A 144,179-nucleotide genomic window follows, 5' to 3' on the forward strand; every position below is an offset into this window, starting at 1 on the left:
TAGACTGAATCTGACTGAAACTCTATATCAAATCCTAGAAAAAAATTACATGATCTGGCCCCCATCAGCCACTTCAACCTAATCACTCATACTCTCCTGTCTGCTCATTAAGTCCCATCTACATTTGTCTTCTTGATGTTTCTGAAACATATCAAGATGTGACTGCCTCAGGACTTTTGCACTTGCTATTACTTTTGCTGGGAACGCACTTCCCTTAGTTCTTTTATGACTGACTTTTCATTATTCAGTTCTCAGTCCAAATAACATCTCCTAAGATAAGTTTACTTTGACAACCCCTGATAAAAGAACACCTCCAGCCTTATGTTTGTATCGTCTTGTACCCTTTTGCCTCACAACACAATTATCTGAAATCATTAATTTACTAGTTTGCTTGTATATTTTTGGAATTCCCTACTGTAAGAAAAGCTCCATGTGACAGAGATTTTTGTCTTGCTTTTTCACTGTTTCTACAAATCCTCAAACATTGCCTGGTACATAGTGAATCCTCAAGAAGTATTTGTTGAAAAAAACAGAGTGGATGAATCTACAATATACAGATAAGGAAATGAGGCTGGCAGAGTTTGAGTAACGTTCCCAATGTCTTACAGGATTTCTAGGGATATGCCTGATTCTAACCTCCACTGCCTTTTGGTACAGCAAGCCACTGCCCAAAGGCACTGAAGTGACAGAGAGTAGGCAGGGCTTTATAATGTGCAAGTGTTCTTTCAGGTTTTGGATTCTATTGTGGATGCAATCAAACCAAGAAAGGCACATTGATCATGCTCTCCCCAGAGAGCCTTGCATTTCCAATGGAACAAGATAACTTGAAAAATCTACTCATCTCTCATTTTTGTCATGCTGCGCAGGCGACAAGGATCAATGGAAATTTGTACCCTCCTACCCAAGACCCTGCAACTTTAATTTGTATTTCCACCCAGATTCCTACAATTCTGTAAAATGCACCGCTCAAAGTGCCCACAGCTTATTTAAGTTAGAGTATCATCATTTATGTGAGCTGCTTTCCCAGATTGTTTCAATTCAGAGAAATGTCCCCCCCCTCCTCTCCAGCTCCAGGCTTTCAAAGCCAGCTCTCCCAACCACGCACTCATTGGCCCACAGCCTGTGGAGGGGCGGGGCCTCTAGCTCTTCAAAAAAGGATCCGATCTGAGCAGCCCAGGCTTGCTGGAGTACTTACTCACTCTCTCCCACCCTCTTTCCCCTGAGTCTGTGCTTTCTTGCCTGCTTTCTTTTTCTTTTCTGGCTCAGCCTGGGACACACGATCATATCAGAGGAGGTTCAGGTCTTGCATTTTAATGTCAGTGATGGAAAAACACAAGAATGATTCCTGGATCCACCAGCAGGAACTGGAAGATCCATCTGAGAAATACATGAACAGCACCGAGGACTACCTGGCCTTCCTCTATGGGCCTCCCCGCAGCCAATTCTTCTTCCCAGTGACTGCAGTGTATGCACTAATTTTTGTGGTGGGGGTTATTGGCAATTTCCTGGTGTGCCTGGTGATTCTTTGGCACCAAACTATGAAGACACCCACCAACTACTACCTCTTCAGCTTGGCTGTCTCTGACCTCTTGGTCCTGCTCCTTGGGATGCCCCTGGAAGTCTATGAGATGTGGCGCAACTACCCCTTCCTATTTGGGCTCGTGGGCTGCTACTTCAAGACGGCCCTCTTCGAGACAGTGTGCTTTGCCTCCATCCTCAGTGTCACCACGGTCAGCGTGGAGCGCTACGTGGCTATCCTCCACCCATTCCGCGCCAAGCTGAAGAGCACCCGGAGGCGGGCTCTCAGGATCCTTGGCGTCGTCTGGGGCTTCTCTGTTCTCTTCTCTCTGCCCAACACCAGCATTCACGGCATCAAGGTCCACTACTTCCCCAATGGGTCCTTGGTCCCAGGCTCTGCCACCTGTGCGGTCATCAAACCCATATGGATCTACAATTTCATCATTCAGGTCACTTCTTTCCTCTTCTACATCCTCCCCATGACTGTCATCAGTGTCCTCTACTACCTCATGGGCCTCAAAGTGAGTATCCAAGCTCCCCGGCTTAGCACAGCATCCCTTCTTCTCTCACTGACTCAAACCTTAGAATTGGAGAAATTAAGAATTGAAAGGAAGAATAGAGAAAAATAGAATGAGCTTAGAGGGGAAACAAGTTAATGGGCTAGCCTCAAAATTAGGCAAATATTGACCACAACTATAAACCATTTCCTGTAAGTCACCTTCCATTATTCTTCCTCTATGCCTGTGGCCTTCACAACTTAAGGAGTTCCTACAAATGACCTAGAAATCTTACTATGATATCAATGTGCAGGCCCCTCCCCGCCCCCAGGGGGAAATTCTGATTCAGTAGGTCTGAGGTGGAACCTCATTTTAAATAGCACAAAGTGGCCACCCCTGGAGGCATTGTTCTGCATCCTATTTTCTCTTGCCTCCATCTACTGCCTGCATTGAAATTTTTCTCTAGATCAACTTGGTCAGAGCATAACATAAGCTATCTCTGCCTATCTTATACTCCAAGACAGACATACAGTTTTAAAGTCGGACTGCCCCTTATGGTTGCTTTGATCCTTTGGTTGAAATATCAGGCTGAAATGCCAAAATATGCTTGAGTGTGACCAACTTGGATTTCTCTTGATCAAGTGGAAATTGAGAGACAAGGAAGTGAACAGAGCATATAAGATAAAGTAGAAGAAAGGGGTAATAAATGATAGTTGAGATTTAGTTAAAAAACTATCACTTAGTTTGTAACATATCTAATAATTAGAAGTTCCTTTCCTGTACTAATGGTGGTAAACGGATTTTTTGTTTTTTGTTTTTTTAAGATCTAAATTAGCTGAGAGAAACTACTTTTGGTGAGGGTAGTAGTGAGCCTATATAATTCCTCTCCTGGTATATTCTACATCCCAATTCATAGGGATGAAATCTAACTGTGACATCTTTATGCCCATTTAAGGAGGCAGCTTGTGTAAGAAACAGTCTTGGGACCATTTAGACTCCCAGGTCTGAAGCTCACATAAAATACACTTTTAAGCAAGCCACATAATTCTCTCTTGGAGTTAGTTTTCACATTTATAAAATGAAAAGGTCACATTTAGATCATATCTAGGGCTCCTAATAGCTCTAACAGTCTGTGATAACTTAAAGGAGAAAAAAATCTGTGAGCAGGAGCAAAGTGAATTATAAATGAAAAGAAAACAAAGCAAACATGACATTCACATCATATACTTCAAGATGGCTCTGCCACCAGATATTCTGTGACAATTAACGTACTCCCATCTCAGGACATCTCTGAGAAAGGTGAGTGTCAGAAATGAGTGTCCCACAATGGTCCTTTTCCATATCTGCTTTGCCTAAGGTAAGTAGCACAGTCCAAGTAGTAAGAACAAATTCCAAAAACCACAGATATCTGGACATAGGAGTAAATTTAATCAGACAGAGAGGTGTGCCAGTCTCCTCTTAGAGGGGGATCCTCTAAGATGTCTCTCTACATCCAGAGACACAGGTCACCCCAGACTAGCTTGCAAAGTCTAGGATGTCCTGTGTGTATCACTGGAGGGAAAGGACTTCTACATAATTCCAAATATCATGAGGGCTATGAGAAATCTCCCCAAACTGACTAATACCTTTTGTCCAACACCAAACAATCTTTCATCTTGGGTTAATTTGAAAGAAGTATTTAACTTTGAATAGGAAACACACATCCTCTATCCCCAACCAATGACTTTGTTTCATTGTCATGAACCTATAGCTACCTTGTATCAGGAGCTAAGTGACAGCTCAGACAATGGTTTAGAAACTACCTAATTTGCTCTGTGTATAGTGCAACTTATTCCTATTCTCAGGAAGGATGAACTGTTACCCAGAGGACACCAAAGAAGGAACTATCTGCTTAGTAAATCATTGCTAGAGGAGTTTAAAGATCTGTAGACTAAGAGTCAGGAGAAATAGGCCCCAGTCTATGAGATTGGCCTCAGGGCCTTTGCACATGCTATTATAACTTTTGCTCAATCATTGCCTGAAATGTTGCTACTGTTGACCATCACATTCCCTTTTGCTTTTCTAACTCTAACTTATCCTTTAAATCCTACTTCACCCACACTTTCTCAGGGAAGCTCTCCCTGACTCTCTAGCTGCACCTGGTACTTGTGTATCTAGTCATGATTCCTGGTGATTTTCATTCATTGCATTTATGACAATTTACAATTCTATATTTGTGGGTTCCTCAATTTATTTCTCTCCAACTAGACTGTAAGCTGAATGAATGAATGAATGAATGAAGTTAAATTATTTTATTCATTGCTGGACTTCAGCTTTCCTACCTTAGAAAGCAAGAGAATTGGAAACATTATTTCAAAGAGCTTTTTGATCTAAGAGACTGAAAAGAGATTAAGCAACTCTGATGACTATTAAGTTATTGACTCCCTTGGCAAATCTAAAGTTATGATTGCCTTTGGTACTCACTGCCTTCGGAAGGCAAAAAACCTAAGACTGATGAAATCCCAGGACTAAGGAAGAAAGAAGGGAGCCCATATGCATGCTTAAAGCTGAGCATTCAGGGCTGCTTCATCATTCCAGGACGTAAGTATCCACTGAGCTGCTCTCCAAGGTTAGAATATGTTAGAGATGGAAAACAGACAACACCAGGGCAAGTTTCTTTCTATCTGAGAGGAAGTTCTTTTGGAGCTCTCAACTAGTACTTGTTGAGATTGCGTGCAGCATTAACACTTGAATTGAAGCAGATGGATTATGAATTGTAGCAGAATCCAGCCGTGCCAAACGGAGTTGCACTAATTTTTTTTTTATAATTAAACAGATTTTGTTCAGATTGTAGAAATATTTACACAAAAGCTAGGATTATATTTTGGTATTCTGAAGCTTAGTCTCCACAAATCATATAAATGAACATCTGCTGGAATGATTGTAATCATATAAACAACTGATCAGCATAATAAATCAACTTGAGTCACCTCCATTGACCTCCCCCTTACCTCTTATCTTATACAGCTAATGAGAGCAGGGTAGGAAGGCCCTGAGCTTCCTATGCAGTAATCACAATTTTTCACTCCTCTTTTTCTATCTTGACCTTTAAAATAAAAGTTCAGAGGTGGATAGAATACTTAATGGTTGAGTATCTACTTTGCTAAACATCTGAAGGGAAACAAAAGTATTCAAACATAAAGCAGTATTTGGACAAATTGTTTGGATTTTACTCTACTATATCACTTCCTTCAACTTATGTTGAAACAATGTATATGACACATAAATATTCAATTTTTCACTCTTGTCCTAGTTGTCTAGTTGTATCACTAAAACCTACAGAAGCTAAAAATTAAGCAATAATTAATACCCTTATAATTTTCTTTTCATTGCAAACTACACTGTACAGGAAGCCTATTTATAAAAGAATTATATGGACTGTTTGCTTTATGTTTGATTTAAGGAAATTGTTCCTTGAAGTAGAGAAATTACCAATGAAAATTGTTAGACCCACCCACAGAATGGACTAAGAGATCTCAATAGTTCTTTATTATTCTTAATTATGGATTTAAATCAAATATTGCAATAACTATCTTGTAATAATGAGACATTTTTTAATGATATGAAATAATTAGAATCTTTAGTAGATTTAACTGATCATGAGTTAGTAAGATTGGCAGTTTGATTTATTACTCTTACCTTAAATATCAAGGTTTTTTGTCAGTGCATCTGCCTGCTTCTTTGCTTTAATCAAGTATTGCTTATGTATGAGCAGTACCATGAGAAGGAGAATTTTTTTGGAAGGGACTCAATAATCCACATGAGTGGGCCCACAGATATAAATAAATAACCCTGTTTAATCAAAATTCAGTTTTTATTATGTCTTTTGAGTAAAAGGACAATAATCAGAATGACAGTAGTAATATATAACTTGAGTATCATATGCCAGGAACTGAGATGAATGCTCTACCTGAATTATTTTGTTTTACTATTATGTTTATAACCTCTTAGTCTTCAGTTTTCTCCCATTTATTCTTAATAACTGCACAGTATTTTTTCTTCCTTCTTTCCAAGTTCTAGATCATCTCTGAAGGGTCAAATCTCACAGGTACTTTAACCCCCCACTTTGTGAAGACACAGGTATATGTAGAGAGCACCACTATATTCAGAGACAGATGGTCAGGTTTGTTAATCATCCAAGTGGATGATTCAGGACTGGTGTGGTCCTGAGAACTACCTGATTTCCAAGAGCTTACATGTTAGAGAGACAAGATAATCTTTTGTTAAACTTTGGAGGCAACTTCCAATGAGTCCCCTTCCAAGTCTTATTTAATTTTAAATACCTTCTCTACAGTATTCCATAAAAATGCCATCCAGCCGAGGAAGCTCACTGATTCTTAGAGTAGTTTGCTGCACTGTTTCACATAATCACACCAATGTCTTTTTCATCTTGAATTAGAATATATCTCCTTATAGTTCAATAAATTGATCCTAATCTACCCAAGAGTACATAGAGTACATTGAATTTTCCTTCCACCTGATGGCCTTGATCAATAGTGTCAGAACTTTTTACATTGTTAATGAAGGAATCTCAAGTCAATCTGACAAAATATGAAGGAAAGTATAGAACTGAAAAGTCAAGAGTTAGAGCTGGCTTTTGATGAAGATTAATCCCATGAAACACACAATGTTCTCAAAGACCTAGTGTTATTTCTGTTTCTTTGTTTTTCTGTCTGTACTGTTGATTTTGACCTCAAGATCCACACTGCAGGCCATTGGTGGCTCCACGCACTTTTTTTCATGGTGGGAAGAAAAAATAGCTGTTGTATTCCAGAGTTCACATGCAGAAAACAAGAAGGGCTCCCAATGAAAGGGAAATAAAACTTCCATTTCTAGAAGTACAAGCAAGTATCAGAAATTGTGTTGGATCTAATTATCCAGTTACTGTGACTGATGGATAGTAGCTACATTATTCAAAGGCTGAACCTGGAGCTGGAGTTGTGATCATTCCCATCCGAATTAATGACTAAGAATGGAGAAGGACTAAAATCCCTAAAGGAAAATCAGGATACCATTGGTAGGAGAAAAGAATAAATGCTAATCAACTACAAATATATACTGTACTATCTTCTAGATATTTGATGGTAGTTTATCATGAGTCCTTGAAGCTTTCTTTATTTGGTTGTGTATCCTCACAAATAAAAATATGTGAATTAAAGAGAAGAAAATTCTACGACTAGGAGAATGATGCAGATCTTCAGTGCTATGCGAGTTCAGAGGAAGAAGAGGACAATGAGCTACAATAACTACCAGAGTCCTCTAGAGTACATAGGTAGGAAAAATTGCATGTACAGGTATTAATTTTTTTAATTTTTTATATACCTCTTCAAGGATAACCACATCTTACAACAGAATGAGTGTATTTTAACATATAAACTCAAAAACATATGTACTCTTCTCAGTAATATTAGTAACACAGATTTCCCTAAATTGTGCTTCTCAAGATATACTAGGTATTCCACTGAAAGGGGTTGGGTCAGGAGGGATATTGTTCAGTCAAAGCAGCACTATCTCCCTTGAGGCTGAGGTGGGAGATGTGGGGTATGGAAGGTGGGGATGGGGGTTAGGGTGATATACAAACCCCCATGAAGATGTTCATAATGTCTACAAAGCACATTAAAGCCTCTGAGAAGACCCACAATAAAGACTATAAGCTTTATGAAGCAAGAAACAATATCTGTTCTTGTTTTCTACTGCCTACTCACCCTACAGAAGAGGGATTTCATTCTAATACACATCTAATAATTATTAAATTAATGGATGGATGAAAAAGCCTAACACTTTTTTTTTACTTTAGATTTCACACTTTTCATGGAACATCTATTAATATACTACATAGCTAGCATTCTACAGAATAGCATATGATACATGGTAGCACTGCAACGTAGCCATAACCGTAATCCAGTTGAGTTAGATGACTTGGATCCAACTCCACCTCCAACTTATTGTTAAATATTTAATGGATTCTTACATATCTTTAAATCTCAGATTTTTGACTGCAAAATCAATGTTAGAGTTACAGTTCTTGGATCTTGACAGAAGGAAACAATGTTTCCCTCCCTTAGCATCTTTTTCCACTTCTCTTGTAGCTGAAGAAAGATCAGCTCCTTGGGGCAGATGAAGTGACTGCAAATATTCAAAGACCTGCCAGAAAGTCAATCACCAAAATGCTGTGTAAGTCTTCCACTTTGTTTGGGGTTTCTTTGTTTGTGAAAGCAAAAGAGTTGCATTTAGTACTGAGAAAGTGCTGCTGGGATCAGAATCAAAATTCTCCTGAAACATAACATTGAAACCTTGGTTTTCTCAATCTCCTGGGACTTGTCTGTTTTGTTTCTATTTTAGTTTTTTTTTTTTTAAACCCTCAAACAATACCCTAAATTGCATCATTGTAATATACTCTGTAAACCTCACCCTGATTTTTTGAGCATTGCTTTTCTTATCTAAAAGGAGCAGGTGAGGGGCACTTGGGTAGCTCAGTCCGTTTAGCATCTGACTCTTGGTCTCTGCTCAGGTCATGAGCCCCAAGTCAGGCTCCATGCTCAGCTTGGAATCTGCTTAAGATTCCATCTCTCCCTCTCCCTGTATCCATCTCCTGCCTCTCTTTAAAGTAAATAAGTAAATATTAAAAAATAAAATATAAAATAAGCAGGTGATTTTAACCTATTTTGTGTTATGATTTTTTTAAATATGAAAGCTGTGAACTCTCCACTCAGAATACATACAAATACACTTATACAAAACATTTTATAATCCATTATAGGGGATCATACACCTCCTAAAACCCATCCTTGGACTTTCTGGGATCTTTTAATTCTAGATTAAGAATATCTGGCCTCAAATAACTCTAAACAGTCATCCTGCCTATTTCATTTTATATAAAACAGTATACTTTTAGCATAGATAAGTTGTTTTTAAAAATCCAGGCACTGTTCTACACTCTCCCAAAAGAATGTTATAAAAATGTATGATCCTACACTAGGGTATGAGAGATATTGATGAGAAAGGCGATTTATAATAAGCTTCCCAAGTAAAAACCTAAGGTTTGGAAAAAAATAAATCCTTCAGACTAATATGCATATAAATCATTCACATAACTATGTGATGTTTTATGAACAAAAGATTTTTGAAGTCACTAAAGTGATAGCCATCTTCTTGGAAATATTTTGGCCCCAATTTGGCCCCTGATTGTTGGTATCTGACTTTCTCTGTTAAGAAGTCTCATATCTTCATTCTGTCTCTCTCCCCTTTCTCCTAGATCATAATCTGCTCTCACAAAAAGACTGTACTCACATTAAAGCCAGACTGATAGAATACTTAGTAAAGTATTTGTCTTTGGGGGTAGAGTGTTCAATTTTAATGCTAACTACATTTTAAAAATATTTATTTATGAGTGGGGCAGAAGGAGAGAGAGAATCCAGAGCAGACTCCCTGCTGAGCGATGAGGGCCTCAACCTCACAACCCTGAGATCATGACCTGAGCTGACACCAAGAGTTGGACACAACCTACTGAGCCACACAGGTTCCCCAACAGTAATTAAATTTTTAGCTAAAGTGAACTGTAGGCAGTAGTGAGCAGACTAGGAACTTTTCCTTTGAGGAGTAAACTCAGAAGAAGCTTTTAGATATTCTTGAAACTACACTACACAGGCAGACCACCTACTCTGAATATGTTTACAGCCAACAGGAAATATATGTACCATTTACTATGGAAACTTCAAATGTGCTCACAAGTTCAGAGAATTGTAAAATAAACACCCATGTACCCATCACTCAGCTTCAAACATTATCAACTCATAGCTAATCTTGTTTCATCTATATTCCTATCTGTCCCCCAGCCCCTACAAGATTGTTCTGAGGCAAATCTCAAGCATCATGTCTTGGGAAATAAAAGTACTTTACAACTTCAGAAGAGAAAGAAAAACATACATATTTATATTGGTGAAGATTAAATGCCCCAAAGAAAAACTATGGTAGCACTAATCTCTATCTTGGGAGCTAAAAATTAAAAAAAGTGGGCAATAGTGTGTTTCTATGAATCTATAATTATTTCAAAATAAAAAAGAAAAAGATATTGGAAGGAAGTCTGTACTCTAGAAAGTTATAACACATTGCCTTCCCAGTCAAAAGATGCTTATAAAGCAATATTACACTCATGATTCTTCTCTTTCTGTCTCTCCCACCCCTTACAGAATGATTGAATGCACAGAAGTTTTTAATCATTTCGAGTAATAAGATAAATTAATACATTTATACTATATACTACATAGTTTATTATCAGTCTATGACTTTAAAGAACACCAATTGCTTGAACCCACTTTATTTCTATAACCAGTTTATATGGTTCCAGCAACCTTCTTGTGATATATTTTCCATGACAGAATGTTTTCAGAACTTTGAATAGTCAATACTGTTTTAAGTGTTCCAAAGTAAATTTATACAAGAAATCATGAATAATCATAGGTAAAACTGACCCTAAATCCTATACAATTCATTCTCACATGTAAATACTCTATGTAGAGGCTCCTTAAGACATATATGGTCCATTATAATGATAGCTTAAGAAAGATGGCGGGGGTGGGGAGGGGAATACCAGAAGGAATGTATGGACTTAGAGTGGACATTGTGTACCTATCCTTACTTTGATTGTCTTTTGCTCTCTCATTCATCATCGTTTTCCAGTTGTCTTGGTCTTAGTGTTTGCTCTCTGTTGGGCCCCATTCCACATTGATCGGCTCTTCTTTAGCTTTGTGGAGGAGTGGACTGAATCTCTGGCTGCTGCATTCAATCTCATCCATGTGGTATCAGGTAAAATCTTGGCTGGTTTGGTTGCATTGCAAATGTTCAGGTAATTGCAGCTGCTTCATCTTGCTTAGAGTAGTAGGTTCTATTGGATATACTGATGATTATGGGGACCCACCATACAATAAAGAACACATTTGATTGTTACTTTATTCACATATTGATTAGATACGTTATGCGTCCAAAAGAAATATACCAAATCACTATTCTAGGTGGATGTTTTTCTGAAGACCTCAACTCTAAGCATGATGATTACAGCAGGAAAATGGTCTAAGAGGCGATTCCTTTGTTTCACTTCCAATGATCACATGATTGAATTGGTTCTTATTAATTAAACATCCGGGCTTAATCCCTGAAATCTCATATTATCTCCAGCAAGCGTTAGATCTTCATGAAAGCCAACTAAAAGTTATTCATAAGGCATCAAGATCTGCTTTTAGGCTACTTTAATGATGCTTGTGAAGAATACCATGAAATTTGGTGGAAAGGTCATTAAGTCAGAGGACCTGGATTTGCATCTCCCTCATATCATTACTATTCTGAGTGATCTGAAGAATGTGGCTTCCTTCATGTCAAGTTTTCCCAATTATAAAATGGCAATAATGCCTGTTCTATACTAACCATTGGCTAAGGTAAGAAGTAAATAAAATAATAGCTTTTTAAGCTACACAATGCTACATATCTTTCTATAATTGTCACAAGGATATTGCCATCATCATTTTACAGCTGAAAGAACAGTTCCACAAAAAAAAAAAAACTCAATTGCCCAAAGTCACTTGGCTGGCAAATGGTAAAAAACAGCATTCCAACCCAAGTCACCCAACTTCAAGTTCAGGGTTCTTTACTCTGAAATGGAATAGAGAATGGTTGCCCACATCCCTCTTTCTCAGCTGGTGTGACTGTTAGACTTCGATGCAGACCACCTTGTCCAGCTACCTTAGCTCTTGAGATTATCAAAGACATCACCAGAGAAGAGAAAGAAGGACGACCTGCATGTGTTAAGCTTCAGGAGTGCATAAAGCAAAAACTACTGTTCATAGGCATATTGAATGCCATGTATATTATCTGTTTCCAATCACCCTCTCTTTTGTACTCAGCAGGCCATGTAAACAGTTTACACCCGGACATTAGTATTTTCTTCCCTGTAAAATTAATTATTAATTAATTATTAACCTCAAAAATATTTACAGCTCTTAGCTTAACTTTGTGATTAAGCTGAGAAAAGTGGAAGTGATAAAACAAATTGTAAAATATCACAAGATCACATGAGACTTGACCAGTTGACTCTACATCTTGAGATGTATCAAGACAACCATTTTAAGATTTTTAAACTACAGCATTTATATTAACATTTTCCTGTTAAAATTTCTCTCTCTTCCCCACATTGCCAACCAGATGAAGTCTAAATGTCTTAAATGCTACAAAATTTTTTAAAAACCCCAAAATTGCCTTTTCATCCTCAAGTTATATTTTTCCATTCATAAACCATACACTTGTCAAATGGGTTAATTAGAGTGCTGCACTTTTTGCATTAATCCTGCATGATAATAACCATTCCTACTTTTGCGCATTTGCTCAGGCTATACCTTCTACCTGTAGTATTCTCTCCTTTCCTCTCCAACTATCTCCTGCCCGCTTCAGGATCTGGCTAGTGTTCAATCACCTAATTAAATCCTTCATGATTATTATAGTCCTTGTGTTTATGCTATTATGTGAATTTCCATAGGGTGACAGTTAGTATCATATGTTTCGCTCTTAATAGATACAGTTTGGTATTGTTCTTTTGTTAACTACTAAATTTAGGCATAGATTTTTCCTCTATAATACTATTCCATGTTCTTGAGAACGAAGTCTAAATCTACTATCTACCAATGTGCCTCAAAGCTTCTGGCACAAAATAAGAATTTATTGAATGAATTAACAGTCTATAGCAATATTCTTCTCTTGTATTCCTCCCTGCCCAATTCTGTGCATAGGGCATATGGCACTCTGTATGTCCTGAACTATGTAAATGAGGACAACAATGAATGTTGTTAACAGTACCTATCACTTGTTTTATATTCTTAGCCATTCTCAGTCCCTCTGTGATAGCATCTCAACTTTATCCTCACAGTAATTCAGAGAGGTAGGTTGGGATGGTATGTTGCAGAGAAAAGAATTGAAGTGCCAGTTCCCTCTGTCACAGAACAAGCAAGGGACAAGATCAGAAACTAAGTCTTCTGATTCTCAACCTTAGGCCCATCTTGGGCCTTGGGGAAATAAAACAGGATATAGTAATAAAAGAAGTGTGTATAAAACAAGGAAATGGCAGTGTGCAAGGCATTTGGTGGAGAAAACGAATGGCAAAATACAATTATTTAATGAAGTTGGAAGGTGGGAAGAGCCATCAAGGGGAAAGGCCAGGTAGGAAAAGGGCCCTGGGGAATATTTTATTGAAGAGATAGTTAGCATTATAAGAAATCTCAGCAGAGACTATGCCTTAACTGATTTGCTATTCCTCCATCACTTGCAGTTTCAAATTATAGATTTAAGCAAAGCTCCAATGAGATAAAAACAATCTCTCTTTCCTCTGATACTTAAGCATCTCTCATTAATGCTATGAGAGCATGTTCTTTAATTAAACAAGTGGGGATCAAAGGAAATTGCCAAGCATCTCAGAGAGATCCCATGCCAGCCTAAATTTTTCTGAGACTCTTTAATCTTTCTGTGTTTGATTCCTAAATACACAGGTGGTAGATCTGTTCAGAGCATTTTGTATTCTCAATTAGAGTCTTGTATATATTATTACTTCCAAAAGAGGCAGTCTCAGGGATTCGAGGCCCTTGTTAAATATTTATACTTCTCTCTATCATACCTCTCACTCAGTTTCTCCTCAGTGTGTCTCTTTTTTTAATCTCCTGTGTTCCAGGTGTCTTCTTCTACCTGAGCTCAGCCGTCAACCCCATTATCTATAACCTACTCTCTCGCCGCTTCCGGGCAGCATTCAGGAATGTGATCTCTCCTTCTTGCAAACAGGGGCACTCCCAGCACCACCCACAGGGGCCACCTGCCCAGCGGAACATCTTCCTGACAGAATGTCACCTTGTGGAGCTGACTGAAGATGCAGGTCCCCAGTTCCCTTGTCAGTTGTCCATCAGCAGCTCTCCCCTCCCCACAACACTCTGTAGTGGAGAGGCACCATAAAAGGAATGCTCAAAGAGTTAACATTCCTCTATGCCACCATCCCATAGGGAGGGACACCCTTAATTTATGCCTCCTTATAGGATAGAAGGGAGGTGAAATGAGTCTTAGAATTTATATACCCATTTCTATTTTGTGTGGGTTTTTTTTAAAACAAATCGCTACTAAATCTGGATCTGAAACCCAGAACTGGGTTAACTGCCTCATGCCCCTTTACTTGTTCATGGAAAGAAAAAATAATCATGACCTATAAAATATGACACCTGTACTTTGAGTAATTTTCACTTTTGGAAATCATTTATCCTGAGTCATTCACACTCTGAGTTAGGCTGTAACTCTCACAACCAGTGGCCCCTGTGTGACATAAAAAGGAGCCATGTAGATGCTTATACTACTTTACATAATTTGAGGTATCCATGTCAATGTTCTTCCACAGAAAACTATTTACCCTATTGCCTCATATTTTGTCATTATAATGTGATTCATTAAAGTTTTGAAGCCTTACTTGAAGAGTCCTCCTGATAATATGGGGATGCTTTATAGAACTATTATTCCCACCTTTCTGATCCCCAAGTCATTCTCAGTCATCCCTTACCAAAAATGGGATCAGATACAAGTTCTACTTAGACAAGAATGGGAAGAGGGAGAAGGTTATGTGTGGAAGGTCAATAGAGACAAACTATTCCAAGCATGTGAACTTAATTGCTCTCATAGTTTGGTCTAGACATGCATTCCTAAAGTCTTAATAAACAGAGGTATCTGGAGGAAAAAACTATGTTGGGAAAAAACCTAAGCTAAATAGCAACTACTGGTCTCAAACCCATGACTTTCACTTACTTAATCCTTCATTATCTATATACCAGTCTTCACACGTATAAGAAAAATCAACTTTCCAGACTCATCTTCTACTACAGCATCACATGGAATATATATTCTATTCAAAATGGGTTACTTGCTCTTCTAATGAAAATGTGCCCCAGTTATCTCAGCTGTACATATTTGATTAGAAAATGCCCTCTTCATCTCCAGGCCCCATCTGTTGCTCTCCTACCCATGCTTCAATCGATCTCAGTGTGGTACCTCCATAAAACCCTGCTTGACTTATTCAAATAGATGTGGTATCTGACCTGTCAGTCTCTCTCTTAAGCTTTTTCTCACTCCGCTTTGTATTTCAGAGATTTATATACTTGTTTTGTCAGAATGTAAATTTGTCAAAGGCATGAAGTATCTTGTATTCATTTTTCCTGTTGCTGGAATCCTGGCAATATATCTGTCACAATGGTAGATGTTCAATAAATATGTGGTAAGTGAGTTGACTTCACATTCCAATGTGCTGAGCCAAAGAACAGCTCCAAATGGAACTGCAGTAAGAGCCAAAAGACTAAGGTTGTGTTTCTGATAGGGATATTTGACTTTCAGTTGGCTGTTTAGCCAGTTGTGATTATAATAGCATGTCTGCAGTGCCTGTGGTACAAGAAAGCTCTTCCCAATCCCAGATACTTACTGATGCTAAAACTACAAGTTCCAGTTTTTAGTCTCTGAATTTTCCCTAAATTGAATGAGCCATCCTATTGATAAATGGGGATATTGGTCCCTGACATCATTATTTCCTAACCGAACAATCATATTCAAGGTGATTCAATGTATGTATTTTTAAATCTCTTTGCTAATTATAAGCCAACTTGAATGAATTAGAGTCCTCCAGTGATGGTTTATGTTGGTGAGCAGAATCCTTGAGTCATTTGAAGATCATGTTGAAAGGACTCAACAAAATAAAACCTCAGAAATGGAGGAGAAATTAATTTCCTTCTCACCTTTTAGAAGCATGCTCAAATTAAGATCTAATAAGGTCACCTGCCTTAACATCAACTCCCAGTGACCACAACTAAATATGCTGCTATTGTAGGTGAATGCATAGAAAAAGAACACTAAAATTGAAGCTAGTAATTTTGCTGTTTGATTATAATTTTGATCTGTTTTCTCTTTATTTACCTTTTTTCTCTCAAAAATGTATATAAGAATTATTTGCTCATTAATTATTTCTTTGATAAATCACTTAGTACCCATAGGTTATGTGCATTATGCCAGGTTATGAATTTTCTGGCCTTGAGAGTTTACATTTTGTAGAAGAAATTATTTGTGTATGTATGTGTGTGTGTGTATGTGTGTGAAGTGTGCTACAAAATACAAATACAAGTGCTATAGTACTATATAAAAAAAGGTGTTGTTCAAGTCAAGGGCAATAGATTTAATTAAGCCTAGCATTTAAGAAGGGGAAAAGGAGTTAAGTGTTGATATTTTGTCTATATACATATTCATATACACATGCATATATACACATATAGGAAACATATTTCAAAATGAAAATTGAAATGTCACAAGTCTAAGAGCTGATGTAATGGTTCACATACAATTAGTAGAACAAAGAGAAAAATAAAAACTAAATTGCTCAATGCTGCTCAATAGCTGACTTCATCATCTCCTTGTGAATTCCTTGTGATCTCTGCATTTTGGAATAATGACAGAAGAGGCCAGTAAACATGATTAATAACATATTGGTAATTTAACTCTTGCAATTAAACAGTGACTTTTAAGGTCTCTGGTATTTCATGAATTTAGTGAACTGAAGACATTCAGAATGTTGTTTGCCAAATTAATTGTCTAGTCCATAAAGACAGCCAAGATTCTTTTTTTTTTTAAGATTTTGTTTATTTATTCATAGAGACACAGAGAGAGAGAGAGAGAGAGAGAGAGGCAGAGACACAGGCAGAGACACAGGCAGAGACACAGGCAGAAGTGAGAAGCAGGCCCCCCACAGGAACCTGACGTGGGACTCCATCCCAGGTCTCCAGGATCACACCCCAGGTTGCAGGCGGCGCTAAACGGCCGCGCCACTGGGGCTGCCCGACAGCCAAGATCCTTAATCTGAGACTCATGAACATGTGTCAGGAAGTCCAAGAATCTCCTGAAATTGTGTTCGTAACTCTTAGTGTGTACTTTTTTGTCAAGAAAGCTTATAGTTTTGATTAGCTTCTCAAAGTAGTCTATGACTTAAATTATTATAATTACTATTGTAAAGTATCCTTAACAGTCTAACATAAAGATGCTGTCTTAATGGATGAGTTATAGTTGGATGAAGGCATTGCAGGAGAATTTAAAAGTATCATTATTCCAACATAAGAGTCTGGTGTTTTTTTGTTAAAGATTTTATTTATTTACTCATGAGAGACACAGGGAGAAACAGAGACAAAGGCAGAGGGAGAAGCAGGCTCCATGCAGGGAGTCCGATATGGGACTTGATACCAGGACTCCAGGATCATGCCCTGGGCTGAAGGCAGATGCTCAACCGCTGAGCCACCCAGGGATCCCAAGAATCTAGCATTTATAAGTATTAGTGGCTCAGTGTTGTGCTGATGCTGGCTCAGACTGGCCTCCAAAAGTTTATTTTTACATATTTAGGAATTTTGAGAGCCTGGTGTTATATGATTGGTAACCTGAAATCGGCCACAGTGGGAATATTTATACCACCAGAAGTTGGCAAATATTTTACATCAGGGTTCTTCTCACCACCCCCCCTCCAGAGCCATCTTATCAGCACACCACTAACCATCAATACACTGGCAATCTGCCATCTTTCTATAATATACATGATTGATTTGTAGAATAGATGCCCAATAACACCATTATAATTACAGAGCACTTAAAGTTGTGGTTAACTCGTTGGAAAAAATAGTAGTCAATGAACCAGATTTTGTTTTTTGTTTTTTGTTTTACAGAAAATAAAAAAAGAATTTTATTTTTTAAATTATTTTTTACATATTTTTTAATTGGAGTTCAATTTGCCAACATATAGCATAACACCCAGTGTTCATCCCATCAAGTGCCCCCCTCAGTGCCCATCACCCAGTCATCCCCACCCCCTGCCCACCTCCCTTTCCACCACCTCTTTGAACCAGATTTTAACCCTGAGGTATGAGATAATGCTAATTATGACATGAAAGCCTCATCAGCATTTTATAATTAACCTAGAATGGAATAATTATTCTTGGATGCTCTCCATTAATATCAATGTAGAAAATAGTAACAGCTCTACATGTTATCTTCCCTATACATCTGTTTTTAAATATCCCACAGGATTCATTGTAAAAAGATGCAAAATTTAAATTTCCACATTCTCTCTACTTGGCTGGAGACCTCTTTTTTTTTTTTTTAAGAGAGAAAGCACACGCTCATGAGTGAGCGAGCCTGTGTGAGCTGGTGGGGAGGGGGGAAGGGAGAGGGTGAGAGAAAGAATCTTAAGCAGGCTCCACCCCAGTGCAGAGCCCTATGTGGGGGTTGATCTCATGACCCTGAGATTATGATCTGAACTGAAATCAAGAGTTGGATACGATTAAGTATCCAACAGGCACCCAGCCTCATTTTTTTTAAATTCGTAGAAGTGTACCATTATAAACATTATAAGGAGTATTGAGGTTGTACTAACTTACACAAGTCAAACAGGTCTGAACAATCTATTCCTTCCCTTTTTTCATCCCCTTTAAATCATTAAATCACATTTGAACTCTACATTAGACATATGTATATGTTATACTTTGGAAACATTTTCTAGGTAATGTCAATGTTTGGAAATTTTAATCTATACATGGTCTAGAAATTGTTGCATGCACCTAAATAATACCATTGCCAATGACATATATATATTGTGAAAAATATACTGTGAATGTAGTAGGCTAGAATGGTTAGACTGAACTGATAAACAAAATACTATTTAGAAAAGGAAGCAGGGACACCTGGGCGGCTCAATTGGTTAAGCATCTGCCTTCAGCTTGGGTCATGATCCCAGGGTCCTGGGATTGAGCCCTGCATCAGGCTCCCTGCTCAGTGGAGAGCCTGCTTCTCCCTTTCCCTCTACTGATTCCCCTACTTGTACTCTCTTTCTCTGTGTGTGTGTCAATAAAATAAAATAAAATAAAATAAAATAAAATAAAATAAAATAAAATATTTTTTAAAAGGCAATTCATTATTTTCAAAGAAAAAAATAATGTTTGTTAAGAAGCCTATGTTAATGCATAGGTAAGAATGATTTGTAAGTATTTTGAAATTATGTCTTAAACAGGCTTGAGTAAAGCTTGTTTATTTGAATATTATACCAACAGAAGGAATATCTTATAAAATTCCATGCTTCCTTTTGTAAATGTTAAATATTTTAATATTGATCCTAACTTTATTACCAATTTTTTCTACCAAAACAGTAGAAACTGTTTTACCTCATAATATTCATGTGCATGATTATCTCACCAAGTTCTCTCAGCTTCACTAAGAGGGAGTTACATCCCCCAGCTCCACTACTGACAAATTAAAACTTGTCCTCTCTTACACTTGGGAAAATAGATAAGCATGCACAAAGTCTAAGTGAGACACACAACAGTATTTACATCTTAATCGTATACCTGCAGGTGAGCTGGGGCACCTCCACTCCATGCAGCCTGGGGCACTCACAAGAAACACAATTGCCCTCTGCAGTATGTGCTTTCCATGCTAAAAGCAAGTCACATGGACAATCCCAATGCCAGGGGGCATGGAAGAATACTCCACTCACCATCCATGGCCTGACTAAGGGTGAGATGTAGGACACTACCAAAGGTAATGAAGTATTGAGGCTAAAGACACACATCTAGTGAATGGTACAGTGAGTTTAAACCCAGAACTATTTGACTCCAAAGTCTGAGTTCCGCCATTTTACTACATAGATTCTACATGGGACCCTATCTCATTGGCATCACTAAAAAAGCCTTTCAGTTTAATGTTATGCCCAAATATTACCTCTTTACTTATTTTCCACTAAATCATTAATATAGATTGGAAACCCAACACTGTACTCAAGAAAAAGACTCTTGGGCAGCCCGGGTGGCTCAGTGGTTTGGCGCCTGCCTTCAGCCCAGGGAGTGATCCTGGAGACGCAGGATTGAGTCCCACATCAGGCTCCCTGCATGGAGCCTGCTTCTCCCTCTGCCTGTGTCTGTGCCTCTCTCTCTCTCTCTCTCTCTCTCTCTCTCTCTCTCTGTCTCTCTCATGAATAAATAAAGAAAATCTTAAAAAAAAAAAAAAAAAAAGAACACTTGAGCCAGATACTTGGGTTCAAGTACGGGCTATAACAAGATTAACTGTGTAACCTTGGACAGGTTACCTAATCTCTCTGTAATTTAATTTTGCCATCCATGTAAGAGACATAATGGCTGTATCTATCTATATCACAGTAGTTATATGAGGATTAAATAAGTGAATATACTATTTGTAACATGCTAGGACAGTGCCAGACACCTAAGGAGCACTGTGATAAGTGTTTGTGGGAAAATAATAAATGGGAATGGAGGCATTTATTGCTTCCTGGAGATATATTTTTTGATACCATTTCACTTTGCTTACAGTTTTTAGAGAATGTTACTCTCTCTGGCAGCATTCAAATGTAAAATGATTTAACTGAGTTCTGTATCAGGAACTGTGTCAGGTATTTTTTGCAGTCATTTCCACCAGATAAAAAAGCTGCCCAAGATGCCATCATGAACTGGTAGGATTTCATTAATAATGAAAGCATGAATGTGTATTAAAGATTGTTTCTCTGTTACATCAAAGATTAATCAATATTATGTTAGGGAAGTCAGCAAAACCACAAGGCTCCCAGGCTGCTAGGGACAAGCATATATATTAATTGTTTTAAAAGGCCTTTGGCATGTCTTCATCTGGGGAATTAAAGGTCTGATTTTTGGCTCTCAGAATTAGAAGACAGAAGGCTAAGGATCCAAGTAATGTGATCGTTCCAGCATAGACACCAAGCTCAGAGAGGAATAACAGGGAGACAAGGAGATAAGCCTCAGGGGTGCTAATGGTTACATTATCTCCAGTATATGGAGAAACGAATGTTTAGCTGTATCTTGTACCTGAACCTCAATATCAAATTTAGATCATATATGGCTATCTATTAAACACTTATATGTGGCAGATCATGGGCCATGTGCTTGACATTTGTATCAAGTAAAGCTTGTAACAATCACCATATGACAAATGAGATAATGGAATCTTGAAGAGATAACTGGATTGCTATTTATACAAGTAAATAAGTAAAAGAACTAGGGACCAAGACAGGAAGTTTGACCTGTAACCTGTTCTTAATTGCTCCATATGCTATATATTCTCCATTCTCCCTTCCCAGTAGATACTATATATATATATATATATCTATATCAAGTGGCAGACATTGATCTAAATCTAAAAACACAGACAATGAATAGCAAATATGTCCTTATTCTCAATCTGTTGAATCCTGGGGTATTCAAATTTGCCAACTAAAAAGAAATTTATATTCATTCTTTCATTATCTATTATCTATTCTTAACTCTGGCCCTGATGTGCAGCCTATTTTGAATGCCTATGTAACTTACAAAATTTATAGAAATTTAGAAAATGAAGAAGACTTCAAGATCACCTAGCCCAATGTACCTTTCAGCTATCAATATTTATTAAGATTTTTCTAGCTATTATACTACAAATTTTACATTTATCATCTGATTTAACCTTCCAAAGAACTTCCCAAGAGATGGGCACTATTATAATCCTCATTCCAAGAAGAAAAATACAGAAACAGGGAAGTTAAGTAACTTGCCCAAGGTCACAGAGCTAATATATGTTGAAGATGAGGTTTAACGTGCTTTTAAGTTTAGACCTCCAACTCTTAGCTACAAATCTATACCACTAGCCTAAAGCACAAAGTTGTTTTTTCCAATATAAAACAATAAGTGGCAGGGTCAGTATTTGGACTGATTTCTCTTGACTCTCATATTGCTTCCTGTATCTAACTACATTTGAATGAATGGAGAGAACTGACAATCTGGATAACTCAGAAAATGAAATATAATCTAAAAACAGCATAATTCTTAAACATACAATATGGTCTTTGGGCTTTACCAAAGAGGATTTCATCACTAGGTTTATATTGACATAATTAAGTATAAAATTAATTTATATTCCCTTCATATGGACCAATTCTTGACAGGAAGGTGTAGCTTTAAAACATACCTAGGTTGGGGCACCTGAGTGGCTCAGTCAGTTAAGCATCCGACTCTTGATTTTTAGTTCAGGTCACGATCTCAGGGTGATGAGATCAAGCCCCACATGGTGCTCCACATTCAGGGCAGAGTCTGCTTGAGATTCTCTCCCTCTGCCCTTCCCTCCACTTGCGAACGATCTCTAAAATAAACAAATAAAATATTTTTAAAAATACCTAGGTAACTTGTACATGGTCATCCTGAGTAGAAAAAAAAAATAAAATCGCAGTTTGACTCCAATTGAAGAAATGTCTAAGAATCTAGTCTTAATCTGTCCCCTGTGATTTTTATTTACTGGAGATGTCATTGCATTGCAGTATAAAATAAAACAAAAATTGCCCCAGACACTAGTCAAAAATGGCAAGGAAGACTTTACTCAAGACTCTTGTAATAAGGGATAGACTACTGCAATAGTAGAGATAGATTGAACTCAACTCGAATATAACAGGACCCAGTAGGGATTTATGGCCAGTGACCAGGGTGAGGGAGGGATGCAAAATTACTGAGAGGAAACTGGTTAGGTATCAAGAGTGGGGTAGGGGAAGCAGAGCTTGATTAGATAAGGGGCAGAGGAAAATAACTTGATTGGATGTCATTGGGAAGAAGGATGCTCTTAAACTGACTTGGCAGGATGCTCTGCTAAAACTGAACTCAAACAGGTCAAAGATGGGGGCCAAGAAAGGCACTCTCACAAAGAAGGCTTGAAGAGCTTTAATAAAGTTTGGTCAAGGAGAGACTCCTTGTCAATGGTGCTTGGGAGTTGAGGATGGCAGTAGGAGGAAGCTGTGACAAATAGAAATTTCTTAAGTGTTACAATGGAACATATAATGCAATATATTTCTTATATGGAAATATATTTCCGTAATTTCCAGTCCAGGGGTTGAAAATGCTTAGAAAAGTTGTGACTTGTCTGACTTGTCTGACTTGTCTGAAATTCTCCCTTCCATCCTCTTTTCAAGTCTTCCCCAGAAGTCTTCCCCTGACCATCTTTTCTCTTATTCTAAATTCCCCAGGACTTGTATTAGTCAGGATTCTCCAAAGAAATAGAACCAGTAAAATTCACACACACACACACACACACACACACACACACCCATGTACATGCACACATACATAGGTTGAAAAAGACAGAGATTTAACATAAAGAATTGCTCATTTTATTATGAAAACTGAGACTAAGGATCTATGGTAAGCGGGCTGGTAGTACAGTTCCAGTCTGAGTCTGAAGGCCTGAGAACAAAGAGAGGCAAGGCAATGGCATAATTTCCAGCCCAAGGGCTGCCCAGTGGCCCAGCTCAATCACTCAAGTAGGCAAAATTCCCTCTTAACTCACCCTTTTTTGGTCTATTCAGATCTTCAATTGATTAGATGAGGCCAACTCACATCAGAGAGGGCAATCTGATTAATCAGTCTGCTCACCCAAATAGATCCAAATGTTAATCTCACCCAGAAATATGCTCATAGACATACCCAAAATAATGTCTGACCAAACGTTTGGGCACTGCATGGGCCGGTCAAGTTGACACATAAAATTAGCTATCACAGGACTCATGAATACTTCCACACAATCACTTCTGTGGCTTCTGGAAATTTTTCTCTAGCAGTTTCATTTTCTCTGTAGAATAAGTATGATTCGTGCTTCACATGAATAGTGTCCTACCCTCCCCCCACCCTCCCTTTTACACAGTCACCAGAAATATTATTCTCTAGGTCTTAAATTTCTACCTCAAAAGAGCACTTTTCTTTTAAATTACAAATGCTTGTAAGTTATTAACACCTGTAGATTTATTAATTTATATATTTTTTCCTTAAGAAGAGAAACCAAGGTGTTTCAGAAGAGGAAATAATTTTTGTATGTTAGATAAACTATAGCTCTGCTTAGATCTGTGGTCCTCAAAGTCAGAGACATTTTTTATTGCCACAAATACGGAGCTATTCCTGCCATCTAGTGAGTAGAGGCCAGGGGTGATGTTGAACATCCTAAAATGTCTAAGAGAGTTTCCCTGCCAACAACAAAGAATTCTCAGATCCAAAATGTCAATAGTGCTGAGGTTGAGAAACTCTTGTCTAAAGAAAAGAGAGCTGGACCCCCTTAGAACAGAATTTGATTATCTGCTACGAAAGAATATCCAAACTAGAAGATATCTTAAAAAGTATAATCAAATGGACTCTCTTTTTTGACAAGGAAACTATGAATCAGGATTTAAAAGCCTGAGGTGCCACAACTGGGCAGCACATGGGAAGGACGAGAACCATGTCTACTGACACCAGGTGCAAGACAGATTCTGGTTACTCCAATCATAAAATAGAAATCTTATTAACTACTGAATGCTGTTGAGTCAATTTTCAAAAGAGAAATAATTTTAAATGTGATAGCTACATCTGTGTTAGGCAACCTATAAAATGGACCCCTACAATGATACCTACTTTTGATACTCGTTCTATGTATCCCCCTTCCCTTGGGTGTGAGCTTGTCTTTACTGACTTGCTTCTAACAAATAGAATATGACAGAAATGACTGGATGTCACTTCCAAGAATAGGTTACAAAAAGACTGGTTTCTCTGCTGGTTTCTCTCCTATGCTCTTCTTCTTCCTCCCTCTTTAGATAGCTTTCTCTGGAGAAGCCAGCTGCCAGTGAGTTTTGAAGCAGATCTTATCCCAGTCAAGCCTTGAAGGGACTGCAAGCCTGTGGACACCCTGATTGCAGCCTCATGAGAAATCCTGAGCCAGGGGTATCCAGCTGAGCTGTGCCCAGATTCTTGACCCGCAGAAACTAGGAGGTAATAAAGATGCATTATTTTAATCCACTACGTTTTACAGTAAATTGTTACATTACTGTTATTACAGTAAAAATATGGAAATCTTGAAATTGTTTAAGAGCAGGAGAATAATTCAAGTGTTAGCATATCCTTATAATTCAGGAATTTTCAAACCATCTTGGGACTATCTTACTGAAATGAATTGAACTGAATTGAACATAATGAAACCACCATTATAGAATTAACTCAAATGACATTCAGCCCTGGGCATATTTGTTGCTGATAAAACCATTTTAATCTGTATGTTTTTAACTCTCGGGTATTACAGGAAAAAAAGGAAATAAAATCTGTGTTTGCTCATAATTCCTATTGTGTATGTTTATACAGTAGAAGACACAGTCACAAAATAAAAGATACAGAACAACATCTAGTTGGTACTGTTTTCACGGTCGAATGGATTTGCAGAGGAAATACTGAAGACTCCCTAGAGATACTGAAAAAATACTTTACTACCCCCAAGTGGACACATACATTATTTTTACAGAAATAAAATATAAAATGTCCATGCTTTCCAACAACAACAAAAATGGCATGCGATGATTATACATAAGACTCAGGATCCCAAAGCTAACGAGGACTTTAAAAGTTACAACTTTACAGTTTAAAACCCTAGAATGATGAGATATTTGAAATCCCTCGACAACATATCTTACACTTGTACATTTTAGTTATATAAGTTTGCTGCCTGCCTAGACAGCACATTATCTTTGCAGACAGCTCCATTTTTGTTGTTCTAGTAAATCTTCATTTCTCTTGTAAATAGTGTGCAAACCAAGCAAGCTCTCATGTTGTCTGCACTATTCATAATGTTCTTAATAATTTCCAGAAAAGGAGATGCTATAACTTTCCAGAAAGTAGGGCAGCCCTGGTGGCTCAATGGTTTAGTGCTGCCTGCAGCCCAGGGTGTGATCCTGGAGTCTCGGGATCGGGTCTTGCGTGGGGCTCCCTGCATAGAGCCTGCTTCTCCTCTGCCTGTGTCTCTGCCTTTCAATCTCTCTGTCTCTAATGAATAAATAAATATAACTTTCCAGAAAGTATATTCAAAGACCCAGAGAACTGAATTTTGGGCTTTCTAAGGTCTGACCCTAAAAACTCCTGTTTTTACGAAAATGACACAACTGTTCCTAACATATAGAGAACCCCTATAGTCTTTAAGACTTTCAAATTTTCCTAGGTCCAACTTATTAATCATATATCTGTTCAGTTTGCCCAAATTTGAAATCTAAATCTAGACTGACTGCCTACCTGTCTCAGAGGTTTCCCAAGAAGAGATTTGATTTTGGAGTAAAATTCAAACTTAGTCCACCAGTCTGGAGTTTTACTCCAACCCTCTTCTGCTGAGTTGGGCAGGACTACATGTCAGCTTGAGGACTGTTCTTTTGCACCCACTAAAAAAAAAAGTAAAAAAGAAATATAATTGATATTATTTTTAAAAAGACAAAATGGATCAAATAAAATGCTCAACTAAAGTCACAAAAGGAAAAAAAAAGAATGGAAGACAAAAACAGGAAGAACAAGGACAAGAAATAGAAAATAATAGGAATATGGTAGATATTAACCCAACTGTATCAATAATCACATTAAACGTCGATAGTCTAAATGCAATTAAAGGACAGAGATTGTCAGAGTAGATCAAAAAACATGATGCAACTGTATGTGTCTATAAGAAACCCATGCTAAATGTAAAGATACATGTAAATTAAAAGTAAATGGAGAAAAATATACCATGCTAATACCAATCAAAAGAAAGCAAGAATTACTGTATTAATTTCAGGCAGAACAAACTTTAAAGTAAGAAAGGTTATTAAGGATAAAGAAGGGTGAAAGTATACTTGAGTTAGTTGTAAATTATATTGCAAACTCTAGGAAAATCACTTAAAAATAGTAAAGTTAAAAAAAAGATTTCTTTTGCTTCTCCAGCCAGTGTCAAGACAGTTGTTCCTCAAAATATGGGAGGAAAAATAAAATAAAACAGAGAGGGAGGCAAACCATAAGAGACTCTTTAACCATAGCAAATTGAGGGTTGCTCCAAGGGAGGTGGGTGGGGAGATGGGCTAAATGGGTGATAGGTATCAAGGAGGGATTTGTTGGGATGACAACTTGGGGTTATATAAGTGATGAATCACTAAATTCTATTCTGAAATTAATACTACATTGTATGTTAACTAACTTGAATTTAAATAAAATCTTGGGAAAAAAATATATACGACCAGCAGACTACCTTCTTTGTCTTAACAAACTCCTACCCGGGGAGTTTGTTAAGACAAAGGTTCCTGAACCTGCTTAACTAGAACTTTGGAGGTGGAATACAGGAATATGATTTATTATTAAAAATCTCCAAGAATTCTTAAACCTACTGAAATCTGAGGACCACTGGCTGAGGCCAACTTTCTTTCTTTCTTTTTTTTTTTTAATTAAGATTATTTATTTATTTATTTATTTATTTATTTATTTATTTATTTATTTATTTAAGAGAGTGAGAAAGAGTGCAAGCAGAGGGAGGGACAGAGGCAGAGAGACAAGCAGGCTACCCACTGAGCAGGGAGCCCAATGTGAGACTTGATGCCAGTACCCTGGAATCATGACCTGAGCTGAAGGCAGATGCTTAACCAACTAACCCAACCAGGTGCCCCCAGAAGATTGGTCTCACTATGAATTCTATAAAATTAAAAAAAAATGAAAGTCAGAAAAGTCGGGGAAAATCAGCAAATTATAGAGAAAGGACACACTACAGCATCGTTTCACCATGCCAGGGCATTTTCAATTGTCCCCACCATCAGCAAAGAAGGAGTTGCATGTAGCAAAAGGTTACATATCAGATGGTTCAGATGGAATATTGACTGGACCATTGTCATTATCAGACACAAACACTGTGCCTTGAAAGCATAAACGTACAAACAAGATTCTACTCCTTTTCCTATGTTTCCATTTAAAAACTGCTGCTTCTGCGTAGGCATGGCTGTGATCATACTCTACTTTCCACTTCCTCCAAGCACATAAGCTAGGTTAGGTCATGATCTGCAGACCTGCCATAATGCTCCTGATCAATTCCCTTCAATGCCCTTTATCTATGAGCCTGACATGAGATAATAATATCCCAAGATTTAAAACAGGTGGAGGATAGGAAGCACTTTATGTAACTTAAGATATACATTGTATGTTTCAACATGACCTTTACAGGAGGGCCCTGCATTGAGATATTGGGCACTTGAGAAGCTATTTTTCTTTGTAGATATTACAAATAAGTCACCAATATTTCCTTGTAGAAATACAAGAACTTATCCAGAGATGTAAAAAAGAGGTGTCTTTCGGGCCAGAATTTGGGCATTTTTAGAAATCAAAGCCATTATACCATCTTAATTCTCTAAGATTTTATTCTCAAACCTGCAAAGCACATTTTATCCTCCTTTTAGATATTCACATTCATAGTGAAATATTAAAGGCTCTATAAAGTCCTGCAGTGAAGAAATTACCTTAATCTTCTTTAATTTGGAGTTCCCTGCCTGTGTGTTCACTGTATCCCACTGAGGTAATGTCACTGAAGGCACATTTTGGAAAATGTTAGTACAGACCAAGGGGTGAGCAATCTTTTTCTGGGAAAAAAAAGGCCACATAGTAAATATTTTAGGGGTTTTATTAAAGATTTTATTTATTTATTCATGAGAGATACAGAGAGAGAGAGAGAGAGGCAGAGACACAGGCAGAGGGAGAAGCAGACTCCATCCAGGGACCCCAATGTGGGACTCAGGACTCAGACTCCTGGGTCTTCAGCATCAGGCCCTGGGCTGAAGGCGGCGCTAAACTGCTAAACCACTGGGGCTGCCCAATATTTTAGGTTCTTGAACTAAAAAAATAGTTTAACTCTTTTTCACAACTCTCTAACAGTGTCATTGTAGCATTACAGCAACCACTGACAATGTGTAAACAGATTAGTACAGCTGTGGTCCAATAAAACTTTATTTACAAAAACAGTAAGCCAGATGTGGCCTCTGAGTTATTTTTTGCTGACCCCTGGTAAAGACTAAAAACAGTCAAAGGAATTTTGGGTGGGGGGTGAGGGGCATCTTCTCCTAGGTCCATAACCTGATACTGTTTTTTAAAGGTCATATTTCTTTACTAAGGAAAAATATTGGAGGAAAAAACAAAAAGAATTGACTCATTTTAAACTAAATCAATTAGAGCTGGGTTTTAAAATTTGTTTTTTATTGTTTTGTCTCTCTTACTCTCTCTCTTCCATCCTTCTCCCTGCCTTCCCCCCCTCCTTTCTTTTTTGTTTTTTATCTTCAATTAAGAGTTCTGGCCAGGATAACTGGCTTTCTGGAAAGTGAAATTCAAAAACACTGGGCAGAAATCCAAAAAGAAAAGAGTATCATGGCCAAGACAAGATAGGCATAAGAAGGAACAATTCTAAAAGGGACACAAGAGCTTTGCCTAGAACATAGCTACAGATTTTCCCTTTATGCTTTCCTCTAGAACCTTTATTGCTAGCAACATGGACTGCCTGGTCCTTAGGGTCTCTTTCCTTCCTCCCTGATTTATAGGGGAGGTCTTTCTGTTCCCTGGGAACAGAGAGAAATTAAAGAAGCAGAGAGAGAAGACAGTAGAGAGTGAAGGTCTTCTTAAATGGAAGACCTCAAGTTTCTACCTTAGATTAGAGTGAATGACCAATAATTACAAATAAATTCATTCCCTTCTCTTTCCTTCTGAGTGTTCATTTTGAATTTTGATCCATTAAGTAATCATTTTTATGCAAAGTGTATACTTGCCCTCCATGTATCTGCTCCTCTTATAGTAAAATTCCATCACAGTCTATACTTTCTGCCTCCACTTCTCAGCTTCCATCTTTTCTTGCAATTGCTCTGGTCAGGATTTAGTCTGCACTACTCCAGGGAAACTACATTTATGAAGCCCACCAATGACTCTGTGTGTCAATTATTAAGACCTTTTTTGCTTAACTGCCCCAAAGCATTGATTTATTTGGTCCTGCTCCTTACTGAAACACTTTCTTCACTTGGCTCCCTGGATGCTATACTCACCTTCCAGCCACTTACCAAACATTTCACTATCATTCTAATCTTAGCAATCCTCCTTCATTTGACCTATCAAAAACTTCTTAACCAGTTTTCTTGGTTCCACTTTCCTCCCTCACAGACTATTCTCTACAAAGAAGATGGAGTGATGGTTGATTAGATGCTTTAAAAAGTCTTGATCTGCTCAAAATCTAGTAATACATCTCAACACCCTTAGAGCAAAACCCAAAATGACTACCTCAGTCTACAGAAAGTTCTGCAAGAAATGTGGTCCCAATCCCACTTCACCGATGTCATAATAGTCTTCTTCTATCTCACTTCTATCTCATGGCCTTTGTGCTTGCTGTCCCCTCTGCCTATAGTATCCTTCTCGCAGATGTTTTGATGGCTTACATATTCACTTCATGCAGTTCTCCATTCAAAAAAGCTTTCTGTGACCAACATTCCCTCTTTGCTATTTCTCTTATTCTACTTTAATTTTTTTCAAAATACTTATCACATCTTAATAATGTCATGTTTTTATTTGTTGGTTGGGCCATCTGTCCCAGTGGAAAATAAGTCTCATGAGGGCAGGGACTCTCTGTTGCTTACTACTCTATCCTCAGCACCTAGAACACTGCCTAGAACATAGGTATTCAATAAATATTTGTTAAGTGAGCTGGCCCCTGGAATGGAAACTACTTGTAGACCTAATACTTCACTTTAATAAGGTTCTTAAATCTAATTCAAAGTATGGAATAGGAAATAATGGGGAGTCATGCAAAGGCTGAAAGCTGTAAGTAAGGGAATCTGCTATTTAAAAAAAAAACTAATAAGTAAAATTTTTTGAGAGTGTGGTTAAGTTAAACATTACCTCTGATTAGGTGAAGGCTTTACAGAGCAGATGACCTTTAGCTAAACATTAGAGAATGCCTAGTATTTTGCTTGAAAGAAGAAGAAGAAGAAGATAGTACAGCATGAAAATGCTAGGGAGGTTAAAAAAAAAAGCATGCTCATTCATTTAATGAATATTTATTAATTTTCTCTTATGAGCTTGCCAGGCATTGTTCTGAAAGCTGGGAATTCAGTAATGAATAAAACAGTATACAAATTATGCCTCCAAAAGTTTATGTTGTAGTGGGAAGAGTTAGTCAATAGTAAAATAGGTAAAGAAATATACTAAACAATTTCAGACCATAAAACAAGTGGTGTCATAACACATTAGGGGGATGGGATAAAGAGCTCAAAAGGATTGTGCAAGAGGTAGAGAGATACTGCTTGGGATGAACTTCTTACAGCAGTTCTCTCAGAGAAGTCTTGAGAGCTAAAAGGATGAGAAGGAGCCAGCTCTGCACAGAGATGAAGAAAAATCATACCAAGCCAAGATCACAGACAATGGAGTCACTGGTATGCTTGCTGACCATTGCTGGTTCTCCACCTCCCAGGATTGCACTTCCTTGTTCTTATGTTAGGTGAAGACTTGTGATTAATTATGGACCAGAGGTAATGTGTGTCACTTAATTACTGATGTAAGATCTACTAGAGTAATGTTTTCCCTCTGGAACAACAACTAACAATTGTTGGTAGGAATGGTGGCTGCTTTGTAATTCTGTCTCTGAATGAACAGGAAGTAGAGTCTCTCTGCTGATCTCCAATGGTCAGATAATAACATTTGATATATTTTTTTGTGTAGACATATGTTTTCATTTCTCTTGGGTAGATACCTAGGAATAGAACTGCTCAGTCATATGGTGACTCGATGTTTAATGTTTTAAGAAACTTCCAAACTTTTCCAAAGTGACTGTACCATTTTATGTTCCCACCAGCAGTGGGTTACAATCTTTCCATCCTCACTGACACTCATTATTGTATGTTTTTTTCATAGCCACTGGAATGGGTATGCGGTGATATGTCATTGTGGTTTTGACTTGCATGTCTTTAATGACTAATGAACACATGATTTAATTGGCACTGGGCAAGAATGTATGCAAGGAGACCGCTGAAGAGCCTCCTTCAAAAATCCAGATGATAAATGATTGACAAGGTGGTAATAATCAAGAGGGTGTGAACTGTAAGCAGCCATATGGCACAAAAGACTTGAACAGTGTGCTAAGAGTCTTGACCACACTTTAAGCCTGGCTTCTACCTGTACTAGGGCCATGTCTCTAAAGGTGACCCTAGCTCCAGTGCTGAGTCTTTGCTGAATTAAAAAAAAATAAAAATAAAAAATAAAATAAAAGGCAATGCTGCCAAACCACAAAATGTGCATTGTTCCAATTCACACTGCCAAATCATTTTGGGTAATTCTCCACTTATTCCTCTCTGTTGTTTTCCATTTCCCGCAGCCCCTAGTCCCTTCTTGTTCCCTCTCTGTCTTCCCTTTAAAAATGTTACCTTTGTCTTATTTGTTTTTTAAGGATTTTATTTATTTATTCATGAGAGACACACAGAGAGAGGCAGAGACATAGGCAGAGAGAGAAGCAGGCTCCCTGCAGGGAGGCTGACATGGGACTCCATCCCAGGACCCTGGGGATCACGCCCTGAGCCAAAGGCAGACACTCGACCACTGAGCCACCCAGGTGCCCCTGTTACCTTCATCTTAATTGGAGTTGAGTTCAGTTTATACTAGAGTCTCTGTCACCTACTGAATAAAGCTTGAATAAAATGTGTCTTGCCACCTTTACTATGTTTTTGGTGCTATTTCTCTTTGACCAGACAAGATATTTTTTCAGAAATAGAATGAAACACCGTGAAAAAGTACTATAAGTCAGAAATGAAAATAAGGAACATATCCAGGTTGACTCCTGGGGTTGGGGCCAGAGTGCTCTCTGAGTGGGCTCTGAATGGGCTTGGGTGGGTGAAGGTGCCATTTAGTGACCGGAGAAAGTCTTGGGGGGAGCATGGAAAGAGAGGAAGGAAAAATTCAAAAACTGTTTTGAAAATGCTAATTTGACATGCCTTCATACATTCAATTATAAATAGTAATGAGTCAGATGGATATATAAATCTGGACCACAGAAAAGAATACAGGATGCAGATAAAGATTTGGGAGTCATCTTCATCCATTTGATATTTAAAGCCATGGGGTGGATGAGATCACTGTAGGAGAATGTGTAAGCAGACCAATCAGTAGAGAACTCTAACAATTAAAAGTAGAATTGAAACCAAAAATAAAATAAAAATAAAAATAAAGGAGGATATATAAAGAAGAAGAAAAGTATTATGAGAGGGTGATATCCTAGACACCAAGAGAAGAGTTTCATGAAACAGAGACTGGCTACAGTAAATGGTGAGTAAGAAGTTCAGAGAAGTTTCCATTAGTTTTGGCAACATGATGATTATGGACAGGGATGGTTTTTAAAAGTAATATAAAAACCAGCATTGGAGTGCATGAAGTAAAAGCCAGTTAAAACCAGATTGGAGTATATGAAGAAGTAGTGGGAGATAAGAACCCAGATCCAGTGAATATAGATGAAACTTTTAAGAATTACTATTGAAAAAGAGAGAGAGATGGTGGTAGAAGAAATATAATTTGGATCATGAATGGGTAATGTAAAATGTGAGAAACCAATGTATTTATATGCAATGATGCAATAGGAATGATTTGGAAAAAGGAAGAAACTGTGATGCAGGAATGGGGGACTACCAAAGGGATGTGCTTGAGGAAGTTACAGGAGCTGGGACAGAGAGCACAGGAGGAGACTAGCCCTTGACAGAAGCAATGAAAGGATAGAAGATAGAGAATTGAGGTCCAAAGAGAGTTATGTTCCAAATTTGATAACATGTATGTGAGAGTTCCCTCCGCTTCTATCTTTCAGGCAAAGTTGTCAGATAAGAGTGAGAGCACAGGTGTGGTAAGACATCTGAGGAAGTGAAATATAAAAGAGTTGTCTTAGGAGAAAACAGTCATCACGGTGGGAATGTTAGGCGGTGTGATTGCCCCTTTGAGGTTTGTGGTCTTGAATTTAAACTGCAATGGATTAGTCACTATACTGTATGTGTCTTTTCCATTTAGGTGCAGATGTTTATCTGTTTAGATACAGATACAGACGGTAAATAATTAGATTCGATCTACATTGGGTTGAGCCAGGCAAACACATTGTAGGGGTTGGTAAGGCAAGGTTATTGATGGTTTTCACAGGGGAATGATGACCATGATGAATAAGAAAGTCTGAATTGGGTAAAGAAACAAATAGCGTAAGAGGGGCATGGTCAGTAGTGCAAAACAGTGATGTCAAACTGGAAACCTGGTGGTGTCTATATATTGTTGGGAGAACTAGATGATAATGCAGAGGCACAAAGGTTGGTGATTAGAGAGAAAGATACTTGAAATGAGGTGATACAGTTACTGATGACCGCAAGGACTAGGATGAGGTAGGACACAAGACATGAACATTTGTGGAGATCAAGGTGACTAACGGCTCATCTTCTTAAGACATTAAAGTCACCAGATATTCTGATAGGCAGATAACTTTTGCAAATGTGGGAGGCTCTTATTCTATAAAGATTCATTATTAAAGGCCAAAATCTTAGGTTGCAGATTACTATCAAAATCTGAAAAAATTTCCCCGAAATAGTATTGAAATCTATGACAATAGCACTCTGTAGAATTGTTACTGTACAACTCATGAAGCTATATCCCACAGTCCTGTGGACATACTTAGCCTGACCAATGGTCTAGTCCAGTTCTCAAGCAGGGATGATTTGTTTCCTTTTCTCCCCCAGGAGACAATTGGCAATGTTTGGAGACATTTTTCCTTGTACCATAAACTTGGTGTGTGTGTGTGTGTGTGTGTGTGTGTGTGTGTGTGTGTGCAGAGGAGAATGGCTACTGGAACCTACGGGGTAGAGGTCAAGGATGCTACTAAACATCCTACAGACAGGATAGCTCCCGGAAACAAAGAATTATCTTTATCTGGCCCTAAAGTTGAGAAACCCTAGTCTAGTCCTGCAAGCTATTTTGGGGCATTACCTGCATTTTCCTCCTACTAGGCAGACAAGTACATTGCTCAGATAGATATGAGACAACAATGATTTTTTATTACAGCATAGGTCCATGCAGACTCCCATCAAGTAGCCAATACCTTGATTGCTCTTCCTACCCCCACCTATGTTTCTGAGGCAACTTGTTTTCATTCCTGGCTGGAGATAAAGAAAATATCTGTAATCACTAAGTCATTCAATTAATTACCTGATGCATAAAATTAAGGTAATTAAAAAGGAAGAATTAGGTCAATCCTTCTCAATTGGCTACACTCTACTTATTCTATAAGCTGTTAGTCTAATTGCAGAGCCTCCATGGACTCTGAGAAATGCCCCAGAGGTATTTCTTGTCTTCTCTCAGACATTTGCAATTTGCCAAAGGGCTTGCAATGGGAGTTCTATGTTAAGTATCCAATACCTGGGGGGCAAGTTCTGAATAATGTGCTACTTGTCCTAAGAACTTTACTTGAAGTTTTGTGCCACAGTAGGTATTTATTTCAGAGACCAGTTACTCATCCCAGCTTTGCCACTAAATTCACAGTATTATCCTGGAGAGGTCACTTTCCTTCTCTGGATTCAATTCACTGCCTGCAGTTTAAAGAAAAGGGGGAAATTAGATCCTTTCCAAAGCAGAGTATTAAGAATCTCAGATTCATTCTGATAGGTGCCAAGGGATTTAACAGTGAAACTAACAGGTCTGATATGGTCTATAGTCCTCTGGGACATAATCACCAGTAAAGGAAAGACAGCTACTAAACATATAACAATGAAGTATGATGGGTACATATAGCAGAAGGGCGTATTGTCAGGGTCTTGCTCCTCAGACTGGGTTCTTGAACTACCTTTATCACCATCACCTGAAAACTTGTTACAAAGGCAGGAACCCAGGTCCCCACCTCAAACTTATTGAATCAGAATCTGCAGTATAGCGAGAGCCCCCAAGTGACTCACGGGTGCATTAAACTTTGAGAAGCATTGTCTAAGGGTCAGGAAGATCTCTCTAATAAGCAGGTGGGAATAATGCTGAAAAGATTGGCTAGGGCCAGTTTAAGCAGTTTAGGCTTCCCTTTGTAGACATTTGAAAACAGGGTAAAGCATTTAAGGGGTGGCAATACTTTATCAAAGCTGAGATTTACAAAGATTCAGTTGTTTATATGTAGAACAGACTGTTAAAAGTAAACTAGGAAAAGGTAAACAGTTACTCAGCTGTTGCAAAAGTGCAGGAAATAGTATGACAATAAAATGAAGAGAAAGTAATGAGTAAAATCTAATGTTATTTTTGTATTTCAACAGCATAGTTAAAAAAAAAACACACAAGATTTTCTTACAATGTTAGAGTTTGTTTTCAGCCTCTGATTTTGAGAGTCAAAATCAGCAGAGTGCTCTTAAGTCTCTTTCCAAAGTACTAGGAGCAAGAATTTTCAATGGTGAGAATATGTAAAATAATATATATATTTCACATACACAAGTAAAACATGTCTTCAACCACCTATGGACATGAATATTTTATCATCCAAGAGTTGCTCTCTATTGCCAAAATGATCAAGTAAAAATAAACAAATAAACAAACAAACCTAAGAATTGAGCAACATGAATAAGTGGATTAAAAACATAGGTAAGTCATGTCTGTTTTTTGGGAAGGGGTGTTTCCCCACACTAACAAGCAATTTTCAAGGTCTTATAATTCAACTCAGTCCACCTGGAAATAGCACGAGATCTCATAGGTTAAGTTCCATAAGACTGTGCCTCCTACAGACACTTTTGATGCCAACCACAAGTCTAGGTTGTTTCCTGTACTTCTAACTGGCTATAAATCAGAGATTCCCAAGACTTCCTTCTCAGGTTTAATTAACTTGCTAAAGCAATTTGCAGGACTCAGAGAAACATTTCCCTACTATATTGCCGATTTATTACAAAAGGATTTAACTCAGGAACAGCTAGATGGAAGAGACACATAGGCAAAGTGTGAGGAAAGGGTAGGGAGCGTCCATGCTGTCCCCAGGCATTTTTCCCCTGCACTGCCATGTATTCACTAATCCCAAAGCTCTCTGTACCCTGTCCTTTCTGGGCTTTATGCAGGCTTCATTACCATAGGCATGGTTGATTAAATCATTGGCCATTGGCAATTGAAAACAATCTCCAGACCCTCGCCACTCCCCAAAGGTAGGGGTGAAAGGACTGAAGGTTCCAACCCTTCAATCACAAGGATGGCTCTCCCATCAGCCAGACCCCCAACCTTAGGTTAGTTGAAGGCTTTTAGGTGACTTGTGGGCACCTCACCATTCTTATTGCAGGAAATTCCAAGGGTTTTAGGATCTGTGAGCCAGAAACCATAGACAAAGACCAAGCATTTTGATCATCTGCCTGACCGAATACATATTTCTTAGAAATCATAATATTGGGGATGCCTGGGTGGCTCAATGGTTGAGAGTCTGCCTTTGGCTCAGGCAGTGATCCCGGAGTCCCAGGATCAAGTCCCACATCAGGCTCTCTGCATGGAGCCTGCTTCTCCTCCCTCATCTTGTGTCTCTGCCTCTCTGTGTGTGTCTTTCATGAATAAATAGATAAAATCTTTTCTAAAAATCATAATATTGCACCTATGATGATAAGGTGCTGTCACCTATGATGACAAGATGATCAAGAGCTACCCAGGCATGTGGACATGACAAGGAGCAGATGTTGTTGCCCTCACAGAGCTCGACTCTCACCTTGTGATTCTTCTGGGTTGACAAACCTTAAACTACCAGAAAGATGCCTTGAATGTTTCAAAACTTAAGTTGGAAATTTTGGAAGAGAAGGTATATTTCCTGTGAAGGTATATTTCCTGCTGCAAATTGCTACAGATTGTTAAAAAAACAGAAATTTATTATCTCACAGTTCTAGAAGCCAGGGACCAAAATCAAGGTGCTGGCAGAGCCAGGCTCTCTTCTAAGCCTCCAGGAAAGGATCCTTCCTTGTCTCTTCCAGCTTCTTTTGGTGCCGGACATTCGTTGGCGTGTGGCCATATAACTCGAACCTCTGCCTTTATCTTCACATGAACTTCTCCTCTTCCTCCAGTGCCTTCTCCTTTCCTATCTCTTATAAGGACACTTGCCATTGAATTTAGGGCCGACCAGGATAATCCAGGATGATCCCATTTTAAGCTCCTTAACTTAATTACATCTGTAAAGACCCTTTTTCACATTCACAGGTACCAAGTGTTTAGACTTGGACAAACTTTTTTTTGAGGCTACCATTCTACTTATGACAGAACATTTGCTCAGAATATGATTAGGTACTGTTAATCCAGTTATATAAATAAAGCTACAAGTCCACCAACAGATCCAACCATTGGTACCACCCTGAAGTTTCCCGGAAAACATAATGTAACAAGATATAAACCAAGCAAAGAGCTGAGGTATTAAAGAGATAAACACTGTGTCATTTCTGTAAACCACTCAGGCCATGGACCTTGAGGATCCCTTCACTGACTCTTCAGAAGTACTTAAATAAGTTGATGGAGCTTAGAAAGAAAACCAATATTCAACTGAGGAACCAATAATTTAGCCCTCTTAGGGAAAGCCTTTCAGAATCACTCATTAGTAGAGCCCTATTTAAGTAAAGAGAGGAAGAAAGCATAAACCCATGACCCTGAGGAGAGTGAGAAGTATCAACGGAATGAATTTCAAAACCAATAAAAGCGAAATGAGTCAATCGGAGAAGGACAAACATTGTATGTTCTCATTCATTTGGGGAATATAAATAATAGTGAAAGGGAATAGAAGGGAAGGGAGAAGAAATGGGTAGGAAATATCAGAAAGGGAGACAGAACATAAAGACTCCTAACTCTGGGAAACAAACTAGGGGTGGTGAAAGGGGAGGAGGGGGGTGGGGGCGAATGGGTGACGGGCACTGAGGGGGGGCACTTGGTGGGATGAGCACTGGGTGTTATTCTGTATGTTGGCAAATTGAACACCAATAAAAAAATAAATTTATTATTAAAAAGAAAAAATAAAGGAGATTGGTGGGCTTCATAACCACTTTAGTATCTTCAATCCACTATCATTTATGGTTTTCAATGAGTGTGCCCCCAATCCCACCATGTTTATTGGATAGGTATCAATAAACATTAAAAGCATGGGATAATAAGATTTATGTTATTATTATCCCTAGTATTAAATTGTACAATTTTAAATAATCTGAATAAGAAAAAATTATTATATATAATACATAGTCACATTTACTCACTATTATTTGAGAGTAAGTTAAATGAAAATCCATTCATCTGGCATGAAGCATTGAAATCTTTCAAAATAAAAAATATCTATATTATGCTTCTCTGAGCTTTTATAATAACTACAAAATTATCTGAAGGTAGAAATGTATGTCATGTATAGATGTGACCAAAATAAATTATATCCACAAAATTAAAAAGAATAGGTTTCTAGTCCAGGACTTGATCCTATTAAATTATTAATCTAGTCTAGAGCAAGACATTTCCTCCTCTGTGATCTTTACTGTTTCCTTTTGTCAAAAGAAGGGAATTACCATTGATGTCATGCAATGTAAGTCTAGAAAAAAAAGAATACTGAAGTCAAATAAGTTTGGGAAATGCTGCAAAGTATATATCCTTCTTAGATATTCAGAATGCACTTTAGTATACTTAGGGTTCTGCAAAGCCTTGTAATAAAAAATATACTTATGGAAGCTATTTTTTAGATATCAACAAATTCTAAAGTTTACATGGACAAGTAACAGATCTAGATCTAGAGTAGCCAATACATGAAGAATGTCTTCAAGACATACTACCTTATTTCAAGCTTTATTATAAACTATAGTAATGAAGAAGGCATGCTATTTGTGAAAGAATAGAAACACATATTAATGGAACAGAACAGGGTGTTTAGAAATAAACTCAAATATTGTCAACTGATTTTTGACAAAGGCACAAAGGCAATTCAATGGAGAAAGAATATTATTTTCAACAAATGATGCTGGAACAACTGGAAACCTATATGCAAAACAACAACAACAACAACAGCAACAACAAACCTACACACAGACCTTACAATTTTATACCTTACACAAGAATTAACTCAAAATGGATCATAAAAATGTAAAAGAAAAACTATAAAACATCTAGAATAAAATATAGGGAATTTAAGTCTGGTGATGAGTTTTTAGACACAACACCAAGAGTATGACCTAGAAGAGAGAAAAATTGTTAGGTTGAATTTTTTTTTTTTTTAATTAAAACCTTTCAGTCCATGAAAGCCATTGTTAAGATAATGGGAAGAAAAGCCACAAACTAGGAGAGTATGTTATATTTGTAAAGGACTTGTATCCAAAACATGCAAAAATTTTTAAACTCAACAAGTAAAAAAATAAAAAACCTAATTTAAAAACGAGCAGAATGTTCTATACCTACTTCACCAAAGAACGTATAGAATGGCAAAAAAAGATGTCTAACATCACTTTCATTAAGGAAGTGGAAATTAAAACAAGGAGCTACTACCACACACCATTAAAATGGCTAAAATAGGGGGATCCCTGGGTGGCTCAGCGGTTTGGCACCTGCCTTTGGCCCAGGGTGCAATCCTGGAGTTCTGGGATCGAGTCCCGCATCGGGCTCCCGGCATGGAGTCTGCTTCTCCCTCTGCCTGTGTCTCTGCCTCTCTCTCTCTCTCTCTTTCTCTCTCCTCTCTCTCTCTGTGTCTATCATAAATAAATAAATATTTTAAAATAAAATAAAATGGCTAAAATAGAACATTTTAAATACACAATATCAATTGCTAGCAAAGATGAAAAGCAGTGGAAACTCTCACTGATTGCTGGTAAAAAAAAAAAAAAAAAAAAAAAAAAAAAAAAAAAAACAAGCAAAATGCTACAATTACTCCAGAAAACAGTGTGGTAGTTTTTTTGTAACATTAAACATAGTCTTACCACACAATCAAGCAATCATGCTCCTAGGTACACAACTGGTTAGAAAACTCAGATCCATATAAAAACTTGCACACAAATGTTGAGCAGCTTTGTTAATAATCTCTAAAAGCTAGAAGCTGCCAAAATATCCTTCAATAGGTGAATGAGTAAGCAAATTGTGGTATGTCCAAACAATGAACACTCACTATTCAGTGATAAAAAGGTATAAGCTATCAATCCATGTGAAGACATGAAGGAATTTTAAATGCATATTGTTAAGTGAGAGAAGTCAGTCTAAAAAGACTATATATTATATAACCTCATTCACATGATGTACATAAAAGAGTTAATAAAGAAGGCCTGAGACTGCTCTCCTTAGAAAGACGTGGCTTACAAGGTTGCTGCTTGGCTGGTGTTTCAGGACTTGGATTTCAAAGGGGGTTCCCACCATTCCAAGAATTCATAAGAGTGATCACTGTGTCTAAACTTCCTGTGCAAACAATATGGTGTGAGTTGGACATTTTTTCTTCCACGCATCCAGGATTTTGGTACATGCTATACAGAGTGTACCTATACAACAAACCTCTCATAAAAACTCTGGGCACTGAGTCATCAGTTAGTTTCCTTGGTGGGTAACATTTTATACACATCATCATAACTCATTGCTGAGGGAATTAAGCACACCCTGTGTGACTCCTTTGGGAGAGAACTCTTGGAGGTTTGTGCCTTTTATCCTGACTTTGCCCCCATGTGCCTTTTCCTTTTGCTGCTTTTATTTTGTATTTTGTAATAAATCTTAGCTGAGAATACTATTTGCTAAGTCCCATGAGTCTTCCTAGTGAATCATCAAACCTGGGGATGGTCCAAGAGACTCCAATATATATTACATTATGGAAGGCAAAATCAGAGTTGGTAAACACATAAATTGTTTCTTTCCTGAAGTTTGGGGAGAAGGATTTTTTTTTAGGTCAGTGAAATTATTATGTATTACACTGTACTGGTGGATATGTGATATTATGCATTTGTCAAAACCTATAAAACTTTATAGGACACAGAATGAAACTAACATATGCAAATTTAAAACATGGTTTAGGATCAGGAATCTCAGGATGGAATGCATAATGTGGCCACAGAATCTAACTGTGGTACAATGTATGAGGATAGGATAAACCTACCTAGAAATTGATGGACTCTATAAGAGCAAAGGCAAAAGGAACTGTATACATAAGCACTGTCCTCTACTTGATAATCCCTCCCCATGGGGATACAGGTCAACTCTGAAACCATTAAGCATATATACTGGATTTGAACAATTAAATAACTAACTGAGTGACAGATGGTGAGAGCCAGGTTTTTCATGGTTGAAATCAGAAATTATGCATAATCAAGGGGAGGAGAATAAAATAATCCATGTGGTAGTGGTTTAGCATTAAAGACATCAGTATGAGCCTTTAATTCAGTTTAATATAGATAGAGATGGTCAAATATAGAAGTATTCATAGAGATGTTAGCTAGATATATGATAGATAGATGATAGATGATTAGATAGATAGATAGATAGATAGATAGATAGATAGATAGATACCAATTGGTATGCACACATGTATTTCCTTGCTTTGTCAGCTGAGAGTGCCTGGAAGCAATGGCACCCTGGCTGCAAAAAGCACACCAGCGCTCAGATTAGAAACTCAGGTTTCTAATATCATTCAGCAAAAACAAACAAACAAAAACCCAAAAACAAACCAACCAAAACAACAAACAAAACAGAAAAAAAGTTTCCTTGTAAAAATGACTAATTCTAGGGACAGGAAATCTATAAGATGAGCCTGAAACATCTTGTAGTGCCAAAAAAGTAAGAAAGTACTAAAAAAATAAATGAATACCCATGATGATGAAGGTAGGCCAAAAGAACACAGAAAACAACTTGAAAAGTTCCCAATAGCAAAGGTAGAATAATTTTGGCAACAACATAAAGTCATATTGTACTATAACCAATGATAACAACAATTATAATACCTGGATTCATGGCATATCTTTCCAAATGGCCAATATGCAAGCTACTGCTTCCCAGGAGAAAAGAATGAAGGCCACTCAAGCCCTTCAGTGGTTTTGTTTGATTCACAGGGTCCTTGAAGTTTCCTCTGAAACTCGCACTCAGATCTCCCAATTTCAGAGTTTCTTCTTCCAGGATACACAGCTCAAGTATGACTGGATTCTATTGCTAAAATATTTCTTCCTTGAGAGCTATTTCTGTTCAGGTCCTTCTGATAGGTGAGCAGCAACTGATTGGCTTTCCATTTGGATCCAGCTTCATGTTGCCTTGTACTCAGTACCATGTGGGTTCAAGTCATGGTTCTTCTCCTTACAAAGAGGGTAGCTTGGAAGCACTATTTTATCCATGAGTTGGCATCTTACCTCTGAAAAGGAGATCATTTTACTTACCATACCTTTATCATGTGAACATCGTCAGAGTCAAATAAGAAGATGGGTGGCAGGGCGCCTAGGTGGCTCAGTGGTTGAGCATCTGCCTTTGGCTCAGGCCATGGTCCTAGAGGCCTGAAATCAAGCCCTGCATCGCACCAGGCTCTCTGCTCAGTGGGGAGTCTGCTTCTCCCTCTCCCTCTGCCATTCCCCTCACTGTGCTCTCTGGCTCTCTCTCTCTCTCTGTCTCTGTCAAATAAATTAATAAAATCTTTAAAAAAAAAAAGATGGGTGCCAATAACACTGGACTACAAACACTTACCTACCTATGAAATGACTCTCTTAGATACCTTACTCTTTTCCACACATTTTCTAGAACCGTCATCCTCCTGAGAAAGAGCACAGCTGACTCTCCTTTAAAAACTTACCCATCTTTCGAGGCTTATGTCAAATACCACTTCTTCCATGAAGTCCTCCCCAGTTTTTTAGTCAAAATCGTCATATTTCTTAGTACTGTTTTATTCTGCTAATCATTCCTTCCTTTGAGTTTAATTTTCTGGGTATCTTTCCTGGAGTAGTCATCTCATTAAGAGATATCTAAATGGTATTCTTGACCTTCTTTCCTCACTTACTGCATACGTCCAAGCAATAATTAATCCTATAATTTCACTTCCTTGGTATTTCATCCCCTAGTCCCATGGCCCCTACTACTGTATGCTTCACTGTCGCTTATCACTTGGGTAACTGCAACAGTAATTTTAACATACCCCCAAGCTCTGGTCTTACTCTGTTCCACTCAACTCCCCATTGTGCTATCAGAACAATCTTTCTAAAGTTCAAATATAATCATGTCACTGTTAATATCTTTCAGTAGTTCCCCACTGCTCTCGGAGATTAAATTCAAACTCCTCAGTATAGAATGGCTTGCCATTTTTTTGGTTTGTTTTATCAACAAAACAGTGTGATAGTGGTACAGAACAAACAAATAGACCAATTAAACAGAATCAAGAAGCCAGAAATAAATCCAAGCATATATGATCAACTAATATTTGACAAAAGAGCCAACAATATTCAGTGGAGAAAAAAAAAGTCTCTTTAATAAATAGTACTGGGAAAATTGAATATTCACATGTAAAGCAATAAAACTAGATCCATATTTTACACCACTGACAAAAATTAAATTCAAATGGATTAAAGATATAAATGTAAGACCTGAAACTGTGAAAATCCTGGAAGAAAACACAGGAACAAAGCTTCTTGACATGGTCTTGGTAATGAGTTTTCGGATATGACACCTAAAGTATAAGCCGACAAAAGCAAAAATAAACAAGTGGGACTCCATCAAACTAAAAAGCATCTGTTCAATAAAGGAAACCATAAACAAAGGGGGAAAGACAACCTACGAAATAGGAAAAAAAAATTTGCAAACCACATACCTGATTAAGGGATTAATTCTAAAGCATATAAAGAATTCATACAACTCAAAATCAAAATATAAATAAAAACACAATTTAAAAACAAGCAAAGAACTTGAATAGATTCTTCTCCAAAGAATATATACAAAAGGCCAACAGGTACATAAAATGATGCTCAACATCACTAGTCATTGGGGAGATGCAAATTAAAACCGCCATGAGATATTACCTCATCCCTGTTAGACTGATAATTGTAAAAAATGATAAGAGACAACAAAGGCTGGTATGGATTTGGAGAGTAGGGAATCCTGTACACTGTTGGTGGGATTGTAAATTTGTACAGCCACCATGGAAAACAGTATAGGGGATCCTCAAAAAGATGAAAAATAGAACTACCACATGAATCAGAAATTCCACTTCTGGGAATACAAGCAAAAGTAGTGAAAATACTAACTTGAAAAGATATCTGCACACCATGTTCATAGTAACATTATTTGTAATAGCCAATACATGGAAACAAGCTAAAGGTTCATTGATGGATGAAAGAGTGAAGAAGTTGTATGTGTGTCTACGTGTACACACATACACACACACACACACACACGGAGTATTTCTCATCCATAAAAAAAGGAAATCCTAATATTGGTTACAATATGAATGGATCTTGAAGGCATTATGCTAAGTGAAATAAGTCAGAGAAGGATAAACACTTGGATTTCACTTATATATGGAAAATTTTTTAAATTCATAGAAGAAGAGTAAGACTTGTGGTTACCAGAGGCATAGGGTAAGGGGAGGGGGGAATTGGACAAAGGGGGTCAAAGGGTACAAACTTCCAGTTATAAGATAATTAAGTACTAGGAATGTCCTACATACTTCCTATTATTTTCTAATCTCCTCATCAGACTGTACTCCTTCTTTGATAAAGGAACAATACCTACACCGTGTTTCAGGATATTCTATCACCTGTTCGGTTTTTGCTAGAAAAGACTGCTCTGAAATCAGTATTTTCCTTTTGAAATACCTGGACCCAAAGCCTAGTTTCTGGAGAATTAGCCTGGTTTATTATACTATGAACTAGTCTCCCCCTGGTTCTTAATAATTTATGATAGATTAATTTCAGATACTAATCTGTTACTCAAGGGGTTTATGCTTTAAATCCAGTTTGAGGAATGATAAAGTAATTTGCTTTGGTGAAACAATGTATTAGTTACAATCAGTAACTGGGTATTTTCAAACTAAACTATTGTCTCAACTAAATAGAAAACCGTCCAATTTCACAGAATCAAATTCTTAGCCAGTTGGTTGGTCTAGCACCTCCACATTTTTCTCAGGAAGCCAAACAATGTCCTCTCATGCATGGGCTGAGTAGGTGGAAAACTAGCCAGTGTGAAATGAGGGGTAAGGAGAAGGCCTATGAGGAAGACCCCTCCAGAACCCCATCCAGGAAATACTTTTCCCTTAGAGAATTTGTATCCAAATCTGCTGCTCATTTCTTTTGCTACAGGAAATTAAATTCCTGCAATTGTTCTAAAGCAAGGGTCAGCAAACTTTCTTAAAGGGCCCTGGAAAAGAGTGTAAGTTTTGTGGGCCAAATAACAAAATCAAAGCAATTACAGAGGTACTAATATAACTGTTTCAAATGTAATCATTTAAAAATGTAAAAAAAAAAAAAAAAAAAAAAAAGAATCATTTTAATTTTGCAGGCTTTGTGGCTGGTTTTGACCCTGGGCTGTAGTTTGCCAAACCATGCACGAGAATGTTGCTTATCCCCTTTATGATAGCTTTGTGGGTATTTAAAGATAGCAATCGTAGTAGGATATGCCCAAATGTTGCCCCCTACCCAATCCCTAGCTATAGCCTTGACTTCTTTATTCCTCTCTTTTCAGGGTCTCCAGAGACCTTGGCTTAACAACACTTACAAGTTCTCTATTTTAAAACATGGCACTCAGGTTTAACGTAATATTCTGGCTCTTATTTGTGTGGTGTAAATTTTGGCAAGCACCACTTATTCAGAGTCCATACTTTTATTTAGAATTCTTTTTTGTTCTCCCCTCCTACCTCTACTTATATAAGTAAGGTCCTACTTTTCCTTTTTTTTTTCTTTCCTGCTCATCCTTTGTATCTTAACTTCAGACTTCTCACAGCAGCCTCCTCTGACCGCCATACCCCAAATCCTGCCATCCCTCCCCACTTTCTACCTCTGTTTTAGTGCCTTTATTTTTTCTTCATAGAATGTATCACAATTTGTAATTATTTTATTAATTTGTCTACTTGAAGGACTTTTGCTTTCTCACCTAACAAAATAAAGTAAAAGTTTTAAGAAAGCTACAATTACTTCTGGTTTTAGCCTTTGTAGAGTAGCTACTATCAGATTTAATCTCTGCTGTAAAAAGCTAAACAAAATACATAAAACAACTGTTTTCAGACATTGAACAATAACCAATGCAAGGCTATGAGCCTCAAGAGAAGGAAAGCACATGAGGTAAAACCCTCCCAATTCACACATCAGTCTTCTTTGTGAGGGCATTTTCCAAATCGCTATGCAGAAAAATAGTCAAGCAGACAGCAGCAGTTTTGCTGGATTGGGGAAACAGAGATCAGAGTTCACAGCTACTAAAAAGACTGGGATTTGAAGTGCAGAGAAAGGAAAGAATAGCAGGAAAGGAGCCCCAAAGATATATATCAAAATCCCTCTTGGGTCCAGGGAATTGCTGTTATCAATAACGAAGCAGACAAATTATGCCCTTTGTAGACAAAAAATTCCTTGAGGTTTATAAATTGCTCACAGACATCTTCCCTCATTGACCCTTCCAGCAATCAAGGCACAGGAGGTGAAATGAGGAGATGAAGACTCAGAAATTGTTTAACTAATAATGGAAGATGTTCGCAATTGGTGAAGAGCTAGAACCAGAACACATAAGAGGATGATGGGACTAATACTAACTTATAGCTAACATATATTTATAATACCGATAATTATTTTGACTAACATTTATTGACCACATCCTTTATGCAGATAGTGTATTAAGCCCTTTCCATCAAGTACTTCATTTAATCAGCGAATCTACTCTAAGAAGTAGTATTCTGTGCTGAATATCCATGTTCTACTCCTTTCCCCAGGGCCTCTGTTTCTAACTGATGCTTTTTCATGGGAACACTATTTCTGTATGTGTGCTTCCTTGGAACTGAGATTGTCAGTAACTGGACTCATTAACACCATTTTTTTAGTTTATTTGTCTAGATGTAAGAAGTAAATCTGTTTCCTAGCAACTCTGTCCCCTGTTCCCTCAATTTTCCCTACTCATTATCTTCCCCATGATTAACTACAAATTAGCCAAGTTATGGGCAGGTTTTAGATTTCCCAGAAATGGAAGGGGCACTTGCAGACATTTGTTCTTTTGGCATAAAGTGGCTCTAAGGACCCATGCTTACTGAGGACAAAGCAGGGAAATGGAAGTGGCCATTAATCTTAATGTGCCTGCAGATTTGAGAGCCAGGCCTCCCAGAATAGCCACTTACATGCAGTCTTCTGGCTATTTCATGTAAGAACCAATGTTAACCCCAAGAGGACCCATAATTTTGGAGAAAAGGGGATCCTCATGACATCTTCTGCAAAGTTAATTGTCAATATGGAGATTTTACTCTCAGCTCTGTAGTGAGATCCCTGAATGAACCCCAATTCTACATCCCACACTTCAATATCCTGAGAATCAGACAACTATTCAAACTCACCTGCCAAACACCCTTTGAAAAAACGTGACACAGATACCAATATAAAATGTAACTAAGGACTCATGCAGCTCACGGCTTCCCAATCATGAATAATCTATACTGAAGACTATTTTCCCAAATACAGATTTTTTTTTCTGTAGCTATTTCCTAAAAGGTTTTAGCAAAGAAATTTCAGAACTGTGTCCAGGAACCAAGGTAAATCCTGGGTGATATGAGTTGTTATTTTAGTTTCATACATTTATTCTTTCCTTTGTTTATTCGATGCATATTTTTAAATACTTACCATGTACCAAACACTGTTCTAAATGCTGAGGATATAGAAGTAAACAAGTCAAACGTCTCCATGCTAAACTTTATGAATGAATCTATTCTTCTAGGGCTATAGTAGGATTACTCTTCCCTGCCTATGTGAAGTAAGGGCTTGATTTGGCCAATGAAATATGAACTTACTGATGCGTATCACTTTGAGGTAGAAGCTTAAGAGTCAAGATATGCTTTGCCATGTTGTCCTTTCCCTCTGCCTCCCTAACTAGCCTAGTTCCTAGAGTTAGAAAAGCTCATGGGAGAACCCCTAGAAGATCCAGCATAGATATATAGCATTTTTATATGTTATCATATGTCCCTGGAAAAAAAAATTAAAATCTAACCTTTTCTGACTGATAGAGCCCAGTTATGAATACATATATTCAAAACTCAATCTCTCATGAAATTCACCTAAGTCCTACCTACCCTGATCATATAAAATAAAATCTAATAGTCACAGCAAGACAAACCCTGTTTCTAGGATACAGAAGAATGTTGTGATGTCTTTCAACTATAAAGGCAGCAGCAGGATACAAAGGAAAGAGCCTGAGCCTGGAAGTAGGAGGACCTAGGTCCCTGCTGCAGTTGTAAGTTGGCTCAGAATCAGGTACATGCAGGCATCTAAGAGCCCAGTACCTCACAGGTTTCCAAACCTAACCCTCCACTACATTCACCACCTGATACTGTCAAAAGAATTCTCTTAGCAGATCACTAGATCTGGGCAGGTGAACTGAAATTAAGCTCCTCAACTCATTCCAATGCATCACATAGTGCTCAAACACATACGCCTTTTCATTAGACATGTCATGTTTTCTCATCCATTTGACAGTACCTGTCCCTCTGTCCCTGATTTGCATACCTGTTCCTGTTCTGAGATTGGGATTTTGTTCTGAACCTAAGCTTAGTGGGCTGAAGCCTCGACCACACATATGCCAATCCCTTTGTTCTGGTAACTGAACCCCGTCAGCCAAACTCCCAGCCACTGATTTGAGTTCTGCTTAAAAGAGATGACAGGGGACAGACACTTGATAACTCTGTGATTCAGGGCAATATCACTGCTTAAAAAGAAGTCCTGCTGGGACTTACTTTGGGATATAGTGCTGGCATACCAGTAAGCCCACATTCCTTTTTCAGAAAAGTTTCTTCCCCACACCTGATGAGGGGTGAGTATGTTTTAGCATGTGATCCACTGTAAGCCATAGCCAAATACACACCCAACACACACAAAAAGGCAACAAAGATCCACTAACTGGCTAGGAAATAATCAGTACCCTTCCTTGAGAGTTTGAACAAAGGAAAAAAACAGATATAATCAGATACATATAAGTTTAAACTGAGAGGTCATGTGAGTCATAGATGGGATGGTCATTTTTAGCCACACACTTACAGACTGGTTGTCTTAGAAGGTAGTATTACTGAGAGAAACCAATCAACATTTTTTAATGCATCTAGAGAGGGAAAAAAAAACAAAAACAAAAAAACAGATGAGAGAAAACTCAATCCTTAGGACCTTTACATCAAAGCATATGTTTTTCTGAAACAAAGTACAAAATTGTCTTTCATTTTTTTGAAATGTCCCTGTAAACTTTCAAAATTCTCCTTTATAAAGAACCAGCTACAATGAGTTCAGTTCTTTGCAAATAAAAAAATTTCCTATCTTGAATTTCCCCAAGTGGTAAACACTGGTCTTTTGTAACCTGAAGCTTCCTTTTGGGTGTGACAAATTAGACTACTATCTGGATTTAGGACATTCTTCCCTACCAGCCTGGGCCACTAAAGCCCCAACATTACTCCCAGCTGAGCCAGTCTTAATTATGCAGATATTTCTCTTTTCCCCCAGCTTTATTGAGGTATGATTGACAAATAAAATTGTATAGCAAATATAATGTGATAATCTGATACACATAAACATTACGAAAGGATCACACCATTCAGCTAATTAGCACACTCATAACCACACATATTTATCTTTTTTTATGATGAGAACACTTAAACTCTATTCCCTTAGCAAATTTCAATTACACAATACAGTATTATCAACCATAGTTACCATGTAATACACTAGATCCTCAGATGTTATGCATCTTATAACTGCAAGTCTGCACCCTTTTACTAACTTCTCCCCATATTCCCAACCACCCAGCCCCTGGAAACCACCATTCTACTCTATTTTTATGAAGCCAATTTTCTTTTTTAAAAAAATTCCACATAAAGTAATACCGTGCAGTATTGACTTATCTCCATCCAGCTTATTTCACTTAGCATTAATAATGCCCTTTGGTTTCATCCATGTTGTCACAAGTGACAGGATTTTCTTCTTTTTATGACTGAATACTATTCCATTGTATGCTTGTGCGTGTGTGTGTGTATTACATTTTCTTTATCCATTCATCCATTGAGGGACACTAAGTTGTGTTTATTTTTATGTCTTGGCTATTGTGAATAATGTGACAACAAACAGGTGTGAAGTGATATCTCATTGTGGTTTTGATTTACATTTCACTGATGGTTAGTATCTTAAGCACCTTTTCAAGTATTTTTTGGCCATTTATATATATTCTTTGGGGAAAAAATGTCTATTCAGGTCCTCTTCCTTTTTTGATTGGATTATTTGTTTTTTTGCTATTGAGTTGTATGGATTTCTTATGTATTTTGGATATTAGCCTCTTATCAGATATGTGGTTTGCAAATATTTTCTCTCATTCCATAGAGAAAACTTTTCATTTTGTTATGGTTTTCTTTGCTGAGCAGAAGCTTTTTAGTTTGATGTAGCCCCAACTTGCTTATTCTTTCCTTTGTTGCCTTTGTTTTAGGTGTCAAATCCAAAAAAATTATTGTCAAGACCAAAGTCAAGGAACTTATCCATTATGTTTTCTTCTAGGAATTTAAGGGTTTCAGGTCTTAGTTTAAGTCTTTAATACATTTTGAGTTAATTTTGGGGTGTAGTTTAAGACAAGGGCCCAGTTTTATTTTTTTGCATGGATATACCCAGTTTTCCTGGCACCATTTATTGAAGACATTCCTTCCTTTCTTCATTGTTTATTTTTGGTGGCTTTGTTCAAAATTAATTGACCATATTATATGTGAGTTTATTTCTGGGCTCTCTATCCTATTTCAGTGAGTTCATGTCTGTTTTTATGTCAATACCATACCATTTTGATAATTATAGCTTTGTAATAGAGTTTGTGTGTAGTGCCCACTGATATCTTCATAATCCATGAAAATCAATAGGAAAAGCAGGATTTGATTTGCATAGATTTCCAGAACATGCTATTTGTTAGTGACAGTCAACCCACAGAGCCTAGGACTCCTGAGATTCTGGAATGAGTTTAGCTGACTACCCTCATTCAAACATACTCCAGACAATCCCCAGGAAATTATTTCACCACATTATTCTTTCCAAGGGTCAAGTCTTACTGTGAGCTGGTTACATTTGTCTCCTCTTTTTACAACACAGCTAACTTAATGCTGAGAGGTCCTTGCTGTCTCCACATCTTCCTGTACTGACTTCTTTCTTTGCTGAAATACAGCTGGTAGACCTAGGACACTCATAGTGAAAGGGAACCTGAATTATCCATCAGACTCACCAGTGTTTGCTGAGCAATATTCTCCTCACTGTATCTTGTCCTTTTTCTCCAGAACCAGAAAAAAGTTTTAAAATATGTATTTATTGGAAGACAGGTATTAAGAATACATTTATTTACTCATTAGATAGAAATTAATGGATGTTCAATATAATTAACCTATTATCAGTGATTATATGTTTGTTAAATTTCTATGCAACAGTTCTATAAACAATCTTAAAATATTTGCTCGAGCATGGTAGTTAAGGATGTAGCCCGAAGAGTCAGTTGCCTGGGTTTTAATACTAGCCTTTCCACTCACCAGTTGTTATTCGTGAACATGACACAAACTTTCTAAGGTTTAGTTCCTCCTCTATAAAATAGGAATGAAAATAGAAACAACCTTGCAAGATCATTGTGTAAGTTGAATGACATACATGTGTGCTGGTTAATTCTGTGTGTCAGCTTGACTGAGCCATGGTGGTGGAGGGAGGGGAGGGAAGGGGGTACCCAGAGAATTTATTAGACGATATTCTGGGTGTGTTTGTGACTATGTTTTTGGATGAGATTAACCTGTCAATTAGGAGGTTGGGTAAGATGGACTGTTCTCCCTTACGTGGGCAGCCCTCATCTAATCAGTTGAAGGCCTGAATAGGACAGATGAATAACCCTCCCTCATATAAGAGGGAACTCTTGCCTTAAAACAAAACCTACTTGAGCTAGGACATTGGTCTTGTCTGGCCTTTAGACTTGTCCTGAAGCATCTGCTCTTCTTGGTTCTCAAGACTGCCAGTTTGCAGACTGATACGTCCATCATCAGCTTACCTGTTCCTCAGACTTCTGGATAGGAATGGAGCAACACATCAGCTCTCCTGTGTCTCCAAATTGCTGACTGCAGATCTGGGACTTCTCAGCCTCCCTAACTGCATGATCTGATTCCTTATAATAAATCAATGTAGATAGATACATAGATACATAGACTGACCCTACTGGTTCTGTTTCTCTGGAGAACTCTAACTACTACAGCATGTAAAGCATTTAGCACAGTGTCAGACTCATACTGAGCACCTAATTCAAGATAGCAATTATTATAAATAAGGGGCCGTAGTAGGCACGGGAGGAGGCCACCACTGAGATGACTCAAAATCAAATATTTGCCTTCAGGGAACTCACAGATTAATAGAAGTGATAGGGTGTGTATATTACTAAATGTTTGTCCTTTGCTTAAAATCCTTCAATGGCAACCAATGAGCTGTGAGCCAGAATAGCTGACTCCTAAGTATGGAATATAAGCCTCTCTCTTATCTAGTCCTTGAAACACCTTTGCACATCTTGTTGACATGGTTTTTTCCTGTTGCACACTGAGTTCCTTCCCACCTCAATGGCCTTTCAAACACTGCACCTTTGCCTCTGACCATGGGTTCTCTTTGATTCCCCCAAATCTCCTATTCATCTGTCAAACTGCATCTTATATGACTTCAGATGCTCCTCTATACATATTCCCTTTAGCACCTTTCCTTTTCCTATAAAGCACATTCCATAGACCAACATCACTACTGGTTTTCAAATCCTGTAGAGGTCCAGCATGAATCCAAATCATCCCTATCTAGGATGCCAACACATTGAAGAACTCTGGAGGAGCACCCAGAGGCCACATGCTAGTGTAAGGGATCCAGGAACCTCTGGGGAGAACCTAACCTCAAAGAAGATGACCCAAGAACAAAGCCTTAGGCCCGCTCAGGAGGGTATTAAATTTAACTGAATATTTACCTAAAAACCTAAAAAGCCAGTGGTCAAAAACTGTCATCTTATTTCCCTTACTTTCCTTAGAAATACTTACTCCATTTCCACTTTCTCAGTCCAGATTTTCTTCTTTTAACTTCCTGGAACATGGGACAGAACTAAACATGAACAATTAATGAACAATTCACCCCATGCAAGGTTGCAAATTATCTTCTTGAAAACTATATGGCTGGTTATCTCAGTAGTCAAAGCTTACAACATGGATCCAGTCTCCATGTAGACCAAAAAACAACTACACCCTTGGATGCATTCAAAGCTAATATGAAGGGATGTCAATCTAAAATGGAACTAGAGGGATCCCTGGGTGGCTCAGCGGTTTGGTGCCTGCCTTTGGCCCAGGGCGCGATCCTGGAGTCCCGGGATTGGGCCCCGCATCGGGCTCCCAGCATGGAGCCTGCTTCTCCCTCCTCCTGTGTCTCTGCCTCTCTCTCAATCTCTGTGTCTATCATGAATAAATAAATAAATCTTTTAAAAAAATAAATAAAGTAAAATGGAACTAGAGAAAATAAAATGGAAAATGTCATGTATATACCTTCAGAAGAATAGAATTTAAGAACTAAGAAACTCATTTCTCATGACTGCCTGATTTACAGAAGACTGAGACACATCTCCTGACCAATGATCATCTACCAAGAATCTTTCCCCTTCCTCAAGCCAAAGAACTTGCTGCTTGGACTCTGGCTGGACTTTCCTCTCTTTACATTCCCTGCCCATAAATACAGACTGCCCCAAACCCTCAATGGACTTTCCTGTAGCTTGTTACAGCATAGCTTTCTTGAATTGCAACTCCTCTGCTATTCCCAAATAAACTCAATTTAATAAACTAATTTGAGTTTGCCTCAGTTTACCTCTAATAGTAACATATAGGAGAGAATAGAGAACATGACATGAAAGGGATGCAGAACATACTCTCTTCTAGCAAAATAAGAGCAACGTGGCCTACTCCTGGAATGTTGTAGAAGCCTTGCCTAATGCTTTGCTGTCCCCAGCCATTTCTCATAGCTTTCCAATCCCCACAGTTAAAGCCATTCCATATCCTATGCAGGTTAAGACACACATAAGAGATCTAAGATTCAAATTCTTATCAGAAATAATCCTTAGCAATATTTAATATTATTGTATTTGATTACACATTCAATATAAAAACAATAGAAACTACAGAAAAGCTCAAAAAGCTCAAAACTAAAATTACCTCCAATTATATCACTCAGAATAACAGATAGTATTTTAGTACATGTTTTTCCAGTTTATACTTGCACATGCAAACATATATACACATCAATGGTAGTATATCAAAATATGGTTGTGTGATTTGCTTTTTTCCCTAACTATATAATTTGAGCATTCTCTCATATTATAAACAATCTTCTAAATTATTATGGCTTTGAAATCTATTAAATAAAAAAACCATAATATAGTTAACCAATCCTCTGTTGTTGGATAGCAAGTTATTTTCCACTGTTTTTGCTATTCTAAATGGCCTCACAATTAATGTTCTTAAGCCATCATCTTTCTGAGCCTCCAGGGATTTCTTAAGTTAAATACTAAGAAATGGAACAGCTGAACCAAAAGATGTGCATATTTTTAAGAATTTTGGAGTTGATTTCGAAATAGTCTCATAGAAGGGTACCTTGGCCAGGAAATTTTTTTCCAATAGTACATGAGACTTATTCAGAAGAATTTAAGGAGTCCTAAGCTCATAGAGATAACACAGTATCCACCTATCCATCCATCCATTCATCCATCCAACCAGCCAGGCATGTAACAAATATTTATTGAGTGCAAACTCTACACATGTGCTAGAGACAGAGTAGTAAAAAAGACAAACATAACTCTTGCCTTTCCTTACTCTCAGTCTAGTAGAGAAATCAGACCAGCAATGACAACTCTGACCAGTTTAACCCTACTACTGCTTCCATTCCGACACTGTCTCAATTTAAAAACAAGGTCTCTCTTTTACTGTTAAGACTCAGAGTCTCATGCTGGGTCTTCTTATTTTTTCACAACAGGGTCTTTTTCTCATGAGTTTTCTTGGAGATGCTATAGGGTACTAGAACAGCAGCCAAACCAGCTAAGTTAGCTATGCCAGACTCCAGCGGCACATTATTCCTTTTCTGGAAAAGTTATAAAAATCATGACCACTTTGGGCCCCACTTTACTCACTCTGTGCCAGACCTTATACCAGGCACTTAATATAAATTATTTCATCTAATGCAAACAACAATGTAGTGGGAATGATAACTGTTCTTTTTCTAATCTACAAATAAACAACAGGAGGATCAGAAAATTTTTAACTTGCTCAGAGAACAGAATCAGGATATAAATACAAGTCTCTCTTACATGTATTTCACTATACTGTTTCCCTGGGTCTCTGTCTATGCCCTGCTACAATGCTTTGTCCTGTCTGACTAGGCATTTCCCTGATCATCCCCTGCTAGGACCATCTCCAAAGGCAATGGGCAGCCGGGGCCTGGCCTCCAAACTACTTTGACAGGGTATCAAACTGCCTGGGGGCAAACCCAATAATATCTACTGCCAGTTGTTGTGCCCAAGATAGCGAATCCGAGAAACCACCAAGGAGCCGACACCGATGCAAACACACGAGGGTTTATTTACAAGCTTCGGCTTGGGTCCAAGTATACCCAACACAGCAGAGCAGGGACTTGGACCCTAGGTGGGTTCCAGCTTAGTTTTAAGGGCTGGTCTAGGGGACCTCCAGGAGGGGTGGAGGAATTTCTTAAGTTCTGTTTACATTCTGATATGGGGCTTTCAAGGGCATTGAGCTCTGTTCTCATTCTAATATGGGGCTTTCTGCCACTGGCTTGGCTCCGTTCTCATTCTAATATGGGGCTTTCTAGGGCTTTAAGTTGTAAGCTGTTTTTTTTTTTTTTTCCTGTAACTGAAGTGAGGTAAAGTTCAGCTCTTATTCACAGGGGCCTGGGATGGCTGTACTTGTGCTAACGCTGAATTTAAGGTGGAATGGCCTTAATTTTCTCGGCCTCCACACCAGTGATTCCAAAAGTGTGGACCAAAGGTCACCTGCTACAGAACAAAAGGATGTCCTTGTTTAAGTGAATAAGCAAAATAGGGTATGTGCATACAATAAAATATATGCACAAAAAGAAATGTAGGACTGAGTTATGCTACAACATGGATGAACCTCAAAATACTATACCAGGTGAAATGGTCCAGATGCGAAAAGAAAAAAACTAGATGATTCCATCTATATGATCACAAAGACATACAGCAGATTAGTGATCACCAAGAGCTGGGGAGGAGTAGGGGACAAGAAGTGACTGCTTACTGGACACAAGTGTTTCCTTTGAGGGTGATGAGAATGTCTTGGAACTCAACAGACGAGATGGCTGCACAACATTGTGAATGTACTAAATACCTCTGGATTGTTCACTTCAGGATGGTTAATTTTATGTCATGCGAAGTCAACCTCAATTTAAAAAAAAAAAAGGAGAGCAAAAACCTACTAAGTCAAAATATTTGGGCTCAGAAATGTCCTTTTGTGTAAGATCCCAGGTGATCCTGGTGTACACTAAAGTTTGAAATTACCTTTTAAAAACTCCCAGGACAGCTAAATAAGACAATCCAAAAGAACACAGAAGTTAAAGTTTTGTTTTTTGTTTTTTTCCAAAGCTCCATTGTAAAAAAACAAATCCTTAAGCAAAAGCATGATTATAACTAGCACAAAAAGCCCTAATGCAAGACAGCAGCATTGATCTACCTGATGCCATTATTTCCAATTAACAAGGAATCCAGAGGACTTTCCTGGACCATGTGCATACGTCCAACCTAGTCACTGGGAAGGCGGAAATGAGGACAGAATGCAGGAGGCAGGAAAGGAGCAGTGACATACGTGAAGAAGGATGAATGTTAGGCCAGAGGAGGAGGGAGACTGGCTAATCGATAGGAACAGGCAAAGTAATGGCACAGCTCCTGCACAGCCCCAAGTTCAAGTAAACGGGAATCAATGGGCTAAAAACTGTGGATTCAATAAAGCCATTAAGTCACGGCGATTCCTTTTGAGGCAAATTAATTCCTCTGTGGCTATATGTCCCCTGCGGCTCCCAAAACTCAATATTCTCCTGGCAAGGAATTTGGTTAGCATGGCTCTCTATACAGGCTTCGGGACTTCCTCTCCCCCATTTTATCCCTGTGGGAGGGGGACGTCAGCGCTTTGGCTGTCTTCCATCAACACATCGTTCTTGCTTCAAGCCCTAAGTGAATTGCTCATGTTACAAGGGGAAAAACCTGATTGCATCTGCTAAAATTTCACAAGAGGGCAGGTCCTCAATGGTTAGTGCTGTTGGTGAGAAGCCTCCCAGAGAAACATACCAAGTCACTGTGTGTTCCCTTCCTCATGAACACAGTAGCAAGACTAACCCTGAGATGGGTTCTACACTAAGAATATCATATGCGTTTGTCTTATTTAATTCCTGCAACAGCCCTACAAGGTAGGCACTATTGTGTCTATTTCTTGGATGAGGAAACTGAGTCTTAAATGGTTGAGTAACTGTGGCTATGTCCCGGACTCCAAAGCCTGTCTCATGACCACTGCCCTGTACCATCTCCACATATTGAAATCCTCCAAGACCCCAGGAAATGATGGAATCCCACTCCACCCACCACCTGTCAGGAGTCGGAGGGGATAAGTGAGAGCATGAAACACACACACACAAGAGTGGACTTTCTCCCAACTACACAGTCTTTGTTCTGAGGGACACTGACCAATAGACTTCCATAGTTCCCTACACTCTTATTGGCCAAAACTTTCATTAGCACATAGCCAGGTAAGGAGGAAGAAAAGAATATTTCAGGTGAGTGAGTGCTAAAGACCAACAACCTAGACTTGCTATAAGGATACACATTCAATACATTCAGATAAATTAGAGCAATTGCTTTGGATTTGAACAAACTGAATCCTAACTCCTGGTTCCTCCTTTAAGTTTTATGACCTCTGGCAGTTTTGACCTTGCTAAGAGTCTACATTCTCATTTGTAAATTGGAGATATTTATCTCACATGGTAGCTAGAAATGAGTGAATTGGGTATTCCACATAAGAGCACTTAGCACATGCCTGGCACAGAATGAATTTTTAAATGCTAGCTGCCATTACTCTGCCCAAGTCTAGACCACTGCCATGACAATCAACTGCACACATGTTGCCTTCAGCCTGTCTGGCAAAGGTTAGAGCCTATGTTCATATAGACCTGTGCCCACATGAACCTGGGCGTTCCTCACACTAACCAGTGTGTGGCCTAGTTATATGACCTCTCTGAACTTTAGTTTACCTAGCAGCTGAGCAGAGATAATAGTATCATCTACCTCCTAGGGTTTATAGCCTGCAATATTAAAAGGAGAAGAGCTTTAGTAACAGCCTGGCTCCTGGTTTTATGAATTAGATCAGCCATTGTAATACTCTCTTTACCTAGAGTTTTAGACTCTACTTTTTTTTTTCTGTCCCAATACTGCAAACCATGTTGATCAGGAATTAATGCAGTATTTTAAAACTCTATGGGGCACACAGCCAAAGGATCTGGGTAAGAAGCCAAGGCTTGCAGTTCATGGCACTTGGAGTCACTGGCCACTAGAGGCCGTTGGTAAGCCACAAAAAGCTGGAAGGATGCCTACCTGTCAGGTTCTAAACACTGTATTTCTTATTTAAAGGGCTTTCTGAATTATCAGAAATCTAGCTCAGAGACCCTTGCAAGGAGGGATGCCTTTATTTTCTATAAGGGTGTTAGCCCCATTTCCTCCTGAGGTTGAAAGGAAAAGAAGATGGGCCATAGCCTGCTCCTACTTAGTGAACCCCAAGGCTGGTCAGGAAAAAAAACCTGCGTGGTAGCATTTGTGAAATCCAGGGAGAACTTTAACCTGCAAGAATATCCCTCCCTGATGCTCATTGATTGGAATCCCTTTAGGTCATATATACTATGAACTTCTAAAGCCCACTGATAAATGTGGATATCCAGGGAGGGGACTGCATGGCAGGCCACTATTAGATGCTGTTATATAGAAAAGGAAATCGGAGTACAAGAGGAGGCATGCAAACCTGGAGTTCCAAGATGTGGGTCTGAATTTTAGGTTAGCCAACTATTAGCTGTGAAGCCTTGGGCAAGTTAACTTAACCTCTCTGAGCTTCAGATTCCTTTAAATCCCCTATTTTGTGGGCTGTTGGGTGAGTTTAGTGAAATGAGATGACATGTACAAAATTTTGCACATATAGACAGACTAAATGATTTTTATTAGTTATCATTCCTTTCTCAGGTCAAAGTAAGAGCTGAAATCAAGGCCTGGAGAATAAACATGCTCATGGGGAGTTGGGACTTTAGGAAGACAAGTAAAGTTTAAAAAGCAGGAGATACTAAAGTAGATGTCTCTAGCTCATCAATGTCCAGACAAAGCAAGTCAAGAAAACTTGACATGCCTGTGCACATATTCAGAGTTCTTTTCCTGTTGTGGTTTTTTAGGGTGTGTAATGGTGTGTGTGCGTGTATGTGTGTGTGATGTTAATGGTGTTAAAACTGCAGCTCAGATTTATATCCCAGATACCAGATGTAAAGTCCCCTGAAGGCAGGACAACAGAGGCAAAATAAGACTAGAAAAAACAACAGGAAACAGGAGGAAGACTATGAGTCTGCCCAATTCTGGACCTCACGCTGTCAGAGACACAAAACAAATCAGAGCACATCCAAAGGGGAGGGAGTGGCTTGAGAAGAATATACAAACAGTCTCAGAAGGCAAAGTGAAACAACCAGTAATGATTCACTAGAAAGAGAAACCAAAGGGAATTTGATCCCTTTCTCTGGATCTACTTTTCCAAGGAGGTAGACAGGATCACTGAGTATTGGAGAGTCTGTGAAAATTGTATTCAATATCATACCTTCCGTGTGTGCGTGTGTGTGTGTGTGTGTGTGTGTGCGTTATGCATCTTTCAAGGGAAAAGGATCCACAGCTCTCATTGAACATCAAAAAACTTAATCCTTGACATAAATAATAACAGCTAATATTTATCAAGCAATTACTAGGTAGTAAGCACTGAGCCAAGCCCTTCATGTAAATCACTGGATCCTCACAAGAACCCTCCAGGGAGGGGCAGGATCGCTGACTATGAATGCAGGCTCTGGAGCCAGCCTGCCTTACCTGATATCCCAGTTCTGTCACCAACTAGCTACAGGACTTCTGGCAACCCGCTTTCTTGGTTCCCTAGTCTGTGAAAGGGGGATAACAATAAAAGCCTCCAAAGGTTATTGTGAGGATTAAGTTAGTACACATACAGCTCTTCAAACAGCAGATGACAGATAATATACTTTATAACTGTTAGCTATTCAGTGGCATGCTGGTAAGTGTCTTTAAACCAACTCCTGAAGGAGCAAAATAAGCTCTGATTATAGTATTTGACACTTTCTGTGGTATAAATGGTATATTGGCCAATGTCAAGCTATCAAAGTAAAGCCAACCAACTCGTGAAATTCCTAAAAAAAAAAAAAAAAAAAAAAAAAAAAAAAAAAAAAAAAAAACTAAACTAAAAACTTAACAATCAGTTTTCATGAGATGATATCAGCCAGCTCCAGCACAGACTTACATTAAAGCCCTCGTCACTGGGTACTAACTAGAGATAGCCCACAGATGTCTTCCCAATCCCCTGATGGAGTGGAGCTCATGTAGAATTGAGAGCCAAGTTCACATTCTGTTAAAAGAAACAGGTTTGAGAAGAGTTTAAGAAAGGCTGGTAAGAGAATGGAATCTGTTTGGGACAAGAGTTGTCTGCAGGTGGTAAACATGGATCTCCCTTGAAGTAAGTGGAAATCAGCACCAATCACATATGGAGTGCTCATGACATACCAGGTGCTTTACCTCCATGCTTTCATGCAGTCCTCACGACAGCCCTTTGAGGTAGATGGTCTTAGGTGGTACTTGCCCCAGGTCCACAGAAGAGGGAAAAGGGGCTCCAAGACATAAAAATCTGTCTAGGAATGTAGGGCAGAAGGGACAGAACCTGAGAGCAGAGCCTAGGCCTGTGTGACTTCTTACCATTTCTCTGTGCTGGTGCTCACACAACAGAGAAACACCGAGGGAAGGCACTTGGATCACTGTAAGCATGGAAAGAGACATCCTTGGGTAAATTCTAAAGCTGGATCCTTGACTTCCACATTTTTCCACAGCCTGCTCCAGAAAGCCCCTTCATGGGTGAATCCTTCAAGCTGCTCCATAAACACAAGTCTCCCCCAGCCACCCAAATCTCCAGGACCTTTCTGCTGCTGCCACTGTGGGGTTGCTTCCCCATGGTGGTTCTCTGGGACTATCAATATCTTCTGCCCTTATCCACTAGAGTCCTTCCCACAGATAAGTTCAAGCACCCAACCTGAGGCCATTTAGGGAAACTACACACATGAAGTCATATAGTCATGTGATCTAGGAAGCCATGCAAAAAATACTAAGTCTTTCATCATCCCTGATGGACATTCTCCTTTTATTACTCTAGAGAGACCATAAGGATGTAATTAGAATGACAGTTCCAGGAATTAGATTGTTCAGTTCCAATTATGGCTCTCTCATTTGTTAATGATGTGACTTTGGGTGATCTACAAAATCTCCATGTGCTTCAGTTTCCTCATCTGTAAAATGGAGATGATAAGGGTACCTACTATCATGAGGATTCAATAAAGTAATATTGAAAAAGGCCTTAAAGAGAGATTAAAGCAATATTGTAAAAATATAACACACTCAGGACACCTGGCTGGCTCAGTCAGTTAAGCATCTGACTCCTGATTTTGGCTCAGGTCATGATCTCAGGGTCATGAGATCAAGCTCTGTGTCAGGCTCACACACTGGGTATACATCCTGCTTAAGATTCTCAATCTCCCTCTCCCTCAGCCCCTCCCCCCATATATGTATAAAACACACTCAATGCTAACTGTTACAGCCTGACCATCTTCCAAGTGTAACTTCTAAAAACTCACTGGGCCCCATCCTCCCATTCTGGAATTCTGGTCTTAGTACTCCTCGACCCTACTTCCAGTGAAATGTACATTGCAAGCTTTACATATATTTTTTAGGGGACTACCTTGACCTGTGAATCCCATCCTTGGCCATGCCCATCAGCTTACAATTCTTCGCTTTTCATTTCAGTTTGTCTATCCATGATTTAGCTCCCAGAGCCTTGCCTTTTCCTGCTTCATTTTTATCTCCCCCCTATTTTCCCTGATTCTTTCTACATTCAAGGATTTATCAACATCCTCTTCTTGCCTGCCCTTAATCCCTCTTTAACTAACATAGCTCTTTATCCAATAGCAACCCTCATAACCACTAAGAATCAAAACAATTGGGAATATCCACTTAAGGGTACATTGGCAGTGCTAAAGGGAATTGTAATATTGTACAGAGAAGATCCTGAATGATCTTCCCTTCTAACAACCACAATTTCTTTACCTCTAATTTACATGCCACCATTCCACTTTCACCATTTCTAAAGCCATCTCTCAGTTTATAATGATACATCAAGGGCAAGCTTGAAACTATAGCATACCTCTACCATAAAGATAAGTCTATAATGTATATCTTTCAAAGGCAACATTTCATTGGGATCTGGGCTGAAATTTAGCAAGTTCCCAGTAATAAAATACTGTTCATAATAGCATGCAGTAGCATGTTTAATCAGTAGAAAGATCATGGCCTTTTTCATGCCATGAAGACATATATATTATAGATATGTGACCTTAGGCAAGTCCTTTGAGGCTTGCCTTAGTCATGTGTAAAGCAGAGCTAAGAATAAGAGTAAGTGTGGTGGTGAGCACCGAAAGAAGAAAGCCTATGTTTATCACCAGCAGTCATTCATCAATTGAACATATGTTTACTGAGAACTTGCTGAGAGTTAGCCTCATGGTGTGGCTGAGAATGCATCTAAGGGAAAGATATAGTGTCTGCCGTCAAATTGTTCACAGTGCTTTTGTGAAAACATATCTTGGCAACTCTGTGTTAGAAGAATACACAGGATGCTCTAGAAACCCAGAGAAGAGACACTTAGAAAAAGGCTTTGAACACAGCAGGTACTTAGCAAATGGGACTTCTCTTCCTTAGTTGACAGATAGACCCTCTAGTAACCAAATCAAAATATTTTTTACAGATAATGCCCTAGAGGGTAAATTCTAAGTAATACTTGTCTTCTCAGACACTAGCAGGTGTCATGTCCCACCATCCACCCAAAATACAGGGGGAGAAATCCCCCAAAGCTTCATTAGGCAGAGGACAGAGAGCCATACCAACCAAATGAGTTGAGCCCAACTGTTCATTCCATTCATTAGAGCACTCACTGTTCTTATCTTGTGGCCAGGAGAGCAATAATAAAGAAAGCAGCCAAGAAAATTAATCAGGACCCAGAGAATTTTAATAAAATGTTATTAGAAGTCAGCATAAACTGTGAGGAAAAGAGGAGGTGCAGTCTCTGGGGCATCTATTCCTGTTTTAATTGGATGACTCAGGTCTAGTTGGTCTAAAAAAATGCCCCACTGACTCCTAGGTCTTGCTTGTCGGGCTCATTTCCCTACAGCAGAATCACATTTCTTAGCTGTTCTCCTTCAGTCCCCATCTTGCCCAACACCTGCCCCATCCCACTTTTATTAGTGACCCCCTACCCTCTATTGCAGAGGGCCCTACTTATAGCACATCCATGACACTTTCTGTGGCAGACAAGTGTCCATGTCAGAAATCAGAGAACCAGGCATATGGTCTCAGCTTTTGCCTTTAACCCTACTGTGGAACTTTGATAAAAATCTCCATTCCCCACTAGGTCTCATCTGTAAAATGGGGACATTGGACTTTTCATTATCTCTGCTGGTCTTTGATTCTAAAAAGTACACACATACCTCATGATTTGCAACAAAGGAATTTGAATAACAGCTGTATCCTCACCTGGCATTAAAGGAGAACATGATCTTGTTTTATTCTTTTCTGCTCCCAGGGAAACCTCCAACCTGAATAAAGGAGTTGGCTTCTCTGCCAGCTGTCTGATATGAACCAGCTCTCCCATAGGACCTTCCTGCTCATCCCTCCACAGGGCACAGTGTTATCAACACATTGGTCTTCCCTCACCTGTGCTGCTGGGCCAGTTCCTTACATTCCTGTAGTGTTTTGCTTTCTAAAATGCTGCCTCATCTATTGGGGATTAAGGAGTGCACTTGTTGTGATGAGCACAGGGTGATGTAAGGAAGTGTTAATTTACTATATTGTACATCTGAAACTAATATCCCTTATGTTAATTAACTGGGATTAAAATAAAAACTTCAAAAAATACAAAATAAAAGGCTGCCTTGCCTATTAACTTTCTCAAAGTTTCTGGGAGGTAGGTAGAATGGACATGATTATTCCCAGTTTGCCTATAAGGAAAGTGAGGCTGAGAAAATCGAATTGCTGATGTTATATAATCAATTAAATGGTAGGCTAGGTTCATGCTTAAATCTCCCATCCATTGCTCTTTCTACTCTATTACCATACTCGATTCAGATAACTCCAGGGATATCCCAAAACTAATATTCTAATAGTCCAGGATAGGGAGAGTGTGATACTAATTTAAAAATTACTAATGAATACTCACTTAAAAATAAATTGTGTAATGGATAAAAGTATATGAAGGCCAAAGGCTAGAGAAAGAAAGGGAAACAATAACTTTTCTTTGGTTTCACCAAAGAAAATGACACCAACTATAATGGAAGTGGATCAGCTTCTTGGCAATAGGAAAAAATACTGCAAACACAGCTTTGAGATTAAATGCTTTAGAAAGAGCAACGTAAGGATTTTTTCCTCCTCCTTTAGTTTATTTGCTCTTTTATTAATATTCTATATTTCATAGTTACAAAAAAAATCTTCTACAGCATAGTGAAAATAAATTGGTAATGTCAGCACTTTCTCTTCACAGCTGGGTCCCAGGTTGGTAATGTTTTTCTCCCATAAAACCATAATCCCATAAAATTTAAGGTTATTAAGTTGCAGGTGAATAATTCATGAGGGCAATTATGAAACATTTATGATGGAATATTATGAGCTTCCAAATAAAAGAAAACATTTGGGGTTGCCAAATTGACAAACTTTGGTAGCTGTGTTTAGATCTCCCATGAGGGACCTATGTGGACATTCTCTGCTGCCTTGGACATTGAAAATGGGTTAATGTCCCTCCAAGACATGTCTAGAACATATCCTAGCAACTCAGCCAGCTGGTGTCACAATCCACTGTAAGAGGCATTAAGTATAGCCTGAGGCCAACAGTAACAGTGAGGAGAACAAAACCCTTTGAGGTGTTATACTCCGTGCCAGGCTCTGTGGAAATCACTTCCCATGTATTAAGTCTTCCATCTTCACAATCCTCCAAAATCAATATTATTCTTATCAGCCCCATTATTTAGACCAGAAAACTGAGGCACAGAAAGTTTAATAACTTGCCATAAATCTCATATCCAGCAAGAGGGAGGGCCAGGATTCCAACCCAGGATGTCGAGCCCTTGTGTCTCCACTCCCCACAACTATGACGAACTGCCAGGCCAGACAGTGCCTGGAGAATGATGAATTCTGGCATCATTCAGGGGTCATTTACACATAGTATGTCCTGTTCTTCAAAGCACTTTCCTATGCATTATTCCCCTCTCACAAGGCTTCTCTGTAACAGCATCACTGGATGCTGTTGGATTGGTGCTATTGTCTCCATTTTACACAGGAATAACTGAGGTCCAGAAAGTTTAAATGACCTGGTCAAGGTGACATAGCAAGTTAGTACAAGCACCACAATTGGAACTTCAAGGTTTAACCACAGTGAAGAGCACCATAAAATAACAGAATTAGAAACAAATCTCCTTGCTAAACCTCCCATCTAACACAGCACTTCTGAAGACTGACTAATCAGGCTCTCCTTAAACCCCCCAGTGATAAGGAGCTCCTAGCCCAACTCAAAAACCCCTTCCACCATTGTAAAATTCAAATGATTTTCCCTATCCTGGGGCAGTATCTGCCTACTCACAATGGACTACTGTTTTATCTTAAATCTCCCTTCTCTGCTTAGCAGCTGCATGACCCCTCCTCCTCAAGGGTTTTTCCCCTCTGCTCTCAGCTTGTCATCTCCGCCCCCAGGGATCTTCAATTATTCCTTATACAACGTGTGTGTGTGTGTGTGTGTGTGTGTGTGTGTGTGTGTGTGTGTTTAAGACTTTATTTATTCAGACAGAGAGAGAGAGAGGCAGAGACACAGGCAGAGGGAGAAGCAGGCTCCATGCAGGGACCCTGACATGGGACACTGTCCCAGGTCTCCAGGATCAGGCTCAGTGTTGAAGGTAGCGTTAAACCACTGAGCCACTGGGCTGCCCCATAACATGTGTTTTTAACCAACATCCTTTCTTATCTCTTCCTAGATGTGCCCTACTATATTAATACTCCCCCGTCCACACAAAACTGAAGCCCATCTCCAGAGACACCTGTTTGGAGTTAGGCATCTCCTCCCTCCTACAAGGAGCTGTAACCACCCCTCCCTCTCCTGACACAGGTAAATCTAGCCAATTCCCCATTTATAATGCATTTTTATAAGTGTGCAACCCCACCCCAAAACTTTTTCATTTGATTGGCTATCAAACTAGGTTGCCTTTATCACATCTCTCCCTCTGCACACATCCTCTTCATCTCTTGCAAGATATGGTAACTTCAAAACATCTTCTGGTGGGATCCCTGGGTGGTGCAGCGGTTTAGCGCCTGCCTTTGGCCCAGGGCGCGATCCTGGAGACCCGGGATCGAATCCCACGTCAGGCTCCCGGGATGGAGCCTGCTTCTCCCTCTGCCTGTGTCTCTGCTTCTCTCTCTCTCTCTCTGTCTATCATAAATAAATTAAAAAAAAAAAAAAACATCTTCTGGTACAGGCAGAAATAGCACTTTCATCTGTTGAAAGTACCATTTCATTTGTTGCCATTTGCTCGGCTGTTCTCAGCAGTGAACATGGGCTGAACTTCTGAGGATGCCCAAAGTAGTCCAAGGAAATAGAGGAAAAGATGCCTACTAGGGAATAGGATGAACCAGCCTCTCCATCACAAGTTGACTGTTCTATTAGATCTCATCATGGCATAGCTGTGTTTCAAGGACTAGTCATTGCCTTCCTACTAGAGAGATGGGCCCTCTACTCTTTAGGACTGAGAATGATCATAAAGACATCTTTTCTAGACTCCCTGTCTTATAGGAATCTGAGGCACAGAGAAGGGAAAGGACCTATCCAGTCAGTGCTAAATGTGGGACTCTAGCCCAGGCCCCAGGATTCCAAGCCCCTCTCTACTACATTTGAACCTCAGAAATCAACTGGTCCAACACCTCATTTATTTTTTTAAAGATTACATTTATTTATTCATGAGAGAGACACACACACACAGAGAGAGAGAGATGCAGAGACACAGGCAGAGGGAGAGGCAGAGGCAGGATCCATGCAGGGAGCCCAACATGGGACTCAATCCCAGGACTCCAGGATCACAACCTAAGCCAAAGGCAGACGCTCAACTGCTGAGCCACCCAGGCATCCCCAGCACCTCATTTATAGTTGAGGAAACTGAGGCACACAGAGAGAAGGTCATCCAGCCTTGGTCCAAAGATGCTTGGACCAAAGATGCTTGGTCCAAAGATGAAGGTTCATTACCCTTGCTTTTAACTGAAGAAAAAAGGAAATGTTATCTATAGCATTTCTGTGCTGAGGCCATCCGACCCCTATCACAGATGATAATACCCATATCATTTGACTTCTTTCAGCACCAAAGGCATTTTGCAGTGAGAGCTGGGCCTCATCTTGACTATTACTTCACTGCTATGTGTTCCCCAATAAAAACAGACATGCTTGATTCTCTAAGTCACCCTGAGATCCTCATGAAATGAGGACACCAGGGAGGACACTCAACTCAACATGGAAATGACAGGAATTCGAATCCAAAGGCACCCTAAGTCAGCACATTCTGCTGCCCATCAAGGATACTAGTCTAAAAAAATACCCAAGTAAAAGCCCACAATGAAAGCCCAAAGGTGAGCTAAATGAAACTATTCTATCACAAAAGCTGACTTAACATCACCTGACTATCAATATTCTGCAAATAATACTCAGTTGCCAAAGTCCTCCAAGCAAAATTCTATTATGCACTCTCTTCAGACAGCACACTGTTACCAGCCTTCTGTCATGATACTCATTTTTCAGCCTGTTTTCTGCCTGGATGTGCAGGTGATCTGTATCTCCAGATTGAACTGTACCCCCTTTGCTTACAGTTAGCTACAGGATGCTGTTGAATAAAGAAGGATGAACAGGTGTCAGTGTGGAAGAATCAACACAAGAGAGGCTTAGGGTGGTAATCTGCCCAGCACTTGTCTTAAACTATATTTATCTTACCTAGTTTGTGCATGACTAATATCTTTTAAAAAGCAAAGTTTTTAAAAAGATGCTTTCTTTCACATTTTTGAAGTTGAGGAAATATATTAGCAGCTGTTCACATCAAAAAACTATTCTAATTTCAGGTAACTTGAATGGGGGAATATGGAGTTTTAGGGAGGCCTACCTCCAACTCCCTCATGGCCACTGTCAGGTAACAACCACTAAGGCAAGAAAAAAGACCCCAAAAATGAAGCCAGGTGGCCAGCCAGTCCCGGAATTTCCCATCAAGCTTCATACTTTGTACTTCTCAGCCAGCCTCCTGCACCATGTGGAGGCATTGCAATTCTCCACATGCAGACAACAGGAGGTGGCAGTGGGTTTCAAGCAGGTGAGCTTGTCTCAGAGAGCTCTGGCAGTAAAGTTTGGGTTAGGGAAAACCACCTATAGCCTGAAGCATCTCTGAAGAAGGATTTAGAGGACTCTGTTTTGGGAATAGCAGGTCTTAATTAAAATCCAAGTTGCTGTATTTGGAACCCTAGAGATAACCTGGGGCCTTCAGGTTCCCTGAATGGTGAGCCATTATCACCTCAAGAATCCAGCTCATCTGAACAGTTCTGAGCACAGGGTACTGCAAGCACACCTTCTTTAGCACAGAAGTTACAGCACACACACCCTCATTTGCTTCTGATTTTCAATTACATTGGTATAATGTACTTAAAATCTGGCTTTTATTTGGAAAGATAAACACAGCAGTTTGGTAATTTCATTGCTATGTCAATTTGCAAAGAAAATTCTATTTAAACTCAGTGACTGGCCCACTGCCACCATCCCAGCCAGCAGCAAGCTGTCTAAAGGGACAAGAGAAGTGCCAGCTGAGTCTCTTGGGTGGATGATGCAGCTGGCAGGAAACCACTCCTTGTCCCCACAACTGTGCCTTGAGATGCTCCAGAGGTTTTCTCAGGGTCTAAAGCCCAGACTTAGAAACAAAGATCGATTTTTTTTCTTATCCTTTCTAGCTGGCTTGCATATAGCAAATATTCATTAAATGTCTATGATGCACCCATCACTATGCCAAGTGTTTTTTACATGGTAACTCATTTGATCTTCATGGCCATCCCCTGAAAAGTCTATTATTATCCTTGATCTAATGGCTGAGCAACGGAACTCATGACATGAACAAATTCTCACATTTTGTAGTCCTAATGCAATCCCAACACTGTCTCCTCACAGCTGACATGTTTAACCACTATTGGAAGCTGACTTTGCTCCATTCACCTGGCCAACCATTACCCTACCTGGAACATAGTAGATATTCATTAAATATTTGTTAAAGAAATGACCTTGATTCACAGCTCAAACTCAAGCTTGTTCCAACCACAGGGTCTTTGCAAAGGCTGTGCCTTTTGCCTGAGCCATGTCCCTGCGCCTCTTCACCTAAGTATTGATTCAGCCATCACTTGTTAGGAGGTGCCTTCCTGACCCTCCAGTCTGTGTCAGGTTTCTTTACTAAACACTTTTAGAGAGCCACATCTCTATTTCACAGTCTGTGCCTCCATCTGCTACCATTCAGACATTCATACCTGTATCCCCCACCAGACTGTATGTTCCAGGATCAAAGGGGGTGTGTCTCTTGCAGGAAAACAATGAATCCCCGACATCCAGAGCAGTACCTATCTTATGTCAATAAACATTTGTCAGTGAATGTCTAGACCACACTCTATTTACAGTCACAGACCTTTTATCCTGGCCACGAATTGGAAACTCATATGGTTCAAAGCTCACACATAAATATGTTGGTATCGTTGAGTGAAAGTTCAAAAATCATGAAATAATTCAAGGTGTAGGTCCTACTGATAGTGAATGATTTTTCTAAGTGAAAGACAGTACATTATTATTAGGTTAAAAAATCTAGAACTTCAATACATATATGGATGAAACTCAGGAGATGTTTCCACTGGTTTGGCATACATACTCCTCATCCTTTGAATTTTGTTCCCACTCTTCTTACATAATGTCAAAAGGACTTTTGGAAAATAAAGACATGATTGCTTTACAACCTGTCTAAAGGATATTCCATTATATAGAATTTTAAGGGATAGTAAAAATTATTTTGTTCACCAAAGTTCTGTTGTGGAAGACAAATACAGGTTTGCCCTGCTATCTGAATGTAGAATGTTCCTATGAAACCTTCTGAAAGCCAAAATGATGTAAAGCCAAGAATCAATTGCCGTTTTGTAAAAGTGAGAATCCTCTTTGGATTTCTTACAGTTAGTGAAATGGGTACTAATATAGATCTTTTATAAAAGCAAAGTGGCATAAAGCAAATTTTCAGAGAGTAGGGAAAACCTGTATTAGGTATCATTATGCCATTTACTGGGATTGGAAATAGATGCACCATACAGAAATTTTCACTGCAACCTAATCTTCTGAAATAAGATTTAATATGTAAATTATTTGGGGAGAAGATAAGCTAGGGGAAATGATTATATGAGGTTTCTACCTGCATTTCTGAATTAATTACTTAATTCATCAAGTATTTACTGGATGTCTGCTCTGTGTCTACCACAAGGCTACATTATTGAAACACAGTCCCTTTCTCAGCAAAGTTATGTGCAATTTGGTTATGTGCACTCTCTGTATAAGGCAAGGAAGTGAACCCCCAAAGATGTTTGGTTGCTTGCTCAAAAGTCACATGTGTATGGCTAATGCCAGAACTAGAAGCCTGTTTTCCCAGCAAACAGCAAACCTCTTCCAGCTGATAGACGTGACTCAGCACTACTTAGGGTGGATATGAGGATGGGCCTGTTGCTGGGGCTGAGCTTTAGACCACAGCTTGAACCAGCGATTAATCTGGCTGGAGCCATAGATTCCCCTTGTGAGAACAGGAATAGTCTCTGGCTTAATCTCTGGTTTATAAGGAAATCAAACCCTTTGGTGTTATTTTACTTTTTATAGGATAAAATAAAACATGGGGAAACAGGGTTGCCATTGGTTCAACAAAGCAATCTGATATGGTAGAAGCAGCAATCTGAGTTCCTATCCTGTCTGGGCCACTGACTCTCTTGGGTTCCTACTTCCCCTCTGAGATAGTACCTATGTGGAAAGCCACAGAGTCCCCAGCTGTCAAACCAATGGGCTGGACTGTGCATAGGGATTCTCAACCTTGGTTGTATGTTGGAATTCTGGAGGAGCTTTAAGTAAATAAAAAAAAAGAAGAAAAGAAAAGGAAAAAGCACTGATAGTCTGACCCCAATTGCAGAGATTGTGGTAACATTTGTGAGGACTAAGCCCTCTAGCACTGGTAATTTTAAAATTTCCCTGAATAATTCTCATGTATAGCAACCATGTTTGAAAACCACTGGGCTAGGAGATTTCTAGGGCTACTTTCAGCCCCAGTATACCATAATCTTACAATGTAAGATAGCAATTCTCAAACTTTAATGTGCATAAGAATCACCTGGGAAGATAGACTTAAAGAATACATTTCCAGGGTCCATGTGTAGAGATTCCAATTATATAGGTTTAAGATGGGACCCAGGAATCTGCATTTAAAACACCGCAGGCCCCAGGATTACACTGTGAGACACGCTCTAATCTAAAGATTAGCTGACAGGCAGGACTCCATCTCTCATCATCATCCTCATAATCATCAAACAGGCTTTCAGACCCCAAGCCCACAACTAGGTGGTAAGGGAAAGCTATCCAACCACCAGAATCAGGCTCATCACTTGGCCCATCATGGACCTGACAGATGGCAGAGGGAGGGCCCCTTGGTTTTCAGGAGAAAATAACGCTGCTGCAGTATGCCACTGCAGAGCCAGAGACAGGCCTAAGATTGATAGTTCACAGTGCTGTTGCAACCTACCATCAACTGAGCATCTTGTGACATCAGCAGCGATGCCAGTGGCTGTTATCAAATCACCCAGGGTGCCTGAGATTGATTTCAAGCTGTAGACATGACACCTACCATCTCTAGTTGCACAGGCAGGAAACGAGCTCCAAACCTGACTGTAATTTAGCATTCATTTGCATTTTTAAATTAGTTAGGCTGTGGACCGTTGCAAAGCAATGACAGAGAATTTTTATAATAATTAGCCTTGTGGGATGGGGGTTGGGGAGGGAGGCAGGGAATGGCTCTGCCTCATGATTTCACTGGGAGGAAAAACACAATCAGCATCACAGGTCACCAGCTATGATTATAATTTCCTGGTCCCCATTAACCTTAAGGACCGTGGCAGCTTCTCCCAAATCTCATTCTGGTTTGTATCTCCTTTTCTGGGGTTAACTTCACACTCTCCCCCTTCCCTCTCCTAAACAGCCCAACTAGCATTTCCTTATGTTGGCTGAATGCCACTAACATTCCCTTTTGCTCACTTTTTTAATGGCTGAATTCAGCTTCACTCTGTACAAATACTTGGTATGTGTCAACAGCATGATGAGTCTGCTAAAAATAACTGGCATTGATGGAGCTCTTCATAGTTTGCAAACAACATTCCCATCCATTATCTCAAATGAGTCTCTTATCCTTCTCTGGGAGGTAACCAGGGTACCAGCAATGGCCCCATATTTTCTATATAAGGAAATTTAGGCTTGGGGAGATCTAGCGACCTGCCCAACATTACACAGCTGGCAAATAGCTTTGCCAAGATTAGAATGGGATCTTCGGACTCCAAAGTCTGTACCAAGTTGCTTCAACCTTAGGATGTATTAGAAGCAGTATAGGGATCATAATAAAGAAGGGTAAAGTTCTGCTGTGAAATAGTAATCATTCAAACACAGCAATGTATTCCCCCACTGAGCACCACGTCTGCAGAGGAGTTTTGAGAAGAAAATTGCTAACTGGAAAAGCAAAGGAGATTTTTAAAACTTGTCATGCAGGGGATGACAGAAACTAGGAATGTTGAATCTGGAGAACACTCAGAAGGCTGATAAAAGCTATCTTCATGCAACTGAAGGAGATTCACAGGGAAAAAGAAGGCACACTTGTTCTGTGTGACCACAAAGGAATTATAAAAAGGCACATTTCAACTTGGTATGAGCAAATTCGTACTGCACAGTGGTGAAGGGCTCTAGAATCAAACTGTCTAGGTTCAAAACCAGCTCTGCTACTTCCAAACTGGGTGATTTGGGTCAAATTTGTTATTTCTAATCTCCAGGCTCCTTGCCTATACAGATGAAATGATGATGACTACCTTACAGGATTGTTGGTACCACCAAATAAACTAATGCAAACAAAGCCATCAACACCTAATAAATACTCAGTAGATACTAGTTATATCATATCTTTGTTTCATAGACCAATAAAAGAGCTTTATGTTCACTTAACCCAGAGAATCTAGTAAGTAGATTTTGGCCTTTCATCTATAGTCAAAGAATTGTTCCGAAATATAGTACAAGAAGAAAAAACAACAAATAGTTCTGTCTGGCCATAAGAGACCCTTTCAAGCAGGAAAACAATTCTTTTCACTCTATGATTTCTGGAGAGCAAATCAGTAAAATAAGTCATGTCGGTCTGAGTGACACATGCCCTTAGCAGGGGAGAAACTGGCTGCACACTAAGACCACTTGTATACAACTCTGTATTAGTCCTGGCTATTGTAATAAAGCAAGGAACAAAAAGGCATAAGAATAGGAAAAATATTTACACCTATACTATAATTTTGTTTTTCTCTTATCTTTTGCTTAAAGTTTTTACTGCAGAGGGTTGTGCATTTTTGTTACATTTATTCCTAGAAATTGAACGGATTCTGATGCTATCATAAATGCTGTACTCTTTTAATATATACATAGTTATTTCCTCGCACAGCATTTATGAAAAGAAATAGTCAACTAATAGAGCACAATAGTGACACTGCAGGTTAGTATGCAAAGAGTTTTCTTAATTAAAAAAAGTAGTTTGGGGGATCCCTGGGTGGCTCAGCGGTTGGGCACCTGCCTTCAGCCCAGGGCATGATCCTGGGGTCCTGGGATGGAGTCCCACATTGGGCTCCCTGCATGGAGCCTGCTTCTCCCTCTGCCTGTGTCTCTGCCTCTCTCTCTCTCTGTCTCTCATGAATAAATAATAAAATCTTTAAAAACAAAAAAGTAGTTCAACTGGATAACTATATAGGTAAAAACAAATCCTTATCCCTAGTCGTACATACCACACACACACACACACACAATCATTTTCAGATATATTTAAGATCTATATGTAGAAAAAAAGAAACAATAAAGCTTATAGAAGGAAATTTACAAAAACATCTTTATAATTTTACAGATGATAAAGAGTTCTTAAATGGGACTCATAAAGTGCTAACCAGGGAGAAAAAAAATAATGAATTGCAATATAGTAAGCTTAGAAATCTCTGTTCATCGGGGCAAAAAGCTTAAATGAAAACACCATCCAAAGAGTAAGAGATGGGGGCACCTGGGTGGCTCAGTCAGTTAAGCATCTGTCTTTGGCTCAAGTCATGATCCCAAGGTCCTGGGATTGAGCCCCACATCAGGCTCCCTGCTCAGCAAGGAGTCTGCTTCTCCCTCTCTCTCTGCCCTTCCATCCACTTGTGCTCTCTCTCTGTCTCAAATAAATAAAATAAATCTTTAAAACAAAACAAAAAACAAAGAGTAAAATATGATATTCACAGATACATATCTGACATAAGACTCATACCCAGAATATATAAAGAACTTCTACAAAAAAAAAAAAAAAACTATGATTTTTTTCCTACTGAAACATATGATTTAATAGGAAAAGAGAAAAAAGATTAAAACAAGCACATCACAAAAGAGGACACATGAGTAGCCAATAAATGTATGAAATGGTGCTCTACCTCCTAGTCATTAAGGAAATACAAATTAAGACAACAATGAGATTGCATCATTACACCTACCAGAATTGCTAAGAAAGAAAGAAAAAAACAGCATTGACAAAAATCCCAAGTGTTGATAAGAATATTCAGTACAACTGGAATTCTCAAACATTCTGATAGGAGTATCTATTAGTATAAGTACATTGGGTAATTATTAGGTAGCTTGTACCCTATGATTCAACAATGGCATACTTAGGTATTAACTCAAACAATGTATACATAAGTTAACCAGAAAACAAGCAAAATGATGTTCATAGCAGCATTATTCATAATAGCTCCAAAGTAGTAACCCAGGGTGCCTATCATCAGAAGAATTAACAAGTTGTGGTATAATATACAAAATGGATTTTAGCAATGAGAATAAACAAACTATAACTTTATGCAATGACATCGTTGAATTTCATGAATATAATTTGAGCAAAAGAAACCAGACAAAAGGAATACTACTTGTGTATGTATACTAAACTCCGAAAGAGTTAAAGTGATTTATAATGTTAGAAATCAGGATAAAAGAGAGCATGAAAAGGGCCTCTGGGGCCTCTAGACTATTGGTAATTAATGTTCTAGTCACAGAACATAGGCGTCTAGTTATAGAACACGGGTGTCAGTTATGAGGATATGTTGATATTTTAAAAATTCATCAGGCTACACACATAGAATTTTGATATTTATAGGTATGTAATCATTCAATTAAAAGCTTAAAAACAACTAAAAAAGCATGAAGTAGGGGATGCCTTTTTGGCAGGAACATGAGGTACTTCAAGAGGAGTGGAAGTAAATGAAACAAGCATTGGTTGGGACCATATTGACAAGGACCTCAACTGCCAGGAATAGATGTTTGGCACCTTTCTCTAGACTAGGATGTGGCAAGCTTCTTAAGTAAAGGGCCAGATGGTAAATATATTAAGTTTTGTAGGCCATAAGCTCTCTGCCACAACCACTCGACTCTAATATTGTGGCATAAAAGTAGCCATAAATAATTTGTAAATGGATGAGTGTGCTTTTCCAAGAAAACTTTATTTACAAAAACAGAAGTTGGGCCAAATTTCCCACTGCTGCTCTAGACAGTGAGAGCCATGGAATGTTTTTGAGTATTTAGTGCCACACTGAGAGCTGTGCTTCAGGAAAGTCATTTTGATACCAAATATAGAATAGAGTGATGAGGAAGACCATTGCATTCATCTAGAAAGACATAATTGAAGCAGAAGACAATGAACACAGAGAGCATCAGTAACTCACCTCCTTTTGGTGTTTTGGGTGCCTCCACAATGGCTGTCAACCTCCTACGGATGAATCAAGATGAATAGTATGAACCCAGCATCATCTCCACTCCCCCTTTGGATACCCACGTGTATACAAAGAAGAGTCATGATTATTTGGTTGGTCAGAGTCCAGAAACCGATTGGACTGCTTTTTCCAGGATTGGTATTCTCTGAGACACACAAACAGGCTTTCCCACATCCTGAGGGACCTCTAGGCAGCCACTTCCATTTCAGGATGTTCTCTCTTCTGCCAGCATAGTAGCCAGGCCTTAGCTTTATCTAGCCTGACAGCTGGAGGAGACAAGGGGAGCAGGATGCCACCTTGCTATCTCTCCCATCTCCTTCCTCTTTGTTATCAGCAGGTATGAGGTATTATAGTGTTCCTAGTTTCTAGTTTATAGTGTATAGTTTACCCAGTATCCCCCTAACAGCTATACTGCACTTGCCAGGCAAGAATTCCCTACAGGTAAGTAGAGGAAGAATTACCTAAGCTACACTTCCAGACAATAGGAAAAATGGATTAAGTAAATGCATTTCTCTATTTCTTCTTGCCTCTTTTCTTGTAAACTTCTTGCCGCTTTTCCTGCCCCCCCTCCCAATCCTCCATCCCCACCCCACCCCACACACCATTAAATGGATTAGATTGAGAGCAAAAGAGGAGTGAGAGAGCAAATCACTCCTGGCATTTGAGCTTACTTGAAATTCTCAGAGCTCCCCAAAAAGGAAGAAGGAAAGGTATGTGGCCTTCCATCCTAAGCCATTCTCCCACAGGCACTTCCTCTTTACCCTTCCTTCCTCTGGGCAGATATATTCACCTTGTTAATCATTCTACCTGCATCAGAAAACATTACCTCCATGACCGCAAAATAGCAGCCTCATTACTGGAACCACAGCCTGAAGTCAGATGGATTTCCCCAAAGGCCCCCAAACCTTTCCCATTTTATTACCATGTCACTCCTCATTTTAACACATATTAATCACAAAGATACATTTTTCTTGGGCTGTGGATTTAAGTGGCCCTTTTCAAGCACTTGGTAAAGGTTGGTTCAGGGAAGGAGGAAAAAGAAACGATTAAAATTTCAAAGACATGTCTTTCTCCCAATTTGTATATGCAGAAAGAAGGAACTGCACAGCTTGTTGTAGACTTCAAACATGTGTTAGGGACTCATTCCTTCTGTGGGTAGGAGTCCATAAAGCATACTGAATAAGGGTCTGGGGTTCAAATTATCCTAGTTTAAATCATGGCTCCCCTACTTACTACCTGTGTGACACTGGACAAATAGACTCTCCTTTCTGGACATGTTTCCTCATTTATAGAATAGGAATACTTCCTTCCAATGAAACTGTTGGGCTTAAATAATGAAATCTAGTCCCTGGCCCACAGGAAGTGCTCAGTGTACTTTTAGAAAACCGGTGGTTTTCTTCTTTTTCCTGGGTTACCAGGGCCACACTAAGACCCTTATCTCACTTGGTAAGAACAAGGACCACCCAAGCTATTTTCCTTCTTCTTTCCTGCTTCTCACAAAGAAGGACTAGTGTTTGTCTTTGTGCTTGTGTTTGCTGTTGTTTTGCTGCGTTTCAGGATTTTCTGAAATCTTTAGAAGGAAAAGAAAGCAGTTTTCTCTATTTCCTTTAGTTTTCAATGGACTTCACTCCTAGTTTTTGTAATTTTATAAGTTTCCAAAACTTTTCTTAAGTAGGAAAGTTATTGATTAGGGTCAGAATTGTCATGTTAAAGAAAAAAATCAAAGTGTGCAACTCTTTCATGCAAAGCCAGTGCTTTGGTGGGGCTTGGGTTCTGCCTGTTGGGTATTGGGCCTAGGTTGCAGGGACCCAGCCTCTCTATTTCATGCTAACCCCATCCCATCCTCTCTTTTCAACCAATAGCCAACAATGCCAGAGACCTGGTCAGGGGTGCAGGTATGGACTATGACACAAGAGAAAGCCTATTAGCTTTTATAAAGATGAAAGCTACTATTATGGCCTTGCAGAGGCGAAACTCAAAGCATTATGTCCATAAACACAAGTTAAGGATGGTGGAAGGGGAGAGGCAATCTAACACTAGGCTCAGTGTTAGGGGATCTGAATTCTGATTGAGCCATCAAATGACTATGGAATAATGACCAAGTCATACTTCATCTGTTGGTCTCAGTTTTCTTGGATATTAATGATTATGATAGATTGAACTTCCCCTGAGACCCCTTTTGGCCCAAAAACTGTGTGTCTATATTAGTGGATCTAAAGCATGTATGAAAGTTACTTGTTCTTCAAGGTGAGTTAATTAGTAATTGTATTATGTTAAAAGTGGAGACCCCAATCCATGTTGGGACATTTCTTTCATATATCAGTTAGATTCTTGCCAGTGATTGACGCTGCTCCAACTCTTGCATAGAAAAGAAGGAAGTTAAATAGATCAGCACTGGGTAGTGTTCAGAATTAAAGGAGGATAGTAAAGTCAGGGAAGGAGATTCTAGAAAGATTCATGGAAAGAATCTGTACTATCTTTCTCCCATGCAGCCTTAAGATGACTTGGCTCCAGCTTCTTGCCTTTCTTACATGTCTCCCTCAAGATTTAAGCTCTGAGAAAGGACAATCTGACCGGTCTGTCTTGGGCCACCTGTCCACTTTGGTAGGGAAGCAGGGGGTCCTGGATTGGCAACCCTACCAAAGCCATATGAAGGAGAGGAGGGTGGTCCTCCTGAGGCCAATAACAGGGAGACCCTCTTTAGCCCGATATCCACTGGACAAATTCAACTTCCACCAAGAAGGCACAACTGCTGTGAGATTTTGTCTACCAGTTAATATGAAAGGAAAAGGATTAGAGTTTGTCCACACAAGCCTGAAATAGTTAGGTCATCACTGTCATGGTATGAGCAGATTTGCTGTATAGTTTTTTCCAGTAGAACATCTATCCTGGGCCAGGCCCTCTATTTGGCCCTTGACATTCCAGCTTCTGAGAGAGATTATTAACTCTTTGGTACAGGTGAACACCAGAGTCTAAGTTAGCTGTTCAAGGCCACGGAGTGAAGAAGCAAAGCTGGGATTTGAACACACATTTATTTGGCTCTGAAGTCTGACCCTATTCATTGGGTCAGGGATATTTTCCAGGCTCAGATGTAGCAAGGCCCAAAGTCTTGAGGGCTTCGATCAAAATGTCTGCTTTGATTTTTCTAGGTAGCACCATCCCCTCCAAGGAGAGCCTGAAGACCAAGAAGGAATCTCAGAGATCCATGGTGGGGGGGGGGGGGGTGTTAAGATTTCACCCTTAACTAAATACAGTTCATATCTCTGATTAATTTTACCAAGCTTTGAAAGTTTATAACTTTTGATAAATAAAAAGAAGAAAGCAATTATGATTTTTAAGCTCCAAAACGGGGGAGGGAGAGCAAATGCAATCAGATTTCAATCCTCTCCAATCCTTCTACTCCTTAAGGTTTATTTGTGTTCCATAAAGAAACTGGGTTGAATAAGAGGAAAAAACTCTGAAACCCACCTCAAACAGCTGGAAGTTATAGCTCTCCTTTTGAAAGGTGGTTTTTATTTCTGTTTCATTCCTATGAGGTGAAGATGAATGGCCTCAAGGTTCCCTTTCCTCAAATATTGAATTTTCTGTGTGCAGCTTTCGATTGAATCTGTGATTCGTCTCTCATTCATTTGAGCCACAGAAAATTTCACTGCCGTGACAGGCCTCTTGTGCTTTCCCAACTAGTAGACTAAAGGATCTAAATATCCTATTTCAGATAAGAAAATTTAAAACCAGAGTGTAGAGGTATTCTCTCAAAATTACCATCAGGAAGAAAGTGCCTTCTAATATGAAAACTGACACCCCTCCTCTCCCCACCCATCCCTCCACTCCCCGGCAAAGAATGAGCATGCACACACACATGTGTTTTCCTTAGTTTAGAGTCAACATAATAGGTATCTTCCTGCCAACTCTAACCCACTGGTGCAGCGACTATCCGAATGACTGACTAGTGACAGCCTGGGAGTCCAGCAGGAATAGATCCTGTGTGATTTCCACTGTTTGCTGTGACCATAGGAGTGACAGGATATATTCTGAGTATGTGTTAAGTAATATAGCAAGCTTCTGATTCAAAATAGATTAAGATCAGAGTCTCAGATCTGTTAAGAGTCAAGGAGAGAAAAAGCAACAGAAAAAGTAGACTTTTCTACATAGTTAATTGTCATCATTTTCAGGGAGGTCATGGAGAGATCATGACAGCTGGTTGATGGAGTGAGCTGGACCCCAGCAACAGAAGGTCAAACCCCTCCCCTGTCCTTGCAGTATGCTTCCCAAAATGCCTTCCTCACTCTCAGAAGCTGCCCTGAGGACATCGTCTTGAAATAGTGATGTGGTATTGGGACTATCTGGACAGTATATATGACTGAACTCAGCTGAGGCTTCTATATAAATTTTTAAGATTCTGGTGGGCAGGTATGGAGATTTGCTTTTCTTGTAACTGCCCAAGACAAGCCTTGTAAGTAAATTCACCTGCTTATAAAATCTGTCATCTACCAATCTGGAGTGGCCCACCTCTTTCCTTTCTTCCTGCCCTCTGCCTTTGCAGCCAGTTTCAGATGACCCCTGGGAAGCTCCTGAGGAAGTTCCAAACTGACACACCAAACAAGGCAGAGGATTAGCTCCCTTCCCTACAACAACAACTTCCTAGCCCTACCATCTCTGTTCTTAACCTTTGAACCTATAGGGCTTTGGGGAAATTCTAAATTCCTGAGAGAAGAATGATTGCTTTGGTTCTTTCCCTGTTAGCTTGCCATTTATCCATTCCTTAATTATCAGGTAATATCTTAAGTATCAGTAACATAATCATTCTTAAACATTGCTGCACATTACAATCATCTGGGGAACTTTTAGAACTCTTGATGCCCAGGTCACATGCCAAATATATCAGAATGATTATGGGTAGGCAGCAGGCATCACTGGTTTTAAAAGATCCTCAGGTGATTCCAATGTGCATAATTTGGGAACCATGAAGCTAATATCTAAGCAAGTAAGAATGGAGGTGGTGCCAGAAGCACAAAAGTAACAAAGAGGTGGGGTGCCATAACCAAACTTCTGACTTACAACTCTGTGGAGCATTCACCCAATTCTGGCAAAGTCAAATGAAGGGTCCCCATGTAAAGGCTTCAAAAAATTTTTCAGGACAAATTAAAGGAAGTGGTACAGCAGGAATGAATTCATCACCTTATAAGAGGCAGAAGAGGCCCCAAATATAAATATATATATAAGACTTTAGATAGACCCATGAATGACAAGTAAACATGTTATTGGAATCATGGAATGTCAAAACTAGGAAAAACAAAAGATATCACCATATCAACTAATTCAACTTATGGATGGAGAACTTGAGACCCAGAGAAAGAAAAGAATTTACAGCCACTCAGTGAATTAATTGTGTCTCCAGAACCTTATACAAGGTCCTCAAACCCATGTCCCTCTATTGGTTTGTCCCTCACTGTCACTCTGCTCTTTCTTTGGGACCCAACACAAAAATGGAACTAGTTATTCCTCTACTCCCACCCATCTCTCCCAACTTCCAGTGGTCTTATCCAAATTATAGTGGTCATCCTTGATTTCTCTGTGCCCTTTCCTCTCTACAACCAACTCAGCAGCAAGTCCTTTAGATTTTATCCCCAAAATGTTTCTTCAACCTTCTTGCCATCTTCCTTAGCATCACTCTGACTCAAGGAAGAGCCACTTGACTCTTCCTTGAGTCATTGTTGAAGTCCCTTAACTAGGTTCCTGGTTTTCCTCTCTGGTCCATTCTCCATATGGCCAGCTGGATTGGCATTCTTAAAATGCAGATCAGACCACGTAGTTCCCTTGCTTAGAAAAGATACCAAAGAGTTCCTATTGCACTTAAAATTCAAACTCCTTACAGTGGACTATAGGCTCTGAATGGTCTGGGTTCTGTTGCTCTTCAACTTCTGCTCAGATCACTCTCCACTTACTGACTAAGCTTAGCCATGCTGGGTTATTAGGTTCCTAGAATGCTCTGAATCCTCTCCAGCCCTAGCACTTCTTCCTATGATGTTTTCTACCAGAAATGTGCCCTGCCCCCACCCCCACCCCCACCTCTACCTCTCTCCTTTCACTTGGCTAGCTCTTTGTAGGTCTTCAGCTCTTAGCTTAAAGGGCAGCTCTTCTCTCTTTCCTCTGGTCACCCTACAGATAGATCTCTCCTTGTTATGTCCAATCTTGGCCCCTTTTATTTCCTAAAATTTAATACTACATGTAATTATTTTATTTATGTATTGTTTTTTTTTTTTTTTTCTCCCCTGCTAGAATATGAGCTCTGCATGGGAAGGGGAAAAAAGCACATCTGGCTTGTTCACTGTTGTATTTATTCCTTGTACCTTGCTGAATACTTATATATTAAAGAATTGATGAATAAATGAACGAATGAATGAATGAATGAATGAATGAATGCAAGCAGATGACATTTCCTTTACTTTAAGCTCTCTTATTGGAGGCTTCAGAACAAGGCAAGATTAATGACCAAGCCAGGACCAGTACTCAGGACTCCTGATAACAATGCCAATAATCTCTACTCAGATTATTCCACTTGGTGAAGGGATTCAGGGTTGTGTGTGATCCCCCCAAAGAATCTCTTGGCACCCCATGAAGACACACTCCTAGCAACATAAAAGTCAACAACTATTTTTTGTTGTTGTTTTCTAAAGACCCCACTCATCTATTCATGAGAAACACAGAGAGAGGCAGAGACACAGAGGGAGAAGCAGGCTCCTCGCAGGGAGCCTGATGGGAGACTCCCAGGCTGATCCCCCCAGGATCACACCCTGAGCTGAAGGCAGACGCTCAACCACTGGGCCACCCAGGCATCGTCTCAACAGCTGTTTTTTACGAAAGATGCTGTGAATACTATCAACAGCACTGATGGTAGCTTTGGCTATATAAAGCAGCAAGCTGGAAGTAAACAAGTACTTGTTTTGATTCTTGTTTTGATTCTGGCTCTGCCATTTCTGGTGAAATTCAGAACCATTGATGGGAACTTGCCTGTGCCTCAGTGTCCTCACCTGCTACATGGAGATAATAAGTCTATGCTAAATATTACTTGAATAATAGTAAGGAATAAAGGAGATAAGAGTGGAAAGAGGATTTCAAGACCTCACAGTAGCGTGTCCATCAGAAGAATTAATAATGTTGCTTCTACCAGCTTTAGGCTTTACAGAGTATTCTGTTTTACCAAGCCCTTTCTTTTCTCCTAGCCGTAAATTTTTTGTGTAATGATAATGAGGATGGGGAGAAGAAATTAGAAGAAAAAAAGGAGAAAGAAGAAAAGAAGAGAAGCAGCTACCAGTTAGTAATCATCATCTATCAGCCAGACTTTGTAAGCAGTAATTCACCAACTTCCTAGGAGGAAACCCCTGTTATCATTCCTGATTTATAGATGAGAAAATCAAGGCTCAGAGATAAAGAAAGTAATACTCTCAAACAGCACGGTCAGTAAATCGCAAGCTGGAATTCAGAGATGGGTCCATTTGACTCCAAGCCCATTCTTTTTCTACTATGCTATACTACCTCCTTCGATGAATAGAAAAAGTGTCTGAGTAGGAGTGAAGAGTAAAAGCCAGCCACACCAACACTCAGGCTGCAGGCACCTTTACAGCAGGATATCACTGTTGTATTTTACACCAAAGTAGCTGTAAGAAATCATCTTAGACACAGAGATGGGTGGGAGAACTGCACCTGTTGGCAAATGGTCCACAAATTTGGCCTGTATGTTTATGGACATGTTTCTTTATTGTGGTAACATACACATGACACAAAATGTACCATTTTAACCATTTAAAAATGTACAAATCTGTAGCACTTAGTGCACTCACAACTATCACTACCGCCTTGTCCTAGCATATTTCCATCATCCCAAAAGAAGACCCCATAGTACTCATTAAGCAGTCACTCGCCAGGACCCTCCCCCTCCATTAATCTAATGTTAACCATCACCCTACTTTGTATCCCTATGGATTTATGCAAACTCTGTAGCTCCCTCTTGCATAATGTACTTGAATGAGACTCTTGAAAGATTGCTGTTACAGAAAACAGCAGCTCCTGGGGCATAGGGTGGCTTAGTCTGTTGAGCGGCTTAATGGGTTGAGCGTCTGACTCTTGAATTTGGTTTAGGTCATGATCTCACGGTGGGTTGGTCATGGGATCCAGCCTTATGTAGGGTTCCTCACACTCACTGTGAAGTCTGCTTCAGATTCTTTCTCCCTCCCCTTCTCCCCCTGCCCCTCCCAGCTCATATGCACTCCTGCTCTCTCCCTCCCTCTCTTTCTCAAATAAGTAAAATCTTAAAGAAATAAAAAAAGAGAGAAAGAAAGAAAACAGCAGCTCCCTTTCTACGCAAGGTTTTTTTTTTTTTTTTTTTTTTTTTATTTATGATAGGCACACAGTGAGAGAGAGAGAGGCAGAGACACAGGCAGAGGGAGAGGGAGAAGCAGGCTCCATGCACCGGGAGCCCGACGTGGGATTCGATCCCGGGTCTCCAGGATCGTGCCCTGGGCCAAAGGCAGGCGCCAAACCACTGCACCACCCAGGGATCCCTCTACGCAAGGTTTTGCCACAGCATTTTCACCTAGCTCCCCAGGGAGCTACCTGCTAATTACCTAATTGAAAAACACTGGAGCTGGTGAACAACTGGGCAGCTCCTTCCCCCAGGGGAGCCATTGTACCAGCAATTGAAGATGCCTAAGAACATTAGTGCCCATTAGAAGCTATCTAGATCCCCGGGGACAAGTCTGGCTTTTCAGGAACAAAGGTGGGCAGGACTTCAGGGTGATGCCATGGGACAAGCAAAGAGTTTAGAGTTAGACCCAATTTTGAATCCTATACATATTCACTCTGTGACCTTGATCCAGTCACTCTACCTTCCTGAAGCCTCTATTTTTAAAATGTAAAATCAAAATGATAAAATCTATATACCTTGCTGGGATGGGGGAGGTAAAAGGGGATGAAAGGAGACACTCAACATGTGTTTGCTATTTCTTTAATTTTTGGATCCTTGCCAACTTGGGAAGACCCTGCATCTGTTGGTGATCTGAAAATTAAGAGAAATGATAAGAGCCTATCTTTACTATGTGAACAAACAAACAGGCATTGTGTCACTTCTGCTGAGATGAAAGACAAAGGTAGTAAATTTCAAGTCAAATCTTAGTTTCTTTCCTCTCTGTGGTTTCTGGCCCAGGCATTCTATTTTAAACAATTTAAAAGCTTCCATTTGCTTTCCTTTATACTCTTTAAAATTATATCAAACACTAGTTACTGCTATTATAACAGCTTTCAATCTACTTCAATGTGCTTTATACAGTGAAAAAAATCAATTATTGAAACAAACCATGATCTAGTCACTGTGCCAGGTTTAGTTCAAAAGGCATTTTCTATGTGCTAGATACCATACTCTATTTCTATATACCATTCTGAGTACTGAGGTTAAAAAGATTAGTAAGATAACAATATTGGGGCATGTGGGTGGCTCAGTCGGTCAAGCACTCAACTCTTGATTTTGGCTCAGGTCATGATCTCTGGGTCCCAAGACCCCCCAGCCCCACATCAGGCTCCATGCTCAGCGGAGAGTCTACTTGTCCCTCTCTCCCTCTCCCTCTGCCCCTTTCCTGGCTTCTGCACACATGTTCTTCCTCTCTAAAATAAATAAATCTTAAAAAAAGATAAGAATATTGTAATCAGACAACCTTGATTTCAAATCTCAACTACACTAACTGCATGACTTCAAACAGGTTACTTCATCAAGGCTCAGCTTGCCCATCTATATAACAGAGATGAGAATATTAACTTCATAAAGTAATTTTGAGAATTAAATGAGATAATCTATATAAGATATTCAGCACAGTATACCAACTCAGCTGTCAATAAATGTTAGATCAAATTATAATATGATTTTTATTAATAAAAAGCAAATGCAAGAACACACAAAGATGAGTTTTGTGGGACAAAAGCTCTGGAAGCCCAAGAGTGTAATATTGTTTTCTGGAGGGAGTGATGTCTTAAAAGGATAACCATGAATTAGGCAGATGGATGGAGAGGGTACCATCATTCCAAAGGAGTGAACAGCATAAGCAAAGGCAAAAAGGCACAGAGCAACCCTCCGTATGATGGAAGTTATAAGTAGCTTGGTGAAAGAGAGGGAGAGATGAGAGAAGCAGAATCAGATGAGGATAGATCCCGTGGGCCATATCACCATTCGGTCTATATCCTGATGGCAATGAGGGGACCACTGGAAAGTTCTGAGAAGGGGAGTGACATGCTCTGCTCTGCATTCCAGAAAGATCCATCTGGCAGTTGCATGCAGAATGAATTTAAGAAGGAGAATTCAGTAATCAGCGAGACCAGTTAGGAAGCTGTTGGAATAATTCAGATGACATGATGGCAAACAACTAAGGCAATGGTAGCAAAGACACAGACAAATATTTTTTAAAAAGTATAACAAAAATATTTATTTTTTAAAAGATTTATTTATTTGAGAGAGAGGGCACACTTGTTTGCATGTGAGTAGAGGGAGGGGCAGAGGGAAAGGGAGAGAGAGAATCTCAAGCAGATTCCATACTGAACACAGAGCCTGATGTGAGGCTCCATCTCCAGACCCTGAGATCATTACCTGAGCCAAAACCAAGGCTCAGACACTTAACTGACCAAGCCACCCAGGTGCCCCTAACAATAATATTTAAAAGTAAATCTAAGAGCTGTGAAGAATGATTGAGGCTGAGGGAGAGGTTGACTGGAGGTTTCTAGCAGGGTGACCATCTACCATGGGGTCCTTCACACTAGCAGGAAATACTAGAGATAGGTTTCTGGGGGAGGATGAGTATCAAATAAAGGGCATTTCATGTTGGGGTTGACTAACCTTGAAAGGGCTGCTTAGCTCCCCCTCCAAGGCATGAGATGAGGGCCAGTGCTATGGGTCCTTTTAGAGAACTACCTGAAGAATGTACTTTGCTACCCCCAGTGACTGATGGAAATAAAGGCTGCCTTAGTTAGGCCAAGGAAGAACAAGTCTTCAGAGTCTTCCTTAGCCACAAGCCCCCTGTGAGCTTCTGTCTTCCTTGTCCAACCTGCTTCCTTTCCTTCCTTTCACAGGGGTGGATCAGAGAGCACTTCCTCGTGAACACCCTGCCTGCTCACCTCCACCTCAGCATCTGCTTCCTGAGGAGCACATTCTGTATGTTTCTTTTACTCAGAGCTCTGGGAGGAGTGCAGGATAAAGATAATTACTTTATTGAACAGATGAGGAGACTGAGGGCCAGACATGAAGTCATGTTCAAGAGCACTTGGGTCGTTAAAGATGAAGCAGAATGAGACGCCTTACACCCTCTACTCTAGTTGGCTACCTACTTTCTCCGCTTTGTACTTAAGAAAGGTTCTTGAGACCACCTGCATGTGAAAATCATCTAAGGAAGTTTCATTTTAAACAACAATGTCTGTAACCCAGCACCAGGGATTCAGATTCAGTGAGTCTGGGTTGCGGTCCCTATAATTTATTAGAATCCTTTTGGTGGCAAGTGACAGAACCAGCTCAACTCCTCCTTGGCAACAATAAAGTGAGTCAAGGGAATAATGTTTAAGACTATTGGGGTGTCTCCTAAGGGCAAGCATGAAAAATCATTGAGCCTCATAAATAAAGGAGCAGCATCTCAAGCGCCATCAGAAGTCATATTCTCTTCCTTTTCTCTTTTTCTTCCTGTGCATCTGCTTTAGTTCTGCCCTGATCTTTCCCTGAAGTACCACAGTATTCATGGCTAAAAACAAAAATGACCACACAGCTCTCAAGCTTTATGTCTTATCCATACAGACACCTTAGGTTCTTCCCGAACTCACTGTGAGACACTCTGAAGAGATCAACCTCGGACAGGTGCCTGCCTGCCCTCTTAATCAATTGTCTTAGAGGTGAGATCATACTAGAATATAGTTAATCTTTCCACATTGGTTTTGGCTGGGGTAAGGAGTCATCCTTTGCAAAGGGGTGCTGAGCAGACAGTTACAAAGTTGTCTACTGCATCCCCTCATTCCATCCCTTGGCCTCCCCAGGTCTCTTTACTTCTTTGTTTCTAATCCTGACATGGACTGGATTTGAAATTGTTCCTAAGTCATGGTCCAACTCTTATGTATTCTTAACCATGTAGAGACTAAAGGGGAGAAAAAGCCACCTCGATTCAGTGACACAAAATCAGAGAAGCCTCTGACATTAGAGAGAGAGGAAAAGGCTTGTGGAGATCCTTTCCCTCAAACCCTGCTGTTTTTTATTTCATTTAGGGAAGGTGAGGTGTGGGGAGGTTCAGGGGTTTTTAAGATCACACTGTGAGTTTGTGGCAAAGTAGGACGTGATATCCATTTTCACAGGCCCTCAGTCTAGTGTTCTTTACATTAAAAAATAAAGTGGGGCACCTGGGTGGCACAATCGGTTAAGCATCTAACTCTTTGGTTTGGGCTCACGTTGTGATCTCAGGGTCATGGGATTGAGCCCAGCACTGGGCTCCATGCTCAGCAGGGAGTCTGCTTGAGATTCTCTGACTCCCTCTCCCCTTTCCTCACTTGTGGTTTCCCTCTCTCTCTCTCTCTCTCTCTAGTAAATAAATGAATGAATCTTTTAAAAGAAAGAAAGAAAGAAAGAGAAAGAAAGAAAGAGAAAGAAAGAAAGAAAGAAAGAAAGAAAGAAAGAAAGAAAGAAAGAAAGAAAGAAAGAAAGAAAGAAAGAAAAAGGCTTGGGGCAATTATCAACTGAAAAGAGTTCCAAAACTAAGATAAAACACCTCTGAGATAAAGTAAATCAATAGAAAAATGGAATTTGATTTGTACAAATTTGATTTATATGCCATTTTTCTCAACATTTATTCATTCTATAAATCAGGGACAACCCACAGTAATCACACCATGTCTAATAGCTGAATAGTTGCAAGGTAGCTACCATGACAAGTAATCATGAGGCAAATACATTATTTTCATCCTTGAAAGGAAGCAGTACAGTAGGAGGTTTAGACTTCGTCAAGCAGACCCTTAATTAACAGATCAATTTCTGGGGGCTTTAAGAAGGATTATCAGAGAAGGATTATGGAAATAGTACAGGCAGGTAGAAAGCACAGTGTCTAAGAAGGAGGATACCTGGGTTTCCAGTCCAGTTCCACCCTAGTTCCGAGCCAGCCATTACCCTTCCCTGGGCCCCCTTCGCCCTATCTGTAAATGAGGAGTTTGAACCAGAAATGCCTTTCCCCAATGGTAGCTATGCCATCTGGTCTTAGACCTCCAAGCTATGTGATCTCCGGGGCTCCAGTTCCAACACACTGTAGCTCTTAGGAATGAGCAGAAATTGGGGGGCCTCTCACATACAAGAATCTTCTGAGGTCCCCACCTCCCAGTTTCAGCGCCTAGTTCTCTGCTGGGCTCATCTTCCCCACCACTGCCCCTGAGTGCAGGCCAGAGTTGACCTGGGCTTGCTTACTTATCTTTTCCTGGGCACCTCCATGCAAACTTTGCTCTCAGCTGGGTTTTAAGGGCTGACAGCACCTTCCTGCTTTGTCCCACCTCAATCAATTCTGGATTTTAATAGAGGGCAGTGCTTATGCATTCACACACACACACACACATACACACACACAACACACACACACACACACACTTTCTAATTCCAATGTTGGAACTTCTAACAGCTTTAGGGGAAAGTATGGAAGAAAATCATGGGCAGGACACTTCCTAGAGTTTATCTATGTCTCTCATTCTATTGCCTACCAAATTGTCTTTTATTCTTGTTGTTCTTCTCCCTCCCTCCCCTACCTCCTTCATATCCTACTAACATCATTCTCTTTGTACTCCTTTCTTCCTTCATATTTCTTTCTCTCCAATTTCTTTTTCTCCCCTGCCCCAACTCTATTTCCTCTTTATATTCTTCTATCTTCTTTCTCTTCTGACTTTCTTCAACATTGACTTGGCAAATATTTATTCATTGCCTTTGTATTTAAAAGCGTTGGTACTGGTCTTCCTCAAGACCTCTCCCTTAACCTCTCTCCCCTCCTTCATTCATCCATCACACACTTACTCAGTACCTACTTTTTTTCCATCCCCCTCTTCTCTTGTCTCCCTCCCTGGTCCATCTTCTGTCCCTGCCAACTGCTGGATGACCAGGCATAAAATCCCTCTAAAGTAGGAACAAGACTATTGAGTCCAGTAAAACTTATGGCAAATGTCCCAGATCGGTCTGGAACTCAAGAAAGTATTGGGGACTGCAAAAAAGGACCACAGAACCAGCCTCCAGTGGCAGCATAGGGGTTGCCAGCTTGGGGGACAAAGAGCTGGTATTTGACAGGCAATGGACCCATCAGCCCCTTTCCCCAGACAGTGGCAGGTGGACACTGCAGGTCCCAGATATCTCAGCCCTGGATGTCTCAAGACCTTGCAGAATGTGAAATAGACAGTGTAGACTCCAGTAGTGGAGTCATTGACTAGGAGAGCTGGGAGACTCCATTTATGGGAGAAAGAAATGAGGTGGGGAGAAAGAGCTTTGTGTACCCCAGGTCACAGAAAAGTCAGTGGCCGAGGTGGATCAGAACCCAGGTTATCTGACAATCTACATCCACACTGCTCTTACTGACCCTGTCATACCTACCCTTCTACCTACCTAAAAGCCCCTTTAGATGAATGAAATGCTATTTGCACTTGCTGCAAAAAGAGAGACTGATTACTACTCCATTTTCCTTACTGCCTGAGTCAGACACCCTATAAAGTCAGTACCATAATAATAATAAAAACCCATGATGATTTATTAAATATTTATTGTGCTAAGTACTTAGTGAGCACTTCACATGCATTATCTCATTTAAACCTCAGCAATCATCTGATGTAGGTATTAATAACATTCCAATTTATAGATGAGGAAATGAGGCTTGTAGAGGTTTCATAAGGCTGTACAGTTAGGAATCATTAAGACCCAACAGCAGCTCACATTCTTCATAACAGACAGCATATTTCGAGCACAGGGATTTTAGAGGAGCTGGATTTGTGCATAAACCAGAAAGTTAGAGAAGAAGGAATCTGCAAAAAGTAGAGTCCAGGGTGGTAAGCTGCAAGGCATCCTTGCTCCAGGCCTTGCACACCTGGGGCTAAAGGAAAGGTGTCAAAGCAGAGCCTCACAGCCTCAGGGCTACTCACATGGCTGGTGATGGGAACAGGCACTTAAATCCAAATGCATGAAAAGGATTGATGCACAGGAGGGCTCTGCTAAGGGCTGACAGCGGGGTGAGCTTAGTGTTTCAAGAAGACAATGGTCCAAAAAGTAGAACCAAGGCATAAGATCAGAGGGAGGATGCATAGTCTTAGAGACTTTGTCATCTGCCTGGGCCTACCCTGATTCTCTGACTAGAGGCTGGTGGATTTCAGGAGCCTGAGGGAGGCTTAGCCTAGTGGCCCTCATCATAAAGAGATGAAGTTGGAGCACCAGAGTGTTGTACCAGAAAATCAAACATCACAATTTTAGCCCAGGTGGAACTAGGCCTGTTATCCCCTTACCTAAAAACCTTCTATGGCCCTGCCCCGCACTCCCTGCCCCTTTGACCAGACTATAAAACCAAGGTCATTAGCAAGGCATACAGTGTACTTTCAAAAATAAGTTGTATGATCTCCTTGACTTCCCATTCCTGGTTTTCTATTCTCAAACCATTTCTCTAGGCCATGCCTTTGCTTGTGCCATCTCCCCAACCACTTCATTTGGATTGCACCTCTTCAGCCTTCAAATCTCAGGCATCACCTCCTCCAGGAAGCTTTCCCTGATACCACTCCCCCTCAGAATACATCGGGTACCTCTTCCCCATTTAACTTCCTAGCATGTTTATATTATTGTGCTAACTCTACTATAATTCAATTTCCTATTTATGTGCCTATTCTGGTCTTCTCCACTAATGTATATCTCTTGAAGCCAGGAGTTGATGTCTGGTATCTCTTTCCATGCCTAAGATTGGCTCAGCACACAATAGATACTCAAGAAATATCTGCTGAATGAAAGCATGCACAAATGGGTTTGTAGCGATATGACCTACATGATTTCCCTGTGACTCAGTTTACCTAGCTAAAAAAAAAAAAAAAAAAGAAAAAGACTCCCTATCCTACCTGCTTCGCAGGATTGCTGAGAGGATCAAATTAGGTGATATAAATGAAAAGTTGTGAGAGCTCTATAGCCGGCAGGAATGTAAGGGATTCTTATTATCTCAGGCTTCCCTTGGGCTGCCTGAGTGGCTGTACTGCTTCCTTGTTGGTCTTCAGAGGAAGTTTTCCTCTCAAAGAAACCAATTCAAGTTTGCTCCAGATAAATGATGATAAAGATCATACTGATACTCCTCCTCCTCCTCCTCCCCGTCCTATTTTCATGAAAACGGGCTGCCCCAGAGGAGAGGAGGAAGAGCAGAAGCGTGACGAGCATGTTCTCCCTGGTAATATGTTTGCGTGCTGCCGCAGGCCACAAAACCCGGTTGCAGCAGAGAGGGGCTGGGATGGGGGGCAGGGAGAATGATTTCAGATCCCAGGAATTCAGGTCACAAGCAGGCAATGGGACGAACACTATTTTCCCAATGACACTTTAGATTTGTGTTCTGGCTGAAGAATACGTGGTTGAATGGAGATACAGAGTATAGGGCACCTGGTACATGGGCTCTGTCCCAAACTCAGGATCTAACTGGTTGTGAGACCCCAGGCAAGTCCCCTTTTCTTTCTGGACCTCACACTTGTTTATTTGTGAAAGCTGATAATTATGATCTAATAACCAAAGTTTAGTGAGAACCGTGTCCCAGGCTGGACTCAGTGAGGTGCTTCGCAGGGGTTTCCTCCCTTGATCCCACCCCACTCCCTGCCACCAATTCACCCGCATGGAGGACAGGACTGATGCTCTGAATGGCTCAGTGACAGGCCTGCAGTCACAGAGCAGGCTAGTGTTGTGCCTGCCCACGAAGCCCTCACTCCTGCTGCATTTCCCAGTCTGAAACTGTGTCCCTGTGGAAACCCATAGAATGAATCTGCTGAGTGGGGACTAAGATTCTACATGTTCAGGAGGTATAGTTGTGAAAATGTTTAGCCTCGATGACATAATAGCCTGAAGAAGATGATGTTTTTTAGAAAGCTGAAAGGAAGAGTAAGAAAGAGAACAACTGGGGACCCCTGGGTGGCTCAGTGGTTGAGCCTCTGCCTTTGGCTCAGGTCTTGATCCTGGGGTCCTGGGATCAAGTCCCACACACTGGGTTCCCTGCAGGGAGCCTGCTTCTCCCTCTGCCTATGTCTCTGCCTCTCTGTGTGTGTCTCTCATGAATGAATAAATAAATAAATCTTAAAAAAAAAAGAAAAAGAAAAGAGAAGAACTGAATACAATACTTTTGTTCAATTTGTTCAATTTGAGCTCTCTCTTGCCCAAGATACTGATCCTATTTTATAGAAATAGAGCCAGGGATACTAAATAGGCCTTGGTTTTTTTTCCCCAAATATTTGCTAGGTCCAAGAACAGGTGAAAGAAGTGTTGTTTTAAGGAGCCTCAACTCTCAAATGTGTCACTGTCAGTTTGACCTTGGACATAATACTTAATATAGTGATAAGATACAGAGACTTAAAAACCAAACAGGCAGGGGCTAGACCCCAGCTCTGGGGCTTATGAGACTACTACTATTTATTTTTCTTCATTTGGATAGAAGATAATGGAGCCTGAAGGTGACATTTCTAACCATGATTTAGTATGCATTCCATATGCCTGGAGCCTGCACAGTGATTAACCAGCTGGGCATCAGATATTTTATAGCTGGATGACTATGGCCAAGGAGGGTGTGGAAAATGCTAGAGAGCTTTGAGTCTGCACCCCTGGGCCCAAGTCCCAATTTTGTTCTGCCTCCAGGAAGCTGAGCAACTTACTAACCTTTCTCAAGTCACAGTTCTTTCTCATCTATAAAAATATATTCCTATAATAGAGTTAGCCCTGCCCACTTCACAGGGCTGACATGAAGATCACTGATCTCCCCACCATGATTTTAGGGCCTACCTGCATGTGATTACAGTGCTCCCCATTCTCCCCCAATAGTGGTATAGTGTATATCCAATTCCCCCTTTAGACTTTAGTCTATGTCACCTCCTTGGGGAGGCCCTTCTGGAACCCCTACACTGGATCAAGTGTCTACTTAACGCACTCATTGAACCATGAAATCAGCCTTCCTAGGAAATTTCACTGTCCATAATAGGACATTTGGGGATTGAGTTATGTGCTTCTCCCTTAAAGACCAGAAGCTTCAAAAAGGTGGGAACGATGTTAGTTTTGCTCATTGGTATATTCCTAGTACCAGTGCAGTACATTGGAAGGTGTAGATACCAAATAGATATTGGTTGATTGAATGAGTAAACAAATGAATCCAAGGAATGAAAAATGGAAGAGGTAGTGGGAAGGGAAGAGGGCAATAATCCAGGTAGGCAGTCAGGGGGGTCCATTCAACATCCTAACACCATGCAGGTGTACCTTCTCAGTTCCTGGTGCTATGGGCAGGAGCAAAGGAGAAGGTGGATATATATTTCAAATAAATGAAATTGACCAAAGAGACCTTCTCCAACCCCACCTCAATTTAAATTACAACTATATTCCCATTCTGTCTCAGGGCTGCTCTTGTCCCTTCTAGCATTGTTCACAGTCTATTTGGTAGGTTATTTTATGTGCATCTGTTGTCCACACTTGCTCCAATATACCCTCAGCACCTGGCAGCTTCTCAGTGAATGTCTCCAGTGCTAGGAGGGCTCCAAGGCTACAGGAGGAAATGGACAAGGCAGCTGACCTTAAAAAACTATTGATCCAATAAGAAGTACAAGGATAATGAATGTGAGACACCTGGGTAAATGCTGTGTGGCTATAAATGATTATTGAGTTCCTTCTTCTCTACATATGCTGAAGCTTCTGATAGCTAGAAATTTCAGAGTTGATAAACCTAGAAGTGAGGTATTTTGGGGACAAATTCTCTTCTAAAAGATGATTTGTTTATCAACAAATTCTTACTGAGCACGTAACGTGCCATGTAATGTGTTAGTGAAGAGAGAGCAGTAAGCAGGATGGGTTGGATCCCAGCTGTCATGGAGCTGCAACCTCCCAGAAATACCAACTCTCTTCCTTCTTTCTCATCCTCAGTACCTTACTTGCCTTGCAAACAAAGGGCCTGCTGTCATATACTGCAGGATCGCTATTCTAGACTCATTAAAAAAAAAAAAAAAAAGCATTTATACTGAGGAAACTAGTCTGCCAAGCATGTAGAAGCTGCTCGTGGATTTACAACGGTCATACATCAGCCTAAGTGTCTTGCATTTAAATTTAACTCTCTGCCAGCTTCCCACCACACTCCTCCCTATGGTCCTAGCCACATGCCCTCACCCACACCTCTTTAATTTCTCCCACACAGGCCCCCACTCCAAGCCTTCCTGTGGTCCACAGCATCTTAGTTTTCCATTTCCAAGACAAAGAATCACCCCAGCACTGAGGCAGGAAGGTTCCAAGAGAGACCCAGGGAGAGATCAGGAGCCAAAGCCAACAGTCTGTCCTCGGGTCAGTTGGGAAGCAATTCAGACAGAAGCTTGGAGGGGGGAGAAAGGATGCTTTGGCTTCTGGGGAGGCATAAAATAAATCTATCAAGTTCCAAGGATAGCTACAGTCTCTTCCAGTCAAACTCAGCTTGAAGAAGATTTGTCCAGAGATGAGGACTTTAAAGACAGCTCAACAATGACCACACCTGAAGGGCCACCATTCCCTGTACCAACAATCTTCATTACTGCAAAATGTCATGATTCCTTGCAGAGTGAAGACAATTAAGCTTCTCTCCAACATTCAACCTGCCTCCTCCTGAGAGCTAGGCAAGAGGAGGGTGTGCTGGGGAAGAGGGCCTCATAGTAAGCAGATGATAGCTGCTCTCTTGAAGCCAGAGACTAACAAAGTTGAGGCTGCAAAACACTTCCAACCTCAAAGGCAGGGAGCAAGTGGGAAGCAGTAGAAAATTCATTCAAGGTCATGAATCAGGAGAACCTCATTCTGGTGCTTGCACTGCCACTAATTTGTTATGTGAGTTCAGTGGGAGATGGTTATCTTAGAGCCTCAGTTCCCCTCTCTCATGAGTGAGGCCATGGGCACCACTGGGTGCCTGTCTGGCTCTGGTTTTCTCTGAGGCCCTGCATTTCACTTCCTGAATCCGTTGTCCTTGTTCCCCCAGAGAGAACTCGCCAAGCCAGCCCATAATGTGCCGTGAGGCCTGGTGCAGTGTGATTTACTGCGAGGTGGCCTGGATAACCAGTGGTACCTTTGGAACAAGCTTGCCATCTACAATCTTGAGTGTCATTGTTATTGGCCTTCTGGGAGAAGTTTGTTTCTTCCCTGCCCTTCGATTTTCAGTGCAAGGTGAAAGGCTCCTTCTACTTTCTCTGGGCCATGCAAGATCTACATCTCAGAACAAGGGAACAAATTCATTTCAAGGGCTGACTCCAGGCAGAGGAGAATAGCCAGCCTCAGACATGGTATCAATTCATTGTGCATTCATACCACAAACTGTCTTGAGATCCTACTATGTGATCCTTCTATGTGTCCCTTTCTGTACCTCCCACCCCCACTCCAACCATTCTCCACTAGTCTCCCTCTGCCAGTAGTGTGCTATTACTTTTTTTTTTTTAATTTCTAAAATGTCTTTTATCTTTCAGGTTCCCCTACAAATTGCATATTCCCTGTGGAGTGTTTCCTGATATGCCTCCACCAAACTAACTGCTCCTTCCTGTTCCCTGACCCAATGCTTGCTGATCCCTGCACTTCATACTCCTTTCAACCTGCTCTGTTTTGTAATTAGTGACTTGTGCATCTCTCTTTCATCTGATGATTGCAAGTTCACTGAACTGAAAGAAGATAGCATCTCTGTAATTGATCCCAGCCAACGTCTTGTACCCTCATGGCCCTCTGGGTATGTTTTCTCAGTTGAAGGAAGACAAAGTAAGAAAATCTGAATGGCACACTTGCTAATCCAATGGCTGCTGTCAGCTAACATTTGTGAGTGGATTTTTTGCTACAACCCACTGTCACTGCTATCTCCAGTCCTATGATCTTCAATACCATCCTAGGCTGATAACTCTCAGTTTGTGTTTTTACCCTTGGCTTGTATGCTGAGCTATAGCATCCTCTAGCCTCTTATAGGTCTAAGACCCATCTGAAATGGAATACGTTCATAACAGAATGTTGATTTTCATCTCCCAATGTGTTTATCCCCAAATGTCCCCAGCTGAGAAAATGGTACCACCAGGCCTCCAGCTTCTGAAGCCCAACACCTACTTGACTTCTTACTTGGCCTCACCCCCTGCAATTGCTGCCAGTTCTATCTCCAGTTTTCCCTGACCCTGTCCTCTTCTTTCCATCACCATTGTTAGGTTCCCAGGCCAAGTTGCCATTGTCTCTAACCTGGATGATTCCAATAACCTAACTGACCTCCTGTTTATCCTCTTGACCTTTTTTTTTTTTTCTTGACCCTTTCTTATCCATCTACTAGCCACAATAATCCTTGAAAAGTGTAAATCATATAGCATCACTCCACTTTTTAAAGCCCTCTGATGTGACTCAATGCAATTAGAAGAGAATCTAAACTTCTCTCTATGGCCTTCAGGTCTGCTTACCTGCCCAACCTCATGCCTAGAAAGCTGCCTCCAGCCACTCTACTCATTAACTCAACAAACTTATTCCTTCCTGATGCTTCCTCTGCCTGGAACACTCCTAGGTCTTCATGTGGCTCTCTCCTATCTATTACGAAGACTCCCACTTAAATGCCACCCATTCACTGACTCCTTAATCTAAATGTCTCCCTGACCCCCACATAGCATCTGCCTTATTGCTCAGTTTTAATTTTGTATTGGCACATACCACTCACTGAAATTATCATCTTCCTATTTCCTTGTTTGCTGGGTCTTCCATATAAGGTTATCCATTTTATGAGACCATGTAGTCTATCCCAATCGCCTTTGTATGCTTAAGGTCAAAAACAGTATCAGGCACATATTAGGTATCCACAAACACCCACAGTCAGCCAGCCAGATGAAGTGAGAAGAGTAACAGGCTCAGAGAAGGGTGGCCTGTCAGAAGAGCAGAGGCTCCTCAGCCCAGATGACAATTGGTAACAAAGGTCAGGTTGGAAATGAAGACTGCTGGGGCGTGTTCCCTCCTTCTCTTGTCAGCCAATTTCCAAGTTTTGGCCTGGGACCTTCATGTTTTTACAAGGGAAAAACAAGGACCTAATTGATTCATAATCTTTATGAGAAACAGTAGAAACAAATTCCTTATATAAGTGGTATATAAATCATTACAGATGTGAATAATGATACCAGGACAGGCCATTTATTTTCAAAATTAGAGACTTTTAAGGCCCAGTTTAGTTGTTTTTAAAATCCTTTCTGGAACTAGAACTTCCTACTCAAGGGAGAAAGTAGTCTGCTGGTGCTGGAGGTATTCAAGTTAAGACTGGTTGGTCCTATGGTAGGGATGTTGGAAAGAAGATTAAGTCATCAGACCAAGGTTGGGCTGGATATGCTCAACAGACAATTCACTGGCTTGATTTCAACTTGCCAGTAACAATAGCAAAACTAATGATGAAGATACTGCTGCCACCAGAGCTCATGAGGATGACCACAAGGATGGCTAGCATTTCTTGAGCTGTATCCCACCTGATTATAAACACTCTCAAGTACTTCATTACTTTATATCAATTACCCTGGTTAACTGTCAAAACGAGCCTGTAGGGCAGCCCGGGTGGCTCAGCGGTTTAGTGCCACCTTCAGCCCAGGGCATGATCCTGGAGACCCAGGATTGGTCCCATGTCAGGCTCCCTGCATGGAGCCTGTTTCTCCCTCTGCCTGTGTCTCTGCCTCTTTCTCTCTCTCTCTCTCTCTCTCTCTCATAAATAAATAAAATCTTAAAAAAAAAAAAAATGAGCCTGTGAAGGCAGTATTCTTACCTTTATTTAGCAAATGAGGAAATCAAGGTAGAGAGGATTTTAAAGGCTCACCCAAATCACACAGCTAGTCTGGTATTTCAATACTGCTTTATATGACATACTCTGAGCTATAACCCCATGTGACCAATTTTCTGGGTGCAACAGCAGAACATGGAGTGTTCTTAGCTTACTGGGGTTAACAGAGAAAAAAAATAGTTCTTGCAGACATCTTAAATACAGATATGCTGACTAGTCATGCATAAATGCTTATAGGAACGGCATTCATACTGGGGTGAACTAGAGCACCCGACCATAATTCAGAACATATTTATTTTGGTGTGAGATCTGTCACTGCCCTGTTGTGTGACCCAGGTATGATGCTTTCCCTTTATGTACAACCTCAGTGTACAATGAAAAAAGGAAATGAGATGATCCCTAATGCCCGTCCCATAAATGTTTACATATTTGTGGGAATTCAATCTTATCCATCTATAAATCTATATTTGGAAGTGAATAGCAATTAAAGTATCTCCTTATGTGGATATAAGCAAAATGCAAATTAAAAAATCCTCTAGCACTCCTCAAAACACCAGGGATCTCAAACTATGTGGTCAAATGAGGAAATGCAGGGTGTTCCCAAAGTAAACAGGCTGGAAACTCAAGAAAGCATCTATTTCTTCTCTAAGAGCCCCCAGGAGTAAAAGGAAAAATATGACTCCTAAAATTGCTTGCCTATTATTTAGTGCAGTATTTACTCTGTTTCCTACTCAAAATTAGAGGTCCCGTACTTAAGCAGTAAGGGGAGAAAGGAGGATCTCTATAACTCTGCAAATGTACATTTCACCCTACTCCTCAGGCCTTGTAAGCCAACCATTCCTTCTTCAGGACTGCCATAGGCTATGAGGAATGTCTTCTAAATCAGAATCATGTCCACACTTACTTTTTTCTAAGTGCCAATAAATTTATATATTCTCTTAAAAAAAAAAAAAAGAGTCACTATGCTGGTTTTCCAATGAATTGTCTGGAAGCCCTAATTTCCCATGTGAGTTCAAAACCATAAATCAGCTAGAGGATTACTTGAATATGACTTTGATCCTCTTTGGCAAGCACAGAAAAAGCATTGCCTAGTCTCTGCCACCTTCTAGCCATGTGACCTTGAGTGAGTTCCTTCATCCTTCCAAACTTAACTTGCCTCACCAGGGGAATTCTACTGGTAATGATGGAAATCAGTCAGTTTAAAGTGAATCCACTTAAAACAAATCCTCAAATGTCATCCTAAACAGTAGAAGAGGTACTATTGGGACTTCAACTTAAAAATAAGGCCAAAATATTTAAAGCAAGTTATTTCTAGCTTATATTTAGGATATTGTTGTAACTCCATGATAATTCTAAAAAGCAACAAAAACTAAATCAAGTATGGTGGGATTGGGGCATACTTTTTCAAAAACATTACAAAGCAAGGTGCAATCTCCTTTTCTTTGTTTGATGTTCACAAGTGATCATTAACAGGGTCATGTTTGCAAAAATGTTTAAGAAAAATAAAAATTGTCCCAAAGTCCTTTCAGAGTCTTTTGATTAAACATGTTCTTTGAAAAAGCTAATCACATTTGATCCTCAATGATTCTATCTTCTTCAGTTGTAAACTGTAAAAACTCAGATCCTATTTGCTTATAATAAAGCATTTTTCCAACATAACTTTCTACAGCTTCATAAAATCATCATCTTTACTATAATTAGTAATTTTACTTTACAACTACTTTGAATTACTCTTGCTTGTATTATTTGATGTTTATATCTATTATCAGCAACTTGCCAACAAAAATATTGACACAATGTGTCAGGAAACAATTGCTAAGCAGAGAAGAATGCTTGAGTGGGGCTAATTTTACAAGTATCCATCACTGAATATTTTCACATTAAGACCATTTTTGCTTCTCCGTACAACCTCAACAACACATGGCCTGGGATAACCTCTCCTGCTTACCAACTTTTCTCATCCCCTTTAGATCTTCCCTCAAATGTCCCCTCATGAAGACTTTGGTGAGAGCCTTATTAATACTATAGTCTAATTCTAACCTACACATATTCACTCCAGTTACCCTTTTTCTGCTTTGGTTTCCTTTTTATTTTTTTTTAAGATTTTATTTATTTATTTGAGAAAGAGACAAAGAGGAAGAGAGAGAAAGAGAGAACACAAACTGGGAGGAGAGGCAGAGAGAAAGGGAGAAGCAGACTCCCCACCCAGCAAGGAACCCAGCCAGGGATTGATCCCAGAACCACAAGATCATGATAAGCCAAAAGCAGCTGCTTAACTGACTGAGCCACTCAGGCACCTCCTGCTTTGAAAGTCTCTTTATAGCACTGACCAATGCCTAACACTCGGCATATTTCACTTATTTACTTGTTTATTGTCTATCTTTCCTTCCCTGCTCCCACTAGAATAAAAGATCCATGAGGTCAGGGACTTCTTGTCTGCTTTCTTCGATGCTTATAACCATTTCCAAGAACTGTGCTTGGCACATAGTAGGAGTTTTAAAAATATGTGATGAATGAATATTCAAATGAAAGGAACCCTCAGGATCTCAGAGGATAGAGAATATTGCTGATAGGGTCAGTGTTATGGGTTTTATACTTCTGCTAGGAGAGACAAATAGATGCCATCACAGCTTTGTGAATGGTTCCCTGAAGCACTAAAATGAGTGATAAGGTTGATTAGCAATGTCTGCCCTTGGGCATCAGCAGTGCCCACAGGAATAATGGCATCTCGCCAGGCATTCTTCCTTCCTGCCCTACATTGCTGCATAATCATCCCTAACTCCATGCAGACTTTTCACTAATGTCTCCCATTGCATCCGTGTGTGTGAGCGCGCGTGCGCACACACACACACACACACTCTAGACAAAAGTGCAACATGGCTCACATTGTTTTAAAAAAATAACAGGCATTTTTAAGATCTCAGCTATCTTATCTTCTACTTTACACTCTGCTTTAGCTGCCAACTAATGTTAGTTGCCAACTTGTTGCAACTCATCATCAAATAATGTAGCGTCAACTCATCATCAAATAATGTAGCGTCGTTGGCGATCAGACTTTTAGGCTGGAAGAAGCTTTAGAAATAATCTGATCCAAATTAATCATTTTACAGATGGAGAAACCAAGGCTTAAAAGATTAAGCATTTGTTCTCAAATCTCATAGCTAAAATTATACAGATAAGAACTTCATATCACTAGCATTTATAAACAAAAGACCAACCAGAGATTTAAGAAAATTTAAAAAGTTAAAAGGGAAGAAAAGAAGAGAAGAAACACATTGGGGCAGACACTATCAGGACACTCACATACCTTGTGTTTTCCATCTCAGTAAAGTGAACAATCACTGATTCTCCATTTCCAAGAGGTTACCATGTCTTGGATCAGTCTCTGAATCCAATCCTCGCTGCTCTTGCTTTTTATGAGAACAAGAACATGTAGCTAATGTTAACTGATCACAAGTCTTCCACATGATTTCCTCAGATAATAATTTGAAAGATGGCTTTCAAATTTGATAATAATTTGAAATTTGAAATTTCAGATAATAATTTGAAAGATGGCTTCACTTGAGACAGAATTCTATTTCTCTGGCCCAGGGGTGGCCCTTCTCCCAGACAAATGGTTGTTGTTCTCCTGGTTTCTTGCTACCACCAGAGTCAGATGGCAACTGAGCACCATTTTCAACTGATAGGTAAAGTCCCTATCCTCCTGAAACTATTTGCCAGAATATTCCAACAAAACTTTCCAATACAAATATGAACACTTAAAGCCCATCGCGATTATAAAAATGAGCCAGCAAGTTCCAGCAAGTTCTTTGAAACCTCCCCACACCAGTATCATGAATTGTATCAAAGTTGCATTTGGAGTACTCACAGAACTTTCTCAGACATGCAGGTAACGTGGAGGGCACCAGCTGGGTGGGGGAGATCTGACAATTACATCATCCCTGCATTTACCTCACTCTCCAATTCTATTCAAGCCTCAAGCCTTCCCAAGGAGGGCCTCCAGCTCCGCCAGACTAGGAGAGAGAGATGTCTTTATTAGAAAAATCATCCCAGAGGCTGCCAAGCCCTGTGTAAACAGGAGAGATTGCTCAGCAAATGAAGGGGTCACCCAAGAGTCTGAGATAAATAGACACACACTGAGGTTTCAGTGACCCAGAAAGCCCTGAAAAATATGGTCTTATATAGGAAAAAGAAAAAGATATTTTCCATCGAAAACAGCTGATGGGTGTTTTTCCCCTTCCAAATGAACAAAATAATATGTTGAGGATCAGGGGAAAAAGGAGACTTTTTGAATTCCCCAGTGAGAAGGAACAGCTGAGACCAGAGCTCTGCTAAAGCAACTTTGGGGCGACACAAGGACAGAGAAGGGTCAGGTCTATTTTCAATGGCATGTAGGTCCCTGCTAATGATGTCTCTGACACCATCACAGTCTCTGTGCTCCATGAGGGCTAGTACTGGGTGAGCCCAGCTCCTTCCAGGGCCAAGCTCACCGTGCATGCTAGATAATTCCCTGGAAAAGGAGTTCATGAATCTTACCCCTGTTTCCTATCCTACAATGACCTCACCCCGAGACCCTGATGCTGCATGCTGGAGGCCCTCTATGAGTAAAAGGAGTTTCCCAGTCTACTAATCTGGCTCTTATTAAGGTTTGTATGCCAACTCAGTGATGAAGGCTGTCTTTAATGTATCACTTCATCTTCACAATAGTGAGCTAGGTACTAGTATTTGTATCTCCCATTTTACAGATGAGGAAACAGAGGTGCTACAGATCTCGGAGGTGCTACAGAACTTGCCCAAGGGCACAATGCAGTTTAGACTTGACACCAATCCTGATTCTAAAGCCTGTGCTTTTATCCTTACCCCTGAGGCCTTGTTGAGGTTTGTACAGTGACTTGGATTTCTCTAAGTGCCTCTCAAGCTGTGCTGTTCACACAAATCATCTTGTTAAATACAAATTCTGATTCAGAAGGTCTGGGTTAGGGCCTGAGTCCTGCATTTCTAAGAAGCTGTCATGTGGTGTGGTCTGCAGACTGCTCTTTCTTTCGGTATCTAGCCTAAGAAGACTTTTCCTTCTGATGCCACCATTTCTTTTTAACAATTAAGTATTGTTTCTAACCTAAAAAATGGTTGATTTCACTGTGTGTTGATGGCTAGTGAGATATTTAGCAAAGGATTTCTGGTATGATGCATTCTTAGGGACTTTCTGCCTTGAAGTTTGGAAGGAAACATTGAAATTTTGGGGGCAGAGATGTGACATGATCTTATTTGCATTTTATTAGGAAGTGTCTCTGGCTGCAGTGGAGGGAGTGGTTTAGAGAAGGACAAGATTGAAAGTGGCAGACCAGGGTAGAGACTGGTGCAGTGATCCAGGCAAAAGATAACAGTAGCTTAGAGAAGCTCACCCTGCCTCCTCGCTGCTTGTTTTAATCACACCACTAATGTGCAATAATTAGAGTCAAAGGAGCTCAGAGGGAACGAAAGAACACATTTAACCTAATCATGTAATTTTACAGGGAAAGGCTGAGGCTAAGAGAAATTCCCAAAGTCATACAATTTAACTGTCGTACCATTTTTCAAAGTACTTTCCATGGGATGTTAAAAGGTATTGTGCAATAAAAATAAAAAGTGAAAAGAGATTCAAATGTGTTTTAATAAGCAGTTGGTTAAATAGTTAAGCAGGTCTGTTTGCTGCAGGACAGCAAATAGGCTCACCCTGTAAATCTTCCAGGGGGAGATGAACATATTTTGCAATGACTAGAGAAATTTTTTAGGATTTGTGTTTCATAAAAAATACTCTGGGAAATTGGAGTCCAGCCTTCTTTCCCTGGATCACACTGCCTCTCATTATTTGAGTGAGTTAGCTGCATCTTCTTCTGAGCTAGACATGCCCCATGTGTGCCTGTTTCAGAAACCCCTCTTAGAGCCCACAACTTTTTCTAGCCCTTTTCCCTTTAATTTTTCTTCTATCACTTCCTATAGTTCAGGAAGTATGAATTAACTTGGTTGGTCTGTACTGTCTGATACCTTAGTGGGGAAAGTGATTTTCAAATCAAGAAAAGCAGAATTATAAGATTGAATGCAAACCCCAGTTTTGTTAATACCTTTTACTGTAATCATAAAAAAATATAACCCAAATGAGGCTTAATTTTTCTTCTCATTTTTCAAATGATGTGGCATAACCAGATTATCTCTCCTTCCAGCTCTATGTGTGTATAGTCAACGTCATGGTGAACGCATCTTTGATCTCTCCTAGCATTGTCAGAAACTATCTGATAGGTCAGTGGCTTAACTGCACTCGAACTTCCCCACTGAATGCCCATGCCTCCCTCTGGGACTGGGACGCTGTGCCCTGCCTGTGAGAGGTATGCTACTCAGATACCTATCAAAACACACTTTCTATGTCTCCTCATATCCAGACACAGAGTCAGGAGTTGTTCTGAGGTTGCACTGCTGTCTTTTCACAAATGATAGTTTTCAAGATGACTGGCCCACATGGCTATGAGATATGAATCACCCAGCACAGGTAGCCCTGTGTTTTGCCCAGTACTCTCTCGTAGGTACCACAGCCTTTTGATTGTGCCAACCAACTCCTCACTCCTAACTGCTGTGGTAATCACCAAAGCTACCACCCTTCAGAGAGCAACACAAATTCCTATCAGGTCCACACTCTGTCATCATGTGTCTCAGAGCTGACTGCCCAGGCTGCCACAGCCAGCCCAAGCCACTTTGGTCCTGACAGAACAGCCTCAGGGAAAATCATTGGTTCATTCAGCCTTGCTCCAGCTGCAAGCAAAATCTGCCAGAACTCATTCTCCTTCTTTCTTCCTGCCCTCTTCCTTCTCCGGGCCCACTGGCTTTCAGATAGGTTTCCCAGGGGAGCATAGTGTCCCTTGTGGTAGGGCTCTGTGTGCATCTGGAAATATTATCTGCCTAATTTATCCTCCCTTGACTAAAGGGGTATGGGTCTAGATCTAAGCTAGGGGAGACAAAGATTTTTACATATTGAATATGTTTATGTATAAATATATGCCACTTGGCAGTCACTGAACTAGCCAACTTTAGCACTTCCACATCATTGCTCAAGCTAGTCCCTTGTCTTAGAAAGACCTTATTTCTTCTACTTCCCATTGACATCACACCCATCTATCTATGGAAGACTACTATTTGTCAGCCCTTGGTAATGAAACCCCAATTTTCCCTTGAGATCTCAACTCTTTCATGTGACTGGGTTGATGTGGTTTGTGTGAGGGTGAGCACACCCTCCAGCTCTGGGACAGGGAAATAATCCAGCCTTGTCTAGTCAGAGACTATAGTCACCTGGCCACCGGGACTGGTTAAGAGACATGCAGGTGATTCAAGGAGGCCAGTGGCAGCCCAGAACTTTTGCTAGGAATGTTGAGAAAGACAGAATTTTCCAGTGAGATGCTCAAGTGGTAGGACGTAAGCCTAGAACTACAGTATCTTTTTCTGCCACCACCTGAAAGTGTGAATGAGGCCAATAGAAAGGAACAGTAGAGTCAGAGAAGAAGACATTTTATTAATAGTCTTTTCTGAGATTCTGAACCAGCCAGACTTGAAACTAGCCATATCCACTGGCTCTTCAGATCTGTGAGCTAATAAATGATGTTAATTGTGATGATAATGATGATGATGATGGTTGTCTAAGTCAGCATAAGCAGGATGCCATGGTGTGCTACCCTCAGACCTCTTTAGAAATGTGGCATTCATTCTTCCAGTGGCCATGAGCACTGCCTGCTGATGGCCCAGCAGTTGCCCTTAGCTGCATGAAACTATCTTACCCAAGGCTATGTTCCCTCCCTAGAAGCAGCTCACACCTGATGATTGAGCAATGCCAGGTACACAGGTGCAGACTCCTGTCTGAATTCGAGACAGTTCTGAAATGCTATCCCAGCTCCAAAATTCCCTATGATGTTGGCTAAGGCCTCTGTTGCAAGTAAATTGCAGTTCAACACCTCCCTCTGCCTAGTCCTACTTCCCGCACTCTCTCGCAGGTCTATCCTAAGCAAGTTTGTGCATTTGTAACCAAAGGAGTCCTATCTAATATACAATCCAACAACAACCAACTCAAATGCCCCTTCTTCCATAAAATCTTCAGCAAGTATATCTTCCTAAACTCCCAGATCTTATCGCTTGTACCTTCATGTAACTTATCCATTCCTCCTCAAATTACAGTTGATGGCCTGTGTGTCTACCTCCCCTCCGTGGAATTGCCAGCACTCCATCTACTTTATGTCTCACCAAACCATGCTCACATAACTTGCACTCATCATAAACTGAGGGTCACCATGAGAAGTATCCTCCTAAAATTCCTTACTGGGATCTCTGCAGGAGATGTTGAGAGTTGCAGTAGTTATCTACTGCTATGTAACAAAATATCCCCCAAATTTAGCAGCTTGAAACAACAAACAAGTATTATCTCACCAGTGTCAAGGGTTAGGAATCTGGAAGCAGCTGAGCTGGGCACCTCTACGTTAGGGTTTCTAGGACTGTAGTCCAGATATCAGGCAGAGCTGCAGACACAACAAGGCCTCACAGAAGCTGAGGGATCTGATTCCAAGGTGGCTCACTCACATGGCTGTTTGCAGGAGGCCTTAATGCCACAGCACAAGGGCTTCTCTGCATGCACAGCTGCTCGAGCATTCTCACAAACATGGTATCTGGTTCCTCCAAGAGTGAGCATTCCAGAGAGAGAGAGCAAGGAGAAGATGCCTTCTGTGTCCTTATATTAGAAGTCTCACAGAAAAGAGGAAGAGAATTAGCAACCCCCTCTGGAAGAAAGGAGTCTCAAAAAATTTGTGAGCACATTTTAAAACTACCACAAAGATATTGTCCATTACACCACACAGCCACCAACTGAGCCATAAGAGCATCTTCTCCAATGCCACCAGGAAAAATCCTAACACTTTTCATAAGCATCTTGATTGTTTTTATCTCCTGTGCCCTGTAAATTGGATAACTGATTTTGTTTTACTCTTTGCTCTTCAGAAACTTAAACCAGATTTGTAGCCCACCTCCATCAGGGGAAAGATACTTCACAGCATGTATTTTATATGCTACTCTCGTTTCTAAGTTTTTATTTTCTCTTTCCTAGTTTTCCTTGAGCATCATTTTTCTTATTTTAAAATTTACTTTACCTTGCTATATGCTCTGCATCCTAATAAGCTGCCTTAAATCCTTTTTAGGGCAAGGCTAGGTATAAATAAATAAGTACAAGCATACAAATGTATATATACATACCTAAAATAGGGCTCTTGATTTACTAGTATATATCCCTAGAGTCAGAACACCAAATCATTTAAGCAAATTTGGGTCATTTTATCTGACAGTTCCTGTGGTAAGAAGAATAACAACAGCATTTACAATAACTGCTAACATTCTTTGTGGATTAACAATGTGCCAGGCACCGTGCACAAAATTTCACTCATCCCTTGATTTAATCTTCACAATGTCCCCTGAAGATACATATTATCACAATCCCCACTTTACAGATAAGGCTTAAAAGAGTGAAGAAACTTTCCCATGGTTATATTTCTAAAAGTGATAGAACCAAGATTTGAATCCAACATCATTGGGTCCTAGAGCCAAAGCTACATGCTACTTCTGCTTTTTTAGGGCAAGTGGAAAATATGTTTTAATATTCTATTGATGAGAAGACTGATGCCCACAGAGGTGATATTAAAGTCATCAAATAGTTATTCAACATTTCTGTGTGCCCAACATTGTGGTAAGAGGTTTAGAGTTTGCAGAGGAAGAGGAAAACAGGTAAGTAAAGATTTCATAGTCCAAGCAGGAACAGGTAACTTAAAAATGTCAAGCAATTTTAAAATAGAATTTACAAGAATTGAAATGAACAGAATACATAATAAATGCTATGGGTGGGTAAATAAGGCAAAAAACAAAACAAAACAAAACAAAAAAAAAAAAACAACCCATAAGAAAGGCTTCCAGAAAAATATAAGATTTAGGCCCAACCTTGAAGGATGGGCTAAAACTGGATAAAGAAGATACCAGACTAACAACATGAAAAGAAACATAAAGATGAAATTCTCTAGGCAACATGTCAATTATTCCATAACCTTTGCCCCCTAGGAACCACCTATTAGGTCAACCAGTTAGTGTGTTTGGTAACTTGTAGAGAGGAAATATATATCCATATAAAAGTATATATACATATACTTTTTGAATGTGGAAAGGAAAAGTCAAAAGCAGCAAGAAACATATGGGCATTAGAACAGAAAACTAGAAATAGTCCAGCAGTGATTGTCTTAAAAAAAAAAAAAAAAAGGGCAGGAATACACAGGGTACAAAGTAACTGTCAACCATGATCATATCTGATGATCTGATCATTTCTGATTTATAAGATGAATCAGCAAGGATGTTTAAACCTTGTAGTAAGAGTACTGTTTGTGGGGTCATAAGCCATATATCATAGTTTGAGCTTGTCCAGGGATAACTGGACTCTTATGGTCTGATTGCTTATCTGTAAAATGGGGATAGTCCAAACCTTTTCTTTATGAAGATCAAATCAGAAACTTTATATAAAAATGCTTTCTAGCCCATAAAACAAAATAACGATTCCTATAACAAATCATTATTAGATATAAAGTTAACAGAACTATTGGAGATAGCCCGGTACAAACATTTCCTTAATGTTTGCATGCCCACCATGAACTGTGACTTCTGCTTGAAGGTCTCCAGTGTCAAGGAGTTTCCTTCGACAAAAGATTGTATAGCCTATTTGGGAACAATTTAAATTGAACTAAATGCTGCCTCTTGGCATTTTCACAGGTCCTGATTTTATTTTCTGAGATGCACAGAAAAATATTCATTTTTACATATACTAGCTCATCAAGTGTTTACAGCCAATAATTATTACCATTGCCTACTTTCAGCTAAAGTCCTAAACTATACTCCAAAATACTTCCAGTTCCTTCAAAGGTTTTTCAGGTTTTTGGTATGATGCTAAGACCTCATACCAAATCACTCACTCTCCATTAGATACTCTCTAGACTCCAATGTGGTATCCATCATGGAACACAGTACTCTAAACACAGTTGCCTTTAGAATTATGGTACTGACTCCAAGACTACATAATCCCATAGTCCATGTTTCTGGACCATCTGGGCTGACTGCAGGCATGGATCTATTAAAGAGATTCTTGCTGTATATTCCAACATTCAGTAAATGTATTTGAATAAATGAGCACACACATCCACCAAATATACCTATCTATCCAAATAGATATTAAATAAGCCAAGATAACTAGCATTTACGGAGTACACACCATATTCCCTTAGAACGTGCTAGACAAGAAAGTCATTATTTATTTGTTACTTGTGTCTTATTTGTCTCCCTTATCTGAATACAAGTTCAATGAGAGAAAGGAATTTGTCTTATTTTTGTATTCCCAACTCCAAATGGTGCCAGACAAATAGAAGGTGCTTAATAAATATTTAATTAACTAATTCATTAATGAGATACTGCCTTACATATAGACTGAAAGAAAAAGAACATAAAAGGAAAAGAAGAAACAGCGTATACTAAATGAAAGCCGCCAGGGAAAAAGGGACTTCGCTAAGCCCCTTGCACACCCACTGATGCGTTCTCAATTCACCTGAAACCAATGGAACTTCAATCAGATTGGCTGGATGCTGGGACCCCAGCTAGGCTGTTTGCATACAGAAAAGGATCAATGTATATTAAAAGGTCAGCCCTTAGGTATAGCTTTCTCTTCTAATCTAGGGCCAGAGGAAATGAGATGTACAGCATTATTGGCCAGATGTCATTTTTCCACCATTAAAATATCCAAAACTCCAATAAGTGATGTGGCTTGAACCATAACTCTAAGAGTTGTTTAGGGGAAGAAGATCAATAGGATTGAAATTGGCTGGTTTCAGAGAGGTCAAAAGGCTTGACCCAAGCTTTGGAGGATAAATGTAGACAAATAGAATGGAAAAGATATAAACAATGGGATTGGAATCCATTTTGACCAAAGTTGGGCTCAGAAGATGGAAAACTTAGAATGACTCACTATGTTGTTCAGATTTTTTTTTTTTTAACAAACAGTGGGAACTATCGGAAGATGCCAAGCAGGGGGATAGCATTACAACAGCATATTTTTGGGAAAAAGGCTCTTTAACTGGGCTTCATGATGCCTTTAGGGAGAGCAAATCCTTTAAGGGGTCTAGATCAGGAGCACAGAACTGTAAGCTAAGCTCTGCCATTAATGCTTCACTTTGATGGGCTTACTTTCTCGCATATCAGAAGAGAGGCAATGAGAAAGTTAATGTGTTCCACCACTATTTCCAACTCTACACACTCAGCAATGGATTCCTAAAGCAGTAAGTTTAGAAGGATTCAGAGGCTCTATGTGAGCTCAGAAACTGTACTGCCATCAGCTAGTAATACCTGTTGTGGGTGCATAAAGGAGGGATGTAGACAGATGTGCACATGTTTGCCACTGATAGTAGACCAGAGAGGCAAATTTCACAGTTTCACACCTACTCTCCCAGAGTCAATACCATCATCGCTCTGTTCTTACCAGCTCCACCCATTTCCAGGGTTGAGGATAGGAATTTTCAGTTTTCTGTGTCACAGTAAAGTAGCCCCCAGGCTGATACTCCTAGCAAGGGCCAGTTGGAAGCACATCTCAGTGACCTCTTCCTCACTCCCCCTACTTGCCTTCTGCAGGACAAATCTGCCTGGGGAACAAAGTGAAGAAACATTTATTTCCATGCAAATGTCCCCTTAATGGGTAATGAGGCAAACGGCAGCAGTTGGATCTGCTGTGTAAGGCTGAAATGTCTCTAAATAGAATATGGCTCCAAGTTTTCCATGGGGTACCTGCATCAGCAATTCTGTAAGTAAGTCACCGAGGGGAAACAACTTTCTCTCCGGCATCCTTTGCCCCTAGCAAATCACAGCTGTGCAAGAAGGAAAAGTAAGGTAAAGAGATAAGGCCATGGCTTGGAAAGGGACAGGAGGAAGAGAGTCAAGAAAAAGTAAGTAAGCAGGACGCTGACTCATCTCTCATCACGCATTCTCAAAATTTTTCTCTAGCCATACCAAGTGACTTGTTAGTTTTATCTAGATCTCTGCACATGCTGTTCCTCTCCCCTGGAATGTTCCATATTTGCTTAACATGACTAACTCATACTTACCTGTAAGGTGTGAGCTGGGTATCACTTCCTCCAGAAAGGCTTCTAAAACCTGCATAAGGCCTCCTATACTTTCCCTATTGTAGTACTGAATGTACTGTAGTACATTCAAATTGTGAATTGTGTTTTTACTTATCTGTCCTTCCCTAATAAAAACAGCAGCCAATGTCAATTGAATGTTTAATATGTGTTAGGCACTGCACTAACACATATGATAGCACAAAAATTTTATAAGTGGAGAAATAGAATCAGAGAATTTAAGCATATTGACCAAGGCAACACAGGTTATGTATCTAACGAGGGGCAGAGCTGTGTTTAGAACCCAGATCCACCCATATGCTCTTAACCACCATGCTACATCACATCCCCTGCTTCATGCCAGGCTCCATGGGGCAAAGACCATGTCCATATTCCAGCATTGGTGTGCCAGGCAAGTAGGTAATACTCAATGTACATAGGTATATTGAAGGAAAGTGCCACAGACTCAATGTTTGGGTCCCTCCCCCAAAATGATGTTGAAATCCTAACCCCCAGAATGATGGCATTAGGAGAATGGGGCCCTTGGCATGGGATTTGTGCCCTTCTAAAAGAGGCCTTAGGATCTACTACATGTGTGGCTCAGTCAGTTAAGCATCTGCCTTTGGCTAAGGTCATGATCTCAGGGATTGTGCACCACATCGGGCTCCCTGCGCAGCAGGAGTCTGCTTCTGCTTCTCCCTCTGCCTGCCATTCCCCTTGTTTGTGTTCTCTGTCAAATAAATAATATCTTAAAAAAAAAAAAAAAGATGCCAGAGATGGCTCCTTTGCCCCTTCCATCATATGAGATTGGAGAGAGAAGGCGGTACAATGTGCTGGCACTCCAATCTTAGACCTCCAGACTCCAGAACTGTGAGAAATCAATTTCTTTTTTTTTATAAGCCACCCAGTCTACAGTACTTTCTTATAGCAGCCCAAATGGACCAAGCTGGAGTGAATGAGTACAGGGATGAGTGAACAGATTCTATAGGGTCAATTCCCACCTGAAGTAATGGGGCTAATCGAAGGGAATTATCCTCATGAGAGTATGTATTGCTCAGGGCAGCCAGGAAAAACAAAACAAAACAAAACAGAGTTCATTTTAGTCAATTAGAGAAGACAAAAGTCAGAATCAGAGAAGTTGTGCCAAGGGCCAGGCCCAGGGAAGAATGGGAGATGAGGCTAGGGGTCAGGAGCTGCAGAGACTAGAAATAGAAAAGGAAGCAAAGTGCCAGAAAGATCAAGAAGAAAAAATAAAATAACTAAGATCCTAAACTAAGGGGGTGCTCAGCCCATAGTTGTAGGGGGTAGGCTGGCTGTCTTCAAGTCATGGAAAGATGTGTAAAGATATACAATCCATAAATATCTATATGGCTTGGGTCAGAACTGGTTCCCAAACCTACACCTTTGCCAATACTATATGCTACTCATCTAAGCAATGTCTGATTCTCACAGAATTTTTCTTCCGTTATTTGTAAAAACACAGATTCTCTGGGCTAGCTACTTTTTCCCATAATTGTAGTCACAGTAGAAGTCTCAAAAATGCTCCAGTCCAAGTCACAAATAAGCTAAGAAATGGGAGCAGGAAAAAAAAGAAAAGAAAAGAAATGGGAGCAGATTTAACCCTTGCCAAGTTTGGGATGGGCAGAGAGAGGCTCATCTAGAAGTTGTCTTATTTAATACACTGGGCACATCAATCCCCATTCCTGCAAATTCATTTATTATCTGTAATTGCTTGAAACTTTTAAGTTCTATAAATGCCTGTCTGGTGCCCTTTGTGTGCTAGGCACTAAAACAGAAGATACAGAGAAGAGTAACACAAAATTAATTTCTATAAACCCAGCAAAGGACTTTATATTCAGTGAAGGAAATCCAAAACAGAGCTTAAAATCAGAAAACCTGATTTGTATTTCTCTAATAATGCAATACCATCTCACACCTGTCAGGATGTTTAAAATTAACAACACAAGAAACAACAAGTGTTGGTGAGAATGCAGAGAAAGGGGAACTCTCTTGCACCGTTGGTGGGAATGCAAACTGGTACATTCCCACTAGAGAACAGTGTGGAGGTTCCTCAAAATGTTAAAAATACAATTACCCTACAGTCCAGCAATTGCACTACCAAGTATTTACCCAAATGATACAAAAATATAGACTTGAAGGGGTATAATCACCCTGATGTTTATAGCAGCATTATCAACAATAGCCAAACCATGGAAAGAGCCTAGATGTCCATCAACAAATGAATGGAGGGATCCCTGGGTGGCGCAGCGGTTTGGCGCCTGCCTTTGGCCCAGGGCGTGATCCTGGAGACCCGGGATCGAATCCCACATCGGGCTCCCGGTGCATGGAGCCTGCTTCTCCCTCTGCCTGTGTCTCTGCCTCTCTCTCTCTCTCTCTCTCTGTAACTATCATAAATAAATAAAAAATTTAAAAAAAAAAAAATGAATGGATAGAGAGTACAATGGAATATTACTCAGACATCAAAAAGAAGGAAATATTTCCATTTGCAATGAAGTAGAAGGAGCTAAAGTATATTGTGCTAAGTGAAATAAGTCAGAGAAAGAAAAATGCCATTTGATCTCACTCATATGTGGAATTTAAGAAAGAAAACAGATGAACATATGGAAGAGGGGAAAGAAAAAAAAAAGGAGAGAGGGAAACAAACCATAAGAGATTCTTAAAGATATAGAACAAACTGAGGGTTGATGGAGGGCTAGATTGGTGATGGGTATTAAGGAGGACACTTGTTATGATGAGCATTGGGTGTTGTATGTAAGTATGAATCACTGAATTCTACCCCAGAAACCAATATGCACTGTGTGTTAACTACCTAAAATTTAAATTAAAAAAAAAATTTAAAAACCTGAGTTCAAGGCAAGGTCCTGATCCAGGTCTTCTGAGCTAACAATAGTGAACAATCAATCACTGACTGTGATTTTGGGCAAGTTCAGTAAATTCCCTGTGTTCTAGTTTGCTCATCTACAAAATGTAGAATTACTATCCTCACCTCATAGGGCTGCAATGGGAATCAAATGTAATAGCATAGGAGGAAGCATTTTACAAAACTGTAAAGCATTCAGTATATTCAATTCCTGTTACTAGAAATTCTTCTACTATTCTATAGTGCCACCCTATTAAACACACAGATTTAGCCAGATGCCTGAAATAGAGATTTAAATCCCATGAACACAGACTTTTGACAAATAAAAGAAACCTCCGCTGAGTTCCACTGATCTGAGTTAATATGTTTTGAGGACCTACAGCATATAAAGCACAAGTGTAATTAAGCCTTATAACAGCTATGTCAGCTAGTTATTGTTTCCCTATTTTAAAAAGATTCAGGTAAAGTAACTTAGCCTGAGTCACACAACAAATAAATAGAGCTGGTGTTTATACACAGGTCAGCCAGTCTCACCTATACCATGTTACTGGGGTGTTTGTTTGTTTGTTTGTTTGTTTGTTTTTGGCAAATGTTTTATTCTGCCAATAAATACTGTCCACCTCCATCCCCTGAATTGGTAACCCCTGGAAAGTCCATCATAATGGATCTCCATAGTCCCAACCCAGTGATAACTTTTCTCCTCATTTCACAATTCCATTATTTGGCAAGAAATCCACAAGGTACAAGCATATCAGCAATGAAAGGAAAGGCGTATATAAGCCAGTTTCTTTATCTGCCTCTCCCATGCTTGTGATTTCAGGCCGTGAAGGAGGAACGGAAGCTGTAAGTAATGCTAATAGCATCATCCAAGGAGCCGCAGATAACAGCTCCCATGGTCCCAGAGAGGAATTGCCTTTGTGCCAGATGGGTTTTTGTTTTTGTTGTTGTTGTTACCATCCTGGCTGAGGGATGAGATTCAGAGAAATCAGATGTGATGGGTTTAGAAACCCCACTAACTAACAGCTGACCCACAGCCTCCCAGAAGAGGTACAGGAGCAAAGAATGGGTTCAGTCATAGATTGTTTGGAAAGCAGCTTTGCACTCCCTTGCAAGGAGAGGAAGAGAAACCATGCCCATGGAGAACCTGGCACTATCCACAGAGAGGAGAGAAGGGTCAGGAGGAAGACCTTGTCACTGCTGATGGGCTTCCCGTAGGCAGAGGGAGCAGGTGGAAAATGAACATTTGGGGAGAATCTATAGGAAGGTAGATAATATCTCAATATGAAGGGGAAATTAATATTCAGTAATGAAGTAGGTTCACTCCAGAGGAAGTGAGCACTGTGCCCTGAATGCTCAAGAAAAGTTAGAGAACCTCTGATGAAAGGTCACAGAGTGTATCTCTGCATCTGATGGTGGTGAGATAATCAGATGACAGCAAATTCTATTTGAAAGCTAGACTTCTGATCGGCTTTAAAGTCACAGAATCAGAATTCCAGCTTTCTAACTTACTAGCACTGTCACCCTGTACAAGTTAGTTAACTTCTCTGGGCTTCGATTCCTTCTATGAAATGGAATTATAAGAGTACTGACCTTATAGTGTTGTGAAAATAAAATGCACTAATGTCTATGGGGTATATAAGGGAGTATTTGTCACATGGTAAGCACTGTGTAGACATGTAGTAAGTACCTTTCAGGTGCCAGATATTCTTTTAAACTACAGGAATGGGTGATCATATTCAACATAGATAGATCTATTCCTCTCATTAATAAACAAATACATTGTATCTTCAGATGCTGATATGAGCTATGAAGAAATTAATAGAGTATAATAAAATATATTATCTTTGAGGAAAGGGTAAAAGGGACATTAAACTGGGGCAAATGGGAGGGTCTCTCTCTGGGCTGAGTTCTCACCAATCAATGAAGAAATCAGCCATGCTGAATGAGGGCATCCAGGTAGAGGGCTCAGAGTTACAAGATAGAAGGTATCTTGGTCCCTTGATAATCTCATAGGTGTCCAGGATCAGAGAATGAGCAGCAGAAGCAAGAGAGCTTCCATCTATGTCCCTCACAGGGTCTTGAGTAGAGTTAGATAATTTCTTGTAAGTAAATAAGTGGACACAGTCAAGGACCAGATAAACTATGGTATGAACCCATAACCAATCATTTTCCTTACAGATGTTGGCCCTAATGAAAGGTAGCAGAATAAAAGTAGCAGATCAGATTATAACACCTGGGACATTTCTCCTAAGAAAATATGCAAATGAAAAGATGCTCACCATCATTAACTGTTAAGGAAATTTAAATTAAACCCGCAATGATATACAAAAAAAAAAAAAAAAAAAGATTATAACACCTAGGACAATATGCTCCAGACAATATCAGACCTCCCTTTTCCAAAATCAGGTTTAAAAGAAATAATATTTTCTCCATCAGACCAGATTGCCTTCTTAAGTCCTTGTCAGATAGGCAACACTTGCTTTCATAATTATAAACTACAAAATTTACAAAAATTACAAGACAGAAGTCGCTGAGTTTTAGGCAATAACCAGGCACTTGCTAACACTACGCATCCTCTGCTACAAACCATCACTACCCAAAAACTACAGGTACATGAGACAGGTACATGTACACATATTCACTCATTCAACAAGCATTTACTAAACACTTACTTTGTACTAGGCACTGGTCTAAGTACTGGGATACAGTAGTGAACCAAACAGATAAAATTCTTTTCTTGCTAAAATAGTCAACAACTATATATAAGACAGACAAGTTTCTGATTCTCATAAGTAAACAAATAAACATAATTTCAGAAACTGATAAGGGCTATGATAAAAATGATAGCATATAATACAACAGAGTGTATTTGAGGAGGGGGCAGTGGGACATAAATGAGGGCAGATATGGAAGCTGACACTCTGGTAGGGAGGAAAGAGACAGTAAGCAAACAAGTAGATTATGCATTAAGTGGTAAGTAGCACCAAAGTGAAAAATAAAGTATGAATGGGGTAGAACAATGGTGGGAAGGATATTAAGAGGTGAGTTAATATTAGAAATCTCTAGCCAAGCCTTGTGATGCTTTATTTAGTTATGGGGATAAGGAAAAGGAAAGAGGGATAGCTCCTTTCTTTCTGGTTTGTACAATAGATGGAGGTGTCATCTATTAAGATGGGGGCAGTATAGGAAAACCAAGTTTGTTGGGAGAAGATCCTAAGTTTGGTTCTGAATATTCATTTCATCTATGATGCTCAAGTAGTAATATCAAGTAGATGATGGCCATCGATAACATACAGATGGTAACTGAAGTTTGAGGCATCCTTATAGACTATGTTTGTATGTCCTCAAAATTCATATGTTGAAATCCCAACCTCCAATGTGATGGTATTAGGAGGTAGAGTCTTTGGGAGGTGATTAGGTCATGAGGGTGAAGCCCTCATGACTAGGATTAGTGCCCTTATAAAAGAGACCCCGGAACTCCCTTGCTTCCCCACCCCCATGTGAGGATACATTGAGAAGACAGCCATCTGCCAATCAGGAAGGAGGCCCTCAGCAGGGCACTTTAATCTTAGGCTTCCCAACCTAAGCACTGTGAGAAATAAATGTTTAACCTTTTCAGTCTATGGTGTTTTTGTTATAGCAGCCCAAATGAATTAAGGCAGAAATGAATGAGAATTCACAAAAATCTGGTCTGCAGTCCAGGGTGGTAGGGCAGCTCCCTGAATTTATCTATGACCCAGACTCCTTCCCCCTTTCTAGTCCACCATCCTTAGAATATAGCATGTCACAGGGTCCAGGATGGCTGCAGGAGCTCCAGCCAGTAAGTCTGGCGAGACAGCTCTGCTATTAGTTTGCTCTGAAACCATGGGAAACTTGTCTGTCCTCCCTGGATCTGTTTTCTCATCTGATCTGTCAAGTTCCTTGTTGCTCTAACATGTCTGACCCATGGTCAGAATAGGAGCTGAGTAACTTCCATCTAAAGCAGGGAGTCTGGGACACTGTCTTACAAATACAGTATTGATTTGACTACGAAACTGACCTTTAAATATTCCATGTTCTTATTGGTGCTTTGGATAAAGAACTCTCTGGGGAACTCTGAGGGTAATTGCTTTTGCCTCTGCTTTACAAGGGGCTGACTTTGATGCAATGCTGTTCTCATCTGCAGGTTTAATTTAGCTCTTTTGTCTGCATTAAACTCACTGGGAACTATCCTTTGTGTGGTGCCAAGCACATCACATGGTCGGCTGTTTCTAGCTGAATTTAGACTTGCTCTTTCAGCTAAGGATCCTGGGATGCTCTGACTGCCAGGTTGGGCAAGCTCACTTCCATCTCCCTCCCTAGGGATCCTCTCTTTGGAAGCTGTGGGTAATCTGAACCAGCCACTGGGTGTCAGCATTGCTTTGTCCAATTAAAAGGAAAAATAGATATCTTTGTGATTTGGGAGTTGTTTATGCAGTAAGTTTGGGTGTGAAAGTGAGCACAACCACAGTTTACATTTTTTCAGCACTTAGCGTGAACCAAAAGGTTCTCTGTTTTTACATCTGAACTCTCCCTATTCATCCAGCCCCTTCGTGTCCCTCATCTCTATTATTGCACAATTCCCATTTCCAGTTGTGTGTCCCTCAAGTCAATTTGCATCTGGTTACAATCAGGTCTACTATGACAGCCTCTCCTGTGGAATAATGAGCCCTCTGTCCCTGAAGGTTTCCAAACAGAAAGTCCAAAACCACCTGGCAGGAATTATTACAGAGAAGAAGAAAAAATGTGTATATATTGTGGTGAATATTGTATAAATATAAATACATGAATACACACACATATATATATACACATATGTCTTTTCCCTGCTTGAGAACCTTCACTAACCACCACGCCACCCTTTCCATAACAGAGTAAATTCTAAACTGTCTAGCTTTGCTGTACTGTCTATAACCTGGTTGTCCCCAATTCCTCTATCTCATCTCCTGTCAGGCTTCAATAAGAATGAGCTTTTCCAAGGAGGATTTCACACTTTTCACACTTTCGTTCAGCCCTCTACCTGGGGAACCTCTACTCATTCTTCCAGAGGTTCCTCCAGGGAGCTTGCTGGGAGCCCTTCTCCAAAGCCCACTCCCAGCCTAAGCTGAGTGCCCTTTCTGTGGGCACCCAGAACATATTGACTAACTATATAACAGTCCAGAGTGTCCAAGTTATCTGTCATGCATCTCTCACCCACTAAATTATGAAGTGCTTTAGAACAAAAACTTGGAGTTTTTCATCTTTGTATCTCTGGTTCCTGCCACTGTGTCAGGCAGCTTGCTGACACTTAAAACATATGTTTATTTAACTGAACTCAACTGAACCCATGTGGTTATTAAATTTATTTTGCTGAGTCTGCAGCATCTCTTGCACGCATTTTCTGTTCAGAGTCCCAATTGCAATCATCCTGGCTCAGTTTTCCAAGCTTGTTACTTCCTTGGATGATTTTTGCCATACCTGTGTGCCATATGGGCTACTTTTTAAAAAACACTTTTTATTTACATACAATTACATTTGTCTCAAATAGATTTGTTTTAGAAGAAAATTTTACATTACTCTCATAACTGAAAACTTATATCACTTGCCATGAAAATATGGTTTTAAAAATAAGGAAAAAGATGCTATACTAAATTCTAGCTATATAATCTTGCCTGCTATACTAGATACACTGAGACCTTTAATGATTCTTTTATCCCTTCATGTCTCCATGCTTTGTGCCCACAGGATTGAGTTCCTCTAAGTAGTCAGAGTCCATTTCTCCATCCCTTGATTCTGCATCCAGACATAGGACTTGCCCTGGCCAATCTTGCATTAGTGTACTTGATACATACAGAGGCATGAAAGGCTCTTGTATGACTGGGATCACCCCTCTGCAATGATGATGTGCCCAGGCTATGCTGCTGGAAGAATGTGAGAAATACATGAAGCAGATTCCAGTTACCCCAGCTAAGGATAAGCTGAGAATCTAACCACTAGACTTGACAGCAAATCCAGTCTAAGACCAAAGGAACCACTAGCCTTAATGGCTGACTTGCAGGCTCCTGAGCTAAATAAAGATTTATTGCTGAAAGGAACAGAGCTTTTCTTTTTTTCTGTATTTTTTTTAAAAAAGATTTTATTTATTTATTCATGAGGGACACAGAGAGAGAGACATAGGCAGAGCAAGAAGCAGGCTCCTTGTGGGGAGCATAATGTGGGACTCGATCCAAGGACCCCGGGATCACAACCTGAGCCAAAGGCAGACACTGAGCCACCCAGGTGCCCCCTGAAAGGTACAGAGGTTTTCTAAATGTTTATTACATACATTAATATGGCAGTAGAGGGATCCCTGGGTGGCGCAGTGGTTTGGCGCCTGCCTTTGGCCCAGGGCGCGATCCTGGAGACCCGGGATCGAATCCCACATTGGCCTCCCAGTGCATGGAGCCTGCTTCTCCCTCTGCCCGTGTCTCTGCCTCTCTCTCTCTCTCTCTCTCTGTGACTATCATAAATAAATAAATAAATAAATAAATAAATAAATAAATAAATAAATAAATAAATCTAAAAAAAAAAATAATATGGCAGTAGATAATTAATACATCTGCCAAGGCTCTGAGCTTGAAGTATGTTTTCTCTTTGTTAAAAAGGCACATTAGGGATCCCTGGGTGGCGCAGCGGTTTGGCGCCTGCCTTTGGCCCAGGGCGCGATCCTGGAGACCCGGGATCGAATCCCACATCGGGCTCCCGGTGCATGGAGCCTGCTTCTCCCTCTGCCTATGTCTCTGCCTCTCTCTCTCTCTCTCTCTGTGACTATCATAAAATAAAAAATAAAAATTAAAAAAAAATTTAAAATAAAAATAAAAATAAAAATAAAAAGGCACATTAGAAAGTGTTAGATTTTTAAGTGCTAGCACCTAACTGAGAATGTCTCATTGAAGTAATCAGGTGGATTCAAATGGAACTGGAAAGGAAACGATTGTTTCACTTCATAATTTGATGTAATCCATCACAATTTATAGTTAAAATTATCTCTGTACTCTCTCTCACTTTAAGATCTAGTTCTTGCCCTTTTTAACTTTTTTGTAGACAGTCGATATGGCTTCCCAAATTGTCTTGGGCTCACTGCCTGAAAGCTAAAGTTCAAATTGATTCAAATTCCACATGTTCCATGATCTGGCCCCAGCCCCGCCCCTCCAGGCCATCTTCCACTGCTTCTCCTCTTCCCATAACCAGTATGACCACCCAACTTCTTCGATGTTTACTGCGTACTTACTAATGATCCTCAGTCATAGGCAGGCACCTAGCGAGGAGGCATCACCTTCCTCAAGTTCTCAGCTCCTAAGAAAGCATATAAGCAAACACATAACTCTTATCTAATGTGTGAAGAGTAAGTCAGAAAGCTTAGAAACCCATAGGATTGGTAGCTAATGCAAACAATCAAGAGCAAAAGAAGCTTGAATCAGAGAAACATCCTAAGGAGAGGAGATGCCCTTGGATACAATGAAACCTCTCCTGATTTTTCCACTACAACCTGCAAGAGGTGTTTCATTTTCCCCTCCCACTCTATAGTTCATCACATATTATTTATACTTATTTTATCCATTCTCTCAGACTATCAACTCTATAAGAACATTGATCATTCATTATTGCATCAATAATAGGAACAGCAGGTCATGAGGCAAACATTGAGCACAAACACATGTTTGGTTGATGGATTGGGGGAGGGGACAGATAAATGAATGAATGCATTAATGGAAGGCATGGGAGGAATGAATGATATAAAAGAACATCTTTGGCTCCCCTTAAGTCATCCCATTTAGATGGCTGCCTAATCCTATGGTTCTCAAATCTAGAAGCCCATAAGCATACATAGGGAACTTTGAAAGATATATATTCCTGGGACATACTTCCTTATTCCATTCAGATTTAACAATTATGAGATGGGACCCAGTAATTCATAATTTAATGAGTTTCCCCCAGAATCTCCCAGAGAATGCCTAAGCATCTGCTTGGGAATTATAAATCTAATTCATCTGAATGTCACATTGGCTTCACACTCTCCAGTGTCCTATTTGTGAGATGCAAAACCTCTCTTTTCACTGATGGCTTAGCCTATTCAAATAACCTACAAAAGGAAAATACTCCTATAACTTGCAAAATCCTACAAGGATCTGTAATAAATACTGTTAATGTACTGGCATGCATTAAGTACTTAAGTGTCAGGATTTGCTAAGTCCTTTTATGAAGATGTGCTTATTTAATCCTATCAGCAACCAATAAGAGTTTTGTTAAAAAAAATTATTGAAGTATGATTAACATACAACTTGATGAATTTATACATAATTAAACACTTGTAAAACCATCACAATCTATGCCATAAATATATCCATCATCTCTAAAAGTTTCCCACCCTCTAACACATTTTTTGTGATAAAAATGTTAATATATGATCTATATTTGCAAATTTTTATGTATACAATGCAATATTGTTAACTCTAAGAACTGCTTTGGTCTGAATGTTTGTGTCCTCCCAAAATTCATATTTTGAAATCCTAAACCCCAAAAGTGATGGTATGAGAAGGTAAAACCTTGGGGAAGTTACTAAGTCATAAGGATGGAACCCTTGTAAAAGGGATCAGTGCCCTCAGGAAATAGATGCCACAGAGATCCCTAGTCCTTTCTGGCACATGAGGATAAAACAAGAAATTGTGATGCAGAAAAGGACCCTAACCTGACTATGTTGACACTCTGATCTCAGAATTTTCTCCTCCAGAATTGTGACCAATAAATTTCTGCTGTTTATAAGCTACCCACTCTGTCATGCTTTGTTGTCTTTTTTTTTTTTTTTTAAGATTTTATTTCTTTATTTGAGTACGGAAGACAGAGAGCGAGAGCATGAGTGCAAAGCAGGAGGCAGAAGCAAACTCCCTGCTGAGTAGGGAGCCCATCTTGGAGCTCAACCCCAAGACCCTGAGAACATGACCTGAGCCAAAGGCAGATGCCCAACCAACTGAGCCACCCAGGCGTCCCTTTGTGGTGCTTTGTTAAAACAGCCTGAAGGGACTAAGGCAGACACTATGCTGTACAGGAGATCTTTAAGATTTATTCACTTTCTTATAAGTGGAACTTTATACCCTTTGATTAATACCTCCCATTTATACCATCTCTCAGCCTGTGGCAACCACTATTCTCCTCTCTGCTTCTGAGTTCGACTTTTTTAGATTCAGTATATAAATGATAACATGTAATATTCGTCTTTCAGTGACTGGCTTACTTCATTTAGCATCATGTCCTCAAGTTTCATCCATATTGTTACAAATTGCAAGATTTCCATCCTTTTTAAGGCTGAATAATATTCCATTGTATATGTCACATTTTTAAAAATCCACTTATCTGTTGATAGACATTTAGGTTGCTTTTGTATCTAGGCTATTATAAATAATGCAGTGATGAACACATGAGCACAGATATCATATTGATGTACTAATTTCATTTCCTTTGGGATTATATCCAATAGAAGGATTGCTGGATCATAGAGTGCTTCTATTTTTAATTTTTTGAGGAGCCTGTATGCTGTTTTCTAAATTTATTATTAATTATGTCTGTATCAGTTTACATTCCCACCAATGGTGTACTAGGGTTTCCTTTTCTCCACTATATATATACTAATATAATAATTATATGTATAATTATTAATATATATGTAATTGCCATCTTAACAAGTATGAGGTATTATCTCATTATAGTTTTGATTTGCATTTCCTTGATAACTAGTAATGTTGATTACGCATTTTCATGTACCTGTTGGTCATTTGTATGTCTTCTTTAAGAAATGTCTATTCAGTTCCTTTGCTCATTTTTAAATTGGATTATTTGAGTTTTTGCTATTGAGTTGTAGGAGTTCCTTATATATTTTGGATAGTGATCCCTTTCCAATATATGGTCTGCAAATGTTTTTCTCCCATTCTGCAGGTTGCCTTTTTATTTTGTTGATTTTGTATTTTATTTTGTTGCTATGCAGAAGCTTTGGTATATATGCCTTTTTAACCCTAGTCTACAAATGAAGAAACAAAGGTATAAGGAAGCTAACTAAGTTTCTGTGGTAAAGTTGGAATTCAATTCCACATCTACATGATCTCAAAGTCCCAAGATCATAATGTGTGGCTACATATACATCCTGACTGAAAACAGAACAAGCGGGCAAAGGTCAAACTAAAGCCAGATGAACCTCAGCTAGATACAAAGAAGATCTTAATGGAAATGAATTTAGAGAAATAAAAAGAGGACTAGTCAGAGTTAAGCAATCTGGACTTCGTCCCCAGTGTTGTCAACTTAATCCTCAGCACGTCCCCAAGAGTAAAAACCATTATTCCCATCACTTTATAGATTAGGTAACTAAGGCATAAAGAGGTTCCAGTTAAGAAGTAATAGACCTAGAATTCAAACCCAAGACATCTGGCTCCAGAATCTACACTCTTAACCACCACAGCAATGGTTAGTCAAGTAAACATTGGTAATTCTCATCCTTTCCCTTGGTCTCTGCCTCAAACACAAAATGGAGGAGTTAGTGTAAATGATCTTTGTAGTTTCTTCCAACTCTGATCTTTTTTTAGCCTAATTTTATTTAAGCATAGATTTTCCCTTTTCTGCAAAAGTATTTTTAAATGTTTTTTGTTCTTTCGTTTATTTATTTATTTATTTTGAGAGAAAGATGGAGAGTATGCAAGCAGGGAATGTGCAGAGAGAGAGAGATAGAGAATGCAGGACTCAATCCCACAACCCTGAGATCATGACCTGGGCTGAAATCAAGAGTCAGATGCTTAACCAGCTGAGCCGCCCAGGTGCTCCTATGCAAGAATATTTTAAAATTAGATGCTTTTGTGAGGAAATATTAGACATTGTCTTGCCTGAAACTGGAAGTGAGGTAGAAACAATGAGTGGGGTAGCTCAACTCATAGGGAATTCCTAGGGACCAGGCTATGTACCTCAGTCAGTTCAGGCTGCTATAACAAAAATACCACAGACTGGGTCTCTTATGCAATAAACATTTATGTTTCATAGTTCTGGAAGCTGGAAAGTCCGAGATAAAGATACCAGAATATTCAAGGTCTGGTGAGAATCTACCTCCTAGTTCACAGATAACTGTCTCCTTGCTGTAAGCTCATGTAGCTGAAGAAATAAGGGGATGCTCCTGGTCGCTCTTATAAGGACACTAAGCCCATTCATAAGGAGTCCATCTTTGTGAATCAATCAACTCACAAAGGCACTATCCTTCCAAATACCATCACATCAAGAGTTAAGAGTACAACAAATGAAATTGGGGTGGGAAAGGGATACAAACATCCATCCACTGCAATGTGGATCTTCAGAAGCTCACTGCCTGTGTCTAAATGTCTGAGAGGTCCAATCCTCCCTAAAAAGAAGAAAATGATCTCAAGTATATAAGTCAAAAGAAACCAACCAATCACCCAACAGACTTTTCATAGCTCTGCAATTGCTTTGAGAGACACAGGCTATGACAAATCAAGTCAAATAAGTAAGAATTCCAAAAGACCCTATGTAATTGGTTTAAAAGGTGCTTCTGCCACATATAAACTATATACCACTGAGGAAGTTAAGCCTTAATTTCCTTTTTTTTTTTTAATTTTTATTTATTTATGATAGTCACACAGAGAGAGAGAGAGGCAGAGACACAGGCAGAGGGAGGAGTAGGCTCCATGCACTGGGAGCCCGATGTGGGATTCGATCCCGGGTCTCCAGGATCGCGCCCTGGGCCAAAGGCAGGCGCCAAACCGCTGCGCCACCCAGGGATCCCTGCCTTAATTTCCTCATCAGTAATATGGGATAATCATAATACCTCAAAAAGTCATCATGAGATTTAAGCAAGATAATACAAGTTAGTACAGCTGGAAATCATAGTAATAATAACAATATAAATTAAACTATTATATACTTATTATGCAGTGTCAGGTACTGTTCTAAGCAATTTACAACCTCCCAACCAATAAAAACAAATCCATAACATTCTTGCAAAACAATTACCCACCCTCTTCTTGAACCTGCAGTAATAGGTAACTCATTAACTTCCAGGCTGTGTTTCTGGAATGTAATATTTGCAGAGGTAGAAATCATCCCTTTTCATTTGTCATTGTAGTCTCAGCACCTAGATATCTTTTCTCAAATAGATTTTTAAGAATTGTATCAATGAGACATATGAGGGATTAACCATTCCTTAGTTTTGTTATTGTTATTGATAAAAATAGTTAACACTGATTGAGCATAGATAATATTAATAGTTAACTAATAATAATAACAGCTAATACTGATTGAGCATATATGACATATCATTTGTACATAAATGATGTCATCTAAGCCACATGGCAACCCAGTGAGATATATACTATTTTATTATCACTTCTGTTTTATAGAAATATACACTGTGCCATGAAAAAGCTAGGTAACCTGCCCAAATCCCCAAATTTTGTACACAGTGGAGCAGGAATTTCAACCAGGCAGTCTGACTCTGGCATTCATGCTCTCACAATACCATGTTGTCTCTGTGGGGTGCGACACTAGAGGGACCTCCGCAGTTTGCATCCTTCACTTTGCAATAACCTGCTTTTCATCAAAATCTTTTCACTTTATCCAGAGTGAAGTAGGCACAGCCAGAACTTTAAGGACCTTAATGTCCTGGTGCCCATGATATATTTCCACTGAGGTTTCCAGATTCCAACTTAAACAATGGATGATGCCCTGCAGTTTAGGTTCTGCACAAAGTTGCAGATGATGGGTTGCTGGTTAGCATGTCAGCTGAAGGACAATATATTTTAATGCAAACGCAATGAGCTGGAACGACAGTATTTTCTCCAAGAGCCTTAACTAGGTTAGCATGACCTCCGAGAGAGGCCAGAATTCTAACAGCAAAATTAGAATAGAAAGGCTTATGGAGATTTCTATGCTAATCAGCCATGTTTTACTGGAACGATTATGTTCAGCACAATGGCCATTTGCCAGTTTCAGCCAGGGCATCATTTGGTCAGGTGACCAACAGAAAAAGATGACTCAAAGTGCTGGAGAGGCCCCATTAAGGCAATAGCACCCTAAAAGTGGTGGCAGAGGTGGGATAAAAGTGCTAGGACCCCAAAGAAAGATTTTCTTACAGGAATTCTAGCACACACCTTGCCTGCTTTGCAGTTTGTGCTGCAGTAAAAATCCTCTGTTTGAGAGTTGATAGGAGCAATATACCTCTGGGACTTGAAAACAGGAATAAAAAGGAGAGAAAAACAAGAAAATGGCTCTGCTCACATTAGGGATTTTTCACTCCCACCTAACCTTTGCTCTTGGCATGGAGACTTCGTGTTCTGCTCAAGTAAAGAGGAGATGTCAATTTCTTTGACCTGTTCCCCACCGCACACCCCTGCCAAAAAACAAAACAAAACAAAACAAAAACCCTCATCATCTCTTACATATGTTTTGTTTTGAAATGTGGGGAATTTACAGAGCTGAGCTGGTTAGACATAGAGCTTTATATAGACAGAAACTAAATAATCAATCAAACCTGACTTGCTCTAGTCTACCCATACATGTGTTAAGAGTCAACAACAAAGAAGGAAGAAATAACCAAAGATATGCCATAGTGCCTCTTGGTATTTACAATGCCATCTGAACAGATTTTTAATGGTTTTCAAAAGATGCCTTGGCACCTCCCCAGAAATTTTGAATCATAATCACAAGGAGAAACAAAGGAGAAATAATCTATATTTTTAAATAAGCTATCCAGATAATTCTGATGCAGGACCAAGTTTGGGAACCCCTGCTCTGGACCACACTTCCTTACATCATCACCCAGAGGAAAAGCACTGATGTTACACACTGGGTCCATCTTGCCCAACATCCAGGCTCTAAATACAGAACCAAGAGCTGTGATCCAAAGAACATAGCTGTTATGTTTCCTGACGTTGACCCTTAACAACATTAAAATAATTAATATTCACCTAGCACTAAATATGTGCCAGGAACTTTTACATATATTATCATGTTCCAGGCAAAGGTTAACGTCACTTAAATATTTAAAAATACAATATGTAGACATGCTACTCTCAGTCAGAAAGGTTTAACAACAAAAACATTGTATGTAATTGGATCACACAGTGTTGTTCACACATCAACCTAGATAAAGACAGAAAATGAATTTATTTTGCCTGTAACTGAGCTTTCAATTGTCTATAACTCCCATCTGACAGTTGGTAGAAAAATGAACTAAATGATCAATCTAGTTTAAATTCTGTCTCTTCTTATTATCTAAACAGTCACTTCAGGTAGTGTCAGTCTCCCTAGAATAAAATTTTTTTAATCTCTCAAAAAACCCCTCCCTGCTTCTCCATCAAGATAAATTCTAAGTAAAAGGCAAGTGTGGAGACAGAGAGGGATATGTGATTTATAAGTATTCATGGTGATATGCAGGGTAGAGGGATGACCTCCTGTTCATTTTTATCCAGGGAATCACACTCTATGTCCACCTGGTTTCTGCTTGCCCCTCTGGCCTGCACAACAGAAATGAAAGCTGGCATGGCACTCTCATTGGCTTTCTTGCCTCAACCAGAACACAGACTGGGGGACCCTGCCTATCTGGGCCTCACCTTGCCTACGGCTAGGAGCAGGTTTTTCTTAGGTTTGGTTTAAACTCCACTCTCCCCACCTGGGTGGGTCTGATCTGCAGTCTTTTTTTTTTTTAATTTTTTTTTTTTTTTTTTTTTTTTATGATAGTCACAGAGAGAGAGAGAGAGAGGCAGAGACATAGGCCGAGGGAGAAGCAGGCTCCATGCACCGGGAGCCTGATGTGGGATTCGATCCCGGGTCTCCAGGATCGCGCCCTGGGCCAAAGGCAGGTGCCAAACCGCTGCGCCACCCAGGGATCCCTGATCTGCAGTCTTTATTACAGGGCCAGCTTGCCCCAACCACCATAACCCACCGAAGCAAGATCCAAGCACTCTCAGGTATTTTTGGAGCAAACTGCCCCATGCGGGACTAGCAGGTCCATCTTGTGTCCTCGGCTGATGACAAAGCAAACCTACTCTCAGTGTTGTCCCAATCTATCTAATGAGCCTCCAGCCCCCTGTGCCAAAGCTACCACAAGGATGAAACAGTTAGGACCCTGTATCTTCATTCTCTTCTCCTGCACCCTTCTCTCTCCTGTATTATCCTAACTTTCGAAGTAAGAAAGGGACGGGCTCCTCCACAGTGGCCTTCCTCAGATACGGCATGCCCTTGATAGGCTAAACAGGAGCTAAAGGAATTTAGACAATCCGCTTTAAAGACTACAGCCTGATTTGGTGTGTGGATGCTCCTTTTGGTCAGTATCCCTCCACTGGCAGCCCTTCTCTGGGTAACTAGGGCAAAGCTCCTATCACTGGGAAGACGAAAGAGAAAAATATGAATGATTTGTTTAAAATATTATCCCATTGTATATGCATAATTTATGATGTCTAATATGAGTTGACTCTGTAAGGAAGGCAAAATAGGAATTACTAGTCCTATCTTACAAAGGAAGACACTGAGGCACAAATTGCCATATGATTAGTTAGTGATCTAGAATAGTGTTCTTTGTTTATTCCTAGAGCTGTCTTCTTTGTATGATACATATTTATTTTGTTTAGTGGTATTTTTTCACCAATGCTTTCTTGAGTAATGAGTCCCATTAGTCAGGGCCAAGTACCACATGGATGGTCCCTACCATTTTACCTACCTCTTCAGAGCTAACTGCGCTAAAAGGCCCAAGTTGCACATTACCTCTTCCATAACACTTCCACTACCCTGCTCTATTTTGAATCCTTTTTATCAACTCATAGTCCAGACAGTATTATTTGACACATAATTTAATACAGCAATGTCTTGTTTGCTTTCCAATTTCTCTGTGCAACTCCTGCCTCTCAGCTAGTCTGTGAGCTGTTCTGCAAGCTGTGTGAAGGCAAGCACTTGGCTTCTAAACTCCTGTTCTAGTGGTTAGGACCATAGATTATGAATTAGACTGCTTAGGTTTAAATTGTGGTTCTGCTGTTTATAAGGTCCTGGGAATGTCATCTAACCTCCCTGAGCCTCTGTTCCCCCTACCCTACCTCTAAAATGGAGATAGTAATATGCCTACTCACAGTTTGCTGTGAACATTAAATAAATTAATATATTCAAAGCATTTAAAATAGTATAAGACACATTGTAAGCACCCTATGTGGTTGGCATTTTTACCTTCTGCTCCTTAGCACATAAGATTGAGTACAAAGCTGGTATTTGCTAATGCTTCCAAGTGGAATTATTTGAACTAGCTGAAGATTTTTGTTTTAGTATTTTATTTTAAATAATAAATCTCTGGATGCAAAGCTAAACTATCAAGATTTTAATTCTTTAGACAAATGAGTCGATGAGAATCTAAGAAACAATTTTATCACAAAAATAAAACTGCCCATAACCACATCTCACAAAATAACAGCCCTCATCATTCTTCTGCATTTCTATATTATACAAAGAAAGCATTTTCTTCACTTTACCTTCTTCAAGCACCACAACACCTGAGAGCTTAATAAGTCAAGGACTAGTGTTCTTATTTTACAGATGACAAAACTGAGGTACTGAAAGTCAAGTGGTTAGACCACATCCCTGAGAAAGTTTTTATGGGAGGCAGGAATGGAACTCAGCTATACTGCTCCCTGGTACACATCTGTGCTCTGGGCTGGCCTGTCACAACATACTTTAATGCCCATGATCTCACCTGACCTTCACAGGGACTTGCTGAGCTTCTCAGAAGAGGCAGCACAATCCCTATTTTGCAGGTGAGAACACCACAGCTGTGGAGGCTAAGAAATGACAGAGTCTGGGCCAGAACCCAAATCTCCTGATCAAGAACCCTGTGTTCCTCCATCTCTTCACAGCACCCAGCCATGATGTGCAGTAATGGGGAGGAGGTGCAGCAGCACAGTGTTTATAAGGTAGGTTCTGGCTTCATACCAACTTCAGTCTGGATCCCATCTTACCACATACTGGCTGTATCACCTCAGGAAAGCCCCTGATCTTTTTTCATCTGTAAGATGAAGATAATCCTAAGTACTTTCCTCATAAGGTTGAAAGGCAGTTAAACTATACAGGTTCTGCAGATACTTGGCACAGTACCTAGCAAATATTAAGGACTCAGCCAATATGGATGGGGGAAATGCTTCTCACTCATCATGATTCCATGTGCAGGGACTTAAGCTAGACCAATGCTCTTAGCCTCACTTCCCATTCTCACTTACACTTCCCAAGGGAGAAGAGTTTTATCAGAGTACATTTGGAGTTATACTTTGGGGTCTGCTCTTAGCCACGCATGAGACTTTACAAAGATTACTACTCTATTTAGGGGAGGCCTGTGATTGTACAACCACACCAGTATGAGTGCAGTATTAAGATATCCATTGTCGTCTCATTTCTAAGCTAAATCCCCCAACCTAACTTTCATCAATAATACATATGACATTTTGAGATCCATTTTTCTGATTCTTACATCTATTTCTTAGCTAATTCAGATTTAGGGAAGAAGGTAGACACAGTCTACTGACCCCCTGAAATCCCAACAAATATTAGCTGCCGCCATAATTATCAGTATTATGTAAAAACTATTTCTAAGCAGAAGTGCCAGAGGGCTACAGCTCCTTTGCATTCCGTCAAATGGCTGGCATAGTTCTACAGGGTTTGGCCGCCCCATCTAGCTGTAACAACCAATATGTTACAGCACCAAGAAGCCAGAGATGAAACTGACCATAGTCCCCAACTTCCCAATATCAGATCGCAGGAATGCATTGAGGACAAGGCTGCCTCAAGACATTTTCTCGGGGTTTTCATATTGGAGTGGGCCACCATGAAGAGGTATCAAAGCCCAGCTAAATGTCTACCAGTTTCTCAACATTCTATCTGATAGGTTTCACCTTGGGTGTTTCAGAACTTTGTCAGAGTAGATGGGAAATTCTAGGAGGGTGACTGGGCAGCCAGTCTATTTTGGTTTTTCCCATTCTCCAGCAGCCTGGTGTCTGAGCTAAGAGAAATGTGACTGTGTCAGAGTACAAGAGAGCGCCAGTGGCAAGGGCTTCTACATGTCTATTTCTGGCTGTCCCCTGATGCTGTGTCATTGGAAGAGCTGTGACATCACAGCCTCTGCCTTTTCACAAGGGCCTGGCACTACAAGTGACTCATAGAAAATGTCAAGTGTGGCTGCCAGCCTGGCTCAATGCACACAGACTTGGAGTGTCATGCAGAGTGACTTGTGCCAGGGTTGGGTAGGGTCATGGAGACAATCATAGACTATAAAACCTAGAAGTGACCTTAATTGTCCTCTAGTGGAAAACCTCATCTAAAGCCTGAGGCCCTGCTACAATATCTCCGATAAGTGGGCCTCCAGATTCTGCTTGCTTATCTCCAAGGACATGGAGCTCATTATCTTCCAAGGCAGCTCTATCAGGATGATTTGAGCCACAAGTAACAGCATATTTTAGCAATACAAATTTTAACATCTCATTTAACAAGAAATTTGAAGCAAGGTGGCACCAGGGTTAGTTAGTGGCTCAGTACAGTCACCAAGGGCCAAGGCCTTTTCCATCTTGCAGGAAATCAGTGATGGGTTTCTTCACAGGCTCAATTATCTTTTTTTCAATCTGATACTTTCAAAGCAAACAGAAAAGTGGTACATACCAGAGGCTTTCTCCTCATGTATCTCTCCCTTTTAATCAAAATGAAAAACCTTCTCCAGAGCCCAGAAGACTTCCTTAGCATCTCATAGGCCAGAAAAGGATTGTATGCCCATCCTTAAACCAATCACTGTCAGAGGGGCATAGGATTGTTAAGCTGGCCTTCCCCAATTGTGAACCATGCCTTGGAGTTGGACCCACTACCTCTGAAAAAGGATAGTTTTATAAGCAAAGAAAAAGAAAAAATGGCTATTAGGTATAGGCAATAGCTATATCTGCTATAGTAGCCCAATTCTTTGTTGAATTATTTCAAAGTATTGCATAATATTGAGCTTGTAACTGTTTAACACTACATCTCCTCTGCCATTGTTCTAGATATACTCTGATGCTTCATACAGAATAAGCATATTTCCAAACAGTAACCGAAAGCATATCTGAAAATTGAATGCTCTAGAAAAGTCTCCAGTTTCCTGAACTCTTCACTGGGAGACAGCATAACACAGAGCTCTAGGGTCAGACTTCCTGGGCTCAACTCCCAGCTGTGCTACTTAAGAGCTGGATGATCCCAGGGGAGGAACTTTAACTTCTTTGTACCAACTTTCTCAGTGGACAATGAATATAATAATAGTATTTACCACAAAGTGTTGCTGTAAAGATTAGTTAATATATGTAAAGCACTTGGAACAGTGCCTGGCACACAGTTGGTATATTTAGGTGTCTACTATTATATGATCAGTTTTAATTTTCTTCTTTCTGCATTCTATGTATACACATCTCGGTAAAAAAAAAAATAGAAGCAAGAACTTAAGTATAGAGTTCTCAGTATACACCCCTATATTCCCTTCATAGCTGCCTCAGAGAAAGTTAAATAACAATAATGATCTTTCACTCACTATTGCTAAGTCATGTCTTCAACATGTATCTGTGCCGTTGATTTTTTTTTGACGTTGGATGAAAGGCTTACATTTAATTCTCTATAATTTCATGGAAACATGGGAGAACTAAAAGTGTGTCCCTTGTTCCAGGAAGGGGAAATGAAGAGTACAAAAGCCTTAAATTCAGCAGGTGAGATTACTTTCCCATCCCTAGAACCTTCCTCATCCTCTCTACTTCTACCATTCAAATTCATCCATAACTGAGCCTGGCCTCTCAACCCTGTGGGCCTAGAGCAGTGTTATGGGGTGAATTATGTCACCTCAAAATTCACAAGTTCTAACTCCAATACTTCAGAATGTAAGTCCTTGGAGATAACATCGTTGAAAGGGTGATTAAGTGAAATGAGGCCTTTATGGTAAATCTTAACCCAATCTGATTGATGCCCTTTCAACAAGAGGGAATTTGGACATGCAGAGAGACACCAGGGATGCATGTACACATGCACGCATGTGCACACACACACACACACACACACAGAGGTCATGTGAGGACACAATGGGAAAGCGGCTGTCTGCAAACCCGAGAGGGCCTCAAAGTGAATAAACGCTGCTGGCACCTCGATCTGGGACTTGCAGGGTTCAGAAGCATGAGAAATAAATGTCTGTTTTTTAAGCCACTCATTCTTATTCTTTAAATAAATGGTATTTAAGCCATACCATTCTGTGGTATTTTGTTCTAAAAGCTCTAGCAAACTAGTACAGGTACCCTGAGCTGGTTTCTGCTGCTTCTTATTGAGAATTCTGTTTAAGATGTACCACTAGCACATTCTCCTCCACCTCCGCCATGACTACTGAAACCTTCTTCATCCTCTCTTTGTCCATCTCTTCTTTAATCACCTCAAGCAACCTCAATAGCCACTTTTCTGCCTGGCTGTTCCTGTTTTACTAATCAGAGTGCCCTCACATGCTGAGTGATCATGGGAGAGTTACTCTAACCTCTTTGTATCAACAAAGAGGTCCACACCAGTGCAGATGTGGTCCTCAAAAAATCTACAACAGAATCATTAGGTGCAGGAGGTATACATTCCTGGGCCCTATCGTAGATTAATCAAAACAGAATATATTAATTAGCAAGCTTCCCAGGTGATTATTATCCACCTTCCCAAATGCCTGCCTATTACTGATAATTAGCTACTTTTGTGGCTGGCTTTGAAAATCAAAATTGGAATAATGAGAGAAACCTGCTGTGGGGACTTGGAAAAGTCATGTTCCTCTTCTGGACCTCAGTTTGCTCTTCCTATAACAAGGAAAGTGAAGCCCAAATTCCTTTCTTGGTCTGTTCCTTCTTTAACTAGAAGCAGGTTTAGATCAGAAATAGGATATTATGTCAGCTTGACATTAGCCAATTTTCAAATCCCAGTCCTTAAATTAAGACAGTACAGTTTGATGTAAGGCTAATGCTGCCACATAGTCTGGAAGGGCAAGAATCTAAATTAGAGGAATTTATTGGTCCATGGTCCAAGCAAGATTATGAAAAGAAAACATTTGGCCAATGGTCAGTCCCTCACAAACTAAATACTTCTAAGGCCTGCTACTCCAGGATGCCCAGCTGGACTAAATAACATAGAAGGATGATCTTCCTATTCTCAACCTCGTGACCTAGGGCTGATCAAAAGAGCAAAAGAGTGTTCCCAGGCCATGTGGCTGCCTTTGATGGCAAATATCTGGGGATGTGGAAGGGGAGAGGCTTGGCTGTAGGTCCCATAAATGAGTCCTCTGACTCAATCAGCTGGACAAACATTAGTTCTAACACCCAGTGTTCAACACCCAGGTAATCCCCAGTGGTGGAGAGTGTAGCCAAGCTCTGGGAATCAGTCCTCCTGTCTTTTATGTGGAAAACTGGCCAAAGGCCTGTCTACTTGGGTGGGAGATGATTAGGATAAAGAGGACAGTAAGGGATGAGAGACAGAAGATAGAACAGGGGTGAAGATGGAGAATTTTATAAAGGATAGAAAAATATATTTGGGAACAGCCAGCTTCCCTCCGTCTGTCAGCTGTGCTGTCAGACCCTGTCACTAGCTTTGGACCAACACTTGGTCTTGTTCCAGTCCTGAATATACTATATAATTTTAAATCACTTTGTATTTGTCATCCTAAAAGCAAGGAGACCTTTTGCCTTTGCACACAAAATGAATGAAAAATGCATTTGTGCCATCATTAAATATAAAATATCTTACAAGATATAAAATACGGAGGGACAGCTTTCTCTAAGAGAAGACTACTACTCTGAAATCTCCAAACTCAGGCTCTATTCCTAGCTTGTTTATTAATCTATCCTTAATATATTCATGTTTGTTTATCCAGTCAATAAATATTTATTAAGAGCTCTCTATGTGCTAGGCATCATGCTAAACACTAAGGATTGTACAGTAAACAAGACCAACACAGTTCATCCCCTCAAGGAACTCCTTATCCAGTGGAAGAGAATGACAATGAACAAAATGGGAATGATTATACAGTTTCAGTTTTTATAAGTGCTATGGAGGAGACATACAAGCTGCTGTGAAGATGTTTTGTTGTTGTACGTTTTCTATACAGAACCAGGCAAGGTTTTCCTGAGATCAGAGCTGGCTCTGCCACTGGATCATATGTATGACTATTCTACTGGGCAAGTCCCTTTAGACTTATGAGGCCTCAGTTTACCTATCTATAAGGCTGCACTCATGATTGTGACTGTCTCTTCATTAAATTATGATCCTTGTATGCTTACTGCATTGATTCTTGTACCTTTAGGTATATATAAATAATGTGTTTGTATATATTATCCACTATAAAATGGGTTTAAGGAAACTGTCACAGAAAACAGGGTGATCTTTCTTGGTACAGACACCATTGAGGCAATAGCTCTCTTCAGAGAACAATTTCTCCCTCTGGAGCCTGGTCAGATGCATGACTCCAGCCCCCAACAGGACCATCTCTAGGTTGGCAGTTGCAAATTTTCTTCCCTCAGCCAAAAGCATAATTCACCAACATGTAGGCAGGAGTGACAGAATGGGGTTAGGACATGGAGAAGAGTGACATGGTTTTTTTCATTTGAGGCACTGCAGGGGAGGAGGTGGCAAGGAGCCAACATTGGTAGCTCTCTGGCATGAGGCAAACAAGGATGCCTATGATGCTAGGGTTCTTCAGGAGTAGAGGGGTTCAGAGTCTGGAGAGGAACTGAATCAGGAAACTCAGACTTGAGATCCAGCCTTACAATGAAATTTCTATGTAATTTTAGTCAAGTCATGGATTTTCTCTGGACCTCTGGTATCTCCTAAGTAATTAACCACTTTCTCTAACTACCTAGATGATACTAACATGAGGATACAAGTTATATGATAAATGTGTTAGAGAGATAATTACTTAAGATAGCCATCTCTGCTTCTCATTAGCAAAGATACAGCTAAAATTTTGGCTACATGGACCACCTTCAGTAAAGAGCCACATAATAGTGAGAAACCATTGTCTCTCAAGACTGCAATGACCATGTGTACTAACGTGCTTTGTAAACTGTAAAGCACCATATCCATATAAGTCATTATTATAATAATAATTATTTTAAATGTCATTATGACTATTATGATAATAATTTTAAATCACTTTGTATTTGTTAATATTTGTTAAATATTCTTAACTGGGTAATTGGATACACAGATGAATAATTGGGGAGATGAATGATAGGGTATTGCAAAACTCACACACAAACACATTCCCTACCATCTAATAGAGAATATGAAAAGATCTTCTCGTAACTCTTGTTATGGAGAAACCTAAGATAAACTAACTCTCTATAAACCCTACTATACAAGTTGAAATATGATAATGGTAAATAAAATGTCAATAATTTAAGTGAATATTTTAGTAAATATTAAGTCATGTGGTACCCACAAGAAAACAAATCAGCTCAGAATGGTGTTATTATTCCTTTTGGTAGTTATGAAGACTGAGACTTTGACTACTAACCACAAGCTTCTAGAGAAACAAAGAAAAAAGATTAGGTGTTCTTGCTGCAAAATGAGGGCTCCCGTGAAGGCAACCTATGGGATGAGAGAAAATATTTGAAAATCACACCTCTAGTAAGGGGTTAGTATTCAAAATGTATAAGGAACTCCTACAACTCAATAGTGAAAAAAACAAATAACCCAATTTAAAAATGGGCAAAGGACTTAAATAAACATTTTTCTAATGGCCAAAAGGTAAATTAAAAATGTCAACATTAATCATCAGGGAAATGCAAGACAAAGTGATCATCAGGGATCACTTCATACATGTCATAATGTTCATTAACAGAAAAAAAAAAAACAAATAACCAGTGTTGGTGGGAATGTGGAGAAAAGGAAATCCCTGTGCATAGTTGGTAGGAATGTAAAATGGTACAGCTATAAAAAACAGTATGGAGATTCCTCAGAAAATTAAAAATGTATCTACTGTAAGACCCAGCAATTTCTCTCCTGGGTATTTATCCAAAAGAACTGAACACAGGTTCTTGAGGAGTTGTAGCACTCTCATGTTCATAACAGTATGATTCACAATAACTAAAAGCTAGAAATAACCTAAATGTCCATCAACAGATGAAAGGATAAAGAAAATATGGCAAACACATACAATGAAATACTACTCAGCCATAAAAGGAAAGAAACCTTATCATGTGCTACAGCAGTGATGAACCTTGAGGACATTACACTAAGTGATACAAGCCAGTCTCCAGAAGGATAAATACCACATGATTCCACTTATATGAGGTATGTAAAGTATTCAAACTCATTGAGACAAAAAGTAGAATGGTAGTTGTCAGGGACTGGGAAGAAGGAGAAAATGGGAGATGAAGTTCAGTAGATATAAAGTTTGGGTCATGCAAGATGGAAAGTTATAGAGACCTATACAACATTGTATTTATAGTTAACAATACTGTTCACTCTAAAATTCAAGAGAGTAGATATCACATGTTTTCTACCACAAATAAAAAGAAAAAAAAAAAACAGCAACAACAACCGATACTGCTGTTCTCATTGTTGGGCTCAATTACCCACAGTTTATTATATCTTGTGTTACAGTACAATGCCTATCTTGGCAAACAACAACAAAAGCTATCCTTCTAAGAAGTCTAGAGTCATATAACAGAAATAAAATCGTAAACTACCAACATTAGAAAAAACTTAGAGACAGGATAACTAATGTCCCATTTGACAAATGAGAAACCTGAGAACCAAAGCTGGCAGGACTTTGAATAAGGCCTAATAAATTAATAAATTAAATAATAACTCAATTTTCATTCCTAGAGAAGTTATTTAGAACCTAGTTATATTCCAAAACCACTTGAGAATATAGAATATAAATGCCCAGATCCTAACAGTGCTATTGGACCCAAAATCTCTAGGGGGCCAAGAACCAATATTTAAAAAGCTTCCCTGGTGATTCTAATTTAGGCAGTCTTCCAACTGATGTTCATCACTCTGGCTAAGCCAAACCATTGGTTTATATCTAGTACATTCCATCTAATGGAAAGTAAAAGGCACATTAGTAGAGCTGATATAAATCAATCTTGAGATGGCCTACCTAAAAGGATAGGAAAGGATTATCTCACATAAATATCAGTTCTGTTTTGAGAATAACTGGATAATCATGAATTCATCAATGGCTGAACATTCATTGTCTGTGAAATAACTACGAATGATTTTTCTGTGAGGATATCCTCTAGCTATACAGACCAAAAATGATGTTTCTCAAGTCAAGCTCCAAACTTTATGCTTTTTGGAAGGAAGATTAATCATTTTCACTCCATTTGCCCCACTGAATTAGGATCATGAGCAGCTAGCTGGCAACAAAACAAAGAGCCCTCTGAAGGGCTTGCCCTTCCCATTGCAGTGAAAGGTGAAGCCCAGAGGTTATTCCTGCTAATACAGGAGAGTATAAGAGAAGCGAATACCAAAGCCTGTTAGGTTCACTCAATCATTTAAAATTCATTAAGAAGAAAATTTTCCATTTGTTTAATCTTTGCTCTGTCCACATTTTATATCCATCATTCCCTCAGCCCCACAGCATTGTCTTCACTGTGTTTTATGGTTAGGGACATGGCCCCAGGCACAAAGTGGTCAGTAAAGTGATGAAGCTGCCATTCAACCCCAGGTCCTATGACCACAAAGCTTGGGTTTCCTTAACCACTGTGCCATGGTGGGTCCCAGAGGAAAATGTTTGTGTCTCCATTACTGCCTCTGTCCCAAAGAGCTAAGAGTTCAGATGGGAGACAAGACATGAACACAGAAAAAGTATTCTGTTTGAAAGATTGCTGGAATATGAAAATCATATATTTTATCACCTATATAATATTAGTCAATTCACTGTTCTTCCTGGACTCTTGGTTTCCTTATACTTTGCATAGAAGTGTTAGAAAAATTAGTGTAGTTGTTATGACCCCTGTTTCAAGTATCTAATAGTCTGATTTATTTTTTTTTATTTTTATTTTTTTTAAATTTTTTTATTTATGATAGTCACACAGAGAGAGAGGCAGAGACACAGGCAGAGGGAGAAGCAGGCTCCATGCACTGGGAGCCCGACATGGGACTCGATCCCGGGTCCCCAGGATCACGCCCCGGGCCAAAGGCAGGCGCCAAACCGCTGCGCCACCCAGGGATCCCTAATAGTCTGATTTAAAACGTGGATTTTTTACCACTAACTACAGATGGAAATTCTTTCTGCGAAAGCCTTTCAGGCAAAACGCAATGTTAGCTGAACAATAGCCAGACCTCCAGGATCCTGTAAGTCTTCTTTAACATATGAAAATCCTATTGGAAACTCCCTTTATCTCTACCCATCCCTCTCCTCAACTTAAAAGTGTATAGCAATTTGCTCCTCACAATCCCAATGCAGCTCTTTCTGCTCACCAGTCCTGTCCCTATGCTTTAATAAAAACATCTTTGTGTACCAGAAAAAAAAAATCCCTGAGGGGTAGATGTGTTTCTATCAGATATGTGGCACTGTGGGGGGCAGGGTTAGGAAAGTAATATACAAATATAACACCTACCCCATCCCTACCTAGGTCTGGAGCAGTACTCAAAAATTAAACACAAATATTTCTGCAGCAAAATAGATGACTATTAACATTAAGTAAAATATATAATTATAGTCTGATGTCAGGTCAGATCAAGCTTTGCCACAAAATCAGTACATGTCAGATCAGGTTTTGCTGACAATTTTAAGAAAAAAATAACTTCATTTCAGATCCATTTCAACTTAAATAACTGAACCTATAGCTGTTAAGCATGAGAAATTTAACTAATTTCTTGGTATTTCTGTTTCCATTTGTAAAATGAAAATAATATATGCGCATACTTCACAAGGCTTTGTTTGGATTAAGTGAATTAATACAAGTAAGTCACTTAGAGTAATCTTTCATAGTAATTACGCATAAATACCAACTTTTGTCATTTTTTTATGCCTTATGTCTCTTCTGCTTCTGGTATTTCATTAATCCAAATAATCAAACAATATTTAAATAAAGTTTAAGTTCACCATAGAGATTTCATGATGCATAATCTTATGGATAACTGCCATAAGAATTTTATAGAACTAAATTGCTGAGGTGCCTCATAATAGAAAGTTGAATACAAGATGGAGTAGTCAAAAGAGGATTTCATAGAAATATCAAGATTTAAGGTAAACTTAAAAGCAAGTGGTGTTTCAAGGCTGGTTCAACACCCGTAAAACAATCAATGTGATTCATCATATCAGCAAGAGAAAAACCAAGAACCATATGATCCTCTCATTAGATGCAGAGAAAGCATTTGACAAAATACAGCATCCATTTCTGATCAAAACTCTTCAGAGTGTAGGGATAGAGGAAACATTCCTCAACACCTTAAAAGCCATCTAT

General features: G+C 39.7%; 1 protein-coding gene and 1 long non-coding RNA gene across 3 annotated transcripts; one reads left to right on the forward strand and one right to left on the reverse strand.

Annotated features, from left to right (window-relative positions):
• Positions 1-1,168: 1,168 nt before the first annotated feature.
• NMUR2 (neuromedin U receptor 2) lies at positions 1,169-25,258 on the forward strand. Of its 2 annotated transcripts, none has more exons than XM_072824425.1 (4): positions 1,169-2,039; positions 8,144-8,228; positions 10,734-10,859; positions 24,742-25,258. In XM_072824425.1, the coding sequence occupies exons 1-4, from the start codon at positions 1,314-1,316 to the stop codon at positions 24,807-24,809; spliced, it is 1,005 nt and encodes a 334-aa protein (XP_072680526.1). In that variant the 5' UTR covers positions 1,169-1,313; the 3' UTR covers positions 24,810-25,258. The 2 variants fall into 2 exon arrangements, with proteins under 2 accessions (XP_072680526.1, XP_072680525.1); XM_072824424.1 differs by lacking the exon at positions 24,742-25,258 and adding an exon at positions 13,762-15,724.
• Positions 22,311-104,376, reverse strand: LOC140632436 (uncharacterized). The gene is made up of 5 exons (XR_012030008.1): positions 103,922-104,376; positions 77,561-77,604; positions 42,865-43,265; positions 26,201-26,343; positions 22,311-24,909 (listed from the first exon to the last, which is right to left on the reverse strand). It is a non-coding gene; the product is annotated as an uncharacterized lncRNA (long non-coding RNA).
• Between the last annotated feature and the right edge of the window lie 39,803 nt (positions 104,377-144,179).

The sequence above is a fragment of the Canis lupus genome, chromosome 4 (assembly GCF_048164855.1).
Source record: "Canis lupus baileyi chromosome 4, mCanLup2.hap1, whole genome shotgun sequence".
Taxonomy (NCBI): Eukaryota; Metazoa; Chordata; class Mammalia; order Carnivora; family Canidae; genus Canis; species Canis lupus.

Bases quoted from the DNA above. Each gene is read 5' to 3' on its own strand.
- NMUR2 (XM_072824424.1), top strand. From the start codon at position 1,314: ATGTCAGTGATGGAAAAACACAAGAATGATTCCTGGATCCACCAGCAG. The intron at 2,040-8,143 runs GTGAGTATCCAA...CTTCTCTTGTAG, and splicing joins ACTACCTCATGGGCCTCAAA to CTGAAGAAAGATCAGCTCCT. The intron at 8,229-10,733 runs GTAAGTCTTCCA...ATCGTTTTCCAG, and splicing joins GTCAATCACCAAAATGCTGT to TTGTCTTGGTCTTAGTGTTT.